The sequence below is a fragment of the Pinus tabuliformis genome, chromosome 6, assembly GCF_031772625.1.
Source record: "Pinus tabuliformis cultivar Carrire ecotype Pingquan chromosome 6, CPIR1, whole genome shotgun sequence".
Classification (NCBI taxonomy): Eukaryota; Viridiplantae; Streptophyta; class Pinopsida; order Pinales; family Pinaceae; genus Pinus; species Pinus tabuliformis.
Genome location: NC_142292.1, coordinates 23,195,890 through 23,340,068, shown reverse-complemented (window position 1 = coordinate 23,340,068; position 144,179 = coordinate 23,195,890). Strand labels below are relative to the sequence as shown.

Sequence of the window (144,179 nt, the reverse complement as noted above, 5' to 3'; positions counted from 1 at the left end):
ACATAAGTCTAAAAGATTAGGTTTGTGGTTACCTCAGACTATTCCTTCTTTGATGACTTCTAAGGAAAAATTCTGAGTGATAACATAGTGGCGACCATACTGGGGATTCAAAACCCTCAGTCTTAATAAACCTTTGAGAAATTCAAATTTTTATTTTTAAGCATCTTAAAGGGTTATTAGAAGTTATTTCAAAAAAATCAAATAAAAAATCAAAATAAATCATAAAAAACTCGAAATATGGCTTCAAGGAGAACTCATTATACCAAGGCCAACCCTGATCCAAATCCTCCCCTTGTATTTGAAAATCCCAACCTTATTCCGAGAATAATCAGAAGACAGGAAAGTTCAATAAGCCCTAGACCTCTTTTTAGATCCAATTCATGCCCTGCTGAGTGGTTATTCATTGAAGATATCCCTTTTGACGAGTATTTTAACCTATCTCTATTTAGAACCAAGTCTGAGAGTGAACTTATGATCACAGTCCTAGATCTATAGTTTACCAGAGAACTTGAAACCCAACGAGCCAACTTGTCAATTGGCCAGAACCTTCTAAACTCCCCTCAGTCATCCCTTACCACTGATTGACTCCCTGAGCTTTCTGAAACAGCTTCAACATATTTTAGCTCACCATCGTTTCCCCACACCTTTGAAGATCATCCCTCATCTCCATTTATACCTTCACTCCCCCATCAGCCCATCACTACCCCTCAAATACCCATTACCGTTGTTACTTCAACCCCCCTTGTTGTCCCAAATCCTCCTATTACCCTAACTCCTGTTCTCAATCCTGTCCAACTTAGAGGTATGGCACTTAGATATGCCCCCATTATAATGCATGCACCTCAAGGTGTCTTGCCAGCAGATTATTAGAGTAAAATTACCTTGTTTGATGGCACTGGAGCTTACGTAGCACAACAGCACACTAACAAAATGACAGATTATTTTGAACTGCATGAGATTGACATAAGAGATGTTCAAATGAGAATCTTTGTCCAAACTTTAGCTGGAGAAGTGAGAACATGGTTTAGATCTTTGCCTACTCATAGTATAGATAGTTTAGAAGTTCTTTACCAACAATTTTTAAATAGGTGGGAGAAGAAAAAGAACCCCCTTCAAATTCTCTCTGAATATGAAAACTTTAAAAGGGGACCAAACAAAACTATTCAGGACTATTGCACCAGGTTTAACAATGTTTATGATGCAATTCCACTTGACCTTAGACCTCCACCTGGCTTAGCCCTGATTAAGTTTCCAGACGAATTTGACACAGATATGGCTTTTCAACTTAGAGAAAGGAATCCCCCTACACCTGAAGAGATGCAAAGTGTAGCAGTTAGCGTAGAAGCTAATCTATTATCCAAACAAGCTAGGGCTAGAAATGAGAGAAGAACACCTTTGAAAGATGAATCTTCACTCTTTGATCAGAAAATGGATGCTTTAGCTAAAGGAATGGAAAGGTTAATGGATAGAATAGAAGTCATTGAAAGAAAACCTCACTGGGATAACCAATAGGCTAATCCAGTAAGGAATGCAAACTTTAGGAAAAACCAAAACCAGAACACTGGTAAAAATGGGCCTAATCAGAACATTAGACCACCTTTCCAGGAAAATTATGTTGAAACTTCCCACCAAGAAGACCCTGAGATAGACACTCAAATCAACCTAATGGGATTAGAGGATGAAGAAACTGTTTTTCTAACTCAGGATGATCAAGAATTATACATGCTTCAACAGTTACAGACCCAAACTAGAGAATATTTCGACTATAAACAAGGGTATGACTCTGCTATTTTCGAAGTTCATAAACAATAAAATTTAAGAAGCAAAAAGAACACTGATATTCCTTATCAGAATAAAAAAGAAGTACCTAACCAGCCTAAGCAAGTAAAATCTACAAATCAGAATCCTCAAGTTACAAAAACCTTACAAATCATTTCTAGACCACATCAAAATCCTCCCAATCCCACCATTGAAGATGTAACTGATAACTAACTTGCGAAAGAGCAACCTTCCACTTCAGTCCCCCTCAAGGGAACAATGGAACAGCCTCCAGAAATCATATTAGAAAATCCAAATAAAACAATCTAAACAATGAAAAAGAAGAACTGACTACTCAGAACCTTGGCGCTAAAATTTCAACTGCTCAAACAGACAAATCCCCTCTGCCTTTCAATTTGGGAGCAGAGGTGGACAAACTCAAAATCTCAGTGCATCTGACAGAATTGGTTAAACATGAAACTTACAGATCTCAAATTAGCAAATATTTAAACTTCCATGAGAATGAAGACTCTGTGAACCTTTTTGATAATCAACCTGAGTTAATTTTCGGACCAGATGTTAATGGAAATCTAGTTGAAGGAGGGATACCACCCTTTTACATCAGCCTTAATATCCACGATAAAATCCTACATAATGCCATGCTTGACTCTAGGGCCTCACATAATCTTATGCCTAAGTCTGTAATGGAAAAGTTAATCTTGGATATCACCAGGCCTTACAAGGATCTGTTTTCCTTTTATTCAAGCCAAGTTGAGTGCTTAGGGCTTATAAAAGATTTGTGTGTTTCCCTAGTTCAGTACCCTGCCAAGGCCATACTTATGGACATAACTTTTTTTGACATACCTCCTAAGTATGGTATGTTGTTGTCTAGATCTTTGGGTGCCAAACTCCAGAGATATCTGCAACTAGACATGACATATGCTACCATATCAGTCTTTGGATATCCCAAGATACTGTATAGAGAGACTCTCATGAAGTATGTAGTGAGTACCCAAGAGAGACCTCAAAACTTTCCTATATATTCAGTGCATTCTGATATTGATTCTTTCATACTTTATAATGTTGAAACTAATCAAGCAGGCACTTCATGCAGCATGATAGCAGAACCAAAAGAAATTGCAGTATTAAAAGAAAATCAAATTGTCCAAATTCATGAGATTTCATATCAAAAAAGATGACCTAGATACTTTAGTCAAGAAATATTTCATTACCCTAGATGAAAATTATGAGCATGAAATCCTATTGCATCTTGAGTTTGATGGGTCAATCAACAAACTAGGTGCAGGAGCAGTGATGTGGATTTATAACTTAAAAAATGATCATGCAGAAGGTCATTGTTATAGACATTTTTGGGCACTGAAACCCCAATCATATATGTCCATAAACCAAGGGCTCCTAAGTCCCTAAAAGTGTTGTTCCAACCCCTAAAAGAACAAGGTCAGCTGATTACATCATCTCCCAGAAATTCTCCATGAAAAACTGCTCAGAACTGGTAAAAATTGAACCATCTCACCTACTCCATGGTCAAAGTGTGATGCATCCCACCAAAATGCACACGGGAGGTGCGATGCATATTGAAAATACCTTCTATGGGGTGCAGTGGGTGAGAGTGGACAAATGGCAGAGTCAATTTGTGAGGTGGATAATCATGGAATCTTCCAGAAACTTCTCCTGTGACACTTTCCTCTCTAAATTCGCCCAGGGATGAGTAAGAGATCATCAATCTCCAAGTGGAATCAAGAACTATCAGAGAGAGGACACTAATCAAATCTTAGAAGCTGACTCACCCCCCTGCAATCATCTATATATGGATCCCTCATCCCAGAAATCCAGAGGCTGAAATTTTGTATCTTGCAAGGAAGTGCTGCTGGTTTCTTGGTGTAACATCATAGTGTTGGGTGATCTAAGCTTTTCATGAGGTGAAGAAGGGCTTTCTTGCTGAGAGGATGACGTTGGGTCAGAAGAATTGGTTGTAATCCTCTTTGTTATTCTTGATATTAATAAAGCTATTCAAGTTTTCCTCCACATTCTTGTATGATTGATGATATATGCATTTGTGTGGTCAATATATATTTGGTCCTATATTGTTTGTGATAGTAGATCTCTGTTCTTGGATAGTGTTATGCTGCTTTGATTCCACATGTGCTCTTTGAAGCTGGGTAGACGAGGAAGCGAGTGGCAAAGATCTATCAGAAGGGAGAGGAATCAAGCAAGGAACTAAGCACAAGATAGAGGTTGGTCTCCTGTGTTCCCCTCTTATCTATTCTCATAAAGGAAAACGAAAGTAGTTTTAGTTTGTTTGTTTCTAAGATAGCTACCAGTCTTAGTGGGACTAGTAGCTCTGCATAGACATTAGATTTCCCGATAACAAAATGGTGACTCCACTGGGGAGCAAATAGCTTGTTTGCTTTTCTATACTTGTTTGTTTTATAAACTTACAGGCAGAGCCTGAAGTCAAACCATCTAGCCTTCGAACTTCATTTTCTATGCAAGTGCAAAGTAGATCAATGCGGCTTCAGTCTATCTCCGGGTTTTGTTTATAAACTGAACAATTGATTTGTAAACATCCTAATTGCCCTTGTGGTGGCTCTAGTAACCTCCTTAGATCTACCCCTGTGATTTATTTACAGATTATCACTTGCTCGGTCTAAATCCCTTAACTGTGCTGCAAACTGTGATCAAGAACTGGATCAAAAGTCTCGCACTGTACCATCACACCCTCTCTTCAAGGATATCAGTATGCATCGCACTTCCCGTGTGTTGTAGGTGGGATGCATACTGGAATCCCTGTGTAACAGATGCGATGGTCAGAGAAGGCTAATTTTGCCTCCAGACTTTGGTTTTTCTTCTCTCTTTTCAGCTCTATTCAGGAGTTTTGTTGTCTATAGTCAGTATACCTCTGTGGAAACCCCCTTCCTTGCCATTATTCCGCCTCCATTGTGAAAATAACTGTAAATGTTTTTATGTATTGTGAGCCATTTTCAGTTCTCTTTTACAAATAAGTAGCGTAATTGAACTGTCGTTTCTTGATTTGGAAGTGTCGCAAGTGTTGTTTTCCGTCATAGAAGAGAATCTGATTGTTCTTGATAGTCGATTACACTGTTACTCTTGTATTTGATTTGAATTAGTATTTTTTCAAGTGTCGAAAGCAAGTTTTCCATTCCAAATCGCAAAGTGTCGTCATTGTCTTCATTTTGTCTTAAAAATAAGCCTGTTAGTAATGTTGCTTTGAAAAATAATTCAGATTTGCGCTTAGCTTTCTTTTTATCATTCACACATTAAGAATGTTGAAAACAAATACATGCATGTGCATTTTCATTTAGACCGTTTGTTGGTTTGATTTAGGACAATGCATATAGTGTGTGCTCTCTGCTCTATGTCGAAAGAATATCATCTCTCTTTCTTTAGTAGCTAGGATTTTCATTGCAAAAACAAGATTAAACGATTGTTTATCATCCTAGATTGCATTTTAGGAATTGTATATCTACATCACGCGGTGAACCTGAAAGGAAAATTTATTAAACAAGATCAACCATAAAATAAATTTAATGAATCTAAAAACGCTTTGGAACCTAATGCACAACATTTAGAAGCCTAGTCTAGAGACGTATTCCGACGTCGTAAAGCCTGGTAATTGTTGTTTTCATTGCTGGTTGGGTGATTCCTCCACTTTGAGACGACAAGTGCCAGTACGGACTTGTTATCCCATGTACCGTCGAGTATAAATTGGGAGACCACAATAGGCTATATCCTTTATCCATAGGAAGCCGTGTCTACCGCCCTATCGATCGCAATGCACTAAACACAACATTCGGGAAGATTGACTGCCGTACCATAAAAAGTATTCCGCAGTTTTGCAATTGGTTTGGTAATCCCTCTGTCTAGATTTCCAGAGTAGTCTCTTTCGTTCCTTTTCAGACTCCTTAAAGGAAAAGGTCCATCTGAGCACTTGTCACTTCAAGCTCATTAAAAATCGAAGGCGACTAGAGTCATCTTTTGTTTTTTCTCGACTCTTAAAAATTGAAAAAACAAGTTGTGTCAAAGCGTCTAAAATTTATTTTAATCAGAATAAACGTCACCTTTCCTACGTTGGTCTTAGGTTGAGAAAAATGGAGTCCAACGACCAAGGGTTTCCCCTTGGAGGAAATCCTATTCTTTTCTCCTCTTGTGGAGATGTTGGTGCACCCCATATGGCCACGTTGTCGCTTCTAGGATTGACAATCGGCCTGCCCGTATGGCTCTTCTCAACCTCTGTCGTTCAGAACACCGTGATTTCTGAGCAATCAAGTTAGAAACTAGACGATACCAAAGCTACCCCCCAACCTTCTACTTCATCTGATTCTCCCTCTCCTCCTTCCTCTTCACTTGATGGAGCTGGTAAAGCCAAAAATCAAGTAACTAAGAAGGATAAGAAGGGGAAGGAGGAGAAGAAGGAGCCAAAGGTGAAAAAGGGCAACTAGGCATCATCTAGTGAAAATCCACACACTGCACTGTCAAAGCCTAAATCTCCATGTGTCATTTGCAAAGGAGATCACTATCATCGAGATTGTCCTTGCATCCCTCGGATCTTAAGGGACTGGTCTCCTCGTTTGCACAATCCGGTGTCAACAACCTCTGATGATCATGTTGAAAGTACACCGTCAACTAGTGAAAGCGAAGTGTCGGGACAGAAAAGGAAAAGTAAATTCCCTTGTAAACTGTGTGAAGGCGATCACGCTGTCCATCGTTGTCCCTTCCTAGACGAGGCTAAAAGAGTTTTGGACAACCGTCCGGTTTCACCGTTACGGCTTCCTCCTGGATATAAGAAACTCTTGCCAAGTCCATCACTAGTTGAAAATCCGACTAACACGCCATTGTGGTCGGTCGAAGCGTCTATCATTGAAGATAAACCATCTGAATCCACACCAGACGAAAGTCAAAAGGTCGAGGTGGCAGTGGACCCGGTCTTGCCTTCAGAAGGTCCATCTTCAGATGATATAGTCACCGGAGAGAACAAGAACGACACCGTTCAAATCCTCTTCGTAAACACAGACTCCGATGAACATGGGGGCAGTCTACCCGTTCCTTTACCGCAGGAAGGAAGTTCATTAGAGTCATATCTGGCCGTCTATTCGGTCCCACCTCCAAGCAACCTAGTTGTTTCCTTCAATTGGAATCTACTAGGCAGACCCCATTTACCGGCTAGTGTACCATTTCGAATCATTGCACAAATATACAGAATGGTCATGGCCGGTACCATCATAGATGAAGGGGCTTCTGTGAGTATCATTTCCTCAACTTCTTGGAAAGCGCTTGGCTCACCATTGCTTTTGCCTGAGATGAGAAATCTAACAGGCTTTGACAAAGGAACCAATCGACCGTTAGGGATCCTTCCCAATGTGCCAAGAACATTGAGAAGGAAAACATTTCACATGAACGTAATGGTAGTCCAAGGACCTCTAGATTATAATCTACTCCTTGGAAGCGACTATATTTATTGCATGGGAGCCATTGTCTCCTCGCTCTTTAGAGTAATGTGTTTTCCGCATGAAGGAAGAGTGGTCAAGCTCGTAGACCAGCTTTCATTCCCTGGCTCACACATAGCAAATAGTCAAATACCATCCCTGAATGGTCTTTTCACGCAAGGAATGTCTCATCAATCCCCAATCCGTCCACCTGATGAGCACGAGTGATTCGGGAGAACACGACTAAAACCTAGGCGGCATGCACCCTGGTCTGTTTCGGAAGGAAAACCTTGGGCATAGAGTAGGTTTCCGCGAAGGATATATGACTGGTTTGACACACCCGTCCATTTAGGAAAATGGGATTAGACCGGAATAAGATACCTCTATTAGAAGGTGTGCCTTTCCCGATAGAACAAATGTTTTGTCTGCAAATTGAAGGGTAACCTGGAAAAGGTAGGCCTTTCCCGATAAAACAAATGTTTTGTCTGCAAATTGAGGGGTAACCTGGGAAACTCTACTTCACTATACTTGGGGCCATGCAAGCAAAGAGTGACCATTTATTTTTTAAATTTGTAGGTCCTCTAACCCTTTAAACTCGTAGGATTGGTCGTTTCCTAACTTGCATAAAGAAAGGATGCAGGGCAAATCTTTGTAAGGTGCAAGCTCCATAAAAAATGGCATCTTAGATGAGACATCCTTATTATACGACTGGATCGAGCAGTTTTTAAGTGGAGTTCAAACTCGTTAAAAATTAAACATAAGCAATGAGCAAATGTTTCCCCCAGAGTTTAAGCTCATTCATTAAAAAATGAACCAATTTCCGGTAAATAACCATCGTGAATGTATTATCATCAAACTTTGAGCCTTGGTCGTGTTTTCATCATCACCTCCACTCTGTGTTTGGCCGATCATTCACCTCCATTTGATTGTTTACCCTTTTTGAGGAACAACTACGAAGAGTGATCCTATTAGCCATCCCTGTGACACTGTCATGACTGGAAAATTCCAAACCTTACCTGGAATCAGCTGCTACCCGAATTTATCACTCGTTCCTCGAAAAACAAGTCTCCTTTAAGCTCTTTTCATCTGACTCATAAAATATGAAAATATTGTCGAGCAATTAGCCTCTCCAGCTCGTTAAAGTGACCGGAAGTGCTATCCCTCCTCTAGATTTTAATATTTTTGGACCTAAGGGATTATTACACAAAAAGATCGAGCGCTTGTTTTGTTCGGCTCATTAAAATTACCGAAAATCCATCCCTTTTGTATTATTTTATACTTTTTCGGACTTAAGGGATTATAAGATGAAAAAGGATTATTGGAGTTTCATTTACGTCCCTTTCAGACTCTCTAAAATTGAAAAGGACCGAGTTATCTTTGTCGTTAAACTCATTAAAACCGAATAGCGACAAACTTATCCATACAGACAAGAACGAGTTTCATTATCGCTAGGCTCGTTAAAACATAGCGATGGGTTTGCCCGAAGGGAAAATTATAGAACAATAATATGTTATCCTCCTCAAGCTTGACAAAAATAAATAGGTACTGGTCAGCAACGACTGGGGAAAAATTGGGAAGAAAACTTGAAGAAACTTTATTGGTAGCAAGTCACTCTTGAACATGAAACTTTCACTCCGCATCCAAGTCGGGTTGGGTTGTTCGATTCACTAGTCATATCACCATTGGTCCATCACATTATCCGCATTTGGGGTTAACGCTACCAATCCATCATGTCAATTTCGCCGATATGTTCAAGAGAAGTCGCTCAGAGAATTCACCTGTGTCTCATCCACTGCAATACATTTACGCTCCATTCTTTCATGGCCGCCACCCCGAACCTTATATCATCATATCGTTTTCACCTCCATTAAAATCATTTGCTTCGTTCGGTGTCGTACATGTGGGATTCATTAAGGCCCTCCTACGACGGATCGCTTCTTGTCGATATCGGCTCATTATCCAGGAAGTCGATCTAGGAACAACCCTTTCAGTACTTTGAAGCTTTCATGCCTCAATAGCAAGTTTTTCACTTCCGGCGACAGGTTTACATCAATGGCCTTCGACCGAAAGATTTTGCGTGGTGTTCGACACCAAGTCCCTTTTTCACACCACGTGAATTGTACTGTCGTACCTTGAGGGTCACCATCATTATCGGTGATTCCTCTCGCGCCTGTTAACAGCTTACATCAATGGCTGGTAATCAGGTGATGTCTTTCCATGTTCGACTCCAGAACATCTCTCACATGGATCAACTTGTACTTTGAGTGAAGATCGAACGAGATTGAAGACCCCGGATCTAGTTTCATCCATCCGGGCTGCGATATATATTCAGGAAAATAAAGACATCAAATGTACATCATTGCTGCACAGATAATCATCCAATCCGAGGGATGATGGCTCTACCAGAATCGTCAGTCTACACACAGACGATTGTCTATCTTATGTACATAACAATGTAAACTTTGAAACGGGAACTATAAACTCAAAACGAGAACTTTGGCCCAAAAACCCCAAAAAAACCACAAAAACAGTGCTCAAAACGAAAAGTGTGTATACTGGAACGATGTTTTTTTTTTTAGGTGTCAATTTTGCGGTTGTTTTAAAAATGGCAGTAACTACGAAATTTTCCTGCAAAATATAGCTTCAGAACGAAAGTGTTGATACTGGAATAATGATTTTTTTTAGGGTCAATTTTCATACTTTTTAAACAATGCTAATAAAACCAATTTTTTGTCTCAAACAAAGTTAAATTTTAAGGAAAAACACATTAATGTTTCTGGTAGAATATCATTTTTCTTTCCTAAGTATAAATTTAACATGTTTTCAACCACAAAACTAAAAAAACATGACATTATGAACAAATTATATCACTGAATGAATTCAAAAGTCTTTATTTGTACACTGAATAAAATAGACATTATATCTCTAATTTGATATTGCATTGTAGATATTTAAACAATAAAATTTATCATACTTAAGACATAATCCAACAACATAAAAATGCTTCATAACTTCTCATTTAACAAAATATGGAAAACATTAATTTTATTTGAAGATACGATGCATACATCAGTTATATAAACTGTCTTAAACAATTATTCAAAATCACTCATATTTTCTTGCACACCATCAGAATTCACATCTTCAGATGAGTGACTGGATCCTGACGAAGATGTTCCATATTCTTCTCTATCATCAACTAGTGCCCCATCTGAGTCCACATGCATGCCCAAGATTCCAGGTTTCAAAAGTCTTCTAGATCTACGACTGGTTTCAGCAGAGTCCCGTGTCAACATTGTTCCTTCTGGTAACAACCTTTTCAGAATCTCTGTCGTCTTGAAGCGAAGAGTTCCTCTCTTTGTTAAATTGAAGTCATAAACAAGTATGTCAACATCCTTCAATTGTAATATGTCTGTGCGGCGACGATTTATATTTGTACCCTTTCTTTTTCTTTTTCCACCATTTTTATTGTCAACTACCATCTTTGGCTTATACACACCATTGAATGGGTGTGTATTTGTGGCATACCAATGTACTTCAACACCTGTAACATCCTCATTTTCTGTAAAGACCTTTATAACTTTAGCAACCCAAAATGGATAGCCATTGGGATCTCCATCTGCTAGCACTGCAATCATGCAACCGTCCTTAATATCCTGTACTGAACCCCTATAAAGGTCTTCCATGGCTTCACGTTGTGCACGAGATCTTCTGGAACCTATATACATCTCTCTTTCCTCTACCTGTGAAGAATTAATAATACCTTGAGATTGTTGTTGTTCAACAATATTTACTTCCTCATGTTCATTCGACACATTTTGTGGCCAAATAAATGGATTTTTCAAAGGTATATCTTCATTTATTGTTGTTGAAATGAGATCACTTTGATTATTGAAAAACGACTCCCACCAAACTGAATCAGCAATGTCAAAGTACTCATATGTATATCTAATACATTTTTTAATTTCTTCTAGGCAATCAGAATAATTTATAGCCCTGTTCTGTCTACGTGCATTCTGAACTTCACCAACTGATTGTAATAACAATATTTTTGAGGCAAATATTGGATGATTTGGAATGAACTTCAAAAATTGCAATCCTGATGACGGTGCCCACTCTGTAGTAGTTGAATACTTCTTGCCCCATATTAGTGTTTTCCCATCAATTTTTTTGATATGAAATTGATGTTGGAAGCTAATGTCATTAAGTTGTTCAATGCATTTCCCCTCACCATATGATCCCAGAATAAACCTTCGCATGTCAACTGTTTCTTCCAACACTTCAAAAGCAGGCTCTGGCATGTATGATTTCTTAATACATTCAATTAGTGATGGCAAGCTCCCAACTTCCTTCCTCCTCAATGTGACTGAAAAACGACTGAACATCTGATCAATATGGTCATGAGTGTGCCCAACAAGAAGGAAACCAACCTTTACCTTTTGAAAAATTCTCAATTCAACAAGCATGTTCAGATACCCAAAAACAACCTGATTTTTGTTTTCATGGCAAGTGTTGTCCAATTGTAGATACAAAACTTCAGGAAGATTACCAGACCAATGAGAAATCACATCATGAATTATGGTTATGGTCAGATTTGCATCATTATGAATATTTGGAGCTGTGAAGTACACCCTTGGAAACATTTTCCCATTGAAGACCATACAACCGACCAAGTGAAACTGAATAAAATTTTCCTCTTGTAGATTTTTGGGTGTGCGAACAAAATGTGGTAAAAGTGTTTTCTTCTGGTCCATACCATCAATTATCAAACCCAAATATTTATTTGGATTATCATAACACTTCTTTCGACGCTTGTACAACTTCTTCCTTTCATTTGTTTGTTGTTCGCGATGCTCCTGAAGTTCTTTGACAATTAAATCTACACAACATAAAAGAAATTCATTAAGAAATATGTTTTCATAGTTGATGACTATACAATTTTAAAAGTAAAAGTTATGAACACTTACCTCTTTCTGAGCCTTCACACTTGTCCCTTCTTGATTTAAGAGAAGCACATGTACTGCAAATCCCCATCCTTGTCTTCTTAGGAATACGAACATTATTGAATTCTTTCTTCCATATCTTCACAAAATATTGATATGTAATAAAGCGGCCCTGTCCCTCAGCACTTTCTGCATATTCTTTGTATAAGTTGTAGATTTCTCGTCTTGAAAAATTATCTGGAATATGTATTGTATCTCTATTTGGCATACGCTCTCCATGCTTTGAAAAGAAATCTTTCATCCATGACATTGCAGTATTTGATAATGGCCCAAACTGTCTTTTATAACGTACTTCTGAATAAAATGTGGGATCCTTTTCCAAATTTTCTTGAATTCTCGAGAGACGAAAATTCCCAATTGAATGAAACATTTTGAAAGCTTTTCTACACAATAAAAAATTCCTAATATGATAATCATAACCTGACAATGTAGATTGCATGCAGCCAACTAAATATGAGTTTTGCATGCTTTTATTCATTGACAAATATCTCTTCCTGCTTTCTAATGCAAATGTGAAATCCATACGTTTCAAGCAATTTTTTTGGCAACATTCACTTGAAATGAGAGCGCTGATAGAACTTCTTCTCGTCAGATATTCTGCTCTACCCCTTGTATAACTAGAATAGCTTGCATTGATACGAAAAGGTCTGCTCCTACTCCTCGATACAATATTTCTTGGCAACATCTCCATCATTGGATCATCATTTTTATAAGGATTTTCATCATCATTAAGAGGAATGTTATCCACACTATGATCAGCTCTGATTTTCAAATTTTGACTGAGAGGATACCCTTCATCTTCCCCTTCTTCATTGCTACTATCATAGTCCTTAGAATTCAGACTAAATGGAAAATCTGACTCGATGTTTAATGGATATTCTTCCTCATGTACATTATCAGTGCTACTCTCATAGTCCATAGAATTAGGACTATGTTGAAAATGTGGTTGTTTACTTATTGAAGATGCTACATCCTGTCCTTTGTCACTGCTACCTTTATACTGATTAGAATTAGGACTAACTGCATCATCCTGTTCTTCATCACTGCTGCTCTCATAGTCCTTAGAATCAGGACTAAGAGGACATTGTGATACTCCAATGTTTTGAAAATCATCATCCCGCGCTTCATCACCGCTGCTCTCATAGTCCTTAGAATCAGGACTAAGAGGACATTGTGATACTCCAATCTTTTGAAAATCATCATCCCGCGCTTCATCACCGCTGCTCTCATAGTCCTTAGAATCAGGACTAAGAGGACATTGTGATACTCCAATCTTTTGAAAATCATCATCCCGCGCTTCATCACCGCTGCTCTCATAGTCCTTAGAATCAGGACTAACTAGACACTGTGACACTCCATACTTTTGAAATTCATCATCATGCTCTTCATCACTGCTGCTCTCATATTCCTTAGAATTAGGACTAAGTGGACACTTTGACACTCCATTTTTTTGAAATTCATTATCACATTCATCATCACTGCTGCTCTCATAGTCCTTAGAATTAGGACTAAGTGGACACTTTGACACTCCATTATTTTGAAATTCGCCATCATGCACGTCAAAACTACTGCTCTCATAGTCTTCAGAATTAGGACTAAGTGGACATCGTGACCCTCCATTCTTTTGAACTTCACCATCACACTCTTCAAAACTGCTACTCTCATAGTCCTCAGAATTAGGACTAAGTGGACATTGTGACACCCCATTCTTTTGAACTTCACCATCATGCCCCTCATCACCGCTGCTTTCATAGTCCTTAGAATTTGGACTAAGTGGAATCTGTGACTCTTTATTAATTTGAAATTCTCCATCCCCTCTTTCATCAGTGCTGCTCTCGTAGTCTTTAGAATCGGGACTAAGTGGAAGAATTGAATTTCTATTCATAGTGGAAGAATTCCCGCTATATTCATCAATATGAATAGAGTTGTTACGCGATAAAGATGTTGATGGTGTATAAACCGAAACTTCACCATCAGAGCAATCCATCACTTTCAAATAGAAAATGTTGAATGATACAAATGGAGTCTCATAAGAATATTATATAGCTTAAAGAATGAAATATTCCCTCCAAAGTTATTCCCTCCAAAAAAATTCGCGAAAATATTTCCCTCCAAAAATTTTCGCGAAAATATTTCCCTCCAAAAGTTTGTTAGATTTATTTACCTTTATTATTTTATTCTACAATTGATTGAAAAACGTAAACTAAATTTTTTTTTATGAAATAAATCACTAAAATTCAAATTGTAAATCACAACTTGTACATTAATTATTCTAATAGTTAAAGTATATAATATTTACTTAACAATTTTTTTTTTTAATTTTTATAATATATTCTCAAACAAATTAATCCCACATTCAATCCGTTGTAAAACAACTCTACAATATTCGCTCTATAATAATGTAAAACAAACTATCCCACATTAATTGTATGGAAAAACATCTTCTTAATTTCACTTATATAATAAATTTCGCTATCACTATTACTCGCCTCACATCTAGGTTTTCTGAAGTCCCTTGAAAGACTCATGAATTTGTGGAGCAGCGATATTGCTATCAACAATATATACAACGAAGAATTCAACAATATATACAACGAAGAATTGTCGCAATTGAAAAGTAAATTCAATTATTTTTTCGAAATTTTCATATTAAATTACTTTAATGAAGAATATTTTTTTTTTAAATTAAAAAATTTTCCAAGCCAAATTTTAATATTGCTATCTACCCCACCCCGCCCGCCACACCTCCCCCCTTCTCCAGCCCCTTCCCCCCTAACTCCCTCCCCTCCCCCCCATATTTTTTTTTTTAAATTAAAAAATTTTCCAAGCCCACCCCACCCCGGGCCCACTTGGCACCTGCCCCCACCCCGGCCCCCCAGCCCATCCCACCCGCTCCTCCCCCCTCCCCGGCCCCTCCTCAGCACCCCCGCCTACCCTACCCCCACCTGGCGCACGGCCCAACCCCGCCTGCCCCTCCCCCACCCGGCGCACCGCCCCACCCCGCCTGCCCCCTCCCCCTCCCCCGCCCCCTCCGCGGCACCCCCGCCCGCCCCTCCTCCACCTGGCGCACGGCCCACCCGGCGCCCGCCCCCGCCTCGGCCCACCGGGCTGCCCCACCCCCCGCCCCCTCCCCCCCCCCCGGCCGGGCCCCCCCCCCCGCCCGGACCGCCCCCTCCCCCCCGCCCAGGCTGCCCGACCCCCTTCCCCCTCCCCCTCCCTCCCCCGGCCCGCCCCACCCCAATCCCCCTCCCCCTCCCTCCCCCGGTCGGCACCCTCCCCCGGCCGCCCCCCCCCCCCCCCGGCCGGGCCGCCCCCTACCCCCCCCCCCCCCGGCCCCCTGCCCAGGCCGCCCCACCCCCTCCCCCTCCCTCCCCCGCCCGGGCCACCGCACCCCCGCCCCTCCCCCTCACCCCGCCCGGGCCGCCGCACCCCCTCCCCCGCCCCGCCCCCCCGCCCCGGCCCCGCCGCCCGCCCCTCCCCCGCGCGCCCCCGCTCCCGGGCGGGGTGGGCGGCGAGGCCGGGGAGGGGGCGCGGGAGGGGTGGGGCGGCCCGGGCGGGGGTGGCCAGGCGGGGGAGGGAGGGGGAGGGGGAGGGGGGTCGGGCGGCCAGGGCAAGGGGCCGGGGGGTGGAGGGGCTGGCCCCGGTGGGGGGGTCCGGCCCGGCCGGGGGAGGGAGGGGGAGGGGGTGGGGCGGCCCAGGCGGGGGTGGCTGGGCGGCCCGGGCGGGGGTGGCGGGTGGGGCGGCCGGTCGGGGGAGGGGGGGGAAGGGGGCGGGGGGTGGGGTGGCCCCGGGGGGAGGGGGCGGGGGTTGGGGCGGCCCCGAAGGGGGAGGGGGGTGGGGCGGCCCGGGGGGGGGGGGGGAGGGGGTGGGGGTTGGGGGGGCCCGGCCGGGGGAGGGAGGGGAAGGGGGAGGGGGGTGGGGGGGCCCGGGCAGGGAGGGGGGGCCGGAGGGGGAAGGGGGTGGGGCGGCCCGGGCGGGGGGCCTGGGGGTGGGCTGGGGGGCGGGTCGGGGGAGGGGGAGGGAAATTTTGATTATACAAATAAAAATTTTATGGTATATTTTTGTTGTTAATATGTTTTTTTATTTACTAATTTATGTGTTTTTTTTTTAGGAAAATGGCATCAAGGAAAATTTCTGTGAATCTTTCTGGACCAAGGAGTCTTAAAGGTGTATCTTCAAAAAACATTGGTGAACGAACTCCACCTGAGCTCATACCTACAAATATTTCAAGTGCTTTAAGTGATAAGAAGCTAATCTCATATTGGAAAAGTTCAAAAGAGGTGAAATTTCCATCAAGAGCCTGATATGTGAAAAAAAAAGAGAGCACAACTGTGAATATATATCTATACATTGATACACCCAATAATAATGAAAATTTGGAGGTGATGGGAAAAGTCATAGATATGTGTTCGGTACCAAACACTGAAGTTGTTTACGTACTTACAAAAGCTGTCAAGTCACATGAAAGGATTGAATACCGACTATCATATTCATTATATGACAGGAGAGAGGTATCTACAAAGTTGTGTAAACAAATCATAAATGATATGACACATAACATGGTAAGTATTGTTATTTGTATTTTTATTTTGCGTTTTGAAAATGTCTCGCTATATTTTTTAACTTTGTTTATATTAACATATGATATTTTGTTTGGCGGAATTTTGTTGAAAGCTGTTCAATTATGTTGGGAGGCATTCATTTCATAGAGCATGATATCAAGAAAGTTGTTAGCCATTTTTACTCAGTGTCAGAAGAAGATATGCAAAACATGGAAAATGTAGTAATTGATGATGCTACAAAACTACATCCAAAGAATCAAAAAAAAAGGCCTCTGGTGGATAAATCTAGCAAGGGTAAACAAGTTACTTTTGAGGACGATGAAGTTGAAATTGACAATGAAGCATATGTTGCCATTACTGAAGATGAAATTGAAATTGCGGAAGGTCGTAAAAGACCAAAAGTAACAATGCCCAAGAATAGATCTCTTGAGAATGTTAAGACGAAAAAAAGTAGAGTTGAAGATCTTGAAGTAGTCATTACCAGCAGTCAGGAACCTAGTGAAACTTCAAAAGAAAGCAGAGAAATCATTACACCAGGAGCTGATTTAGGTGATGGCATTATCAAAACAAAACAAAATGCCATTCGACAGAATTTGACAAAGAGAAACTTAATTGATGGTGGTCGTACATTTCAGTTAAATGTCAGACAAACCTATAAGGCAAGTGAAGGACAATGCCAATATCAAGTCAGAAAGCCACATCATCTGCATGTTCACAACTTGAAGACATTGATGAGGTACAATCCATATGCTCATGTGGTTAGTTATGTGCTTCTTGTTGATCCACTTCAAGTTCCCAACAAAGAAGCATTTGATAAGTCAAAATGTTTTGAATACAATTATTATGTGCTTGGGGGGAACCATTCTGTTGAAGCTCAAAGACAATTGATGGAGGAATATCCTAATAACCCGCGTTTTGAAACAATGAAATGTATCATTTATGCTGGTTTAAATGAAACAGAAGCAAAGTTAGTGGCATGGGATCATAATTCAGATAATGAATATAGGATGTCTATGACTTTGATCCAAAAGGTTAGATTTATTCATAGTGAATTCCTAGAAAAATGTGGTGGGGATAAGATCAATATTACTGCAGATTTCCGAAAGGAATGTTGTATGGAAATAGGTTATCAAATTGAAGATAAAGGCAATTCAAAAAGTGGAAAAGACAACAGATCTAGCGATTTATTCAGAGGTGTTGATAACACTTTCCAATTGGCATTTAGAACTGGAGATATTTGGAATTTGATTGATGACATTTTTAGCATGTGGGAAGACATTCGCATTAAAAACCATACGGTCAGAAAGTCTAAGCCATTGATATGTAGCAACAATAAATCAGCGCCTGAACTGAAGCAACTTCCAGACGATATGACCATCACACCTTGGAGGACGATGCAAGGAGTGAAAGATGAAAAAATTGTCAAAACAATATTATCTTGTGTGAAGTCGGGGGAATTATCATTGGAAGAAATGTCTGAAGAATTTCAAAAGTAAGTTTGCTGAATTATTTTTACTTATTTCCAGGATTATAGTTATCTTTTAAATAAAACATGTTGTTATTGGTAGTATTTGTTATACATATCATTATATTAACTTTTTCTTACTTTATCTATGCAGTCACAAAGTTTACATGAAAATTCAGGAACAAATGGTTAAATTGTTGAATGAAGATAGTTAGGATGATGTTGTACGCAACTATCCAGATTCAAGTTCTACATCAACATTGAAAGCTTTTTATTTTGCATTTAAAAAGGTAATTTGATTTATACATTCAGTTTTAATCATCTGTGTACTATTTTTAATTTAAAACTTACACATACATTTGTTTGTTTGGTAAAAGATGAAGAAAGAAGATAATGGAGCACCAGACAGTTTCAAGACTTTTATTGAAAAAATAAAGATTGAAAGACTGAGAAAGCAACGTATTAAGAATGTTGAACTTGATCCAACTCTTAATCATTTCATTTGGAATGGGCTAGACACTATTCAATATCAAGTAATACAAGGCGACTGTGAAGACATTGCGAAACTCGTACTAAAAAGGGATTATGCCCTGGTTATTGCAGATATTCCCCATGGTTTCAATATTCCAAACATTTGCTATGATATTGACCCTTATACTTATCAAGCTTTTAATAAAGTGGTGGCGGGATTTAAGGAAGTGACGTCATCACCAGTATGGAGATTTGTGACATTTCATTCAGACACACAATTGGCAATGTTATTGTCAAGCTTCAAGGGGAAAACAAATTCAAGGATGCAGCTTACATGGTAAGATGTTTAAAGGTATATTTGATTAATGTTGAAAAATTAATTTATGTACAAGTTAATTGAACTTTTACTATTTTATGTTACAGGCAAAAGTCAAATCTTCTTGACAATGAAGATCAACAATTTATAAATGACTGTGAGTTCATTCATATTGATAGTTGGGCAAAAGATGATAGCCATATGTCTATGATTTTTATTCGGGTGGACAAAAAGAGTCATAGCCAAATATTGACTTATGATGCTGTTGTGAGAAAACTAACATATGAAGACAAAGAAATGAAAGGAGGGATAGTTAACATTTATCAGAAACCACAATTATTGATTAACTATCTTATAGACATATGTTCAAATGAAGGAGATTGGGTTCTGGATTTATTTTCTGGCTCAGGTACGTTTTGCCACATGGAATTGAATTTCAATATGTTCTTTTTTTTAATTAATATGTCATTGTACTAATTTACTTCATTATTTTTTTGTGCTTGATAATTAGGTACAACACTACCATGCTGCCTTCAAAAAGGAAGAAATTGCATTGCAATTGAGAAAGATCCATTACAATGCAATTTCATTCAGCAAAGAATTAATGCTTTTCAATTTCTTCTAGATGCAATGCAAGAAATTGGGTTGAAGAAAGGGGACTTTAGTGAATCACGTGTGGCAAAAAAGGCAAAGGAACCCCAACCACCATTACATGGAATGTATGGAAAGACATATATTGGGGGATTTGCAGACATGAAAGACCCATTAGAAGAGGAAAATGAGCAAAATGAAACAGAAAATATTGTGGAAGAGGACAATGATGAAACTCTAGAGGACGAAGAGTTTGGATTACGTGACATTGTTGATTAAATTTAAGTTATGCTTGTAACTCAAGCTTTGCAATGTTTTGACTTTGACATTTTATGAGAAGAATAAACACTCAATTAGGGTTGTTATACGTTCAATATTGGTAATATGTGATTTTTGCATTGATTTTTAAGTTAATCATTATTTTTTGAAAAAAGAAAATAGTTATTATTATCTTTTTGACATGAAATTCATAAAAAAAAAACTATTATTTGACCATTTTTAGTTAATATTTTTGTATAAAAATTGTGATTTTGACATGTTAATTCTAGCAGAAAATTATCAAAACGTTTAGTTTTTTTGTTATATTTATGTTAAAAATGGTTATTTTTTATGTCCATTGTTAAAAAATGTTGTTTTTTAGAAAAAATTATTTCATGTGGATTGAAAAATTAATTAAAGATGTCTAAAAATGTAGATTATCTAAAATTCAAACTATCGACTTTCTAATTTAAAAACGCAAAACAATAAAAACCCCACTAAAAAAAAAAATTAAGATAGAGAACAATAAAATATGAATACAATGACGACTTCAAAAACTATCAAATTTAGAAAATAATTTTTTACATTTCACACACTAGAAAATTTAAAGTAAAAAAATAGGTCTTTTAAAAAAAGGGTGTGATGCAGAATACTCACTTTTTAAAATCAGGATGAAAATCACTACCATTCAATACCATTCTAAAACTTAATGCACATGAAAAAAATTGAAGTTCCAAAAACCATGTTCTTAAAAAAACATGTGTATTCTGCATCAACACTTTTGAAAATCGGGTCATTTTTTTGCCACCTCTACAAAACGGGTAACAGTATCAGTTCCCGTTTCAAAGTTTACATTGTTACATGAAAATGAATATATAAAGCTGAGCATGGGAATGCCCGCCTCAGCGAGATCATGAAAATATTATGAAGATAATGTATTGTATTGTATCTTATTACAGGTCGCCTTCCAGCTCGAAAAAACTTTGGGTCCTCATGATAAATCATTTCAATGGACATCAAAAGATTAACGACCTCATGCTTTAGGGGGCAACTGTTATAGACATTTTAGGGCACTGCAAACCCAATCATATATGTCCATAAACCAAGTGCTCATAAGTCCCTAAAAGTGTTGTTCCAACCTCTAAAAGAACAAGGTCAGCTGATTACATCATCTCCCAGAAATTCTCCATGAAAAATTGCTCAGAACTGGTCAAAATTGGACCATCTCACCTGCTCCATGGTCAAAGTGCAATGCATCCCACCTAAATGCACACAAAAGGTGTGATGCATACTGAAAATCCCTTCTATGGGGTGTGATGGGTGAGAGTGGACAAATGGCAGAGTCAATTTGCGAGGTGGATGATCATAGAATCTTCCATAAACTTCTCATGTGACACTTGCCTCTCTGAATTCGCCCAGGGATGAGTAAGAGATCATCAATCTCCAAGTGGAATCAAGAACTATCAGAGAGAGGACACTAATCAAATCTTAGAAGCTGACTCACCCCCCTGCAATCATCTATATATGGATCCCTCATCCCAGAGATCCAAAGGCTGGAATTTTGTATCTTGTAAGGAAGTGTTGTTGGTTTCTTAGTGTAACATCATAGTGTTAGGTGATCTAAGCTTTTCATGAGGTGAAGAAGGGCTTTCTTGCTGAGAGGATAACGCTGGGTCAGAACAATTGGTTGTAATCCTCTTTACTATTCTTGATATTAATAGAGCTATTCAAGTTTTCCTCCACATTCTTGTATGATTGATGATATATGCATTTGTGTGGTCAATATATATTTGGTCCTATATTGTTTGTGATAGTAGATTTATGTTCTTGGATAGTGTTATGCTGCTTTGATTCCACAGGTGCTCTTTAAAGCTGGGTAGACAAGGAAGAGAGTGGCAAAGATCTATCAGAAGGTAGAGGAATCAAGCAAGGAACCAAGCACAAGACAGAGGTTGGTCTTCTTTGTTCCCCTCTTATCTACTTCTCATAAAGGAAAACGAAAGTAGTTTTAGTTTGTTTGTTCCTAAGATAGCTACTAGTCTTAGTAGGACTAGCAGCTCTGCATAGACACTAGATTTCCCGATAACAGTCATGCCTACATATTGAACTTTAAATGTACAAACAACATGGCCAAATATGAAGCACTTCTTTTAAGTCTGAAACTAGTCAAAGGATAGGAGCCATAAGAGTCTCTATTATGGGAGATTCTGAGCTAGTAATCAAACAAATTAATGTTGTTTATATGACTAGGGATCCTAGGTTAGGATTTTATAGAGGTACAGTTATAGAAATACTAAATACTTTTTTAGAAACTAAACTTGTTGCTATTCCAAGAAAACACAACATGCAAGCTCACAGCTTAGCCATGTTTGCTAGTACTTGTAAGTTGCCCTTTCAGCCCAACCATCAGTACACTGCTGAGGTTAGACATAGACATGTTATCCCTGACAACTTAAAGAACTGGCAAGTATTTGAAAATGATCAACAAATTAACAATTTTTTGACTTTAGATGAGGAGTTTGTAAATAGAAACATAGACACAGACATAGCAATAGATTTTGATTGCTTTGATGAAGTAGAAATTAACAAACTAGAAGATGATCAGATAGATAGATTTCATCCTACAAAGTTTACAAAAGCAGATATTCGAAACCTAAAACAAATGGAAATTGATGAAGCAATTGATGAAGAAACTGAAGTCATAAACCTTAAAGACAATTTTCTACCCAAAGGATTAACTCCTTTGGAGGACTTATTCGATTCAAACGATATTCCTAAAAAGCCTAAAATGGAACCCTTGAAATCGGACATTGAGGAATGTAATATAGGCTCTGAAGAAGATCCCAAGCTGATAAAACTTTCAAAATCATTACCTCCCAATGAAAAACTGAATTATATGGAACTATTGAAAGAATTCCAAGATGTTTTTGCATGGAATTATGAGGACCTGAAATCCTATGATACCAGCATAATACAACACACCATTCCATTAAAAGAAAATCAAAAGCCTTTTAGATAGAAACTTAGAAGAATCAACCCTATTCTACTGTCTTCTATTGAAAATGAGATCAAAAGAATGTATGAAGCTAAGATTATTGCACCAATTAGGTTCTCAGACTGGGTTTCTAATTTGGTACCTACAAGAAAGAAAACTAGCGAAATTAGATTGTGTGTTGACCTTAGAAATTTGAATAAAGTTTCACTTAAGGATAACTATCATCTTCCTAAAATGGATCACATATTACAGAGGGCAGTAAGTTCCACTAGAATCTCATTGCTGTATGGGTTCTCTGGTTATAATCAAATCCTAGTCCACCCAGATGATCAAGCAAACACTGCATTCACTACTCCATGGGGCACTTTCATGTATGTGAAAATGCCATTTGGGTTAAAAAATGCAGGGGCCACCTTTCAAAGAGCAATGGACATAGCCTTTTCCAAGGAAATCCATGACTTCCTGGTAATATACCTTGATGATATCACCGTATTCTCTAAATCAGATCAGCAACACCTGGATCATCTTAGGCAAGGTTTTACTAAATGTAGGAAATATGGAATTTCTCTTAATCCTAAAAAATCTTTGTTTGGGTTGAAATAAGGGAAATTTCTAGGTCACATTATCTCCAAAGATGGTATCAGGATTGACCCAACAAGAATAGAAGCCATTTTACAGATACCACATCCAAGCAACATCAAAGAACTTCAAGCATTTTTAGGCAAAATAAACTTTTTGAGGAGATTTGTCTCTAATTTAGCCGAGTTAATTAGATTACTAAAAAACATGTTAAAGAAAGATTCGACTATTAAATGGACTCTAGAGGCTAAAAAGTCATTTGAATATATAAAGTTAGTCTTGACACAAACACCAGTTCTCATTAGTCCAATGTTTGATAGGGAATTCATCATATATCCTTTTGCTTCAGAACACACCATTGTTGCAGTCCTCTTGCAGAAAAATGATCAGGGTTTTGAACAGCCAATAGCAGGCTTCAGTGAAGCCCTGAGAGATGCACCTTTAAAGTATAATATAATGGAAAAGAAAGCTTTTTCTCTTGTTAAAGTTATTAAATATTTTAGAGTTTATATCTCGTTCTCTCATATAATATATTATGTTCCCAATGCCGTAGTCAAGGACATTCTAACACAGGATGGACCTGATGGAAAGAGAGGGAAGTGGGTAGCTACAATATTATAGTATCATTTAGAAATTAAACCTACAAAATTGATCAAAGGACAAGGTTTGGCTAAGCTCATGGCTGAATCAAACTATCAGGCCCTAGACATAAACTTCATCGCAAAACTAGATAACGAAAAGGAGATGGCGACTCCACAGATCAGCCAAGCCTTTACAGATTCACCATGGTATGCTGACATAATATACGTTCTACAAAACCTTCAAGCTCCTCTAGAGCTATCCAAGATTAAAAGTAGGTTCTTAAAGATGAAATCTTTGAAGTTTTGCATAATTGATAATGCTTTATTTTGGAAAAATCATGAAGGCATTTTTCTAAATTGTTTTTAAAGGAGGAATCTGATAAAATTTTGCAAGAGTTTCATGCAAGTGGCTGTGGGGGACATCTCTATTGGAAGACAACAGTTGATAAGATCTTGAGGGTTGGTTTTTACTGGCCCACTTTGTTTACTGATGTAAAGAATTTTGTAACCTCATGCCACAAATGTCAAATTTTTGAAGAAAAAAGAAAACTACTGCCATTACCTTTAAAACCTATATCTACTGAAACACCATTTCAACAGTGGGGTCTTGACTTCATTAGTGAACTTCATCCTCCCTCCTCTGCCCGGCATAGATGGATTTTAACTGCCACAAATTATTTTACAAAGTGGATAGAAGCCATACCCTCAAGAGAAGCCATTGATACTGTCATACTAGGTTTTCTTGAGGCCAACATTCTGTCCAGATTCGGTTGCCCCACTAAAATCATCACAAAGAATGTTGCAGCCTTTAAATCAAAGAGGATGATTGATTTTTGCAACAAATATCACATAACCCTTAGTCATTCCACAGCCTACTATCCCTAGGGAAATGGACTTGCAGAGTCATCCAATAAGAGCTTAATGAATATTATCAAAAAATTGTTGGAAGACAATAAGAAGACCTGGAATAAGAAATTAGTGAATGCTTTGTGGGCAGACAGGCTAACCACAAAGAAATCTATTAGTACTAGTCCCTATTAGCTAGTCTATGGTAGGAGGCTGACTTCCCATCTTCCTTGGGAACTCCGGTGATGAAATTACTCCGAGAAGCACAGGTTGAGCCAAATGATATTCAGAGAAGGATCAACCAGACAATTCCTTTGCAGAAAACCAGGGAGAAATTGTACATCAGGTCCCAAGTTGTGCAGGAGAAAATCAAGAAAGAATTTGACAAAAGAATCAAGGCAAAAGATTTCTATCTAATGGATAAAGTCTTGAAATGGGACTCAAGAAGGGAAGATAAAGGGAAACATGGGAAGTTTGACTTCCTATGGAAAGGTTCTTACATTATTTATGCTTTCAGAGGTAATAATGCTATTTTCTCAAAGAATTAGATGGTGCAGAAGTAGAAGGACCAATAACTAGTCGAATGCTTAAGCACTATATAGATCCCAGTCACTGATTTTACTAATCAATTGTACATAATATATCCTTCACCAAGTTTAGTGTGGATTGGATGGTGAATTTTGGAGTTGAAGCCCAGAGAGAAGGCCCTAAGCTTCAAAAGTTTACTATCATAAGTATCAATAAAGCAGCAAAGTAAAAGGAAAAGTTGCAGAGTAAAATCACAAAAATTCAAAAGGCCATTGATGTACTAGTTCTTGACATTTCACCAGGAAATGCCATCCCCAAGTGGAGCCATTGTTATGTTCATATACCACTAGGTGTCATAATTTTTTAATGGATGAGGTTAAAACTGTAATATGTACATACCTTTGCTTTCTGCAAATGTTTTCCATATTCAAAAAAATTAAGAAAATAAAATTGAAATTAAAAAAATGTAAAGAGGGTATGTTCCAAAAAAAAAATCAAGGGACAAAAAGAATAAAAATGGTTTAAAAATATGGAAAAATGAACCCCAATAAAAAAGAAAAAGACTATGAAAGTATGCAAGTCCAAATGCCACTGTTATTTATTTTTCTGCATAATAATGATTGTGTACAATTTTTTATTTATGCCACAATCCATGGTAACCAAACAGTTTAATCTTGGTTATTCCATGTTTTGAATTTCATGCCTAGAAATAGAGAATAAAATTTGACCAAACTGTTTAATCTTGGCAGATAAGTAGATAGGTAGAGTTAATAAAAGGAGTTCAACAGTTTAATCTAAGTCCTTGGGTGTAATAAGAACGGAATTATATAGATTTCTATTGTAAAAGAAAAGAAAAATGTTTTGATGAGGGTTTGCAAATTTAAGTTCACCTTAGTAAAGAGTAGAAAAAATGGTAGGATAAGTAGATTGGTAAGTAATTGGATGGTTGCAGAATTATGGTGATTAATTGGATAAAATCATATCATTTAATTTCATCATCAAGTTGTGAAAAGTATGGATGACAATGAAACATTTTACAAAGTCAAATGATTAATTCTCCCATTCATTTTACCTTCAATTTTACTAATTTCCCATAAGCAATGAAAAACATACCCAAAACCTTAAGTTAAAGGGGCTCAAAGCATTTCTCTAACTTCTAAAGGGACCGGACCCTCGGCCCAATAACTTATAGGGTCTAAGTACTAAAACCCCCTTACCAACATTCACCCCTCCATAATTCATCAATTTCATCTAAAAAATCTCTTTTTCTAAGGTTAAATCATCATTTGCCTAGGAAAAGTAATTAACCCTACATAAAACCCCTTCTTCCCACAAAAAGCATTTACCCTGAGTTATAATGTGTAAGTACGAATATATAAATAAATGTTCAACACATTATACTTAGCGAAAAAAAATCCACTTTTCCCCTTTCATTTCATATTAACTTTAATATTCATTATATTTATTAAACTCTCGAAAATACACCCATTTCCCGTATATTTATTAAATTTCATATGTTAATATCCCACCCTGATGGTTTGAAATATAAACCTTATTAGTAAATTAATTAAATGGATTAACTAATCGATCAGCGACTAATTAAGAGCCATAACCCTCCGCCAAACAAAAAAATGGTTAATTAATCAAACAGTGATTAATTAATAACCTGTTCCACCAATCAAATCGCCCCCGACATCATTAAGCCTCCCTAATCCGCAATTAATATCCCGTCGAGCCCCTCCATCAACTCCCCGATCAAATCACAACCTCGAACATCGTGCGATTTGACCCCTTCAGATCCAACAGCGGACACTCATATCGAGGAGCCTCCAAAGGCCGACCTTTACCTGCCCGATGTGAGCGGTTTTACTGTTCACCCCGCCGCTACGTGGTGCCTGATGAATGGCATCGGGCAGCCTCCCCACAAAACCACTTATCCCAAAAAGCAATGCGATAGATTCCGCTTACCGCCTCCGCTACATGCCAAAATGTCTTATCCTCCGATTGGTGCCAAGTGTCATTTCCCGACGTACCTGCCAATAACATTGACTTTATGCATAAAACCAAAAAACTCGTTGTTTTTTCGTTTTTATTGTGGAACATTCTCACTCCCATGCAAAGCACAGAGTATGTTAAACTGTCAACTTGCTGCCAACCATCAACTTTCCACAGCCGTTGAACTCCAGACCACCTCGTAGACCCGTGCGCTTCCTACCAACAGTGTGCAGCACCATTACTCCATTCAAACAGCTGAAACCAGGTATTTACCCCATTTCCACTGAGAAACCTTGTTTTCTTGCTGAACCTGAACTAAATTGCTTTAAAAACTAAGTGATTTAGTAAATTTACCTGGTAGTTCTGAAATACTCTGTAATAGACAAATTTTTCCATATTTCCCTGAAACCCTTTGCCCCCGTCCTTGAATCCACAAGAACCAAGGATGGAAGCCCCAATTTCCTTGAATGTCATGCCCATTACAACTCCCCACAGGGATTTAGACCATCTCCCACTTGCAGACAAGGATTTCCAGATTAAAGATACCTCTGTCTCCAAATCCCCTTTGAAACTTTTCTGCAAATACAGAGACCAATACTTGAACCAAGCAGACTCCATTGGACTTTGGGAATCAGGTTTACCCAAGTACCAGTTCCCCAGAGTGCATATATTCCCAGAAATTGTACATTACTACCACATGAACTATGATCCTATCCAAAGGGCAGTAAGAACCCCTAACCAGTCAGTTCTATTTACTATCACTGCTGAATCCATTAATCAAATGCTACAATTGCAACCAAGCCAAAATCTAACTCCTCTTTCCATTGGAGATATGCTAAATAGATACCCTACCCTCACATCAATCAAATTGGCTTAGTTATTCCAAACCTTCATTAGAGAAGAACAGTACATCTCAAAGGACCCTCCTCCTTATCTATGGACAATATTCTCCAGCCTTGGCCGAGACATCATAGACATGATATCCAATGTGCTAGGTTGTACCACTAGATAATTTGTTGATGAGATCATAATATCCATCATGTCAATCTACTCTCTTGGCCAACCACCATCCATCATATTTGACTATGAAAAGTTTATTGCTAACAGAATGCATGATCAATTCATGAGGTTGAAAAATGAAAGAGTTTTCAAGTATTCTTCAGTTTTATATCATTTATTCTTGTATTACCAAGCTGATAGATTTCCAATTGCCCTCCAAAAGCTAGATACCAAAGGAAACCCTAGATCAGTGATCTTTTGGACTTCCTTGATTCATCAATTTGATTCCTAATACTCCTATACAGATTTCATAGACCACTTTGTTTACCCGATGACAACCATGCTACTAGGAAGCCCTCCACCCAAAATCAGTGCAGACATTAGGAGGGTCCTACAGTTGTCAAAGCAGTGCAAAGTGGGGGATTGGTACTTGTACCAAAACCACACTGAAATCAGAATTTATGGATGTGAATTGCCACCTTACAAATTGCCAAAGTGCTTCCCCATGAGATTATTTGCTCTGGAGTACTACAGACAAATAATCAATTTAGATGAGGTGCACTTTGTAAAAGCCAAAAAGAAATCCCAACTTAGAATAAAAGATCAATTGGGCCCATTCATTTGTAACAGTAGGGAAGCAGGAAAGGAGGCAGATAAAATCCTCCAAAGGTTGAAACTCAAACAGAGTTTCATGTGGACCTATGACCCCTTAAGCTTCATTTGTAATAGGAGACAAAATAATAAACTATCTCCTTACATCCACCACAGAATCCCTGAAATTGAACAATATGCTAATCAATCTGAATGGGTGGAAGGCACTTTGATAGATCGAGAGGTTGTTGTTGATAATGTATTAATGGACTTAGACAGTAGACTTGATGAAGATTCCTTTGTACAGGTTCCAGGGGAGTTTCAGTCTCAGAGACAAGCACAGAGCCATAGTGGGCAGACAGAAGAAGCAGGTCCATCAGCAGAGGCAGGACCATCAGGGAAACCAAGGTCTTCAGATCAAGCAGGGCCATCAAAACAACCAGAGCTTTCAGAACAGCCAGAAGAATCTGAACAGCCTGAAATTTCAGAGGAACTTGCTCAACCTGAACAAATCATGAACAATCCTCTTGTTTTACAGACTCCTCTAAATGAGGAGAGGAACCTTAAGAGAGATAGAGATGAGGCCACCCCTTCCAGCAGGCCTATTGCCCAAACCTATGCTAAGAGGCAAAGGTTAAATCCATATGCAGAGCAAGAATACACTGAAGAGACAGCAGGGATTTCAGGGGAAGAGAGGACAGAAAGCAGGCACAACACTCATTTAGGAGGGACACAAGAACCTTCCACCTCTCAAACACAAATGTTAGAAAGGCTATTGTGGAAGTATCCTCCTTCAAGGCTCCCACTGGACAGAGCCAGGACATCAAAGAAAAGCATAAGGAAATCAAGGCAAGGAATGAGAGGGTAAAGGTGCAAAGCTATGCACATTATCTAAAGATGGCTCCAACAAACCAAACAAGGCTAATGTCAGTGTTTGACATAAAAGAGGGTAAAATGCAAATGAACTTTCTCAAACCAACCATATAGCAACCTAAATCAATGGCGAGCTACCTTAAAACATATTTTTAGGTATTGGCAAAGGATATTCATCCTATTGACCAAATTGAGTTGCATAAACAAACTGGGGAAATAGTTTATTCCACCTTGACCAACAAGAACATAGCAGCGCACCAACTCTAGAACTCATTAAATAACATCTCAGCACAATTTTAGTTGGAAAAGGCCTCTTCACAGGCCAAAGACACCAGAATAAAGTCCTTAGAGGACTTGGTCATAGAGCTAGGACATGATCCCAAGGATGTGAAAGCAGCAAAGCAGCTAATAAAGAAGAAAAATGATGACATAGTTGCATTAAAGAAGCAGCTTAAAATTCCTCCTCTACATCATCCTCAAACAACTGATGTGTTAGAAACACAAAAGGAGGAAGAACTTATGGACCTAGTCCTTAAGTTAAATGACCAATTGAAGGAAACTGAGAAAGAATTGGATAATTTGATACAGTCCAAGCAGAGTGAGTTGGCCACCGCTCCTCAGACTGTAATACCTACAGTTTCCACAGCAGTACCATCCACCTTGGTAGCTGCCTTGGCACCTACGCTTCATCCAGCTACAGCATTCCCAGTGACAGGTACTACATCAGGCACTGGTACATCAACCAACACAGAGACACCAACAGAGAAAATTGCAGAGTTGATAGAGGCCATGGAAGAAATGAGTATCCAGGCCACTGAGCTCAAGAAACTCAGAGAACAAGTGACAAGTTTAGAAACCAATTGTAAACTTGCACAAATACAACACAAAGAGGAAAGCCAGAGGAACCTAAGGATGGCAGAAAGGATAAAAGCCCTTGAGAAGGATTTAACGCTACAAGAACCATTGGGAGACATGAAAGAAATCCTTTGGGACAACATCATTGATTCCATCAATGATGTTTGGCCTTCAATTCAGATTACTTTTGAGCAAACAAATTTAGTCAAAATGGCTACAGAGGCACTCCACAAGGCAGTGGAAGAATTGGGAAATAAACTAGAAGAAGCCAATCAGTTGATCACCTTTTTGAACAGAAAAAACAGATATCAGCTTGATGAATTAGAAATAGAGGACAGAACAGCAACAATCATAGAGATCAGAAAATTTCTCACCAAAAGGAACTTAATGCTTAATCTGGAGAAAAGATGTCAGATCATCCAAACGGAGATTGATAGATTTATGCTAAAGTATGGCATCTTAAGAGAAAAAGGACTCCCCAATCCTATGGTGATCCATGATAAGTTGATGACCCAAGAAGATTGCGTCGAAAAGTTAAACAAGTTGGCTAGAAGCCAAGTTAGTACTTCAGGGGTGAAATCTTTGCCCACTGGAAAGGTGCTTTATGATGGCCTTGAGAATTTGTTCTACATAGAACATGAAGTCAAGCACTTGTTCACGAGAAAACCAAGTTTTTCCAAATACACAGAATTTGATGACATTTACAGGAAAATGACAAGAATGAAATAACCTGACAGTGAATGGTGGACAAGCTTGATTGATTTACTATAAGTTACTGTAGTAAATCCACATCGTAAAACATGGTTGCCATGTAAAACAGGTAAGACAGGATCAAAGTAGCACAAGTAAAGAGTATCAGTAGGTAGAAGATAAAAGTGATTCCAGCACATAACTATAAAGCAACTGCAAGAGCCAAATCTGAGTTGCAACAGCCAGCACAGTCACAATAAAAGGGACAGTTAGAAGGCAGTTCTCCATCTGTCTCTATCTTCGTGTTGAAGATATTTTTTGTTTCCTAGAATAATTTTCATATGGTTATGAGATATTTTGTATCGATTTTTGTACAAATACTTCACAAATTGAAGTAATTAGGGTGGATTAAACTACATTTCTATAGACATATTATTTTTGAGCCAAGGAGCTATTGGTCTCAAGACTGGACTGGTTTTGTTGGAAATGAAATAAAGCTGAGGACATTTCACTGGATTCTTGTGCACAATTGGAATAAATAAGTATCATTTTCTCATGTTTAAAGATCATTTTATCTTTATGTCATGAAATATTCATGTGTTTCTTATAAAATATTAAAAGCAAACAAGGAATGATATCATCAGAATTAGCTTAAGTGCTCTATGTTTTAACTGTTTGTTTTATTTATGTTTTCTACTAAACTACCTTGGTCTAGGGATTCTTAATTGCCCCGTTACTTCCGTAGTTTACCCCCCCTTTGACCCATAGTACAGGATTCTTCATTGCCCTTTGCCACTGGCCATCCTTCCTTTCTTCATCTTAATCCCGATTAAGGATTCTTCATTGCCCTTGGCCCTGGTTAGGACTTTTCATCCATTTAAACCTGCAAATTTTCTTTTGCTATGTTAGCCTGCCCTGTGGACTCTTACCTCAGTGATAGATCATATCCAGTTAAGCCTTTCTTGATTGACTCCATAGCCCAATGGCCTAAATACTTGCTCTGCCCATCTGTCTTCTTAATTCCACCACCCAATCAAAACAAAACAATCTTGAACATTAATAAATAGCCTGAAATCTTATTCAAACAAAGTTAAATTATAAATAGAGAGCCCTCTCTAGACTTAGGTTGGCTAAAACCTGATTCTAAAAGATTAGGTTTGTGGTTACCTCAGACTATTTCTTCTTTGATAACTTCTAAGGAAAAAATTTGAGTGATAACAAGTTCAAGAGGAGCTTTGAGAGGAATTTGTACAATGTAGAACCAAACATGTTGGTGTTGGAAATAATACTGAGAGGGGGGTGAATCAGTATTATATAATACTTTTAATAAATCTTCTTTATTTGTTCTTTGAATTATCTTTGCATGTCAGTACCATAAAATAATGAGCATGAACAAAAGAAAACAGATAGTCACACCAAAGAACACAAGATGTAAGGTGGAAACCCAATGTGGGTGAAAACCACCTGCTGCAATATGTCTCTATCTTCTTTCAAATTAGAAACTCCTTTTACAATGGTTTTGTACTGGTGCAGTCCTTTACCAGTACGCAGGCTGCAACCTGCAGAGAGCTACAACTCTCTCTCGTTTTCCAGTCTCTCCTGGAAGGGAACTACAACCCCCTACTTCTTTTCTTACAAGGACCACTTTTCATAAATTTTCAAACTGGATCCATAAGCATCAATTGATCATCAAGTATGAGAGAATCACCCAATCAAATGTAGTAACCAGATCAACAGTAATAGGACCAAACACAGAACACAACAATGATAAACAAAGATTTTAAGAGAAGGAAGCACCCTGCTCCACTGCTTGCCTGCTTCCCGGACGCACCCTGCTCAACTGCTAGCCTGCGTCCCGGACTCACCCTGCTCAACTGCTAGCCTGCGTCCCTCGCTCTGAGTCTATTGAACTGCCTGCGTCCCGGCGCACCTGAACCCTTCTGCGCCTGCGTCCCGGCGCACCTGAACCCTTCTGCGCCTGCGTCCCGGCGCACCTGAACCCTTCTGCTCTTGCGTCCCGGCGCACCTGAACCCTTCTGTGCCTGCGTCCCGGTGCACCTGAACCCTTACTGCACCTGCGTCTCCGGGCTTTCAAGACTTCAGAAGTAACCCAGACAGTCAGATCTACAGATCTGAACATGTGCCGAAGAGATCTCGGTCCATCAGTAGATTCGCCTTGTTTAGATCTAGACTAGATCTAGCCCAAAAACCATGCTTAAGCCAAATGATCTCCTTTGCTTTATATAGGCACGCTCCTCCTAAAATCATGGAACAATACCACGAGCCGACACCATAATAACCCAATACCGTCGGCTAAAAACCAAGAGTAAAACATAAGAAACCCCATGTGTGCTTTTCTCTGCCTTGAAATGTGTGCACTGGGGGGACGCACCTCCTGAACGGTTGCCCTGCGTACCTGGACACAGTCCCTGCATGGTGTACCTGCGGGTACGCACCTTCTGAACTGCTTTCCTGCGTCCTTCTTAATTTTCAACAAATTGAGAGCCTTGCCAGGGAGTTTCCATCAAGTACAACATTTGTAACATATCGCTATACCAGAAACATAATGCCAACAATCTCCCCCTTTGGACTTGATGGCAACCTCACAAACTTCAGCTTCATTCTCCCCCTTTGACATCAAGGGCAAAGGGGTATGCTCCCCCTAAGATCATGCTCCTCCTGAAAATGAACCAGATCTGCAACAAAGAATCATAATCCACCATGAAAGAGATAGAGACATATTGCAGCTATTTCCAAGATCTCCTTCTGACCATCCTCCATAATGCCAACAATACATTATATGCTCCCCCTGAACCTGTGCCATCAATCAGAAAAGGTTCAACAATAAGATGATGCATCAACAACCCCCAGCTTTTGCCTGAGGTATTCAAAAGTGTCCCTGGGCAATGGTTTGGTGAAAATATCAGCAACTTGTTCCTTAGAAGGAACATACTCCAACTTGACCTTCTGTTCAAGTACTTGTTCCCGGAGAAAATGGTACTTGATTGGTATGTGCTTGGTTTTTGAATGCATAACAGGATTCTTTGAGATGCTGATTGCACTTGTGTTGTCACATAAGATGGGGATTGGTGGTGTACAAGTGATTTGAAAATCCTGCAAAGTCTGCATCATCCAAAGGAGTTGGGTGCAACAAGATGCAGCAGCAACATATTCTGCTTCACCTGTAGACAAGGCAATTGAACTCTGTTTCTTGCTGAACCAAGATACCAGTCTGGAACCCATAAAGAACGCGCCACCACTTGTGCTTTTCCTGTCATCCACGCTTCCGGCCCAATCTGCATCTGTATAAGCATGAAGTGTAAGATCTGTATCTCTAAGATACCATAAGCCATAATTTTGAGTCCCTTGAAGATATTTGAAAATTCTCTTCACTGCCTGAAGATGAGTCTCTTTCGGATTTGCCTGAAATCTTCCAACTATTCCAACTGCATGCATGATGTCTGGTCGGGTACCTGTCAAATAAAGTAAACTTCCAATCATAGATCTGTAGGTTGGTTGATGTACTGCTACAGATTCATCATTTGCACTGAGGCTACATCCTGTGACCATGGGTGTACATACTGGTTTTGCATCTTCCATACCATATTTCTTCAAAATCTGTTTGAGATACTTGGTTTGAGATAAAAAGATTCCTCCTTCTTTTTGTTGGATTTGCAAACCAAGGAAATATGTCAGTTCTCCTAGCAGGGACATTTCAAATTCTTTCTGCATGACAGAGGCAAAGTTTTGACTCATAGCTTCTTCATTGCTCCCAAAAATAATGTCATCTACATATACAACAAGTATTAGCAATTTGTCAATTTCAACTTTTATATAAAGATTGCTATCTGCTGATCCTTTTGAAAAGCCTTGTTGATGAAGATATTTGTCCAAACGGTAGTACCAAGCCCTTGGAGCTTGTTTGAGACCATAGAGAGCCTTTTTCAATCTGCATACAAGATTTGGATCATTTCCAAGAATGAACCCATCTGGCTGTTCAATGTACACTTCTTCTTCCAAGTCTCCATTCAGAAAGGCTGATTTCACGTCCATTTGAAATACTTTGAAGTTTTGAAAACTTGAGAGAGCAAGGAACATTCGGATGGCCTCAAGTCTTGCAACAGGAGCAAAGGTTTCTTCAAAGTCTATTCCTTCTTGCTGCGCATACCCTTTACAAACAAGTCTGGCTTTGTTTCTAATTACTTCTCCATTTTCATTCAATTTATTTTTGAAGACCCATTTTGTTCCGATAACATTCTTATCTTTTGGTCTAGGAACCAGCTCCCAAGTGTTTTTCTTTTCGATCTGCTCAAGTTCTTCATCCATTGCTTTCACCCAACATTCATCTTTGCATGCCTCTTTCACATTTTGTGGTTCAGTAGAGGAGAGTAATGCCAAATAGATTGAAGCTTCTGCAACTGTTCTTCTTGTTTGAACACCTACTTCTTTCTGCCCCATAATCTGAGATTCTGGATGATTCTTCTGAACATATCTGGATGGAGTCTTTTCTTCTATTCTTGGTTGCTCCTCTGGTTCTTCTTCTTGAGGTTCTTCTTTAGGTTCTTCTTCTTCATCATTTTGTCGTTGGGGGTAGCCTTCATCTTCTTCGATGTCTTCATGATGTACTTGCCTAGGAATGTATCCCTTTTCATCAACCACTACATCAATGCTGTCAACAATTCTTCCAAGTCTTTTATTGTAGCATTTGTATGCTTTGCTATGTGGAGAGTAACCAAGAAGAATGCCTTCATCTGCTCTAGGTTCAAGTTTGCCAAGCTGCTCATCTGTATTCTTGATATAGCATTTGCTCCCAAAGATTTTGAAGTGATTTACCGAAGGAGTCCTACCACTCCAGAGCTCATGAGGAGTTTGAGTGTTGTTTACTCGGACATTTGTTTTGTTGAGAATAACAACCGCAGCATGTGCAGCTTCACCCCAGAAGGTTGCGGGAGTTCCTGACTCATCAAGCATAGCACGAGCCATTTGTTGGATTGTTCTGTTCATCCTTTCCACAACTCCAATTTGCTGAGGAGTTCTTGCTGTAGAGAATTCTCTTCTTATCCCATGTTCTTCACAAAAATCGAAAAATTCATTTGAAGTAAATTCCCCACCTCTATCAGATCTGAGGCACTTAATTTTGTGACCTGATTGATTTTCAACCAAGGCTTTGAAGGATTTGAATTTTTCGAATGCTTCATCTTTGTGCTTCATAAGTCCTAACCAGACAAACCTGGAGAAATCGTCAATGAATAATATCAAGTATTCTTCTCCTCGAGGTGTTCTTTTCCTGAAAGGACCGCATGTATCTGTATGTACTAGCTCAAGAGGCATGCTAGCTGATCCTTCTTTCTCTGGAAAGTTAGTTCTGGTTTGTTTTCCAAACTGACATGATTTGCATATGGTGTTGTCAGGAATTTTGATATCTGGAAGATCACGAACTGCCTGATATTTGCATGCTTTCCTTATTTGTGAAAAGCTAGATGTCCCAACCTCTGATGCCATAACCAGTGCTCATCATCCTTGCTCAGATAACATTGTTGTTGTCCTTCTTCAAATATGTACAGATTATTTGGAGTTCTTTTACCTTTGATCACTGTTTTACCTGTATCAAGATCACGAACAAGACATCCATTTGATCTGAATATAACCTCGGTTCTTTGATCACACATCTAGCTGACACTTAGAAGATTATGCTTCAATCCATCAACATACAAAACATTTCCAGCCTTGACCTTTTCTTTTAACTGAGCAATGCCCTTTCCTTTTATAGTTGCAGGAGTATCATTTCCAAAAGAGACTTTATTTCCCTTTTCTAGAGCAGAATAAGACTCGAGTTTTTCTTTATCACCTGTCATATGCTTCGAACATCCACTGTCAATGTACCATAGATTTTCCTGTCCCTCTGCATAAAATGCTATCCCACATCTTTCTGTTTGAGGTTCCTTTATTCTCCATGTTTTGGTGCTTGAGGCTTGTTCCTTTTTCTGCTGAAACCTGCTCCTACATTCAGAGTCTTCATGACCAAAGTTATATCAAATAGAACATTCAACTTCATTTTCAAGAACCGAAAAGTTTTTATAGGTCCTCTTTGTAATCCCTGTCATACTTCTTTGCTTTTGAGCTTCTCTAGTCATGATCGTTTTATATGCAACACATTGAGCTACTTTGTGACCAAAGTTATGGCAAGAAAAACATTGTCCATTGAAGAAACTTATGCGGTTATTGAATCTACCAGCCAACTGATTGTAGTTTCTATTTTCATCTATTCTTGAACCAATTTGAGAAGATTTTACCTGTGGCTGGTTGTAGCTTTTGTTCACCCTTAAGATGGATTGCCCTTGATAGTTTCTGTTTGTAATTCGTTCCTGCTTTACCTGTTGATCTTCATTGTTCTTTTGCTCATTTCTTCTTGCTGCATCAAGATAACTTTTTCAGGTGGATGCTTGAGAAGTTTCTCCATTATAGCCCAGACCTGTCTTGTTTAGAGGAGACCGCTGCACATTGATAATCTCATCCAAAGTTTCAGATCCTTTGACAAACTTGAGATTAATAGCTTTTGTTTTCTCAATCTCTTTTCTAAAACCAACAATTTCACCTTCTAATTTTTCAAGATGTTTTTCCTTTTCATCAATTTGAAATTGTAGAGTATCAATGATCATGTTCTTTTCTTCTATACATCTCTTGAGTCTAGTAATTTCATCATAAAGGTTATCCACATCTACAGCATCCATATAATCATCATCTTCAAATGCCATTAACAACTTATATTCATTACCTTGTTCATCTTCATCACTGTTTGATAGACCATCACTATCTTCATGAGAGTAGTAGCTTTTCTTATTTGCGTTCTGTTTCTTGTTCCATCTAGCAGGTTCTTTTCCTTTATCTTTATAAGGACATTTTGCAGCATAATGACCTACTCTTCCACAGGCAAATCATTTAAATGGTAACTTACCTCTGAACCTTCCAGAACCCCTTTGAAGATTTCTGACAAAATTTGATTCTTCTTCCTCTTCTTCTGGGACGTGGCTTGCTTCATAATAATCTCCTTTGCCTGATGCCTTGAAAGCAGCTTCTCTTCTGTCTGATGGACCTCCCTTTCTCATTTCATAAGCAGTTAGAATTCCATGCAGCTGAGACATAGTAAGAATTCGTAGATTTTCCTTTTCTTCTATTGCAGATACTTTAGATTCAAACTTGGGGGACAATGATCTTAGAACCTTTTCAACCACAATAGCCTCTTTTATTTCTTCACCCAAATTTTTCATACAATTAACAACCTCATCTACCCGAAGAAAATAGTTAGCCACACTTTCATCATTATACATTTTGAGAGTCTCATACTGAATTCTGAGAGTTTGAAGTTTAGCACGCTTTACCTATTCATCTCCCTCATAGCTTGTGACAATTTTGTCCCATATCTCTTTTGCAGATTTATAGTGCATTACCTTCATGAATTCTGATTGAGATATACATCCTAATAGAGTACTGACTGCTTTCGCATTTGTTTCATACTTCTTTTTCTCGGCTGCATCTGTAGGAGTAGCTGAAGGAAAAGCGTAGCCTGTCTCTACGATGTCCCAAACTTCTGTACCAAGAGATTGAAGATAGGCAGTAACTCTTACCTTCCAATAATTGAAGTTTGTCCCATCAAAAATCGGTGTGATGCTTCTCTCTCGTAGTTGCTCATGATGAACGATCTACCTTCAAGCGATCAAGCTTCTCTGAAGGACCTGCTCTGATACCAATTGTTGGAAATAATACTGAGAGGGGGGTGAATCAGTATTATATAATACTTTTAATAAATCTTCTTTATTTGTTCTTTGAATTATCTTTGCATGTCAGTACCATAAAATAATGAGCATGAAAAAAAGAAAACTGATAGTCACACCAAAGAACACAAGATGTAAGGTGGAAACCCAATGTGGGTGAAAACCACCTGCTGCAATATGTCTCTATCTTCTTTCAAATTAGAAACTCCTTTTACAATGGTTTTGTACTGGTGCAGTCCTTTACCAGTACGCAGGCTGCAACCTGCAGAGAGCTACAACTCTCTCTCGTTTTCCAGTCTCTCCTGGAAGGGAGCTACAACCCCCTACTTCTTTTCTTACAAGGACCACTTTTCATAAATTTTCAAACTGGATCCATAAGCATCAATTGATCATCAAGTATGAGAGAATCACCCAATCAACTGTAGTAACCAGATCAACAGTAATAGGACCAAACCCAGAACACAACAATGATAAACAAAGATTTTAAGAGAAGGAAGCACCCTGCTCCACTGCTTGCCTGCTTCCCGGACGCACCCTGCTCAACTGCTAGCCTGCGTCCCGGACTCACCTTGCTCAACTGCTAGCCTGCGTCCCTCGCTCTGAGTCTATTGAACTGCCTGCGTCCCGGCGCACCTGAACCCTTCTGCGCCTGCGTCACGGCGCACCTGAACCCTTCTGCACCTGCGTCCCAGCACACCTGAACCCTTCTGCGCCTGCGTCCCGGCGCACCTGAACCCTTCTGTGCCTGCGTCCCGGTGCACCTGAACCCTTACTGCACCTGCGTCTCCGGGCTTTCAAGACTTCAGAAGTAACCCAGACAGTCAGATCTACAGATCTGAACATGCGCCGAAGAGATCTCGGTCCATCAGTAGATTCGCCTTGTTTAGATCTAGACCAGATCTAGCCCAAAAACCATGCTTAAGCCAAATGATCTCCTTTGCTTTATATAGGCACGCTCCTCCTAAAATCATGGAACAATACCATGAGCTGACACCATAATAACCCAATACCGTCGGCTAAAAACCAAGAGTAAAACATAAGAAACCCCATGTGTGCTTTTCTCTGCCTTGAAATGTGTGCACTGGGGGGACGCACCTCCTGAACGGTTGCCCTGCGTACTTGGACGCAGTCCCTGCATGGTGTACCTGCGGGTACGCACCTTCTGAACTGCTTTCCTGCGTCCTTCTTAATTTTCAACAAATTGAGAGCCTTGCCACGGGAGTTGCCATCAAGTACAACATCTGTAACATATAGCTATACCAGAAACATAATGCCAACACTTGGGACCTAATCAGTTCTCACAAGGCACAACATTGGGTCAAAACAGAAATTAAAAATAAAAACTCAGAAAAGAAAATCATTATTTTCAATCTCTACGCCCCATCTCACTACAGAGATAAGGAACTATGTTGGCAATCCTTAGCAGATCAGTTAGAAGCAGAAGAAAATAGAAGCATAATAGTTGGAGGTGACTTCAACTTGGTTATGAACGTGGGGGGAAACGAGGATAAGCTCAAAAGAATTATAAAGGATCAGAATTTAATGGATGTTATCCCAAAGAACAGCAAATTCACCTGGAGCAATAGAAGAATAGGTCCAGGCAATATAAAGGAAAGACTTGACCATTTCCTAATCCATGCCAGCTTCATTTATGGATCAGATCCAGTGTCATCAAAAATTATCTCATCTGCAACATCTGACCACAAGCCTATCTCTTTTAGCTTTGGTGAATCCATAGACCTAGGCCCTCTCCCTTTTCGTTATAACCCCTTGTGGTCCTCCACCAATGAAGTCAGGCAACGGGTGCATTCTACATGGAAATCTAGTATCAATGGATCACCAGGATATATATGGGAAACCAAGTTAAAGATGACCAGGAACACTCTCAAAGAATGGGCTAGAACTCACTACAAAGAACCAAAGAAAAAGAAAATTGAACTCCAAATAGAGGTGGATCAAGTCCAAGCAAATATGGAAACCAAAGAGGAAACTACAGAACTGCAATCCAAAGAAAAATAACTCTGCTAGGAAATTTATCAAACCAATAAGAAAGAAGAGGAAAGTTGGAGAATCAAATCCTGGAGCTTATGGATTTAGGTAGGCAATAAGAACACAACCTTCTTTCACAATCTTACTAAAATGTGAAGAATCAAGAGTCACATAGAAGTGATAAAGGGAGAAGGGAATGTAGAAATCAAAGGGGAGGAAGAAATCAAAGAGGAGTTGTATCAGCATTTTAAAATATTATTAATAGTTGAGGAAGAGCCAAATAGCTATGAATATTTCATAATACATATTCCGAATATGGTTTTTGATGAGGCAAACATGGCTATAACAAAACCAGTATAGGAAGATGAATTTAAAAGTGCAATATGGAATCTCCATTCTGACAAAGCGTCAGGGTAGATGGTTTTACCATTGCTTTTTATCGCTCGTTCTGGGAGCTCATCAATAAAAATCTTCTTAAAATGATCCATTGGATTCATCGAGAGCATTAAATTGGAGGTAATACAAATTCAACCTTCTTGGCTCTAATCCCGAAAGAATCTAGGCAACCTCCTTCAACCGTTTCAGACCCATATCCTTGTGCAACTCCTCCAACAAAATCATAACAAATATTCTAGCCAGTCATCTTAAAACTCTCCTCCCACACCTGATTTTTGAAAACCAAGGTGGCTTCATCCCAAACCAGCAAATTGTCAACAATATTCTAGTCCAAGAAGCTATCCATTCTAGCCTTTTCAAAAATGAGAAAGGTTTCATCTTGAAATTAGACAAGGCTAATTCTTTTGATATAGTCATACACCCCTTCCTTCTTGATGTTCTTCACAAATTAGAGTTTGCAAAAGATTTCATGACCTAATAAAAGTTTGTATTCATGGGCCTTGGATCGCCCCCTTAATCAATGGAAGACCTGGAAAAAAATTCAAAGCTCCAAGGGCCTTAGGCAAGGCTGCCCAATTTCTCCCTTCCTCTACATAATAATGGTTGAAACTCTTAGGAGAAATCTAGAACATAGTAGGCAAAGTGGACTCATCACTCGGATCCAATATAGTAGAGGAATAACAAGCATGAACCATTTCCAGTTCGCCGATGATACTTTATTCATAGGTGGCGCCTCCTACACTATTTCCATAAGATTTAAGTCCACCCTGGATCACTTTTTGGAACAATTCAAAGAGAAGCATATTTTGATGGAATACCCCTATCAGAACTCTTCAACGCATTTCTCAAATATTTGGCATTCCTTTCAAATCAAATTGGTCACATTTCAAGCATTTAAGAATGCCAATTTCAAACTCTCCTATGAACATTGAGGTATGGACGGAAGTAATCGATAAAATGAAGAAGAAAATGCAAAGTTGGGGAATGCAATGACTTAACTTGCTGGGAGGATAACTTTGATCAAGTCAATTCTATCCGCCCTCCCCTTATACCAATACACAATTATACAAGCTCCTGCTGGAATCCAAAATCAAATTGAGCTAATCATAAGAAAATTCATCTGGCAGGGAGGTAAAACAAAGAAAAAAAAATCAATTTGGTAAGTTGGAATCAAGTAACTTCTCCTTATGACAAAGGAGGAATTTCCATCCGGCATCCTAGTCTGATGAACACAACTTTGGGAGAAAAACTCATATGGAGGCTAATAACTAGAGAAGCTTCATGGTGGAAGAGTATTTTAGAACATAAATACATCAGTGCCTCTCGACATTAGCTTCTCACCTCTCAGATTCCTAATAGATAATGCTCGCAAATTTGGAAGCTATGCAAAAAACTATCCCCCTAATTCAAGCCAATACTTCTAGAATCTATGGGGGGTACAAGAAATAAGCATCTGGACGGATAGCATTATGGGTAAGCGCTCTCTTTATTCCCTTTAGGACATTCAACGTCTCAAGCTCTGGCTTCAAAATCAAGGAATCTTAAATCTAGATCAAATATCTTCCTGGAACCAACATGCCAATACTTGTGACGGATGGAATCCTCCTGCAGTGCCCCTTGAGCTTCTCCAACAAAGGAACCTCCTTCTTCATCATCTGAAGGGAGCGACACCTATTCGTTTCAGGCAGTAATCCAATTTCAAATGGAATCCAACTGGAAGAGACTATTCAGTGAAATCTAGATATGGCAAACTCCAAGATGGTCTTGAACAGCGGCCTGTTTGGGCTCTTTGGAAAATTGTTTGGAAATCTAAAAGTCTTCCCAAAATTAAAGTATTCATATGGACTATGCTCAAGGGGAAGATTCTCACCACTGACAATCTCAAAAAACGAAGCATACATGGCCCCTCAATCTACCATTTCTGTTATAAAGTTGAGGAAACCATTCATCATCTCTTCATTGCATGTGAATTCTCAAACAAATGTTGGCAAACCTTGGTAAGTCCTCTCCAAGTCCAAGTAAATTCCACTCTCATTGTATCTAAATTCTTTGTCAATTGAAAACCCAACTATCCTTATTCCTTCAAAAACAAAGTCATGCCCAAACGCTTATGAACTTGCCTCCCAGCCTTCTTATGTTGGCAGATCTGGTTAGCAAGTAACAAGTATATCTTTCAAAACAGAAAACCTGAAGTTAGGAAAGTGAAGAAAACTAAACCACTAATAATAAAGCACTCATAAAATAAATAACATAAATATAGAAAAACCAAACATGGCGGAAAAGGCTTCAGCCGTACAGCATTCCTCACATTCTCATTCTCATTTATAAAATAATGTTTATGATACATATAAATACATGAGGAAGTTTGTCTCAAGATAGTGCGTCTATCTTGAACAAACTTGGTCGAGAAAATATCTCAACAACACACTAATCTAGGAGAACTAGTTGGAGAGAATCTCTCATCCTAACTAAACTCCCTAGTTTTAGGAACTAACTCCTAATTCTCAAGATTTGATTTATTTAATTATAATTTTGGATTTATAATTGTTTTATTATGAAAGTGGGGCTAACATTCCCCCCTAAATGATAAATCTAAAATAAGAACAAAGAACCCTCTTCCAAGTTCTCAAGTTGATCCTCAAAAAACATTTTCCTGAAAAACCGCCAACGCTGGACGCTGAAGAAACTGCAATATGAAGAGACCACGAGTCAGCGGCATGTCTTATTCATCTTTGAATGTTGCTTGACAACTCCATCACGTGCCAAGCTGCAAAAGGATCTATCTATGCTTTGCTTGAAATCAGCATCCTATGTCCACTAAAAAAGATTTGATGAACGCCCACGGGCATATTTGTTTGTCCACTGACAAAAGTTGATGAACACCCATTGGCGAATCTGCTAATGATGATTGCCTACTAGGTAATGATGTTGAAAAACAACTCACTGTCGCTTTTTTTGTGTTTGAAAACCGCTCATTGTTGACTTTGCTGTTGATCGCCCACTGGCGAATTTGTGGATGCTCACTCGCTGATAAAAATGCTCATTCGTTGTTTCGTTGATGTTGTCGAGACTTTCAGTCTGACAACCACTGTCAATTTCATTGACATTTTCCCCCCTTTGTCACTTGAAAGGAGAGACAATCTTCTTCAAATTATATCTGAACTCCCCCCCTTCAAGGGTAGGAGTGTTTCACTAGTGTACTCCCGCTTTTAGGTGCATGAGAGTACCATCTTCAATTGACTATTCGCTGCAATAGTTGAGATTGAATTCTGTTGTAAAACATATACAATCATTTTACGATTGACGACCATTCCCAAAGATCAATCCATGCATAATTGATCTTTAATCTGGCAGGTTGGTCTTGTTTGTAGCAATTCTCTGATGAATGATTCTTCTTCCCACAACGGTGACAAGGATGGAGATCAAACATTGATCTTCCATGTGACCTTTTCTTTGACAATGAAGGAATTTTGGTTTGACTGCAACTTCAGTTTGCGCGCATGTCTGTTTGTCTACAACTGCAATTTGTGTGTATGTCTGTTTGTCTTCAACTTTCTCAGAACTAGCTGATGTGATTTGTGCAAGAAACCCTGCATTGATAAACTTAATGGGCCTTGAAGAATCTGGTATACGCAAGTTGGCGTCGTCTTTGACATATCCTAAGCCTCGTCGATTTCTGTTACTTTGGATTTCTTCCCATGGCTTGATGATTGGTTTGGAAGAAAGTTGAATTGGATCAGGGACCACTTCAACACTTAAAGTTGGTTGGATCAGTGACTTGGAATCATCGGTTGTATTTGTATTGTTCAAACGCTTGGAAGCATCACTCTTCTCTAGCAACTTAGTTCTTTGTAGTTGCGACTCCAGTTGAAGGAACTCAACCATTTCATGTGCATGTTGAAGATGCATTTGAATATCAACGAGAGTTGTTTTGTTGATGTTCACCATGTCGCCCACTGATGATAAAATCAAATTGTTAAGAATTTGGGACAGATGAATGTGTGTCGCCATGTTAGCTTGCTCACTTTGAATTGAGGCTCGCTTGTACGGTTGCTTATGGTTGATGCTTTAAACACTTTCTAGAGTTTTATAACTTGGTTGCTTGAACTCTTGATTTTACGCTCGCTTGATGACAATCACTTTGCTTGAATGCTTCACTGACACTTTGTGAATGCTTCAATCAACTTCACACTGGCTCGTTTGTTGTAGATGTCGTGCTTTGAACTTTTGCACTTGATTTTGACACGCTCGCTTGTTTTGTTGTTTGAATGACATGCTCGCTTGCTTTGTTGTTTGAATGACACGCTCCCTTGATTTATTGCTTATTGCACTTGTGTTAAACACTGGCTTGATTTGATGCTCACTTGAAAAATAATTAGAATTCACACTCGTTTGATGAGAGATTGTTTGCTAGATGGCTTGCTTGAACTTGCTTGATTGATCACTGACACTTTGTGCTTTCTTGAATGTACTAACTGAATATGTTGATTTTAAAAAAGGAAGGGTGTCAAACACTATCAAAAATGCACCCAAGAGACAAATGATAAGTTCAATCTTGATGACTCAATTGAAGACTTACTTGACTTAATTTATTCACCTTAACAATTCAAATTAGGGTGTCGGTTACAACCGAGAATGCACCCGTACAATTTAGTTAAAACATGTTTATCTGCAAGTGATACAAAAAGTGTTGATGATGTTGATGTCGTCTTGGCTTGAAATGCTTGATTTTGTAGTGTCCTTAACTTGATTGCTTTAATTACATGATGTGAAATGTGCTTGCTTGGAAGATCATTTTATCAAGTTGATGATGTGACGCTTTGTGCTTGTGTATTTAAGCTTGATTACAGGAGCTTGATTAAGCGTTCTTATACTTAAGCTTGCTTATGTGCATGTAGTTTTTTAAGCATAATACAAAGAGAGCGTTTTGATAATTTGAATACAAGTCATGCACACACATTCATTACACACGGTGTACCTAAGATCCCTTTATTCAATTTCGGGAGGATTTAGGACACAAACACCACAAAAATTATGATTTTATTAATTATTGAAGTACGTCAACCTTCACAACATTGTGATTGAAATTTCTCAATCATTGAGAATGCCAAACTCGTAACCCCTTGAAGCAACTTGCCTTCAAAAACTTCCTGTAGTGACTCAATCGCTCTCAAAGTAAAACATTACTTTGAATTACAATAATGACTTTCACTTATCACTCCAAATACAAAAAATTCACTTATGACGTCATCACATAAAAAATTACAAATACTCCTTATCTCTCCACTGTTCCACAAAAGGATTTAAAACTCATCTGGAACAAACTCTATGAGTATTTTAAACACATAATCACACTCGATCACAGATCTAATCGAGCTCCTATGCATATGTCAAACACATAGTCACACTCGATCCCAGATCTAATCGAGCAATGGCGACCCAACATTTAGCTTGCTCTTGCTTGGGCAAATTGGTCAACATGCTTCTACTTGCATTCTTCTCGTTGGGGACAATAACTATTATAAAACAACATATTGTATTCTGAAACTATGTGCCAAATGTTTAAGGTTGTGAGGGCCTGAGGTTCGTTCAAATACCCATATTATGTGACCTGATCTGATCTGATCCTTTCAACTTCTCCAACTACCCCAACTAGTGAATTTGATTGAATCAGAGTGGATCTGAACAGTAACAATGACTAAGAAGGCAATGCTGGTCGGATGCAATTACTAAGAAACAAAGGTAGCGCTGAAGGGATGCATGAACGATGTGAACAGAATGTACAAATGTCTCGTGGAGCACTACCGCTTCGAGGAGGAGAACATAAGAGTACTCATAGACAGTGATGACTGCTATCCCCAACCCACAGGAGCAAACATCAAGAGGACCTTGAAAACACTGGTCGAGGGGGCTCGATCAAGGTCAAGAGGCATACTCTTTTGTTCACTATAGTGGCCATGACACTCACCTGCTTACTGAAATAGGAGACCAAGATGATGCCAACTATGATGAATGCATTGTGCCGGTGACATGAATATTATCGCAGACACCAAATGTAACGTTGAATGCCAGAGTTGACTGTATAAAAAAAATGCTACAATATAGACCTTCAAGCTCACTTATAAAAACTTTAAATTATCAAATTTCATTTCCAGAATATATCTGGTTGCAGATAGATCATTATTTTCTCACAAGGAGTGACGGAATACAAATCTGGTGCTTAACTTTGTTGGTCCATGCACAGGGTGTCTGCTTTAACTTCAAGGGAAGCCTCCTTCTTCTCCCCTGTCGACATTTGACACAAGTTCTTTCCAGCTCTACAAATCGTTGTTTTTAGCACACAATTGCATTCACAACATCCTTCAATTTGATGGCATTCGCAGCATCCTCCAAAACGCGTTCTACTTCAACACTGCAAAAGCACGCAACATTCACTCATGCTCCACACCCACACTTTGCGTGCTCATTTACTTAACAAGCGCATTCAACACCCAATTTATGCTTGGTCACCGAACTTCACACTGCTGGCTCTATCCTTGTTCGTAATGTTTTGCTTGCGAGATGTGCAGAGTTTTGAACCCAATCAAACCATGCCAAAGAGCTCCATAAGAATCAAAATTGGTTTTGCCGTGAATTGATGATTGTAATTCGATCTGGTTGCTCAAATCTCGAAGACAGACTTCAGGGCACCCACATCGAATTGGGCCTTCTTCCTCTCGTGAGCTAACTGATCCGCCTTCGCCATTCTCACCCAAATAAAGACAGCTTAACAAATAGAAGCAGAGCAGATCTAATCAAAACAAAGACACCACCGCAATAGTAGATCGTGAAAGAAGGCTAAAGGAATAAGAGCAATTTATAGGAAAGAGAAAATAGTTTTCCAAGCTCCAACACCAATTGAAGAAAACTAAACCACTAATAATAAAGCACTCATAAAATAAATAACATAAATATAGAAAAACCAAACATGGCGGAAAAGGCTTCAGCCTTACAGCGTTCCTCACATTCTCATTCTCATTATTAAAAAAAATGTTTATGATACATATAAATACATGAGGAAGTTTGTCTCAAGATAGTGCATCTATCTTGAACAAACTTTGTTGAGAAAATATCTCAACAACACACTAATCTAGAGGAACTAGTTGGAGAGAATCTATCATCCTAACTAAACTCCCTAGTTTGAGGAACTAACTCCTAATTCTCAAAATTTGATTTATTTAATTATAATTTTGGATTTATAGTTGTTTTATTATGAGAGTGAGGCTAATAGAGAGTCTTGGCCAAAACTTGGAATCTTTCCACAGAAACCATCTTCTTCTCGAAAGGGAACAATAAATAGATATTAAGCTTCTCCAAATTGAAGAGAGACATCGGTTCAACTTTGTCCTGGATAGATCTCCCAACATTGTATGTTTAACTAGGGTAAATCTCCTCAGTTTAGTTAACTGGAAGATGCATCTTAAAGATCAGGGTTTCAAAGATTGGTTAAAAGCTCTCAGGCGGCCCTGCCTCTTCTTTGATGGTGCCTCTAAATCAAATCTCGATCGAATTGGCATTGGTGGTATCATATTTTATCATCTGGGATCAGATTCAGTGTCTTTTGAGTGGGGGGGCTTGGTACTGGAAGATGCATCTTAAAGATCAGGGTTTCAAAGATTGGTTAAAAGCTCTCAGGCGGCCCTGCCTCTTCTTTGATGGTGCCTCTAAATCAAATCTCGATCGAGTTGGCATTGGTGGTATCATATTTTATCATCTGGGATCAGATTCAGTGTCTTTTGAGTGGGGGCTTGGTACTGAATCTAACAACGGGACTGAGGCTTACGACTTTCTTTTGGGTGCTCAGATTCTTTGTGAGCAAAATTTTAAGAATGTGATTGTTATTAGAAATTCAACCATCCTCATTCACATATGGTCAAAACTTCGATTCCCAAAAAATGCAGACCTTGGACAAATAGTTTCCCAAATTCAACATCAAATGAGGACTCTGGGAAAAAATATCTTATTATCATGTTCTCGAAGAAAATAATGGCAGGGCTGACGAATTGGCAAACAAAGCATGTTGCCGACCCCAAGAAGAGACCGGGATCAATGAGGAGATTTCCATTAAGTTTATTCCCTAATATTTTACTATTCACATGCATGAAAGGACTCAAGTTTATTCCAAAAAACGTCTTTTCCTCTCAGTTGACAGACTCCGCGAAAATCCATAACTTATCTTCATTAATCAAAACTCCAATTCCCAAGCGGATATGAGCTCCTCCTTGAAATTGCCTCCACTGCATTTATCTTTGACGGCAAATCTTCACTTGGTTCTTCACAGAGTTCACATGAATCTTCTCTGCCCTCCTTTACATAAATCTCCCTCGTCGGCCCCCTCCTAGCCCCATCGTGCAACCTCCTTTTGAGCCTCTATCTCCTACTTCGTTCTCTCTGCCCTGTGGTGCCTTTTGTCCCTGCAGTGGACCTCCCTTCATTAGCTGCATAGTTTTCCCTCTCATTACGCAACCTCTCTACACTCAGTGCCATCAGTGTTTCCTGACTTCTCAGCCCTACCCTCTACCGTTTCCAATCCTCACCCAATGGATCTGAATCATGGTTGTCCCCATTGCAGCTCCCTCAAAGTAGAATTTGAACAAGTTAAAGCTCGGGAACTCTTTTGATAAGATCTATCAGTGTTGCTCCCACATTGAACAAGCCCTGTACTCTCTGCGAGACATGGTCAAAACGAAATTTGTTGAGAATTCAAGCTCCAACAACCAAAGCAGCCTTCATCCACATAAGGAAGAAAAATCCATCAACAAAGAGTAAAAGGAGACAGACACAGCTTCGCTCCAAACTCCATGAGAACCTGCTCTCAACCAAAATGAATGTTTTTCTTTTTAGTGTTTTGAGTCTCACCACAGTGAAAAATGAATAGAAAATGTACCCTGCTGCTGCAACAATGTGTTAGAATCTATAAACTGAATGTAGTAGGTAAAATAGGTGTTTTCAGCTCCATGTAAAAGGAGGAAATCACAAATCTAGGACTTTTGCTCCCGTTCTCATCCTGATATGTTTAAAAGCATTGTGCCAAGGCACTAGCCTCCTTTTTTTCGAATGAATATATCATAACTGACTTTGTTAATATATATATATATATATTTGAATCCAACCAATTTTTTTTATTAGTTTGTCCACAAAACTACGAGACTAACTTGTGACTTGAGCAATTGTGACCCAATGACATCTAAGCCATCAAAATCACTTGAAGATCACAACTGACCTAGGGCACACCAAACCGTACTCAGATGAATTGTGCCTACTGGGTTTTAAACCAGTAATCTTTTCACCATAAAATACCTTAACAAATACACTGTCACCGACTACTCTATGCTCTCTAGGCTATTTGAATCCAACCAATTTTCTTATATTTTTTTTTAATAATATGTATAAACATTTTTAATTTATCAATTAAGAGATATAAACCCAACTCTGTAGAACAAATACAAGGTAGAAATAGTTAAGCCTTGCGCTGTGAATTTTTGAAAATCTATCATTTTAAGAAATATTTGCAAAAATATTTTATCTTTTTAGCTATTAACCGTTTTAACCCATCCTGTTTTTCAAGTCCTAAATTTGACAATGGTTTACTCACTAAAATGAGAAGACCTGCTTTCCATCATGGAATTACCAATAATCGTCTCTAAATTGAGAAGAGCTTCCTTGGTTTTGTTCATTAGTTTTCATCGTTTCGCAGGAAATATAACTAAATCACCTACATATATAACTAATATCACTTCCCATGTTACACAATTTATGCCAATTGGAAATTTTATTCTACGCTCCACTATTTTTAATTGTAATGTTTATATAATCCCATACAGATTTTTTACATTGGAGTGTCAAGTGATAATTTGAGACTTAAACAACAGCACTGTAGAGAATCAACTAATATCTCCTGTACACAATGTAAGAGTCTATCTAAAAAGCTCAGATGCAATCATTTTGATGAAACGCACAGGGATACTGTCATTGCAACCCCATTGTTGCAAGAAACATACCAAAAGAAGCGTGAAAGAAATCTTAGTAAAGGAAAATGACAACATCCAAGATTTGGTACCTCTCAAATGCGTTTGAAATGAAATGATTGAAATGATTTCTGCATACTAAATTACCAGCAGGTTTTGCACACAATCGTCTTCCTATGCAATACCGTGGAAAGAAGCGAGGGCCGAGAACACATTCGAAAGAAGAGCTTTTATAATTTAACTTCTGGGGAATGTAAATTATGATACATTATACCACAATTAGGAACCAGTGAAATGAAAAGCAATAGAAGTACAAGCTCGCTCATTACAGTAATAGGCACTGCTTTTCTGCTTATTCCAATATTTGATATTTGATATATCATCAATAGGTATGCGTTTTTTCACATGCCCTCTCCGACAGCACTGCCTTTACCACCATGAGCATTTTTATTTCGAAAACAATGTAGCCTTCAGGCTCAAGGAATGCCCCTCTTGGCATTTCTGTCTGATTTCTGCTGATGGCCTAAATCTCAAGACTATCATACAAACCAGAATAGCACTTAATGGACAAACCAATGTCTAGTACATGCCAGATACATGGTGATTTGATATCAAGCTCTATTCATCATGGTATGGGTAAAATAAAAATTCATGGCTCTCAGCTAGTTCACTGGTTTCTATCAAATGAACAGCAGGAACTCTGAACTCTGAACATTATCAGTTGAGTCCGTGTATCTTACTAGCCGACATGAAAATTACCAGCCTGCCTACTGGTTTCTGCTGCCCACCTTTGATTCCATACTTTGAGCTGTAACAGACTGGTTACCAAGTGCCAGTGCAGCAGATTCAACATGCTGAAGAAGAAACTCGTATATTTTCCTTCGAAGTCTAACTAATGTATCAGCCAGTTCTGGATCTATACTTCCTTCGTCGTCATCAGAATTGGGACCCTTTTCAGGATTTATTTCATCCAACCAGTCATTAACTTTTTTAATCTGAGCCAACATTGCTGCAATTTGGCTATTATCTTGCTGTGTACCTGTTTTTGCTCCAGTACTGTCGGCTCCATTTTCTGTACCACCAGCAACGTGGGAACCATTATCCAAGTATCCTTCGATGAATTTCAAGAACCAGCTTTGCGATTGACTCTGCAGCTGTCTTGCTAGATCTGCAGCTTCATCCAGTCCATTTCCTTTTACCCACTCAACAACCGAATGCTCCTTTTGAGAGGATTCTAAACCAGTTTTGCTCATACTCCTCCCCGATGCATTCTGTGCAGCAGTAACATTTGGTATCCGCCGCAATGCAACCCCTGCTGACTTCAAGGAATACAGAGACTTCATATCCCCATTTTCAGCAGAGCGTCTTTTGTCATTTGGATTGTGAGATGCATTGCCCGTTCCTTTGCTAGGGAGAGGCTGTGTGGATGTGCTAGACACTTTCTTTGAGGATGAAGAAGGCAATAATGAATTCTGACTTTTCTGTGGAGATGGTGTTTCAAGTACAATTAATGGTTTGTTATTACTTGCACATTCTTTATCAATCTGTTTATTGTGTGCCATCCTTGGTGTTGAGCTAGAAGACTGCTTACTAAGAAGAGCAAAGGGAGATAAATCAGTAGCTAAAGCTGCTTGAACCCATGAAGTTGCACTCATTTTTTTCCCTGATGATATCTTCTGAGCTTCCTCCACTGAACTCAAATCAGTTACTTGATCATCCAAACTACATTCAGAACTTCTAGTTTTTGCCAAAGAATCAACAACAGAACATGACTGCCTTAATTGCACGTGAAAATTCAAAAACATCTCCACAGTAGGCTGAGGATTATCTGGCTTTGCCAATGCACACAGCTCTGCAAACATGCTACAAAACAAGGACATCGAATAAAATTTAGGAAAAAAAGTAGACAAACTTGAAATATTGTAGGCACAAAAATCGATTAAATATACAAGTTTGATTATAATCACAACAACTAAATAAAATTCCATATGACAGAGTAGAAAGAAAAGATTTTAACTTATAAGAACTTCCAGCGTAACCTGAAAGCAATAATTTCCAGTGTTGAATATATCGGTATCGGCAAAATATCGGCGAGGGTCCTGAAAACATCTTATCGGCAATATCAGTGAAAATATCGGAAAATATCGGCAAACATAAAAAATCATTTTTTTTCAGATTTTTAAACATAGCCGATATTTTCAAAGTATGGCGATATTTAGCTGATATTTTCAAAATATCGCGATATTTTGACAATATGTTGAAAATATCGCAATATTTACTCAGCGATATATCATTTTGCAGAAAATATCGTGATATTTTCAAATATCGCCGATATATCAACGATGTTATCAACACCGATAATTTCCCAAATAGGTTAACTTCAAAGGAATTTTCTCCAAATAGGTTTACTCGACATTTGTTTTAGATTAAATCATCTATGCAGATAAGTTTTACTATAATTAATGAAAAAAGAAAAGTGAAGTTATTTTCAGGGATAATCAGTTCAGAATTCTGAATATATATATAAGCAGCAACCAAACTGAACCAAATTGGTTTTAAATTGATATGCTTTGTGAAATAATGTTTTATTGTATTATATCAAACTGCCACCATGGATTACCACTTATTTCACATTATTTCTGACTTTTTCTCTACTCGACAATATTTTTCCTATTAGAGGCATCATAAAAGCTCGCTCTTCCTTGAAAGTTCAAAATACTGTTTCAGGCCAGTAGAGCCAAATGATTGTATTGTTGAATAGGGTTCAATTACCATTCTGTTAGGACTTGGGATGTTTTTATGAAACCACAGGGTTTGAAATTTGAATAGGCTGTTCTAAATAGTAAATGGTATTGGTGAATCAAACAGTATCAAGTAGACACCGTGTACTACCAAGTACTCAACAATACTTTTTCTTATTAGAGGCATCATAAAGAGCTCACCCACCCTTGAAATTTCAAATACTGTATTGGACCAGGAAGGCCAAATGATTGTATTGTTGAATAGGGGTCAATTATGATTCTGTTAAGACTCGGGATATTTTTAAGAAACCATTGCGTTTGAATAGGCTTTTCTAAATAGTTAATGGTATTGGCAAAGCAAGCAGTATCAAGTACACACCATGTCCTACCAAGTACCACCAGTCAGTGGTAAGGTGACTAATCAGTGCCACTGGGTCAGCATAAATTGTCACTGAGGATATGCGTAACACTGATTTAAGACTGGAGATACTCACTAGCAGGATATGACCTTAAATGTTCGCAGACTATGGTTAAGGAAAATAAATGTCAATTGGAATAAAGAAGAGACGCTAATCATTAAACCAACCATTGGTTGAAATAGACACTTAGGGTCTACTGTAAGGTTTTAGGTGACATCGAGTCTAATGTGCAAAGAAAAGGCTAGATGGTGAGAACTGAATCTTGTACTGTCAATTGTACAATAAGTCAGGCAATCAAGCTTGAAATAATAAAGATAATCATTACAACCAACCATTGGTTGAAATAGACACTCATGATTGTAAACTGTAAGGTTTCAAGTGACATCGAATCTAAAATGCAAAGAACAGGCTAGATAGTGAGAGCTGAATATTGTACTGTTGATTGTACAATAAGTTAGGCAATCCTTAAATAATAAAGAAGATAATCCATCCGTGATTTTGTTTTGATGTTTTTATGTGCTTACTCTCTGTCCCTGATCATTCTGTTCTTGCTTCTTTGTTGATAAGAGACGAGTCAAAAAATATGTAAAAAAATCGCATCCACTGTTGTTAGTTAAAAACCACTGATAATCAGGTTGGTAATATTTATGAAATAAGTGGTCATGGACTCCAAGTAAATACATTTGACAAGATTATATACACTACAAGTTTTCTGGTCATCAAATTGTTCTGCAAACCAATAAAAGATATCAAACAAAAGTCAGCCAACCACAGGATCAACCTGAGTTGAACTGATATACTGATTAAAGAAATATGACACATTTTGGAGGATTATTTGCTATGTATTTTAGTGCTTCCCTTTTTACTTTGATTGTTATGATTGTTTTATCAGCTCTTGAAGACTGTTATTCTTTGAAAAATTCTGGCTTGCCTACCGTTCGTTGGATCTATGGAAATGGAGTAGAGTTTCAAGTTTCAACATACTTTCTGCTTCAAAATTACCCAAAAGGGATTCAATCCCCATGTTTTCTTCATACAGGAGAATTCCAACCCCTTTATCAATCCCACAATTTATAACTTCTCTTTTATTCCATGCCTGCATTCTGCTGTTTAAACTTTAAAGTAGGATTTGGCATATGTACATAAGTAATTGTGTTTATGTTAAAATTGGCAACTAGGGCCAAACTCCATATGGGTCATCTTATTTATGATAGCTGATGTTTTTTTGGATTCTGCTCTACGAGAAGTGTAGGATTGATCTAAAGATCATCTGATTGCGACACGTAAGAATGAAGATATGAATTTATTTGTATTATTGACAAATTGTTAAGGTCGACCAGCAATCTAAACAGGGATTTTTACCCCCAGTTCATTCTCAACGTTGCATATAAAAGGAGACCTCAAGTCATTATTCCATCATCTCATCTTCACTCATCTCTCTCTCCTCACTTGATTGGGTACACAAATCTGGCAGCTTTCTCACACGTGCAAAATGAGGACGACTTTTCTGTTTTGGGTTGCGTTGACTTCTCTTTGACTGCACTTTGGGTGTGGTTGCTTCTCCTTGGCAGGTCGCAGATTTTGGCACAGAAACCAAGGTGATATGACCTCTGGTTTGACCAGCGTTGACTGCCCTAGTCGCTGGCTGAAGTTTGACTTTTGTTGACCAGCATTTGACTAGACTTTTCGGGGCTGTTTTGGACTGTTTGGGTTTGCTGTTGGAGGCCGAAGTTGACTAGGTTTGACCGAGCTGCTTGAAGGAAGAATTCTGCCCTGTTTGACCAGCATTGACTTTTCTGGTTAGGGCTTTACTGCTGCTGTCATAAATTATCAGATTTGTAACTATCTCTCTGCTGAACTATTGAAAAATATAAGAAGAATTGATCAAGGGTTTCCCCACATTGGGGTTTATCACTGGCTGGTGCCACATCCTGTGTCCTCTTGTCTTGGCTTGTCTTCTACTGTTTACGTTTATGTTCTATCTGCATTTTACTATCATGTTGATGTGATTGCTAAATTAGATATTGATATTGGGCTAATTAAGAAATTGAAGTAAATTGCTCTTAAGCATAGAACATCCCAAAAATTAACATGGTATCAGAGCTGAGGTGAAGACAAAGCCCAAGCAAAAGTGAAAGAGCAATCACCAAAAACAATTGGACAAGGACAAAGGCTCAATGGGTTCCTCATCCCACTTCCCGCTTGAAGACAAGCTCCGTGAAAGATCTGACTATCATAAATGGAAGATGTCTCTTGATCTGACATTGGAAGAACAAGAAGTGTTTGATTATGTAAAGGGTAAAATCCCTGAGCCTCCTTCAAATGCACTGGCTGCTACAAAGAACACCTACAACAAAGCTGAAGTCAAAGCGAAAAATATTATCAGAGACTCCATTGACAAGCCTCTGGTGGTCTACATCTCCGATCTAATCACCTCCAAGGAAATCTCTCACAGGATGGTCAGCATGTTCAAAGTTAGTGATGCACATCATATTTTATTCCTCAAAAATAAATTGAAGGATATTAAGAAGGGCAATGACGAGGATATTCAATCCTACTTGTTAAGGATCATTAAGATCAAGAATGATCTTCTATCAATTTGAGAGGTCTTTCCTGACAAGGAACTTACTATCACTACCCTTGGAAAACTCCCACCCGAGTGGTATATATTTAGAACCACTATTCTCAATAATCATCGAATTCCAAGGTTTGAAGAATTAATGTCGAGATGCATGTTGGACACCTAATCCTAAAGGGTTAGCGTGGAAGTTGAATGGACAAAGCAGTCCAAGAGACCTTGGGATCTGAATGCCAAGAGTCACCTATTGTACTATAAATGTGTATCTTATGTTAATAAAAATATGCACTCACTGATTTATCTTTCCTACTGTCTTGGTTGTCCATGTGTGTTTAACATGGTATCAGAGCCATGATGAGTGGCCTGTTTTCCCTGAGCAACTGGTCTGAGTTGCCTTGAATAGTGCTGGCCTAGTCTTCATTACCTGTAACGCTCCATTAATTGTGCCTGCCTGTTCTTCTGAATACAAAGCGTCATTACACCTGCGCCTCTACTGTCTGACAATTCTCTGTGTTTTTTCAGTAACTATTCTGACGCCTCTGTCATCAACGCCTCTATCCTCTGCGTTTTTTCAGTGAATTGGTATGCGTTTTCTGTATTCTCCCATGCAAAAATGCTTCTGCCATTATTCTGTCCTCAAACGCCTCTCTCGTTCATGCTGCCTCTGCCTCTGATTTCTGAAATCTATTATCTATTGAATGCAAGGTCTTGCCCCTTTCCTCTAAATTCGAAGTAGATGCATCAGTGGATTTCTAATCTATATTTTCTATCGATTGCAAGGGCTCGTTATCTTGATTTTAATAGGCGGCTTAACAGTAGACCAGCGTTCAAACAGTATGGTTTCATAAAATTCAGATTTTATCAGAACTTGAGAATGAAGACAAAGAGGATTCCGTTCGTACTCTGTCCCGTCTGAAGCGATTAACTTCAACTCTACGTCTGCGGTGCTCTGGTCCCCGAATTGCAACAGGTTTTTGGCCTTTGCTATTCCAAATGTTACACTGTTTTGACCATTGTTTTGGATGGATAACATGCGCACTACTTCATTTTATTGTGTTGTGTTGAATGCGTGGGAATTGGAGCTGCGCAAGATGTACTTTATTTTGGGCAGTTGGCAGGTGTGACCCCAATATCAACCATCGTTCGAAAGTTGCATGACCAGCGTCTCCAGTTCCGGTGCGTTGTATTGAATGCATATCTATTGAATTGGTTATGCGGTGAATGTTGTGTGACCACTCTATTATCTGTGTACATTAGTCAAAGGAATCCAAAACATTTGAAACGGTGAATAAAATTGAATGTTGTAACGGTGAAGTTGATGTATGCGTTGAACTCTTTCCAAAAAATAAAAAACAGTTCAACACGTGTATCGAGGTCAGGTGCTTCATAAATCTGGCAATCTGCCGTGCACCTTCAAGATCATCAAAAATGGCAGTTGTACTGTAACTAAAAGAGAAGGCAGTCTTCGCACCTGATAGCTCGTATTGTTGCCGCAGGAACGCCTGTCGCCTATCTGACTGGTCATATGGTGGGTACCGCCTTTTTTTGTAGGTATTTGCAAATGTAATAGACTGTGGGTGTGGGTGTCGTGTCTTCCAACTGTATTCGAAGGATTTTGTTGGAAAGGTTAGGTATAACCTCGGCTCTAGTAAGTTAGATTTCTTGGAAATCATAAACACAGTCTGCAGCTTGTCTACACTATTGTAAAGATTAGTGAGGCAATCAAGTCTCTTTGTTTGTTTCAACACTGAAAGCAATTTGAGAATAGAACCAGTTGGTAACGTGAGAACGCTGAAGAGAATATCGACAAAACGGTTGCGGCTCTTGCAATTTACCTGACCACGTTATGTTTTTTCTATTGTCCTATGTCCAATGCACTAATTTTGACTGAATTTGAAGGTATCCTCACAGCTAGTTTTGCAAAGAGTTCGGTGAAACAGTACCGAAATTTAATGTTGAGACAACTTGCTATTCGAAACCTAAAGCTAATTCTTGGACCATTTCGTGCCCGAATGAGTTTGGAGTTTCATGCAGGGCCATTGCGGTTTGTTTTATCCATTTTGTGCCGAAGGATGCAATGATTCATCTCAACGTGGAGAGATCTCCGAGTCTGCGCCTTCTATCTTGCTGTTTCTGCCACTTTTCTGCATGGCCTGTTATTTTGCTATTGCAGTAGTCATTGTGGGTAGTGAAATGTTGTTTTAAGTATTGAATTTTAGTTGCATCGGAGTTCCTTCTGTTATTCTTTTTTGGATCAGAAAAAGGATTGCTGATGTTTGGCTGATCATCCGTATTTCTGAGCTGAATTGTGGAGTTTATGGGTTTTGGTCTATAAGTGCCAGGAGATCCACTGGACAAGTCTGTTGTTTTGCGACCATTAGAGCCTGCACCTATTCAGCATCTTGCACGTGAGTTCATGGTGAAAACCAGGCGCAGAAAGGGTATGAGTGAGGATGTGAGTATCAACAAATTTTTCGATGATCCTATGTTACTTGAGATGGCAAGGCAAGACGCCGATTTCCAGCAGATCTTGTAGGTTACTCTGTTGCAGAACTTGGGCAGAGTCTCTGTATTGGTAAACACATCCACTGTAGATCATCCATAATACTGATAAACTGCTGCTTTGATCATCTGTGATAAGTTTGCATGCGCAGCTCGGAGCATTGAAAGGAGACTTAACGAAACCAGCCATAGAAACGCCATTTCCAGAGAAAACAATAAAAACCGCACTCCCATAATAGACATATGGTAAATCCTTTTTGAAGCCATCACTCATATGGATTAAGTTCCCTTAAAGACGGTGGTAGTCTATTAAAGTTTGTTGAAATGTTTTGAATGGTGGCATATAATGCTCATATAATGAGATTTTTGGATGGTGGTAAAAGAAAAAAAAATAAATAAATAAATAAATAAAAAAATCCATGTTCTATCTTAATGAAAAATTATCAATTCATTTTATGGACAGAATAGCATGTGGGGTTTTTGATATTTGAACTAATTTGGAGATTGGAGATTATTGAGAGCTTCTTTGTCTTAGCATTGTATTAGAGTTTGGAGTGCGTTGAGATCTTCATTTTTTGAGGATGGCTCTAATTGGTGCAATATTAGAGTCATTGGACAATCTAATACTTTCTACTATGGATAATACAATCAAAATCAGCAAGGATTTTCTCACTGATATTCACAGTTGTTTACAAAATGCACAAGAGAAGATAGAATTTTTGCAGCTCGAAACTCAGCTACAGCAGGAAGAATTACAACAGTGGAGTCACCATTCTGAACCTGTTTTTGTTCAGAACATTGAGACAACCACCCATCAGCAGCATGTTAATAATGTTACCGTTCATTCAAACAAAGCAGCAATTGTACATGCAGATGCAGAAACTCAGTCTGCACTTCCCAAGCCCATCATCAGACCTTGGGAACAACTTGTCCACAACAAGCACAGAACTGGTCTTGGATATGACAAGGACTTGTCCTTTCATATTCCAGACTATGCCAAGCCCATTCAGTTTCAAAGTGCTGGATTCATTTATGACAGTTCACCTGCTCCTTATGACAGTTCAGTTTCAGCTGTTCCAGATTCTACTCCTCTTCCACAGCAACAACAACAACAACAGATCATAAAATGCCAACACTGTGACCGAGTTGGCCATCTGAAAGATCACTGTTTTGATCTTCATCCATGTGAGCACTGTCATAAAACCAGCCATTCTTCACACAGATGCTTCAAAAACAAACGTCCTGCAAGAACAAAGATTCATCTTGGATGGATCGCTTCTTGGCAATGGGCATCAACAGCCAAGAAGATATTCCAAACACATGTCAGAACTTGTTCCAGAGTATTAAACAGTCTTGCAGTTGAGTTTTCTCCATCTTCTCACCTTGTATCTGACAGGGGGGGAAATGATGGTCATCTACAAGCTTCAAAGTCACATCAAGCGAGCCTGAGCCACAACCTGCCACACTAGTTTCAGAGTTGCAGCCAGAGACAAAGATGCCCGTGAACACAGATTGAGAACACTTCCTCTAGCTGAAGACACCAACTTCTTGCCAGATTTGGAAGAGTTCATGAATTGCATTAAGCATTCCAGAGTTGTTGGTTATCCTTAAACCATCACAGGTTGAGACTTCCCTTTTTAGGTTGAAGTTTTACCTTTTATGCGGGGTGAGACCTCCCTTTTATGGCTGAAGGTTTCCCTCTTTAAAACAATAGGATCACTTCCTCTAGCAGAAAACTTCAGTTTCTTGCCAGTTTTGGAAGAGTTCCGGGAACTGCACTAAGCGTTCTAGTGTTGGTGGTCATCCTTAAACCACCGCCCTTTTATACCAACATTTCATAGAGCACATTCAGCCTAGTGTTGCCATGCATCTTTTGCACATTTTGTATTACAGCTCTCTTCTTGGACTCATACATAACCCTTCGAATTAAGGGGGGGAATGTTGGACACCTAATCCTAAAGGGTTAGCGTGGAAGTTGAATGGACAAAGCAGTCCAAGAGACCTTGGGATCTGAATGCCAAGAGTCACCTATTGTACTATAAATGTGTATCTTATGTTAATAAAAATATGCACTCACTGATTTATCTTTCCTACTGTCTTGGTTGTCCATGTGTGTTTAACAATGCATTCAAAAGGAAACAAGAATGGTGGAGCAAGAAATGCCTCCTAATAGAGGCAACCCCACTGCTTTCTCCGCTCATTCCAAAAGGAGAAATAATACAAGATCTAAAGGTCATTTCAATGGAAAGCCCGGATCTAAGTGTGGAAGGAAGGGCAGGTACTTTGTTTGCATCAAGTTTGGCCACTATGCAAGGGAGTGTCCAAATAGAAAGGACACATCACATGATGATGATCACAATCATTCTAGGGGCAACTTCAACAACAATCAAAGGAATGGCAAGTTCAATGGCAAAGGGAAAAGGAATGAAGGGCATCATGGAAATGGTCAACCCTCCAAGAAAGCAAGGAACTCCAGGTATGAAGAATCAAATGTTGTTAACAATAAGCAAAAGGAATACTATCTTATATCAGCCCTCTCCACTCCCTCTCCTCCGAACTCTTTGGGGAATTAGCTAATTGATAGTGGTGCCTCAAGGCAATTCACCGGATGCAAAGAATCTCTCTCTAATCTGATAGAGAAGGAGACAAACTTGGAGATTATTCTTGGAGACGATGCCAACTATCCTGTGAAGGGAGTAGGGAATGTTACCCTTCAATTGAATCAGGGTAACATGATTCATTTACAAGAAGTTCAATATGTACCTAATCTCAAGAAGAACCTGGTGTCCATTTCGGCAATGGAAGACAAAAGATACAAGGTGGCATTCATCGATGGAAAGGTATGTGTTTGGAAAAGGAATTTTAAAGATGCTTTTACTCTTGAGTTCCGGGTTGACACTTTGTATCAAGTTGGAGGAAGTCCATTGGGAGCCATGTCTTGACACATCTCTACAATCTGAACTATGGCACCGGAGGTTTTCCCATCTTCATTATAAGGCTCTTCCCGATGTGAGACAGATGGTGACAAGTATGCCCGAGTTCAAAGTAGAGCATGAAGATATATGTCCAGGATGTGCCGAAGGAAAACTTAAAAGGGGACCATTCCCTCAAGTAATAGCAAGACCACCAATATATTGCAGTTGATCCACTCCAACATATCTGGTATGATGCCCATAAACTCTTTGGGAGGATACTTATATTAACTCACTTTTACAAATGACTATTCTCGCAAGACTTGGATCTACTTCTTGAAAAAGAAGGATGAAGTGTTCCCCTGGTTTTGTCACTTCAAAGCCATGATCGAAAACCAATTCGAAAAGAGAATCAAGATATTGAAGACTGATAATGGGACCGAGTATGAATCCAATGAATTCCATGACTATTACAGAGAAGTTGGCATTAAGAGGGAGACCACAACACCATACATCCCGAGAAGAATGGTGTGGATGAAAGGAAAAATCATATTATTGTGGAAATTGTTCGTGCCATGCTTCATGATCAAGGGCTTCCGAAGTTTCTATGGGGGTCGTAGCTGATACCACCGTGTATGTTCAAAACTGATGCCCCCATCAAGCATTAGACTCCAAGACTCCCAAAGAAATGTTCACTGGTAAGAAACCCAATGTCTCTCATTTTAGAATTTTTGGAATTCTCGTATATTTTCATGTGCCGAAAGAGAAGAAAAGCAAATTGGGTGTGTTATCACCTAGATTGACCTCAGGCTGAAGGGAGGCAATTCTAGGGTAACCACAAACCAAGCTTAACCTGGTAGCTAGCCCTACCAGGTCGAGAGAGGGCTCTCACCTTATGGATCTCAGTCAAAGTGACTGGATCAGATAGGGATTTTCTGCTAGGTATAGTAGCTCGAAAAGTTTTGATTGAATTTGTTGGTGTTTGCTGGATCAGATGGAGCTGGGTAGTTTAGGTCTAGGAAATTAGGTCAGAATGCAGGGTGTTCTATGGGGCAAGGTAGGTATGATCTTCAGCACCTTAAGCTTGATGGGGTGAAAGGATAGACTGGTGAGGAGCTGAGGAGGGCATGTAACGATCATGTATCCTTCTCAAACAACAGAAAACATAGAATACTAAATGATTTCCCAAGGTAGAGCACTGCAAACAATGAATTCTACCTATCTATCTTGATATCATTCAGTTAGAAGCAGTGAAATAGATGATGGCATACATAAAACATGTAAACAACTGATAACAAAATAAGAAACTATGCAAAAGCACCATACCACAGGAATCCCATAAAAATAGCTGCAACTCCTATTAATTTCCTTGCCAAACTGCTTACAATGATGTACAATATAGTTCAGAGCATCCAAGTGAATCCAACCTCACCAAATGACCAAGAAAACACATAATATAGACATCTAAACTACTCATCCTAACCTTCAGGGGTCGAATCCATGAGAAGAGGGGCAGTTTCAACCATTTCCCAACTAAGAACTGGAATATAGGCAGTCAAACAACTTGCCTCTATAAGTAGGGAAACTGATTCATTAGCCTCAAAACCACCTCTAACTAATGAATCTACCTTCTAACACCATTTACCATCACATTTACATGCCATGTCATTAATTACATGAGTGAAAACATCCATGAGGAGAGAGAAGACAAATCCACAGTCAAAACAGGGGAAATTTTGATTTTCTGAGCAAACTGGTCAAAAGCGCAGCGCCACTGGTCAAAAGCGCAGCGCCACTTTCCACCTGCTTTTGGAGGCCTTCCCCTTAGCCAAATTGAGCCCATGATAGCTCATTGGAAAGGTCTTCAAGTCTAGTTTCTGGAACAACTAGAATTTTTGAATTTGGAGGTCATTTGCCCCCTCAAAACTTGAATCTCCCAAGACTGCTTCTGTGTGTCAAAAAAGAGGCAGAAAGGTCATTTTTTGGTAGTTTTTGGACCTTTTGGTGACCCAGATTTGCTCCAAAACTTCTGAAAATTTCCAGGGAGTATGTTCTCATCATGCTGAATCCAAATATGCAAACCTTTTCTCCATCTGAGGCCTCAGGAAAAATTTTCTGTGTTCTCAAAATTTGCCCAAATTTGGCATGGAACACCACCATCAAGTGCTTCGTTGGCCAAAGAAGCTTCAGCCAATATTTTGAGTCTATCTTGCTCTTTCTTGCCCTCTAAGGCTCTCCTCAACCTAGCTTTCGTCCTCTTCATTCTCATGTTGCAAATTTTGTTACGTGTCCTGTAGTGATAATCTTTGTTGGCCTTCCATAGCAGCTTCTCAAGGTGTAGGTTGACTCTCTCAAGCCAAGTCTCCCTTGTGTGGTTTTCTCGGTTGCATGACTCTATCTGCTGAAGTGTCACTGCCTGTGGTCTCCTCCTCATAGTCTCGGTCTTCCAAGTCCATGTTTGCAAGGTTGAGGTGTATGGAAATGAGGAATGAGGGGATGGAAGATGAACTTGTGGCTAGAAAACGAATGGAGTAGGGAATGAGAAGAAGGGTTTTGTGTCTTGAGGGACAAAGGGTCTTGTGTCTTGAGGGACAAAGGGGAATGTGAAGGAATAGTGGTAAAGAGGAAAAATGGATAGGGTGATAGGGAAATAAGGATAGGGGAATTTTAGGATTGTAGAGTTGGGTGCTAGAATGAATAGGAAAGAGTTGGAGTTTAAGCATCATTAGGGAGATTTTATGGTTTGAGATTAAACATGGCAAACAATGCTTGTGACTTAGATTAGCAAATCAAAACCAAGGTGAAAAATGTTTACTTACTTGTGGCAATGGAGAGCAAGGGAAATTTTGAAGTTTGCTTGAGGATTTGGAGGTTCTTGGGCTCTCCTGCTAAAAGCACAAGGCCACTGCCAAAAGCAACGCCACCCTGCCAAAAGCGCAGCACCACTTCAAGACGACTTTTGACTGCCTTCCCGATGTCCAAATTGGGCGTGTGATAGCTCGTTGGAAAGCTTGTCAAGTCTACTTTCCAGAACATCTTGAATTTTTCAATTTAGAGTTCATTTGCCCTGTTAAAAGTCCAATCTTCCAAGAATGGTCAAAATGTGCAGAATGAGGCTGCCATGGTGGGACCCTAAAACCTAATGAGACGAAACCCTAAGCCCTGATGAATGAATTGCAAAGTGAACATGAGCCATGACTAAAATATATGAAAGAGGATCAGCAAGTACAGTTTTGAGGGAAAAAATTTGAAGAAAACCCTACCATCAAAGAGTCCATGACCTAATGGAATGCAAACTCATCAGTATGGGACTCCTATGAAATGCAAAAGAGCAAATTTTGATCACTGATGGCAATGTGAAACACTGACACTAACACTGGCTCCAATGGGGATGGTAGCTCCTTGGAGGTGCCAAGAACACCGTAAACCTAGTAGCCTTATCCATTGGGCATGGAGTCAGAAAAACTCAATTTAAAATACATGACTGAATACTGATGACTCAAAGACACTAACTGAATTGAAACTCAACTAAAAACTGACTCGATACTAAAACACAACTGACAAACTAGAAAAGATGCTTGAAGTGGAGCTTATTCAATAAAACCTACTCTAATTGTTTCATTCATCACCTGATCAAGTGAAATGAAACAACCAATGCAACCAAGTAAGCATTCTAGTTGTTGTTTGAATGTTTATGAACAACAAGAGAGAACCATTGAAAGGCAACTCCCATGAAAACTTGTAAACAGATCCAAATTTTCCCAGATTGAATAATATGGATTCTCTATCTGACTCCAAAAATACTGCATAAGGATCTTGAAATTCATGTGCACTGGGACTTAGCTCATCCAATGGATTACTTTTCTTCTCCTCATACCATGAATGCAAACTTTCATCTAAGCGTTGTGACGAGACTCCTGCTGAAACTGACAAAGAAACCGGCTGTCGGATCAAATTTGTATCAATACTTGTTTCAAGCTCACAGGTAGCTAATGGAGAAGGACTTTGACTGCAGACATCATCCAACACATCAACTATTGGATCGTGAAAAACTTGAAAAGACTGTTGCAACCCATTTTCTATTGGTTCTAATGAGATTGCATGATTTTCTACAGGCTGCTCATCCTTTATTGAAGATGTACTATGCAAATTTCCCTTCAAAAACTGAAATGATTCAAAACAGAATGGTATGGAATCATCTTGCATCATTTGATCATATGTTCCAGCTTCCAAGTCTTCATCTACAACCTGACAATCAATGGCATTCGGAGGCTACAAATCTAGATATGAGAAGTCTTGAACAAGGATTTCATTGCCCTCTAGATGGTCAAGATCGAAACTTATCGACGGTTGATTTCTGATTGCACGAAAGTTGTCTCTGATGAACTAAAATGAAGTAAAACAAAAAGGCAAAGATGCTTCACTTACTTCAAAATTTGATGCAATTTCCTCCTCACTTCCATAGCTAATATGCAACGATTGATCACTATATTCGAGCTGCTGAAAATGAACTTCCTCCTTCCACAAACCAACTGCTGATTTGTCTGCAGGATTAGCTTCTGTTTGGAGAACATAATCATCATCATACTGATCAAACTTAGGGAAATCATCAATATAAAAAACATCATCAAGCATACATGTCATATCAACAGATCTCTCTTCTCCAGGTTGATCTATAAAACAATCATTATCAGATCTATGACAACTGGGATAAGAAAGAAAATGTTTTGGATCAGCCACTTGTTCTTCTTCAATCAACGAGCCATGGCCTTGAACATCATACTCATTCCTTGTGGTGATCTTTGCATCATCTCTTCCACTGCACTTACCAAAATGTCGAGCTTTACCTCTAAAGATGTCAATTCCTCTGGATCTATGTTCTTCCTCTCTTCTTCCTTCAACTTTGCCTTTCTGATCAGCAAATTAGCCTCTACATCTACTGCAATGTTTTGCATCTCTTCAAGTGTTGCAAGGTTCCTTTCCCTCAACTGAAACTCCATTTCCGGATCAAAGGCATCCGAGTAGTGCAAGAGAGCGGATCCAGGAGGAGGTCTTATATTAACAGGCATCGAAAAATAGACTTGGTTAAACCTGGCAGAAAACTGTTGCACTGTCCCCCCTAGCAGTATTTTCAGTTGGTTATATTCTTCTAGAATCAAGAAAGGGTTCTGTCTAACCACCCACTTATCGAGGAAAACTTTGACGAACTGCTGGAAATCTGAGATGCTCGCATCAGGCAAGGTTTTGAACCAACTCTTGACTTTGCCTTGCAAAGAAAGAGCAAAAAGCCTAATACTGACATCCTCTTCATCAACTTCAAAAAGGTCAAGAAAAGACTCAAAATTCAATACATGTCTCTCAACAGTGATGTTGTCGCATTCACCATCAAATCTTGGTAGATATAGGTAATGATTTTTAGGGAAAGCATGGGATATAGGAGGTAAAATCAGAGGCTTGTATCTATCTAGAATTTTACAAGGTATAGGAATATGTACAAAAGGTGTAGAATCAGTCTTGGTCTCTTTAGGCTCATCAGTTTGAAGACGGTCATCATAAGATTCAGAAGAAGGGTCTTGATCAAGATCAAAGGCATGCGAACATTTTGTATTCACAATCTTCAAAGGGAAAGAATAAAATGCAGGTCTAGGATCTTTTCTCAAATACAATATACTTTGTAAAGCCTTCTTGACATTCTCAGGAAAAGAGAAGAAATAATTTATAACAAAGAGCATAATGTCTTGGATGAAATTCCAACTTGAATACCTGATCTTTCCATATTGTCCTTTCATGTTTCTGCTGGTCAGGTTCATCCTCCAATGGAGTCCTTGGATCTGATCTCGAAACTGATTTAGAGTCGCCAGGTGAATGATTTCAGCCTTCCGGTGTCTGATCGTTGTCCACCATCAACAATCAGATCTAAACTTGATACATTTTACTGAGGAACATAAAACTACGTCCCCAGTATGGTCGCCACTATGTTATCACCTAGATTGACCTCAGGCTGAAGGGAGGCAATTCTAGGGTAACCACAAACCAAGCTTAACCTAGTAGCTAGCCCTACCAGGTCGGGAGAGGGCTCTCTCCTTATGGATCTCAGTCAAAGTGACTGGATTAGATAGGGATTTTAGGCTAGGTATAGTAGCTCGAAAGGTTTTGATTGAATTTGTTGGTGTTTGCTGGATCAGATGGAGCTGGGCAGTTTAGGTCTGGGAAATTAGGTCAGAATGCAGGGTGTTCTATGGGGAAAGGTAGGTATGATCTTCAGCACCTTAAGCTTGATGTGGTGAAAAGATACACTGGTGGGGAGCTGAGGAGGGCATGTAACGATCATGTATCCTTCTCAAACAACAAAAAACATAGAATACCGAATGATTTCCCAAGATAGAGCACTGCAAACAATGAATTCTACCTATCTATCCCGATATCATTCAATTAGAAGCAATGCAATAGATGATGGCATACATAAAACATGTAAACAATTGATAACAAAAGAAAAAACTATGCAAAAGCACCATACCACAGAAATCCCATAAAAATAGCTGCAACTCCTATTAATTTCCTTGCCAAACTGTTTAGAATGATGTACAATATAATTCAGAGCATCCAAGTGAATCCAACCTCGCCAAATGACCAAGAAAACACATAATATAAACATCTAAACTACTCATCCTGACCTTCAGGGATCAAATCCATGAGAAGAGGGGCAGTTTCAACCATTTCCCAACTAAGAACTGAAATATAGGCAATCAAACAACTTGCCTCTATAAGTAGGGACACTGATTCATTAGCCTCAAAACCACCTCTAACTAATGAATCTACCTTCTAACACCATTTACCATCACATTAACATGCCATGTCATTAATTACATGAGTGAAAACATCCATGAGGAGAGAGAAGACAAATCCACAACCAAAACAGGTGAAATTTTGATTTTCTAAGCAAACTGGTCAAAAGCGCAGCGCCACTTGCCACCTGCTTTTGGAGGCCTTTCCCTTAGCCAAATTGAGCCCATGATAGCTCATTGTAAAGGTCTTCAAGTCTTATTTTTGGAACAACTGGAATTGTTCAATTTGGAGGTCATTTGCCCCCTCAAAGCTTGAATCTCCCAATACTACTTCTGTGTGTCAAAAAAGAGGCAGAAAGGTCATTTTTTGGTAGTTTTTGGACCTTCTGGTGACCCAGATTTGCTCCAAAACTTCTGAAAATTTCCAGGGAGTATGTTCTCATCATGTTGAATCCAAATATGCAAACATTTTCTCCATCTGAGGCCTCAAGAAAAAACGCAGCACCAATGGAACTGCGCTTCTGGGTAAATTTTCTGTGTTAAGAATTTCAAAATTTCAAAAATGCAAAAAGTTCTCAAAATTTGCCCAAATTTGGCATGGAGCACCACCATCAAGTGCTTTGGTTAGCCAAAGAAGCTTCAGCCAATATTTTGAGTCTATCTTGCTCTTTCTTGCCCTCTAAGGCTCTCCTCAACCTAGCTTTCGTCCTCTTCATTCTCATGTTGCAAATTTTGTTCTGTGTCCTGTAGTGATAGGCCATGTGCCTCATCATCTGGTTATCTCTGTTGGCCTTTTGTAGCAACTTCTCAAGGTGTAGGTTGACTCTCTCAAGCCAAGTCTCCCTTGTGTGGTTTTCTCGGTTGCATGGCTCTATCTGCTGAAGTGTCACTGCCTGTGGTCTCCTCCTCATAGTCTCGGTCTTCCAAGTCCATGTTTGCAAGGTTGAGGTGTATGGAAATGAGGAATGAGGGGATGGAAGATGAACTTGTGGCTACGAAATGAATGGAGGAGTAGGGAATGAGAAGAAGGGTTTTGTGTCTTGAGGGACAAAGGGTCTTGTGTCTTGAGGGACAAAGGGGAATGTGAAGGAATAGTGGTAAAGAGGAAAAATGGATAGGGTGATAAGGAAATAAGGATAGGGGAATTTTAGGACTGTAGAGCTGGGTGCTAGGATGAATAAAAAAGAGTTAGGGTTTAAGCATCAGTAGGGAGATTTTAGGGTTTGAGATTAAACATGGCAAACAATGCTTGTGACTTAGATTAGCAAATCAAAACCAAGGTTAAGAATGTTTACTTACTTGTGGCAATGGTGAGCAAGGGAGATTTTGAAGTTTGCTTGAGGATTTGGAGGTTTTTGGGCTCTCCTGCTAAAAGTGCAATGCCACTGCCAAAAGCGCAACGCCACTTCAGGACAACTTTTGACCGTCTTCCCGATGTCCAAATTGGGCGTGTGATAGCCCGTCGGAAAGCTTGTTGAGTCTACTTTCCAGAACATCTTAAATTTTTCAATTTGGAGTTCATTTGCCTTGTCAAAATTCCAATCTTCCAAGATTGGTCAAAATGTGCAGAATGAGGATGCCAAAATGCATAGTGTTGTTGCAGTCAACTTTTGAAAGTCTTCCTCAACTCCAAATTGAGCTCATGATATCTCATTGGAAAGCTCTTTGTGTGTACTTATCAGTTGACTCATCAAGCAAGTCATTTGGTCATTCTATCTGGGAGAAAATTTGATTTTACCAAGGTCACTCCAGAGGTGCATCAACCCTCCTGAGGCAAATGATGTTTTCAACATTTCTCCCAAACCATGAAACCTATGTAAAAACTGAAAGACATTTTTCTTCTTGGGTCAATGATGGACAAAAAAATCTCTCACTTTTGTCAAATTCATCTTTTCTTGCTCAGAAACACAGTTTGAAGAAAAACCGTCCCTTATGTGTGGTGAATGGCTTGTTCCTTGGAATGACTTCTCGACAAATGATGGAGACCTGATGTTTGATGATATGAAATGGCCTCATACCTTTTGATATCCCTTATTCCTCGTCTGCTCGAATATTTTTGATCCCATAACCAATCCTAGCTCAGTGGGAGACGAATTTAGGGTTTTAGTGCTTGTTTTTCTTTTGCTTTTGCAGGTGAATTGGTGCTCATGATGACTTGATTTTTGCAGTGGCAGGTGCTTGGCAACATCACAAGATGCTCAGGAGCAGCTAGGAGCCAATATTACATGTGAAAAGATAAAATTACATCATAAATGAAGATAAAAACAAAATACTCTGTTTTCACCTCAAAACTTGTTTTGAGGTGAGAACTACATTAGGATTTCAATATGCTAAATTATGCTTTACCAATCATTATTGGCCTCCTCATGTCCTTGTTGATCTTTATTGGCATGTAATTATTGGATTTGACCATGGTGGGACCCTAAAACCTAATGAGACCAAACCCTAAAACCTAATGAAATGAATTGCAAAGTGAACATGAGCCATGACTAAAATATATGAAAGAGGATCAGAAGTACAGTTTTGAGGGAAAATTTTGAAGAAAACCCTACCATTAGTGAATCCATGACCTAATGGAATGCAAACTCATCAATATGGGATTGCTACTATGAAATGCAAAAGAGCAGATTTTGATCACTAATGGCAGTGTGAAACACTGACACTAACAGGGTGCATGTGGGAAGAAAGGAATCTTTGTGGGCTATAGTGAAAATTCTAAGGGCTATAGAATTTATGTGGCTAATCAAAGGGAAGTTGAGATAAGTCATGATGTCACCTTTAACGAAGATATGGCTCTCAGCAAGATCAACAACCTTCCTATCCCAAGGAAGGACATAAGCTGACACCGGAAGACAGGGTGAAAAAGAGGACGAGACGATGTCGAGTGTTGATGAATCTATGGATCATATTGATCCTCCTCCCCAAGAGCCCTCCTCCTCCAAGAGGAGATCCTCATGGCTTAGGGAGACTTTCGAAGATGTCGAGAGACATATTGCACGTAGGGGGACTTTCCATGACAGAAAGAAGTCGAACAGGGATCAAGGATACTTGATCGCCATGAGCACTATCATTAAAAATGAACCTTCATCATTTGAAGAAGTCATGAAGCAACAAGTATGGAAGGATGTTATGAATGAAGAATACAAGTCTATTATGAAGAATGATGTTTGGGATGTGGTCCCTAGACCCCAAGACAAATCAGTTGTCACCTCTAAGTGGCTCTACAAAATCAAGCATGGAGCTGATGGAAGTACAGAAAAGTTCAAGGCTTGCTTTGTTTCCCGAGGCTTCTTTCAAAAGGAAAGTGTAGATTACGATAAGATATTTGCACCTGTTGCCCGATACACCACCATCTGCTCGATCATAGCCCTTGTTGCCTCACAAGGATGGAACCTACATCAGATGGATGTCAAGACCGCTTTCTTGCATGGTTCGATCAAGGAGGAAGTCTATGTGCAACAACCCGAGGGGTTTGAGGTTCATGAACGGAAATCTCATGTATGCAGGTTGAAGAAGGCTCTTTATGGCTTGAAGCAAGCACCCGGGGCTTGGTATGAGAGGTTTGATAGCTATCTGATGAAGCTGAGATTCACTAGAAGTGAAGTTGATCTGAACGTTTAAGGTTGAAGATGATAAACCTCTCATACTGGTACTTTATGTGGATGACCTCATTCTGACAGATGCAGACCCTCTCATTCACAAATGTAATTGGGAGTTGGCTTCCGAATTTGAGATGAAGGACCTAGGACTGATGGACTACTTCCTAGGGTTGGAGGTCTGGCAAAAACTAGGAGAAATTTTCCTATCTCAAGGAAAATATGTTGTGAAGATATTGGAAAGATTTGGGATCGTGGACTGCAAGCCTGTGACTACCCCACTGGAACTTAACTTCAAGAAGTTATGTGGTAGCGTTGTGGGACCTGTATTGGGAAATGCTTCTGAGCATCGTCAACTCATAGGAGCGTTGATGTTTTTGGTGAACTCCCGTCCAAATATATGTTTTGCAGTTAATGCGTTGAGCCAATATATGGTTGAGCCTCATCACACATATTGGATTGGTGCCAAGAATCTTCTAAGATATCTTCGAGGCACAATCACTCATGCACTGAGATACACTGCCGGAGATGTGAGGCTGCATGGTTATTCTGATGCTGATTAAGCTGGCAGTGGGGTGGATCATAAGAGCACTTCTAGGTGCTGCTTTTCTTTAGGTTCTGCTTCGATATCCTGGATGAGCAGGAAGCAAAAATTGGTGGACCTAAACACCCTTGAGGCCAAATACATCACTGCGAGTATGGCCTCCTGTGAAGCTGTCTGGTTGAGGAAGCTCTTCAGTGAGTTGCTTAGAGATGTGTTGTATACCACCGTGATCCTCTGCGACAGCCAGAGTGGGATCCGATTATTAGAGAATCCTGTATTTCATGATTGCTCCAAGTACATTAATATCAGGTACCACTTTATCCGGGATATGGTACAACGAGGAGCAATAAGGCTCCATCACATTGGGATTGATTAGCAGGTCGCCGACATTCTGACAAAGCCCCTGGGCAAGGTCAAATTCTTGACTTTCCGAGAACGACTAGGAGTCGTGGAGAGACCTTCTTATGAGGGTCCTGTATGATATGGACATTGAACTCTGGAAGCTCCATGGGGTTTGGGGTACTTCTTGGAACAATCGGCAACCATAGGGTGAGTGGTTCAGCCTTCCCCTTTGATACCCCATGGCGACATGTAGGCAGGATGAATGGTTCATCCTTCTCTTGCTGCGACATCCTACCCATGTAGTCGGGGACTCATGGGAAGTACCTCTCATCTAGCCAATGAGTAGGGAAATGAGGATAGGGACCATAGTACTACCGACGAATGCATCGTGTACTACCATACTCCCTATGCTAGGATGACTGATATTGATCTGGGATCAATTGGAACTGACTTCGGGTCAATAAGAGTGGTATGAGACACTCTCTTTTACTTGGCACTGACTTCAAGTCAGTAGAGAATGGTATGATACATTTTCGATCACTTCTTTTTCTTCATAGTTTAGCAGAACAGAGCAGTGCATTGATGGCAGAGATGTACCGAATGGCAGATGGATTAGCAGATGGAGTTCTCCCTAATTGAGAGGGAGTGTTAAAATTGGCAACGAGGGCTAAACTCTGTATGGGTCACCTTATTTATGACCGCTGACATTTTTCTTGGATTCCTCTCTCTAAGAGGTGTAGGATTGATCTAAAGATCATCTGATTCCGACATGTAAAAATGAAGATATGAATTTATTTGTATTATTGACAAATTGTCAAGGTCGGCCAGCAATCAAAACAGGCATTTTTACCCCCAGTTCATCCTCAACGTTGCATATAAAAGGAGACCTCAAGTCATTATTCCATCATCTCATCTTCACTCATCTCTCTCTCCTCACTTGATTGGGTACACAAATCTGGCAGCTTTCTCTCACACGTGCGAAGGAAGGACTTTTCTGTTTGACTGTGTTGACCAAGTTTGACCGAGCTGCAGGGAGACTGTTTTGGGTTGCATTGACCTCCCTTTGACTGTGCTTTGGGTGTGGCTGCTTCTCCTTGGCAGGCTGCAGATTTTGGCACAGAAACCGAGGTGATCTGACCTCTGGTTTGACCAGCATTGACTGCCCTAGTTGTTGGCTACAGTTTGACTTTCATTGACCAGCATTTGACTAGACTTTTCGGGGCTGTTTTGCACTGTTTGGGTTTGTTGTTGGAGGCCGAAGTTGATTGGGTTTGACCAAGCTGCTTGAAGGAAGAATTCTGCCCTGTTTGACCAACGTTGACTTTTCTAGTTAGGGCTTTACTGTTGCTGTCATAAATTATCAGATTTGTAAATTTGTACTATCTCTCTACTGAACTATTGAAGAATATAAAAAGAATTGATCAAGGGTTTCTCCACATTGGGGTTTGTCCCTGGCTGGTGCCACATCTTGTATCCTCTTGTCTTGGCTTGTCTTCCACTGTTTATGTTCATGTTCTATCTGCATTTTACTATCATGCTGATGTGATTGCTAAACTGGATATTAATATTGGGCTAATAAAGAAATTGAAGTAAATTGCTCTTAAGCATAGAACATCCCAAAAATTAACAGTTTAGAACAAAAACTATTTTCAAGAATCAACATCTCAGAGAATGTAAGTAGGTATGGCTCTAAGTCATACGAAGTTTGGAATTGTAATTATTTTATTGTTTTTATAACAAAAACTTAGATTTGTAGTTGCAACCTTGAAACCAGACCTCAAGCTCTGTGGCCTAGAACTCTTGAAATTCATGAGGAAACAGTAACCAATGTTGAGTAGATTGTGGAATGTCGTGTGTTGAATAGGATGTTGTGCATGCAAGCATATACAAGAGTAGCCTAAATCTATAGTGCATGCACTATTTATTGCTCTGCTTAATTATGCATTTGTTGTTGAGGCTTGCATTGAATTCCCTCATTCACAGTCTGGTGGCCATTCTTGTAGCCCACAATCAAGAGGATAGAAGAAAAACCTTGTTTGTATTGGCATGTATCCCTGTCAAACTATGTTACATGACATGAGGACATGGGCCATGGAGGACATGTGCATATGAGTATCTGACACAGGACAAGTTGACCCTGGAAACAGGACACAGAATACATGTTTTATATATATGTAATAAAATATAACATGTGTGTGTGTGTGTGTGTGTGTGTGTGCGCGTGTGTTAAAAAAAAATACATATGAAATATAGACACAAAGATCCAATTTTTTTTAAGACTACAACATTGACAAAAAGTTGATACTAGTAACTACATCATTGATGATCAACATACAAGAAATTAGAATTTTCAAAACAGGTATGTCATAAAATAGAAGTTTAGAATCATACACTGCAGTTTTCTCATTAAGTCGTTTGATGTCGTCAAAATCAAAGGGTATTACATAAGCACTGAGGCACTGATACTGCATGCAAGAATACTAATAGCAAATATGAAATAGCATTGATACTAGAACTGTAGATGGAAAAATCTCATAACTCGTCACTATCTGTAGTCCCCTCCATGTCAGAATCATCAAAATCACCACACTGCCACTACTCTCTCCTCCATCCCCCTCTCTTCCTCTATATGCAATCCATGATCTTCATCTGCTAGTGTGGAGGATGACCTCTCAAGAGGATCACCATCATCAAAAGTGACGAGCTCTGACACTGGTTCATTAAGATCCAAGTTGGCTCATGCCAGCTCGACACTGCTATATTGATCCAGATTTAAACAGGAACTCAACAAATTATAGATATGACCATAAATACAGAGATGCAACAAAAATAATACTTCATTTCATTAATGTAAAATACTGAAATACGCTTACAAATAGAAATGGAAATAAACTAGCTCAGGTGATGGTAGCTTATCTCTGAGAAGAGATGTGGTGGCTACATGCCTCTGAACTCTCTTACAATGAGGCTCGAAGGCCTATTTATTGTTGAGAAACAATGGAAAACCCTAAATATCCAAAAACCTAACCCTAGGAGATGAAGCGCCAAACTATGGGCCCTGTTTTGGGTAAATTGGTACATCAACTTCTCGAGGTCATAACTTTGGCATACGACCTCCGTTTGACGCGCACAATACCTCGTTAGAAAGATCTATCCGAGGACTACAGCTTTGGAATGAGCGACATCAGTCCATGGACCCATGTTGCTCCCAGTTTTCCCAAAAATAGTTGTTTAGGGCCTCAAAATGGCTCCAGAAGTTCAGGACCCAAAAAACTGCCAAAAAGAGTAAATTGTGCTACAAATAAGGAAAATGAAAAACTGAAAGAAACAATGGTGGAGGTCCAAGTGGAATAGGCAGGTGGCCACCAATATCCACCTGGATCATGTATAGAATCTAAACCCATATCATCAGGAAACACATCCCACATTTTTGTCTCCAAGAAAAATTGCATTTTAAGAGCCCTCACAAATCTTTTTTGTGCCTTGGTCAGACACAATAGGACACGTGTTTCGCACATATCCTATTTTAGAACATGTACAAAACACGTGTCCCACACACAAGATATGGACACAGGGCCCTTAAGGGATGCAGATTGTTACTCAGTTATCAACCAATTTTGCATGCTATGAAAGTACAAATGCATGAGGATACTAACAGCAATTACAGGATAACAGCAGAGTAACTAATTAAGACAATTGCACTAACAATAATTAGCATATAATAAATTGAATAGTTGAATGATGAATATTACAATAGGGCTCCCATTATAGATACCTAGGCGGGGTTTTCCACTAATGGATGTCTTTACAAAAGGCCCATCTATTCACTAAATAATTAATTATCATTTACTATGTTTATAACATTTAATATATAATATTTTGTATCCTCAATGGATATCTTCATATTCCAAGTCTTCTCGAGTATTTAATTTTTATAAAAAAAAATGAATTTAAAATATTTTCTTTTCTTTTCTTTTATGGCCAAGGGACTATTGGCGACGACGGAGAAACTCCAATTTGTGTAGCGAATGCTCCAGTCACGACCACAACAAGGTTAACGAATTTGACGGTCAAAGGATCGAAGAACACAGCTCTATGCAGCGGTGGTGTGGCCAGAGGATCGACTCCTCTTATACCAAATGAAGCGAACAAAGTTCGTTCTTCGAATTAAATACACCAAAAGACTTGGAATATGAAGATATCCATTGAGGATAAAAATATTATATATTAAATGTATGAATATGAATGATACAAATGAGGGCAAGAGGTTTGCTTATATATTATGCAAGTGCCTCTTCATGGAGAGTCATGTCTCATTTCGACATGACTCTTCAACCTAATTACTAATTATTATCATTTACATTATTTCCTATATATTTATTCATAACAGTCCTCAAGGCATAATAAACAGGATTCTTTATAGTTGACAGCATTTCTAAGGATGGCTTTTATCTGGGTTTGACATTGTTCGTGCTTCGAGTGTTTGGTGAAGATCTTATATATTGTTGCATCTTCTTTTGAGATTGGAAGCTTCAAGACCATATAATTTATAGTGTCGACCTTGCCAATTAAATTCCATGAACTGTTCTTCAAGGTTTGTAGTATAACTTCCCAACTATATCAACCATTCCGCACCTAACACCATATCCATTTCTTCAAGTGGTAGAGCGTAGAGTCCTGTTTGTAGATCCAATTCTTGTATTTGAATTGAAACCTTATGACATTTTCAAACATCCTTGAATTTTTGCCCATGGGCGACCTTAACAGTGAGGTCCTTGGTTGGGTACATAGAGATTAAGTTGTCTTGCAAAAGTAATATCCACGAAATTGTGACTGCCCCTAGAATTTACTAGTATTGTAATTTCTTTTCCTTTTAGGCTTCCTTTGAGCTTTAGCATATTTGGTTTCTTTTTTTTTTTTGTAATTCCCAAACTGTTGTGAATAGCACTCTTTCTTAAATGAGGTAATGTATATCGAACTATAGGGGGTTGTGTGTCTTAACTCCTTTGAGTTATCTCCCTTAGGAGTTTGTGTTATGCAAGTGATTCATACTAATGACATTTGTGGTGAGTTTTCATCTTCATCGATGTCTATCATGTCTTCTTCAATGGCAACCTGCACTTCAAGTTCTTTACCATCTATAATTTTACAGTGTCGGTTGCACATTTATGGCTCTTGGCCCATCTTTTTCCACATTTACGGCAATTTTTTTCCTTCTTTTTCATTTCCCCCTCATAGTTGCTACTAGAAGAGTTAGAGTCTTTTTCAACTTCATATCTATAAGATTTTTGGGCCATGCATTTGTGTCCCAATGTCCATTTGTCTCCACAAAACCGACAATTGCTTTCTTTTCGTCGTGAATAGATCTTATCAAATTTTGGTAATAATGATCTTTCAAATTTCTTCTTTGCAGCTTTTGCTTTATGAAATGCATCTTCCATAGTTGTAATATCATGTAGCTTCAGCTCATTCTGGATGTGTGGTTTTAATCTAGTAATATAAGACAAACCAAATGTTTTATCGATAATCACGTGTGAATTCAGCCACATTTCCTTGTTGTTGCAACCTAGTGAGTTTTGTGAAAAAGTCCTCTTCTTTGATGCCCTGAAATCATTTAAAGAATTCATCCTTAAATTTGTTCCAACTTATTGCATATGCTGATTTTTTCCACATGTACTAGTTGTATGCATCTCCTTCCAGTTGCTATATGATCCTTTAACCGTTAGTATAAATACCATATATCTCGAAGTATTTGTCGTCTTTGTTGAACCAGGGCACACCCTTTTTTTCTTTACTATCGAATTTTGACAATTCCTATTTTGCTCGGGGAGGATATGCAAAGATCGGTTGGCTATATCGTTGGTATTGGTTCTAGATCATCATGCCATGAGTAGGTATATTTGACTATGGACTTGGAGTATTAGATAGGGTTTGGAAATATATTTATTTGGGGGTTTGGTATTTGAGGTGAGTTAGGTGAATTGGAAGTTTTAGAAGCATTTTGTTCTGGACTGGATGTGTTTTGCGATGTGACATGATTTATTATGAGGTTTTGTAACTTAGTGAATTGGTCTTTTAATTTTGCATGACTTTTGTCGACCAAGTTTCTTAGTTTAACTTAATCTTGTCGTACAACATTGTGATTGTAATCGATCTATACTTCTAATTGTGTGTGCTTCCCCCTTAATTCCTTCTGAAGTGCTTCATGTCATTCCTCTATTTTGGCCAATTTCATACTAAACTCGCTCATAATCATCATCCTAATGACAAGCGATGTTTTTCAATCTATCTTGATTGATTTCTTCAGAAACCCCTTTATATATATATATATATATATATATATATATATATATATATATATATATATATATATATATATATATATATATCATTTTTATTTTATTCTTCTTCTTTTTTAGTTAACACTGTAAAAAGAATTATCATTGTATATTATTTTTTCTTGTATGATAGAATATACCATGGACCAATGGTTTACTAAAACCACGGGTCTGTAAACCACCAATGGTAAAATCAGAATTTACCCTTCATTTTTCTTGTTATTTCCTTTTTTTAATCCTATCTTTCCAATGTCATGGGTAAATACCATACATTTTTTAAACCACGGGCTTTGAAACCAGACGAAGTGCACAAACGTAAATGAAATAAATATATGTATTTAATGAATTGAATAGTTGAATGAGAAATATTACAATCAGGCCCCCATTATAAATACCTAGGCAAGGTTTTCCACTAATGAAGTTGTCTTTACATCTATCCATTAATTGATTAATTATAATTTGTTATGCTTATAACACTAATAGAACTATGTAAGTACGCAATCATGCACAGTAAAATGAAAATAACCCCAAATCCCAAGAAAAAAGAATAACCAGAGACAAGAACCATCTCAAGGACATTTGCGAATGGGAAGCCTTGTAATCATTCAATAGAAACAGTTGTTGTAAGTTTGCATTCTCTACTCTAGTAATCACATGTGCTCCATCAATGAGATAAGAGAAGTATACATACAAGAAATCATAATTAGCAATTCAAAGGGGCCTGCTTAAGAGCTTGCTTAAGTCTGCAGGTTGGCCTAAGACAATGCATACGTCACAAAAAAATACTTATGAAGTTATTAGCACTTTGGAGAGCTTCATACCGAAAAGAATGCATACTCAAGCTATGCTCAACATTAATTGGCCCTTAAAGGTTGGTCCATCCTTGAATCATATGGGCTCAACACTATCTCAAGGCAAGCATTTGGGATTCCCCTATGGTGGGCCTTCCTTAGGTTCCCAAAAGGATAGATCTTGGGGGGAGGTGCAAGGTTTCAACAATGTTACATAGGGAAGTGCTCCAAAAGGTTAGAGACACGCTCACCATTCCCCGAGGATGAGGGCCACCTGGAAAAATATTTCACCACATCCCCTTTGTTCTCCCATGAAATACATGACAAAATGTTTCACTAATATAGGAGGCATGTTTTGCAAAAAAAAATGAGCTTTTGGATGCCCCCTCCTAAAAAGCCGACTTCTATATGACCCCCCCACTGAATTTTTTTAAGTAAAAACATAAAAGCTACCAAAGCTACAATGATTTGGTATTGATTATTTCTACCTAGAGTGTGGAGGTAGCGCCAAATCACTATTTTTTTTAATTTCTTAGAATGTTTTTGTTTTTATTTCATGTTTACCATCTCTAGCCTTTAAACTCAAAGACGACCTCCAACCCCCCGCCCCCATGCTAGGGACCTCGACATCCCCATATTCCCCATGACATTCCCTAAAATTTGGGATGTCTCCCCACATCCCCATCGTGTTATTCTTTGCTCCTGCATCCCCATGTCTTGGAAACTTGGTGAAACATGGGGTTTTAGGATTTACAATTAGATGTTGGAATTACAACAAGGCATTCTAGTCTTCCACTAAAGCAGTTTACAATGCAATCAGCCCTTCAAATAGTCTCTTCATGATCAGGACCCAAACAAGCCTCATCAAACCTATCTTGAAACACCGAGGGTACCTTTGTTTGTCTTCCCTATAGACAAGAAACTAGGATCTCAAGAGGTGTCTAGAGATTGGGAGGTGTGGCTTGCCTTTATTGGGATTTCCTTTAGAGTAGAGTTTTAATGGTCTCCTAAAATGATTTTGTCAGTCTCGTGTGGGTCCTTATTAGCAACATGTTCCCGAGAACCTAGGATATTTACTTTGTAGTTAGTTATTTCCCACCTATTTCTTACATTTTACCCTCCACAAAGTCTTTGATGAGGATCCTTACCAGGACCTATATGCCAACAGTAGGGGAGGTCATTCTTCTAGGGGATTTCAATGCCCATACTAGGACCCAACAAATTGCCCTACATGACAAATCGAAGGATACTCTTTGCCTCCAAAAGATTGAACCAACCTTAGTCAATTTGCATAGGATTTTAGATGATACCATGGCAATCGGTGCAGACCTCGGGTTGCATCAGCATGTTTTGGTTCACTTGTCAATTGCTCCTGTTACTACTAGTTGACACCATCCACCCTATATGTTGTAGTCCTTCACAGCGACATCTTATATGCTGGCATCCGAGTTGCGATGTAGTATCATTTTATTCCATCATGTTCATTTGGTACTATTGGGATCAGTTTTTGACATCAGTGGTCAGCTTCATCGATCATCTTCTTATATGTGATATTCAGACATGTACTTTTTCGATCACGATCAAATGATCCATTATGTACTTTCAGTTCTTTATACTTGTATACATAGTGGATCCGCTTGTACTTGATATGCGGACATGCTTTACTTTCTCTGAGCATGGGTATGCCCGCCTCAGACAACAGTTTCTTTCTGATCTCTTTTTGATGGCTTGGCAGGCTGAATTTTAGTGAAGTCCTTCTCAGTCTCGACAGGATTCCTTTGCATATACTTAATACATTTCGGCCATCATCTACCCCTTCTGACCTCATATATTAAGGGCCATCTGTTATAGCTCCATTTACCACCCTTGGTATTTGTGATGCTTAGTTTATGGCCTAGGGCAAGCCCTCCTTCCAGATTTGGTCCAAATATTTTAAAAACAGTGTTTTATTCCCTGTACACTACTTTGCCCTGAGATAAAAGCGTGTACACGCAGGTTAGTCAGTACCCAACCCGCGTATATGTGTTAAAACCCTTAAAAAAATAAATTTCCTTAACTATGGGCGAAGTTCACGGTTTTTACTTGTTGATTACCTCCTATTGCCCGTGGCCCAACTGTTTCCCAACTAAAAAACTAATTGGGAGAAGCATAAATAGACTTCTATGGGAAGGCCTTAAGGAGGAGAAGAGATAGAATTATTATACTGAGATTATCCCTCACTGAGTCTGAAGTTTGAAGTATCCCTGTGCTTCAAGCACTTCCCCAAGATTCAGGAAACCCTTGTTTCCTTGAGTGTTGATATTCTCCCACTTGCTTGAGATATCATGGTATTGGTTATGGAGGGAGGTTGTTGAAGACTGGGACTGGACGGATCTGGAGGACGGTTCCGCTTGGAGCCGGAAGAAGAAGACTCAGGTGAATTATCTCCGTGTTAGTTATAGCTTTCTACAATAAAAAGAAACGTTGTCTTGTTCCTGAGATTAACTTTGTTTATGCATCAGATACTATTGTAATTCATGTATGAATGTTATTTTGATGTATAACTAATCATTTGCTTATATGATATAAAGTTAGTTTCATTAAAATGCTTTATCTATATGCTGCTATGTATGTTTGAATTGGTTGATTTGCATATTCGAAGATCATCAGGAGTTGCAGAGGGTCTGAACCTTGCTGGAACTACCCAAACGAAGGACATCCGGGTATGGTTGCTATTGCATAGTTTGTTTATATAAGCATGTTGCCTGAGTTGTATGAGTGTTTCTTACTGTAGTTTGCTCTTGCTCTGTTGAGATTTCAACCCAAAGCCCTAGGGTACTTATTCCCGTAACAACATATGACAAAGCACTTCCCACATCTCGACGAATCCCATGACTTGCTAATCTTCAATGGTCTCCGCTACTTTCCTAACTATTGCACTTTTACATATTTCCCTCGTGTGGGTCCTTCTTAGCAACATGTTCCCGAAACCCTAGGATATTTACTTTGTAGTTAGTTATTTCCAACCTATTTCTTGCATTTTACCCTCCACAGAGTCTTTGATGAAGATCCTTACCAGGACCTATATGCCAACACTAGGGGAGGTCATTCTTCTAGGGGATTTCAATGCCCATACTAGGACCCAACAAATTGCCCTAAATGACAAATCAAAGGATACTCTTTGCCTCCAAAAGATTGAACCAACCTTAGTCAATTTGCATAGGATTTCATAGGATACCATGTGACCTCTTAGCATATGACATTGCTAATCTTCAATGGTCTCCGCTACTTTCCTAACTATTGTAGTTTTTACATATTTCCCTCATGTTAGGGGAGCTATTATGGTAGATTGTGTCCACTCTTGAGGACTTGTTGGTTACACTACTCGTGATTATTAATGAAGCACTGCACCTCTTGAGGCCTCTTTTCACCCTATATCGAGAATGCTACACATTGAAAATGATAAAAAGCGAATGAAAACAATGCTACTTCAAGCGGACAACCTACTTTACACCTTATGTTTAGAAACAAATCTTGATTATCCCTAAAACTATATCCCCTTGGTGAGTGTGTGTGTGTGTGTGGGAGGCAAAGTGCACAATTACAACTTATGCCGACCACTAATGACAACAATAATATAATAATACAAATGTAATGGCCCAAAATCGACGACTATTATAGTGAATTACGCCTTGAGATCGAGACCATCCAAAGGTTGTCTCAATCCCCTAAATCTAACTCCAAATGGGGTAATGGAGAATGCTTGAAATCCTTCAAGAAGAAAAGAGTCATATTTTGCTACTATCATATGGAATGCCATCTGTTAATTTTAGGTATGTTGTATGCTTAGAGCAATTTAATTCAATTTTCACAGTTAGCTCAATATTTTTTCCAGATTAGCAATCACATCAGCATTAAAGTAAACTGCAGATAGAACATAAACATAAATCGTAGAAGACAAACTAAGACAAGAGGACACAAGATGTGGTGCTAGCCATGAACAAACCCCAATGTGGGGAAACCCTTAATCAATTCTTCTTATATGTTCTTCAATAGTTCCGCACACAAAGAGATAGCACATTTACAACAGAAGTCACACTTTGACTTATCTAGATAAGAGAATAGATCATCTCCTGGGATGATGATAAATGAGATCAGTTGCAGACATGCTGCTTCAACTGATTCTCCAAGGTGACTCCTTCACCTATCATAGTGCTACATCTCGTCATCATGCTGCATCATGTTGCACCCATCATCACAATGTTGGACCTCATGCTACTGTTGTCCCAGTGTTTGGCACTGTTGCACATAGTGCCACTACTGCACCATGCTTACTGTTGTCCCAATGTACTTGTTGCACTATACTTGTTGTTGTCCATGCTTTACCATGTTGCTGCTCTCCATGATTCTTCATGCTTGCAGCTGTCCCATGTTACAGTTGTCCTAGTGTCATTGCAACTGTCCCATGTACTATGTTGTTGTCCCATAATATGTCCAGCAACACTGAGTTATAGAGTCTACACCAACATGCCCAAATAGTCTACAATTAGGCCATGCTGTCACCTACAGCAATGTGGTATTATGATAGCAGTTAAAGTGACTGCAACTAGGTCTCTTTGGGCAGTGAATAAGAGTCTTTACATGACTGATAATGGACATCTCTTAACCGCAGATTGGGGCTGCTTTCAAACTGTATATAAAGCTTATATTACATTGCTGATCAGCGCTCCCTTTGCTGTAGATTATGGCTGCACTTTACAGCCATCAAACTGACTCAACATATATAAGATTCATTCCAAGATGTGTGCACTAGCTCACTGTTCTAGGGTAATTAGGCTGCTACAATTCTGGACTGGCTAAGGCAACCAACCACAGGCCTTAACAACCCGCAAGCTAACCCTGAATTGCTTTTTCTTGCTGTGGTTGTCCTTAAATAGGATGTTGCCCTCCACGCTGCTCCTTGAGGGCAGTTCCTAGCACAACGGATGGACTTGTTGCCCTAAAGTAGTTGTTGCACCCTCCAGCAAACCTTCCTTGCCTCGGCCTCCAAGAACAGTCACTCTGTCCTCTAAACGGACCCCTGAAATAGCCCTCAAATGACCTCGCTGTCCAGAATTCTTCTTGTTGCGGCTAGGGTTTGCTTTAGCTGCAGTTAAGGCTTCTTCTACATTTCCTCTTGCGGCAGATGTGGCCTTTCCTTGCTACGGAATTATGGCCTCCTTTTTAACAACAAATAGGGCCTCCTGATAGCGGATAGATGACCTTAGATTAGGCCTCTCTAGATTGCGTTTTAGGCCTCCTTTAGACAACGGATTAGGGCTCCTTTTGGTTGTGAATTGGAGCTCCCTTTGACTACGGCTAGGACATGTACACCTGAGGCTAGGGCTCCTCCAAGATTCCTCCTTTAGGGTTGCGTAGAAGGCACCTTGACTAGCTGCATAAAACCCTTTCTTCACTGTGTTAAAATCTCCTCCATGATAGCGTTAGGATCTAGGGCATCCTCCAGGGCAACGTATCCTCTTTAGATTTCTCCTCCCACCAAAACCCAAAGACAAGTGGAGAGGAAGAGATCACCAAGAGGATGTATACAAATGACTTTCAAGGCACCTCTATTTATACTAAAACGTTGAACACAAGAGGGGTTTATTTGGTTGTTGGCCGACCTTGACAAATTGTCCCATAACACAAATAAATTCATATCTCCATGAATACTTATCAGAATCGGATGATCTTTAGATCAATCCTACACCTCTCGATGAAAGGGATCCAAGAAAAATATCAGCTGCCATTAATAAGATGACCCACATGGAGTTTGGCTCTAGTTGCCAATTTTAACACTCCCTCTCAACTAGGGAGAACTCCATCCGCTGATCCATCTGTCCGACTGAACCATCTCTGCCATCAGTGCCCTGCACTACTCTGCTCTGCTGAACCATGAAAAAGAAGAATTGATCGAGAATGTCTCATACCATTCTTTACTGATGAGGAGAGTGTATCATACCACTCTTACTGACCCGAAGTCAGTTTTATTGATCCCAAATCAATATCACAAGAGTGTGTCTCAAACCATTCATAATGATCCCAGATTAGTTTCATTGATCCCAGATCAATGGATGTTATCCTAGCATAAGGAGTACGGTAGATACAACGATGCGTCCATCGATAGTACTACTATGGTCCCTAACCCCATTTCCCTGCTCATTGATCAGATAAAAGGTACTTCCCATGAGTCCCAGACTACATGGGTAGGATGCCTCGACAGGAGAACTAATCATCTTGTCCACAAGAGAACGAATCATCCTATCCCATAGTTGCCACAGGAGAACTAATCATCCCGGCCCACAGGAGAACTAATCATCTTGTTTCACAATTGCCACGAGAGAACTAATCATCTCGGCCCACAGGAGAACTAATCATCCTATTCCACAATTGCCACGGGGCATCACAGGGGAAGGTTGAACTTGTCACCCTGTACATAGCACACCACCAGAGGAGGGTGAATTGCCCTGTGGTTGTATGTCGCTCCAAGAAGTACCCTACACCCCCTTAGAGCTCCCAAAGCTTAATGTGTGCATCATACATGACCCTCATAAGAGGGTCTCTGAAAGTCAAGAATTTGACCTTTCCCCGGGGCTTTGACAAAATGTTTGTGACCTGTACATTAGTCTCAATGTGATGGAGCCTCCTCGCTCATCGACTTACCGTATCCTAGATAAGGTAGTATCTGATGTCTATCTGCTGGAGCAATCATCGAATATAGGATGCCTCAACAATCGAATCCCCCCTGGTTGTCACAGAGGATCACGACGGTATTCATCATATGTACAAATAGCTCACTAAAGAGCTTCCATAACTAGGTAGCTTCATACGAGATCATACTCGTAGCTATGTATTCGGTCTCAGCTGTGCTTATAGTAACCAACTTTTGCTTCCTGCTCATCCATGATATCGAAGCAGAACCCAAAGAGAACCAGCACTGAGAAGTGCTCTTGTGATCCTCCACACTGCCTGCCCAATCAGCATTAGAATAATCATGCAGCTTCACATTTCTGGCAGTGTATCTCAATTCGTGAGAGATTGTGCCCCGAAGATATCTCAGAAGATTCTTGGTACCAATCCAGCGAGGCTCAACCATATATGAGCTCATCATGCTAACTGCAAAACATATGTCCAGACGGATGTTCACCAAGAACATCAATGCAAATGAGTTTATGAAACTCCGAGGCATTTCCCAAATTTGGTTCGGCATCATCACCATATAACTTCTGAAAGTTAAGATCCTTGAGGTAGTTGCGGGCTTGCAGTTTACCATTCCAAATCTTGAATCCAACTCCCTCTTACTTCTGTAAATGAGAGGGTCAGCACCTGTCAGAAAGAGGTCATCCTCAGAAGGTGTCGATATAAGAGGTCTATCATCCACAACCTTCAAGCAAAGGTTTGGATCAACTTCACTCCTAGTGGATCTCAGCTTCATCAGCAGTTATCAATCCTCTCATACTATGTCCGGGGTGTTTTGTTTCAAGCCATAGAGGGCTTTTTTCCACCTACATACATGAGATCACTGATCATGAATCTCTAACCCTCGAGTTGTTCCAAACTTGTGGACCTGATATATGAGGGGAATGGTCCCCTTGTAAGATTTTCCTTCGGAACATCTCAGACATGTACCTTCATGCTCCTTTTGAATTCAAGCATCCCCGTCACCATCTAACTCACATCAGGTAGCGCCCCATAATAAGTAGACCTCTAATGCTATAGATGAGATGTGACAACTGACATGGTCCCCAATGGACCATCTTGCAACTTGATACAAACGCCAACCCTGAACTCAAAAACATCTTTGAAAATTATATTTTCAAATACGTAACTTTCCATCGATGAATGCCATCCAGAAGCCTTCGACTTCCATTGCCGAAATGGGAACCATGTTCTTCTTGTCATCAGGTACATAAAAGAGATTCTGTAAATGAATCAAGTTACCCTCATTCAATTGAGGCGTAATATTCCCTACACCCTTTCCGGCATAGGTGGCATCGGCTCTAATTATAATCCCACGGTTGTTTCCATCTCTACCAAATTAGAGAGAGCACCCTTCTATCCGATAAAGTGCCTTGAAGCACTAAAATCAATAAGCCAGATTCCCACAGAATCTAAAGGAGAGGGCCAATACAATATAACTTTATCTTATCAAAAACAAGATTTGATTCTTCATACCTAGGGTTCCTTGCTTCCTTTGAAGATTCAACTATTTCCTTGATGACCTGCATTACCTGTCATTCCACCGATCATTGAAGATGTCCCTGGAATGATTGTTATCTTCATCAAGAGATGTGTCCCTGCCACTTGGACATTCTTTCGCATAATGGCCGAACTTATTGTAAGCAAGGCACCTGCCTTTCCTTTCACTCTGAAATCCAGACTTCCCATTGAAGTGATTTGTAGGCAGGGCATCAGAAGCTTTTACTGCGTCACTCTGATAATATTCTTTGCTCCGACTTCACCCTTGGTGAATTTGAAGAGAGATGAGGAATCCATTGATCCTTTTGTCCTTTCCCACCTGTCTTCGGTGGTTGCTCTTTCACTCTTGCTTGGGCTTTGTCTTCACCTCACCTCTGATACCATGTTAATTTTAGGTATGTTCTATGCTTAGAGCAATTTAATTCAATTTTCACGATTAGCTCAATATCTTTTCTAGATTAGCAATCACATCAGAATTAAAGTAAACTGTTGATAGAACATAAACATAAATTGCAGAAGACAAGCCAAGACAAGAGGACACAAGATGTGGCGCTAGCCAGGGACAAACCCCAATGTGGGGAAACCCTTGATCAATTCCTCTTATATGTTCTTCAATAGTTCATCAGAGAAAGAGATAGTACATTTACAACAGAAGATAACACTTTGACGTATCTAGGTAAGAGCATAGATCATCTCCTAGGATGGTGATACATGAGATCAGCTGAAGACATGTTGCTTCAATTGATTCTCCAAGGTGACTCCTTCACCTATCATAGTGTTGCATCTCGTCATCATGCTGCACCATGTTGCACCCATCATCACAATGTTGGAGCTCATGCTATTGCTATCCTAGTGTTTAGCACTGTTGTACATAGTGCCACTACTGCACCATGCTTACTGTTGTCCCAATGTACTTGCTACACTGTACTTGCTGCTATCCATGCTTTACCATGCTGTTGCTCTCCATGATTCTTCATGTTTGCAGCTATCCCATGTTGCAGTTGTCCTAGTGTCATTGCAGCTGCCCCATGTACTATGTTGTTGTCCCATAATATGTCCAGCAACACTGAGTTATAGATTCTACACCAACCATGTTGTCACCTACAGCGATGTGGTATTATGGCAGCAATTAAAGTGACTACAACTAGGTCTCTTTGGGCAGTGAATAAGGGTCTTTACACAACTGATAATGGACATCTCTTAACAGCGGATTGGGGTTGCCTTCAAACTGTATATAAAGCTTATATTCCACTGTTGATCAGCCCTCCCTTTGCTACAGATTATGGCTGCACTTTACAGCCATCAAACTGACTCAATGCATACAAGATTCATTCCAAGATGTGTGCACTAGCTCACTGTTCTAGGGTAATTAGGCTGCTGCAATTCTGGACTGGTTAGGGCAACCAACCACAGTCCTTAACAACCCTCAAGCTAACCCAAAATTGCTTCCTCTTGCTGCCGCTGTCCTTAAATAGGATGTTGCCTTCCACGTTGCTCCTTGAGAGAAGTTCCAAGCGCAACGTATGGACTTGTCACCCTAAAATAGTTGTTGCACCCTCCAGCAAACCTTGCCTCAGCCTCCAAGAACAGTCACTCTGTCCTCTAAACGGACCCCTGAAATAGCCCTCAAATGACCTCGCTGTCCAAACTTCTTCTTGCTGCGGCTAGGGCTTGCTTTAGCTGCAGTTAAGGGTTTCTTCTACCTTTCCTCTTGCAGCAAATGTGGCCTTTCCTTGCTACGGAATTATGGCTTCCTTTTTAACAACAAATAGGGCCTCTTGACAGCAGATAGATGACCTTAGATTAGGTCTCTCTAGATTGCGTTTTAGCTTCCATTAGACAGCAGATTAGGGATCCTTTTGGCTGCGAATTGGATCTCCCTTTGACTGCGGCTAGGGTATGTATACCTGCGGCTAGGGCTCCTCCAAGATTCCTCCTTTAGGTCTGTGTAGAAGGTATCTTGACTAGCTGCATAAAGCCCTTTCTTCACTGCATTAAAATCTCCTCCATGATAGCATTGGGATCTAGGGCATCCTCTAGGGCAATGTATCCTCTTTAGATTTCTCCTCCCACCAAAACCCAAAGACAAGTGGAAAGGAAGAGATCACCAAGAGGATGTGTGTACAAATGACTTTCAAGGCACCTCTATTTATACTAAAACGTTGAGCACAAGAGGGGTTTATTTGGTTGCTGGCCGACCTTGACAAATTGTCCCATAACACAAATAAATCCATATCTCCATGAATACTTATCAAAATCGGATGATCTTTAGATCAATCCTACACCTCTCGATGAGGGATCCAAGAAAAATATCAGCTGCCATTAATAAGATCACCCACATGGAGTTTGGCCCTAGTTGCTAATTTTAACACCATCCCTTCAAGTCTTGCCTTGCTAGTCTTCAAAAAATTTAAAAGCTTGCAAGATCTACATAGGCACCAATGACCATTCTAATGACATCATTGGATTTTCTTATAGTGCACATTTGGTACTACACTCTACACTTTGGTCCTCTTCTCAAAAAGAATGGATCATTGATTCTAGAGTTATTCAACACATGATCAAATACGAACACCTCTCTAATTATAGAAAGCAACATAGTGGGAGAAAGTGGTTATTGGTGACTGTTACCCACCAAAAAGTGGGTAACCCCATTGGAGTAATTTTTTCTCCTAATTTGGACAAAAAGCCAACCAACAACCCTACATGTGCTCAGTATATGATGATATGTCACATTCCTCTGCCATTTTCACTAGTCAGACACCTCTCACCATCCAGCACTCCTCTTAAAGGAAGGTGAGTCACCATTCGGCAAGTACTTTAGCCATTTTGCAATGGTGTGAATTTGCTTAATGTTTTGGGCATTCTAAAATGGATCAAGGTGAATGGTGAAATGCGGCAAGTATGGAAAGGTTATAGACACGCTACTTCATCCCGAGTTGACATCATCCTTCTCTAGACAAGTTTGTGCATTGGAAACCCTAACCCTAACCTAGCTTCAACTTGACGCTTATCTTGAGGGCTTGCTCTATTATTCTGTTGACCTTATATTTTAGTAAACCCTTCCTTTGACTCATGTATCTAGGTAATCCCTTATTGTTGCATATCAACAAACCCTAGGGTTTAGCAAGAACCTCCTCCACCTCAAGCCTTTCTTGCTCAAACTACTAATTGTTTTGAAGGCCCATTTGAGCTCTATCACAAGGAATCTTATACACCATATGCCATTACTTAGTGTTTCGATTTCCATATCAAACTAAATATCTCTTGAGCTTTATCTTGATCGTTGATGATCTCAATGGCTTTATGAACGAACGATGTGGAGCTCAAGGAGGGGTGATCTAGCCCTCTATTCAACATTAAGGGGGGTAGTAAATTCTATAATGTTGTATTGTAATGACTTCTCTCTATTGATGGTTGTTCAATTCAAGAAGGGTATTGGAATTATTGGTGTAATATGTAAATGTGGCCATAGCCCATTCATATGTATAATTCCATACTTCTAATTATAGTTGAGGCTATAATTTATTTCATTTATTGTATGCTAATTTTTTGGTTAAGGTCCGCCAAGATAAACTTGATATCTAAGCTCAACAACCCTCGATATATGTGCCCATGTTATGTGAGCACCTAACCCTTTTGGAAGAATGTCTCACTTAAAATGTGTATAAATACACAATTCAAGCTCTTATTTGTATCATATCATCTTATGATCTTCTTGATCTACTATACAATGTGAGATAAGCCTAAGAGCACTTATATTTCTCATGTTCTTCTTGTTATTGATATTTTCTCTTGGCCACACTTGTGCTTAGCTTTTGCACTCTCTCTATAGTGTTGTAGACCTATCTCTCTAGTGCATTTGTGATGAGCCCATTTCAAAATTTCGGTGATATTTGGTACCATCAATTCTCTTGTTAACCCTTGTAAATCTCAACAAAACCAAATGACCTTATTTGAACTAGTTTACTATGTATGTAGCCCATAATCAAAAAAATCCCACCAAAAGGAGAAAAAATAGAAAGGAGACATATTGTAGTGCCAAGTTCACAAGTCACAAACAACTTACAAAAAAATCATGGCAACTTGAATAGTGTGACCTGAGATTAGGAAACAACCATGCTAAACTAACAACCACCAACACTAATCTTTAAACAACATCAATGCAACTTGCCAAAGGTTATGCCAAGTTGAAAGGGAAGTGTGCACCAATTGAATGATATGGAAGAAATGACAAACTATGGGACTGTCAACCTAACTCCTAGAAGCTAAAACATATATTTTACACTCCACACATAGTGAGGATTGAACATCTAAAGAAACAATAGGTGAAGTAAATGGGCCAAAGTGTTCAATGTGGAACTCAAAACATTTATTCCCCTTCTATATTACTAGAAGGGGACACATGGTTGAACTCTATTGAGGTTGTCCCTAATGCAATTTGGTTGGAAATTGTACTAAACATCCCTTTGGTGGCAAGCACACCGAACACGTTTTACCTATTATGTGGATTGTGGGTAACACAATTAAAGAGGTACCATGAGAACACTGAAATCCTAGAAATAAAATCTCACATGGAGGATACCTATAACAATCAAGCGGAGGAGAATGACCTCCCTAGTGACAAATTCACTTTAGGTTGGAAATTAACCATGTCTGCAAGAGGTTGGGCATTTCGCCTAAAAGCTAGTTGAACTTGAAAGGGTTCCCAACCCTATGAAAATCATAACATTTAGCACGCCTCACTACCACAACATGATCTTGAGCAAATGAATTAGCACCTACATCATAATAACCTAAGTTGCATGATACGAGGAAACGAATACACAACTGGAAATGTGACTCCCAAAAAATTCGGAAACAGGGAAAGAATGTGTGTGTGTGTGTGTGTATAGAGAGAGAGAGAGAGCACATTATACTGAAACTTGGAAAGAACTCATTATGAATAAATAAGCAAAAACATTTAAATGAAAAACATAAATGACAAGTAATGTTCCAACATTGCTCATATTGGGATCCTCATCACTAGTATAAGTTCATATGAAATGTGTTTCACATGTGGGAAACAAAATTCATACAGATTGAAACATGTTTCAATGTCTGTATAAGCGCTTCCAAATGAAATTAGTCTGAATTTGCTTTGATTTAATTGTTAGGAACCAATTTTTTTTGTTTTAACACCTAATTAGAGGTTAACTATGAACCTATGTTGCACGGGTTCCCGCACCCGAAGGTGGGGTTCTCGAACCCGTCCCGGGTTCCCGCACCCAAGTACCGGATTCAGGTACGGGTTCTTCCCAGAAGAACCAACCGGGTTCTTACATGAAGAACCGGGTTCTTCAAAAAAAAAATTGGGTTCTTTTCCTTTCTTGGGTTCTTGGATTCTTCGGGTTCTTCGGGTTGGGTTCTTTGGGTTCTTCGAGTTCTTCGAGTTGTTGGGTTCTTTGGGTTCTTCGGGTTCTTCATAATCACTATGTAATAACTATGGAATTGAGTTGAGGGTATGCAGTTTTGTAGTGTAGTAACTATGTTCATATTATTCTTGATTTTCCCGTCAACAGAGACGTCTTCTGTGAAAAAATCCTTCTCATCTTTCAATGCTTCGCACTCAACTTCCTTTTGACATCCCCGGAATGTATGCTTTGAGTTGAGGGTATGCGGTTTTGCAGTGTAATAACTATGTTCATATTGTTCTTGATTTTCCTGTCAATAGACGGAAATTATGCCTGCAAAAGCAAATTTGTTTAAAATTTGTATATTTTGTGTAATTAAATATATTATTATATACATATACTTTTAGTTTGCTCAAGAAACTCGTGGCAGTTTTTTTCTTATAAAGTAGTGTCTTCGATAAAAAGTGATTAGGCAATCCCAAGGAAAATCTTTATTGTAATTTGTATGACATCTTGATTTTGAAATTTGAACCAATAAAATTAACAAAGAATTACATTATCAAATGGAGAATGTACATGACAATATTCATGATTTGGTTTGAGTATAACAGACCCAGATTAGGTGTCTGATTTTTAAAATTGGGTTTCCGGGTTTGAATCAAAATAGCTAAAAACAACTATGCCTAATGTGGCCTACAGATCACTGATATACACTGCATCTTCTCATTTGAGGATCTTAAATATTTTATATGTGTGTAGGGAGAAGTAAATCTTTGCACGATTGAATGATGTAGGGTTGGTGGAAGTTACAGTGAAACTTATTCTCATACTTCATTAGAATTGGTTGAAGGGGGGTCTTTGCTCTGGATCATAATTGTCTAAATCATGCCACTGCTTCATCCCTGAAGCTCGAACTGTAGGAATAACATGCATATGAGTGTTTGCTTCAGTTTATAAGACTGTAGTTAGATGGTCGTTCGTTGATTAAAAGGAGAAACTTAGCACATTATTAAAACACCTGATTCTGAGTATCTGGCTTCCTTCTTTCAAATTGCCTTAGGAGTCATATTCAATCTCAGGCATTGTTAGTGTTTACTTTTCTTCCTAGTGAGATCTGAGATGCTAACCTTGGTACAAGCATCCTTCCTTTGTCAGTTGACAAAGATTTGACTACAATCATTCCACTTCAAAATGATGCTTTGGAGACCTGGACTCAAATTAACTTTAAAATGACTCTCTAAGTGAGCTGGACTCCAGTCAACTTTTACTCATATGTTGGCACAAGCGATGATGTACTTTTGGATCACGCTAATGTCAAGGTCTAGAAATTACCTCCAGAGCATTTTCAACTCACTATTACATTGCAAATTCCAAAGAAAGAGAATGCTTACTCTTATATTTGCATATTCCTAATAAGGAGAGGGTAATTATGCAGGGGCATCCAGATAAAGATTGAAATGAAAAACCAGTTATTAGTAAACCCCAAAAACCAAGATGTAAGAAAGTGGCAAACTCACCCAAAACCAGGGGCTTTTGTAATTATGCAGGGGCATCCAGATAAAGATTGAAATGAAAAACCAGTTATTAGTAAACCCCAAAAACCAAGATGTAAGAAAGTGGCAAACTCACCCAAAACCAGGGGCTTTTGAAGATGCCTTAAGGCAAATTTCGAATGTAGTATGACAATGGACATATATCATGATTCATGTTAATATGTAAGCAATGAACAGTTTTTTGGTGAATGTTGAATGTTCAATGATGTGCATGTTTAAATGATTAAAGTTTTCTTGTTTAAACTTTAAAGTTGAAAAAATATACAAATTCAAATTTCATATATATTATTAATTATAATTTATAAATTTATAATTTATAAAATTTAATTATTAAAATTTAATATTATTATATTACCCAACGAACCCACGCACCCTGTTTCCAAAAATGTCGTCCCCATCCCTGTCCCCGTCCCTGAACCCAAAAAGATGGTTTCACTCTCAGTTTGCACCAAAATGTTGGCAATCAATAGTAACATCAAATTCATAAAGTAAAAGGATGAAAAGGAAAGATAAAGGAAACGTCACTTTTACTTAAATCTTTAAGCCTATCTTTAATTGTTTTAGGATGTTTGAGAGTGGTTCCAACCTCATTGGAATTCATATGGAAAAAGAGAATTTCATATCCTATTCAAAATTCAGTAAACTTTACAGTTTTCAATATTTCAGGATTGGTAGGATTGTAGCACTTTCATTAGAACCTGTCATGTACAAGGGTATGGAATTGGCAGTTAATCAAGAGCACCAAGCCCTTTATGTATCTTGCTGTTAGTGCAATAGAATGTTGGACTCCTCTTTCATGGCCTTCGCAAAAATGTACCCTTCACACAAACCAAAACCATTGATTAGGCATGCTAAGCTTTTTGTACCATATTTTAAAGCTTGGATTAGGTAATTTCATCAAAATTGGGTGGCGTTGACTAATATTCCTAGAGGATTGAAGTAGGGGCAAAAGGTGATACTAATGATGAGAATCCCAATATAAATGATGGTGGAACATTACTTGTCATTTAAATGTTCTTGCTCATATATCGTGTTTCCCCATTTCCAAATTTTTTGGGGGTCACATTTCCAGAGCATTTCCTTTTCAGAAATGCATAAACATTTGCCCTCATCATGCAACTCAGGAATAAACACTCTGTAAATCTGTTATGTTGTTTAATGAAATTGCAGATCCAGTAGCGTTTCCTAGCTCGATGCACGTTAATGATTTGTCGGTATAGTTTCATTTGATTCATGCCTTCAAATCCTGAGTTTATCATGCTAATGTGTAGCTTAGGATTGATGCCAACAGGTTTATCTAAGTAGAATTGATAGTGCAATACAATCAGAATTTTGGGAAAAATACAAATGGCAGAGTGTTGAGGTTGTGGACTTGTAACATCCGAACAGAGTATTGAAATTTGCAGTGTGATCGTGATTTTGTTTTTCTCGACAAAGAACAGCAATGTATCATTCCAGTTGAATTGGATCGCTGAGTCACATATTAATTGGGCATGCTCAATGGTTGAACGAGTGGATTGAAAGCATACAGAAGGTGAAATGCAGATCTGAAACATCATTGGTGTATCTTAGAGGTAAAGTGTACCTGTAGCAGCATTTGATCTCTAGTTGGTCGAAACATAAGAGTATTCAGGGTTCCTTTCTTATGGTTATTGATGGCCACATCATGGTTATGGGTCTGTAGCATTATATATAGGAGACAAATCGCTCCAAGAATAAGTCACATGCTTGTAGCACTCAGCAGAAGAGACAATCTGTGCTGAGGATTGATGAAATCATTATGGAGTTGAGCTGGTTGAACCTCCAACCTGATCACTGGTTATAAATAAAACATGGCCTCTGGTCACAGTTCAAATCATGCGAAGAACAAGACCTGAAACGTTGACGGATAAGAGTAATCAGATCCTAAAATCATGTGGTCGCAAGCCTATAATGTCAGATCATGGCTTTAGAAATATTCCTTCATTCGCTTTAGAAATCTTGCAAGGATATCGTAGACTTATTGGGCTCGAAATGATAGTGGTGGCATTCTGGTGTATGGTGGCATTATCACGATAATAATATAGACAAGAAAGAAAAACCCTTACTGTGAGTGACATTTTTCTTTACAGATATTTCTGCCCAAATAGAAGGTGGAGTTTAAGAATATTGTCATCATAGGCTATATGCAGGCTTGTAAGTATATGTTTTTCAATAAAAATTTGAATGTGAAAACCTTGTAACTGTGGGTTGAATAAAGGAAGCAGTGGGTGTAGTATGATTTAGTGAAAACCTTCATAGATTGCATAAGGAAAATCATTCACAAAGTTAAGAGTAGAGGTTTTAGTCTTTTTGTCTTGTATCAAATGATATCAGAGCAGGAAGATTCATGTGTGCAGTGAGGGTTGAGAGAGATCAAAGCAGAACAGAGGAAGAGAACTCTGGGATTTGAGAGAGGAAGTTCGTCAAAACCGATCGAGACCTGCATGTCAATAGTGCTCAACAGGTAAGTATGGAAGACATGCAATCAAAAGTTGTAACAAAGAAATCTGGAGAAAGCAGTTCCAGCTAAAGAAATTGCTGGGTAGAACTGTGAGAAGACAACTCAATAGCAAAGATTGGGCAGAAGTTGCAGAGAACACGAAGAGTTCTTGAAGGCACAGGTCTAAGTAAGATTTGGAAGGTAAAGATGTGTTTGATGTTTGGTTTGTGCAGGTAGCAGCAGAGAAAGAAGAGAGAAGTGTGGCAGAGACCCTTACAGCAAATAAGCTATAATGACTTCCAGCTGAGGTTGGAAGTAGAGAGAAAAATGGTAGTTCTCAAGGGAAGGGGAGTGGAAGTACAGAACCCTAGAGAAGCAGAGGAAGCTCAAAAGGTTTTAGTAGAAAGAACTAGGCATATCACAAAGCCAATTTTAGGAGTAAACCTTCATGAGGTATTGTGTAGCAGGGTGAAAAGACCTCTTACTCCAGAGGCTACATGCAGATCACAATGGGAATGGAGGAGCTCACAGGAATATCGATGACTATGGATAGTCAGTTGCAGGGTTTAGAGGAAAGAAGCCACGGCAAGATGAGAAAAGATGCCATAGCAATTGGCAGAAAGAGGATAAATGACAAAGAGTTTGAAAGAGGGATTGTTGAGTTGAAGGAACAGCTTCGTGGGATGATGAAGCTGCTACAGGAGAGGATGGAAGATGACCGGAGGTATGATTGATACTAAAGAAGAAGGTCAAGTGGTCGATCAAGCAACTGCATGAAAGGAAGTTGAGGCACAGGTTGAGTGTCTATTTAAAGATGAAAGAAGAACTCAGTAGAGCTGAGTATGGACAAAGACCCTTGGAATAGGATGAGGATAAAAAATCTGATGGTAGTCTTATGGAGTGATGGGAGGTGTTATCTCAGTTTAGCTTCGGAGTATAAGGTTCAGAAACTTTAAATTTTTGCTAAGTTACCAGGATTCGGATACGGATACGGATCCGGATCCGGATCCGGATCCCGATTCGCTAGTTTTTTGAAAATCCAGGATCCGGATACGGCAAAGATACGGCAAGTACAAAAAATATAATAATATTAAAAATATAATAAAATTAATAATAGACACAAAATCATCCATTTATATATATATATATATATATATATATATAAAGCTAAATCATTGTCATTCATTTTGTGCTTTTACCATATATTCAAGTTCATCTTTAATTATCTCTTCAAATTAACAAATTGTTGTTTTGTTAAGTTTGAATTCATAAAACACCATCATTAGTTTATGCCCACACACCTATATTTTAAGATTATTAAGACAAAATTAAATTTAAAATTATATCTATATATCAATACGTATATTTAAATTTGTATAAATTTTATATATCATTTTAAATTTTAAATTAATTAATAAAAATTAGAAAAAAATATATTTTAAAATAAAAAATATATGCTCAAATTCCAATCTATAAGTCAAAACTAAATTATAAATAAAAAGCAATATAATTTAAAAAATACATACCTATATTTTAAGTTTATTAAGACAAAACTAAACTTAAAAAAAAATATATATATATATATATATATTTGAAATTTGTATAAATTTTATATATGTAAATTTTTATAAAGATTCATAGCATACAAACTCGTGAAGTAAGATACAAACGACTACCTTTCCTGAAGTTTGACTTTTCAGATAGAATGGTGGCTGCGGACTTTTGCGAAGTAACTTTGGCTGTGAAATTTTAGTACGTTAACGCTGTGTAATGAACAGAGGGCGCATACTAACTCTTTTCTCGACCGTGAAGGGCAGCGTTAGTGCTTTAACGCATTGTCCATCACCACTATGGAGCGTTAAGCCAAAATTGGTGCAAGGAAAGGTGACTAACGCCTTTCTCGTCTGGCTGCATAGCGTTAATACGCTCTGGTTTGACTCCTCGATAACATTAATCTACAAAAAAAAAAATCTTCAACGCAGACTTCGCAGCCACGTGCCGGTTCTTGGGCGTATTTACGCGGATCCGGATCCGAATCCGGATCAGATCCGTGGATCCGTGGATCCTGTACCCCAGAGGGCCGGATCCGGTAACTTAGAATTTTTGTTCAAAATATTTAGGCACGCTGACAGTTCACTAATTTGAAAATGTTGAATAAAGGCGTCGACAGTTGGATTGTCAGCGCAAATTTAAAAAAAACATCAAACTAAAGGAGTTAACGGTTGGATTGTCAACGCGGATTTAAAATATATGTGTGTGTGTGTGTGTGTGTCAAGTTTCAAGGCACCAACAAATCAAATGTCAACAAAGATTTAATTTTCTGGACACGCGAGCGCTGACAAATCAGTTTTCCATACTATCATCATTCAACAACTGGCGTTGATCAATTAGTTGACTCCTATTTTGATAAATTTGACCCGAGCTTCACAGCAAGATTACTATTTCAAACATAATGACACAAACTCAGCAGTCAGGGAAAAGGTGCCAAAACATGTTTTGTTTTCACTTGACAAAACTCTGTTTTTACACATTTTCCTGTAAAAGACAGTAACTTTGAGCATGGTTTCCGAACAAATGGGAAAGAATTTTTGAAAACCAAAAGAAGTTTTTGTCAGGAACAAACCCATTAACAAAAATTTCTCAGATTTTACACAGCTATCACGGTTTTGGAGATTCGAATGGCTCTTTGAAGCCTATTTTTCAGGAATTCGCCAAAAAAAATCTCATGAACAGTGGTTGATGAATCACCTCATCAAATCAGCAATTAAAGGTCACATCAAACTTTCCAAAGATAAATATCAACAATCTAATCAACATTCCAAATTTAAAGAGATTCAAGACCAGCAGCATTTAATTATTCGATACATATTGTAACTACTTCCATATTTATTTATTTTTTATGATTTAATTTTATTTTTGTTTCCAGAAAGATAGAAACAGTTTGGGATATTATTTAAGCAAGGCTATGTAATGTAACAGGGGTTGGGACTTTTTTGAAGAAGAAAGACTGTGTGTTAATTTTGATCAATATATTGCTATATGCAGTGTTACATATACAGTTTGAGGGGATTCATGTGTGTATGACTTCTTGTCTGTTTTTCCTCATGGTATTTAGTTTCTCTTTATGTTGCATCTCTTGATCTTTAGGTCTTCAGTATTTTGGATAAAACGTTATGCACTAGAATTCCTTATGAATGCTCTGATTCCTAAGTAACAGGACACGTCCCTCAGTGTCTGGTGTCCTGTATTCACGTGTCAGACACCAAACGTGCCCTAAAATGTGTCGAAAACATTTTTTTGTGTCCTCCAATCGAGACACGTGTTTTGGACGTGGCGAAAACGTGCCCTAACGTTTTTGGCTCTTAAAACACGTGTCCCATGAAAAGTGACGTTTAAAACTGCGACCTGGTTTATTTTTAGGTTTTTCTTGTCATTGTTTGCCGCTGAAATCGAATTTGTTGTTTAGTGTAAGGAATTCCGCTAGATGACTAATGAGGTCAACCATGTTTTTGCCGACTTCTTGTCAAGTCCATGTCATACTCTCACTTTCCAACCTCACTGAATTGTTTGTTGTCATGTCTTGGATCATTATTTTGTAATAGAATTTGATATGATTTTGTATTTACTTTATTATTTTTAAAAGTTATTTTAATATAAAGGTTCAATGAACATGATTTTGTCGATGTCATTATTTATCTTTGTTTTACTAATATTGTATCATACATATAGATTTTGCGTTCATATCTGAATACATATGCATAAGCACATGTCTGAATGTGTATCTACATATGTGTTTGTAGATGTAAAGCACTCCTGAGTTTTTCAGAAATTAAAAAGTGGGATAAATCAGTGGTTTCTCCATAGTGACTCTATGGAAGATCCATCTGGACTCCACAGGAGTGATAATTGTTTAGAATTCTTCCTGTCTGTGATTTGTATATCCTCACGAAAATTGCATCTCTAATTTCAAATCATTGCATCAGAAGAAACCCCTGGAATAGCAAGAGACTAATTTCAAAACTATCACCACTAATCATGTGACGAATCTACTTGTATCTAACAAATTCGCCATTCTACTATTTATCCATTATGCTATTTTGTATTGATGTACTTCTATCTACTCATTTCATGAAATTGTTTTCACTCTCTTACTTGCAACAAAGAGATGCTAGTATTTTTCTAGATTTGCTACTTGTAAAATTGGGAGCACTATTTAGTATTTAGTGTCCCATTATTATTGTTTTCAGCAAAAACAAGCAAAATGATATATGAAAAGAACAGTGGAAAATAATCTCAACCAACATGATGTCACCATAAGGCAAGAAGTTCGAGAGAGTAGATTATTGATAATTGTTTATAAGGCAACAGTTCAAGAGAGTAGATTATTGATAGTTGTCTATGGGAAGAATAAGCTACTGATTGTTAGAGCTTGTCAACCAGAATATATGTTTTCTTCTAGATGAATACATATCTTTGTACTAAATACCAATGTTGCAAACAGCGGCATCGGGATAAAATCGGCAAGGGTCCGAAAAACCAAAAAATCGTAAAATCGGGAAAATATCGGTAAAAATCGGCAGACATCGACAAAATTAAAATACCATAAAAATATCATTAAAAATCAGCAAACATCGGCTAGGCCAAAAAATCGTGATTTCAAGATAAAATTGGGATGTTATCGAAATGTTCGCAACACTGCTAAATACTAAATAGATATCATCCTGATTCACATATGTAGATGTTCTAATTTCTAAAAAATATGGATCAGGCACTATATTTCAGTATATATATATATATATCGTGTCCCTCATGTCTTGTTTCTGGGGTCGCTGTGTCTCGTGTCGAATACTCGTATTTACATATCCTCCGTGTCTCATGTCCTCTTGTCATGTGACTTAGTCTGATTCATGCTATCTAAATACTTTCCATGTTTTCTACTTAAATATTTATAACAAAATTCTTATTGCTCTGTTGTGATATTTATTTTCCGTATTCTGTCTCCACATCTTGATGGTAATTTGTCTAAGAAGTTATATCCTATCTTGCCTCTGTTAAGGGTTGTTTATGTATCATGTGGTTAGCATCCTCTACACCAGACTCCATGCCCAATGGTCCTTATTCTCTTCTTTCCAAACCAATTTCATCCTACAAGTTAAATCAGGCCAATGAGTTTAGCAACCAACTGTTAAGGTGACATTGGGTAGTTGAGTTTAAGGAGAAACCCCTCTCGAAATTGAAGGGTTGGCTTTCAATCCAAAGTGGTTAGAGGTTAACTCAGTTATTTCCCTCCACAGTTGGGGCTATTTCTGAGTGATAACATTTTGGCGTCATTGCTGGAGAACGAAGGCGATATCATCCCTGGGTAGTACGACAAAGAAGCAGTTCTAATTGTTGATGGTGAACAATGGTCAGACATCAATCAAGGTGGTTGTGTATCTTTCACCTAGCGACTCCATTGTCAGATACTCCAGAGCTTAGATATTCAAGTCGAATCCACTGTCTGAAGAATTCAAAGCTTGAAAGTTCTCACTGGAAACTCAATTTATTCTGGAATGACAATCTCAGTTGTTGATCCAGTTGCTTCATCAGTCAAGATGACAGGGTATGTGGCAGACCTTGTTTATCTTCAAGATTTTAGAAAATGGACTGTTTTCTGATGATGAATGGTACAAAGATATTTGTTCTGCTTTTTTTCTTTTTTAGACTCACGCAACATCTTTAATCTAGAGGACAGAATTAATTGTTTAGAGATGCCTGCTGAAGAAATTGAGATAGAACAAGAAGCATACAAAATGTCCCAAGACCTGTCCCATCAGACCAATTCATCTGAAAATTCCTATTATCAACAACAAGAAGAGTATGAGTCAAGAGTAGATGAAGCATTACTGATTCATTCAGAACAATATAAAAAAGGATACGAGGCTGCAATGGCTGACTTTCACAAGCACTATGATCTCAGGCCTAGGGTTAATAGTCCAAAATTAATTCTTCCTGTAGAAAATGAGTTTTCAATTAGTAAGCAACCTTCAAATGAAAATAAAGATGCTATTCATAATTTTTCACCCCTTGAAGTGACAGATTCAGAAATTATGGAAAGCCAAAATGATATTCTTGTTGAATCATATGAAGAGTTACCTTTGGACATTCCTGTAGAACATGATGTGGTTGTTCCTTTTGAAAGCTTCCAATAATATTCAAAGTTTTTCCTCGTAAATGAGAACAATGATAACCAGACTGTTTCTTTCTCATTTGGGAATGATCTTGAAGTTTACAATGAGAAACTTGAACAAGGAGCAGTATCTAAAGATTAGGGTTAATTTTTTCTTCTTGTTAATCAACAAAAGATTTTTGAAGACCATTTTGCATTTCTGTTAGAATCGTCACAGGATATCAGTTTTACGATGTTCATGAGCAGAGGGATTAGTTTCAGATGGCAGGTTGGGTTGTCACATTTACAATTTTTATTTCTACTTGAAGAAGCTGAAAAAGCATGCTTCAGTCAAGTATCCAGCTGCTTGATTGGTTGCATTGGCAATTTTGTATTACTTGATACAGCAATTGTTTTCAGCTGTTAGAGTAGGATCTATTGAATATGATTGTAGTTCAAGCATTTAGATTCCAGTTTGTACAAAGGACTGGCATTTCAGTTTTTCAGTTTTCAACAGTTGATTTTCATGTTACAACAGACTCCATGCCCAATGGTCCTTGTTCTCTTCTTTCCAAACTAATTTCATCCTACAAGTTAAATCTGGCCAATGAGCTTAGCAACCAACTGCTGAGGTGACACTGGGTAGTTGAATTTAAGGAGAAATCCCTCTCCAAATTGAAGGGCCAGCTTTCAATCCAAAGTGGTTAGAGGGTTACCTCAGTTAATTCCCTCCACAGTCGGGGTTACTTCTGAGTGATAACAGGAGGATATCGAACAGCACAAAAAAGAGATGCCAAAACCATCAACAGAGACCAAGGAGTCTCCTAATTTTGAGTTAAGGGTTTGTGTGTGTATGTTGGTTATGTAGGTTACAAAGAAGGGACAATCACCAGAAGTTGTCATCAAAGAAAATGAAGAATTGCCTCATGAAGGCATAAAAAAGCCCAAAATCAAGAAGGCTCCAACTGATGAAATGAAAGATACTGCAGATCTTGAGGAGAAATTAAAGTTTCTAGAAGAATAATTAACAAAGCCCAAGGTTGATGAAGACTGCACAGAAGTTGCAGGAATAATTCATGTTGGTTATAAGGAGCATCCAAGAATTCCCAACAGCAGTGGTACAGTTAGAGAAGTTGAAAACAAAAAAAAGAATCCAGAGGAGGAAGACAGAAGCCAACCTTCTGAAGGAAGCACGAGGATAAATGTACTAAAAGAGAATCCATCTAAAGGTAAGTTGGGTAGAAGTATAGAAGGGAGGAATGTCAGAGAGAAAAGCAAAGAGAATATTTCAGAATTGGGACAACATTTTGACCAAAATGAAGACATGAAGAAAGTCATAAGTTGGCTTGAAAATCCTTCAAATGATTAAGTACATAGAGTCCTGAAATGGTTTATGCAAGATTGCAATGATGCAAGTATGGAGCTTGAATACCATGTGAAAGGGATGACAACAGAGGATGAGAGGAGGGCTGAAGTAATTATGATGGTCCAAAAATGAAATTTAAATGATCATTGGTGCATAATCATGAATTTTCTCCAATTTGTGTGGGATAAGTTGCCATAGTGTACTGAAACTTATCCAAGTTGTTTGGCATCCTTTCTCCTTGGATTGCCTCAAAGATCATGCTGTTGGAAAGTGAAATATTGTACTCTTTCTGATGTTGTTTTATGCTTTATTTCATAATAGCCCTAAGGCTAAAAATTCAAAAGGATAAAGATCCAGGAAACCTCTAGTCAAAGTCGTGAAATTTATGTTTTGCATTGGAGGTCAAAGCGTGAAGAAACTTTCACATGGTATTAGAGCTTCCTGTAGCTGAGATCACTCCAGACTACGAGAAAACTTGTATTTCAACTGAGATTTATCTAGGAGAGGTGATTGCCCTTGTCAATTTTGTTAAGGTAGTGAGGCCCTAGTGTGCTTGAGATGAGCATTTGCACCTATGAGAGGTTTAGATGAGTTTCTCTTGTGATAAGAGATGATGGATATACTACATTGATAGGTGTTATGGATGTATTTTCAGCTGGTGTGATGCCTAAAATGACCTCTAACAAGTGGCTGATTTGTTCCACGGATTGCCAGTGAATCAGTGATAGGTGGTAAATCTATGTGATTATTGACGGGTATGGTTTTATTCTCCAGTAGATAGTTGATTTGTTCTAGTAGATGCCAATGTATTTTTCACCCATGATAAGTTAAAGATCTTCTTCATCGCGCAGATTTTCCGAGATGGATATTGCTTTGGTCTCTTGTCCTTCAACGCTGTGTCTAGTGTTGAATGGGATGTGGTCAGTGGAGCTTTGAGACATATAACATATGACAGGTCCCTAATCAACAGGTTGCAAAAGATAGATAGAGGCATGACTCTGGAGCTTGGTGATGAGGGCACTTACCTTGTGCGATGAATACACTCCATTTCCTTGTCGATGCTTTTAGGTGATGTTCTTCCGTTGAGTGATATTTTATTTGTTCTTGGTTCAAGGAAGAACCTTCTTTCAGTTTCTTGTATGACAGATGTACAATGGTGAGTTGCTTTTGAGGGATAGCAATGCACCATCACTTATTGTAGTCCAAGGACTTTGGCTAGACAGGTGAGAGAAGGTGGCCTCCTTCACAAGTTATTTTCTAATTCTGTGGCATGTGTACATTCCATTGAAAAGCAGGATGACTTGCTAGGAAGCTCAAGAGCATGTAGGAGCACCCACATCTTCAGTTAGAGTGAGTATGCCTCCTACAAGATATGCTAGTTATGTTGCATTGGTTTTTTCTATCCACGAGTGTTGTCTAGAAAGGACAGTCTTGAAAACATTAATCTGGGTTCCTTGCAGTATGAAATTGGTTTCATAGACAACCAGAATGGTGGAATGAATCATAAGAGTGACACTTTACAAGAAAGAACAGGTCAGGAGGGAATGAGGATGCTGTCAGGAGCAGATCAACAAGGCAACCAGATAGATATTATTGAAACATCTGAGAAGGACGTGGTCGAATCAGTTTCTTGTGTCAGTGGAAAACAGCTCATATTAAGCTTGCAAATACGAGAAGGGTGATCTGAAGAAATGCTTCATAACTTGCTAAAAGAATTTTGGGTCAACTTCTGGAGTAGCGGACAGGGAGATATTTATTGGTTTTAGCGGCTGCATGACCCCTGGCATTATCTATAGATGCAACCTAGATGTGGAAAAACCTGAATTAGTAGTTTTAAAGGTAACAGTTATTTCAGATCTTGAACAGACAGAGTTCGAGGCTAAACCAATTTTCATAGCCAGCAAGGGTGGAACTCAGATACCAATGTTCAATAAGGAAAATGGTCCTCATCCAGCTCGTGGTTATGGGAACTTTGACATCAGCATCACCCCAAATACTAGTATTGAGCACTTGAACATTCAAAGGCATTCAGGGGCAGTTTTTCCAATGGCAAATATTCGCAATGATGGCAAAGTTGGAGAAATGTCAGGGACTGTTGCATCAATTGTTTCAAATGAGGGCAGGTGGTTTGGAAGTGACCAGGAGGAAGGATACAAGACAAGTGGGAAGTCTTCATTCTTGAAAGCAAGGGGACAAGTTTTGCAGCACCTGAACTTGCAATTGCTTGAGGACAAGCAATATCAGGAAGGGGGGACTGTAATGTTCCCTCTTAATTAATTGCCCTAGGGAGGACAAAATAGCCAATCCAACCCCGTATCCTATAGTCTTGATAAAGGAGTAAAACCCCATTTTTCCAATTTTGGGGCAATATTGTGTGAATGTTGGGTCAGGTGGGGCAAAAAAACCCAAAATTGGGGGTTGCATTAACAACTCTTCACATTTGGGAGCCCATGAAGGAATCTATAAATAGAGGAGAGTTGGAATAAAATTATGATCATCGAATTGAATCAAAATATATATCTTTCTTGAGCTGTGGCTCTGAGGGTTTTAAGACCCCTTTCCCTCTACTAAATTTCGTTGGTGAAAGATTCCACCCTAGTTAGACACTTTTCTTCATTTATTTTCTGTTTCTTTGGTCTGGTAAAATCGTGGAATCCAGTCTGTCTGACCAAGCAACAATTCGGTGACAAAACCAATTGAAGGAGCTACTAACTGTGGACAGATTGAAGTTTTATGGGACAGCGAAAGGGAGGAATAGGAGACTGCACTGAAACAGAAGCAGTGAGTTTGCCTGGCCGCAGGGCCAAATCTACAGTCCCAGTTTCCCACAGGAACATCAGACCGACCACAAGTTGACTACAGACGTGACCAAGCTATATCTCTAGCTGCGGGCACCCTCAGGAAGGCAACCGAGCCTATTGAAATTGTTTTATCAGTTCTAAGGAGTAACACAGGACAGTCCAGGTCGCTAGTTGCAGGAAACTACAGTAAATTTACAGTTAGCGGAACTTAGTTAAATTTGATTTATTATTGCAGCTGGTTTGTTAAATCATTGATAATTATAACAGTACTCTACTTGGTGGAATATTGGATTTCTGGTTTACTGGGCAGTCAGCCCTATTATTGTGAAATTGAGGAGACTACTGTTACTGTTGAACGAAGTGTTTATTACGTGAAGAAAAACCACTGTTGAATAAATAAATGAATTCTGTTGGAAACCCTGAGTTGAATAAGGAACCTTTAGGGCAAAATTACCCTAGGACATTGCAAATCTAGGAGTGGCTAGACAAAACTCACATGGATCTGAGTAATAAAGAGGAAATTGAATGAACCAGCATTGTACCCAACAATGACCATAATGATCCATTGTCATTCCAACACTCTACTAAAACACTTGAGCCTTGTTACCTCTTCCTCTAGGCTAGTCATTTAGAGAACCCAAACCAGAAGTATCTAGGAGGGGAATTCCAAATGATGACCTTGAGATCTCCAATAACCACCCATTTCCCCACTTGTAATGATGATGCCACTAGTTCCCTAAAGCATTTTAGCTCTGCAACCTATGATCTGACAAGGTCTGCGTCAAGGAAAATCTTGTTGGGGAGGTAAAACAACCTCCACTTGGCTAAGAACCTTAAGTCAGTTGTCTGCTAATCTAAACCGAATAAAAAGTGTAGAATCGGGTCCAAACTAGGCTCTCTCTACAGAAGTATCAGGAAGCTCAAGGTTATCCCAGACGAACATTGCACCCACCTACATTAGTTTCAACAATCATGAGAGCGGGAAGTACCTTTACCAAGCCCGCCTAGTGCGCTCTTCCATTAGCTTGGCATGTACTACTTCCTCGATCGTGGCAAGGTGGGTGGGGGTGAGTCTTGTCCCTACTCTTAACAACCTATGCCCAAGAATTGATATGATTCTTTGTTCATTGTTTGAAAGTGGCTAGACGGGTTTGAATCTACTCCAGTTTGCTTTTGAGAGAGAATTTCTCCATGGAGAGCATCATTGTTAAAATTGGCAACTAGGGCCAAACTCCATGTGGGTCAGCTTATTTGTGGCAGCTGATATTTTTATTGGATCTCTCTCGTCGAGAGGTATAGGATTGATCTAAAGATCATCCGATTCTGATAAAGTATTTATGAAGTTATGAATTTATTTATGTTATGGACAAATTGTTAAGTCGGCCAGCAACTTATGTAGGCTCATAAGCCCAACAGTCATGTCTATTCAACCTCTACGTTTTAGTATAAATAGAAGAGGACTTCAAGTCATTTCTACACAAACTTTGATCTCTTCCTCTCTCTACTTGTCTTTGGGTTTTAGTAGGAGCAGAGATCATAAGGAAAAGCCGGAAAATCCAGAACTGCCAGAAATGCCGGAAAAGTTGGAACTGCCGGCAAAGCCGGAAAAGCCAGAACCGCCGAAAACGCCGAAAACACCGAAAAAGCCGGAAATACCAAAAAAGCTAGAAAAGCCAGAAAAGCTGGAACTATCGGAACTGCTGGAAAATCCGAAACTGCCAGAAAAGCTGGAACGACCGGGAACTGCCAAAACAGCCGAAGCATCTGTCTCCGAAGTAAGGCAGCATGATGTATGAGATCATGGGCAGCATAATAAGTAGCATGATGATATGAGCATGGGCAACATAATGATGCATGATGATATGAGCATGGGCAGCATAATGATGCATGATGATATGAGTATGGGCAGCGTAATGATAAATGAGATCATGAGCATGGGCAGCTTGATGATGAATAAGACCATGGAAGATGCAACATGATGAGCAGCATGAAGATGAGAGCAACTCAGTCATCAAGGTTCAACACATGTGACAGTACAACAAGGTGTCACACGGTAATGTGCAGCAAATAGACGAGATGCAGCACTATGATAGGTGAACGAGTCACCTTAGAGAATCAGTTGAAGCAATATGTCTTCAACTAATCTCATGCCAATATCAAAAGTCAAAGTGATTGACTTCTATTGTAAATGTACTATCTCTCTCACTTTCTCTGCTGAACTTTGAAGAACAAAAAAGAAGAATTGATCAAGGGTTTCCCCACATTGTGGGGTTTGTCCCTGGCTAGCGCCACATCTTGTGTCCTCTTGTCTTGGCTTGTCTTTTGCAATTTATATTTATGTTCTATCTGCAGTTTACTTTATGCTGATGTGATTGCTAATGTGGAAAAGAAATTGAAATAAATTGCTCTAGCATAGAACATACCTAAAATTAACATGGTATCAGAGCCGAGGTGAAGACAATGCCCAAGCAAGAGTGAAAGAGCAATCACCAAGGACAGGAGGGACAAGACAAAAGGATTAATGAGTTCCACATCTCTCTTGTAAGTTCGCTAAGGGTGAAGTCGAAGCAGAGAATATTATCAGAATGGTGTAGCGGAAGATTCTGATGGCCTACCTAAAGATCACTTCATTGGGAAGTTCGGATCTAAGGGTGGAAGGAAAGACAGATGCCTTGGTTACAATAAGTTCAGCCATTATGTGAAGGAGTGTCTGAATGGTAGAGACACTTTTCTTGATGAAGATAACAATCATTCCAGGGACATCTTCAATGATCAGAGCAATGATAAGTAATGCAGGTCATCAAGGAAATGGTCGAATCTTCAAAGAAAGCAAGGAACCCCAGAATCTCTTTTATGTACCTGATCGCAAGAAGAACCTGGTGTCCATTTCCGCAATGGAAGTCAAAGGTTCAAGGTGGCACTCATCGATGGAAAGGTACGTGCTTGAAAATAGATTTTTCAAAGATGTTTTTGAGTTCAGGGTTGTAGCAAGTTGAGGGAAGTCCACTGGGAACCATGTCCATTGACACAGCACCAGAGGTCTGTGAGTCAGATGGTGACCGGGATGCCTGAATTCAAAAAGAGCATGAAGGTACGTGTCTGAGATGTACCGAAGGAATATCTTACAAGGGGACCATTCCCCTCATGTAGCAGGTCCACGGGTTTGGAACAACTCGTGGAGTTTGAGATTCATGAACGGGAATCTCATGTATACAGGTGGAAGAAAGCCCTCTATGGCTTGAAGCAAAACACCCCGGGCGTAGTATGAGAGGATTGATAGCTGTTTGATGAAGTTGAGATTCACTAGGAGTGAAACCGATCCAAACCATTACCCGAAGGTTGTGGATGATAGACCTCTCATACTGGCACCTCATAAGGACGACCTATTTCTGACAGGTGCAGACCCTCTCATTTGCAGAAGTAAGAGGGAGTTGGATTCCGAATGTGGAATGATAAACTGCAAGCCTGTGACTACCTCGAGGATATTAACTTTCAGAAGTTATATGGTAGTGATGTCGGACCAGATTTGGGAAATGCCTCTGAGTTTCATAAACTCAATCACGTTGATGTTCTTGGTGAACTCCGGACATATGTTTTGCAGTTAGCATGGTGAGCTCATATTTGGTTGAGCCTCACTAGATTGGTGCCAAGAATCCTCTGAGATATCTTCGGGGCACAATCTCTCATGGATTGAGATACACTGCCGGAAATATGAAAACTGCATGATTATTCGAATGCTGACTGGGCAGGCAGTGTGGAGGATCACTAGAGCACTTCTCAATGCTGGTTCTCTTTAGATTCTGCTTTGATATCATGGATGAGCAGGAAGCAAAAATTGGTTGTTATAAGTACCGCAGAGACCGAATACATAACAACGAGTATGACCTCATATGAAGTTGCTTGGTTGTGGAAACTCTTGAGTGAGTACACATGATGAATACCATTGTGATTCTTTGTGACAACCAGAGGTGGGATTCGATTATTGAGGAATCTCGTATTCAATGATTGCTCAGCAGATAAACATCAGATACTGCCTTATCTGGGATATGGTAAGTCGATGAGCAAGGAGGCTCCATCGCACTGAGATTATGTACAAGTCGCTACACTTTGTCAAAGCCACGGGGAAAGATCAAATTTGTGATTTTCCCGAACGACTTGGAGTGGTCGAGAGACCCTTGTAAAAGGGTCATGCATGTTGCATACATTGAGCTCTGGGAGCTCTGGGGGCTTGCGGTTCTTACTGGAGCAACATACGACCATAGGGTGACTCACCCTCCCCTGGTGGTGCGCACTGGGACAGGATGATTCGCTCTCCTATAAACAGGATGATTCGCTCTCCTGTGAACAAGATGATTCGCTGCCTTGTGGGACAAGATGATTCACTCTCTTGTGGGACAAGATGATTCGCTCTCCTGTGTAGCAGGATGATTAATTCTCCTGTGAGGTCTGGATGATGTGTTCTCCATGATGATTGTGTAGCAAGATGATTAATTCTCCTATGAGGTTTGGATTATGTGTTCTCCATGACGATTGTGTAGTAGGATGATTAATTCTCCTTGAGGTCTGGATGATGTGTTCTCCATGACGATTGTGTAGCAGAATGATTAATTCTCCTGTGAGGTCTGGATGATGTGTTCTCCATGACAATTGTGTAGCAGGATGATTAGTTCTCCTGTGAGGTCTGGATGATGTGTTCTCCATGACGATTGTGTAGCAGGATGATTAGTTCTCCTGTGAGGCCTGGATGATGTGTTCTCCATGGCAATTGTGTAGCAGGATGATTAGTTCTCCTGTGAGGACAGGATTGATTAAGTTCTCTTGTCGAGGCATCCTACCCATGCAGTCTGGGACTCATGGGAAGTACCTCTTATCTGATCAATGAGCAGGGAAATGAGGATAGGGACCATAGTAGTACCGATGGACGCATCGTTGCATCTACTATACTCCCTATGCTAGGATGACCTTCATTAATCTAGGATCAATGATACTACTCTGGGACCAGTGGCAGGAGTTGTACCTACTATGACGCTGACTTCGGGTTGGTTGAGACTGGTTTGGGACCAATGGTACATACTCTGAGATTGACTTCGGGTCAATGGAGTACTGGTCTGCGACCAATGGTAAGAGTTGTACCTACTATGACATTGACTTCGGGTCGGTTGAGACTGGTTTGGGACCAGTGGTACATACTCTGAGACTGACTTCAGGTCAGCGGAGGACTAGTCTGGGACCAGTGGTAGGTGTTGTACCTACTATGACACTGACTTCGAGTCGGTTGAGACTAGTCTGGGACCATACTTTGAGACTGACTTCGGGTTAGTGGAGGACTGGTATGGGACCAATGGTAGGAGTGGTACCCATAATGATGTTGACTTTGGGTCGCCTGAGACTGGTCTGGGACCAATGGTACGCACTCTGAGACTGACTTCAGGTCAGTGGAGAATGGTATGAGACATTCTCGATCAATTCTTCTTCTTCATTGTTCAGCAGAGCTAAGTTGAGCAGAGCTGAGGAGAGCAGAGTCGAGCCAGCAGAGCAGCGCAGAGCCAACAGAGCCAGCAGAGCAGTGCAGGGCACTGATGGCAGAGATAGTACAGTCATACATATGGATCAGCGGATGGAGTTCTCCCTAGTTGAGAGGGAGTGTCAAAATTGGCAACTAGGGCCAAACTCCATGTGGGTCAACTTATTTGTGGCAGCTGATATTTTTATTGCATCCCTCTCGTCGAGAGGTGTAGGATTGATCTAAAAATCATCCGATTCCAATAAGTATTTATGAAGTTATGAATTTATTTATGTTATAGACAAATTGTTAAGTCGGCCAGCAACTTATGTAGGCTCAGAAGCCCAACAGTCATGTCTATTCAACCTCTACGTTTTAGTATAAATAGAAGAGGACTTCAAGTCATTTCTACACGCACTTGGATGTCTTCCTCTCTCTACTTGTCTTTGGGTTTTAGTAGGAGGAGAGATCCTAAGGAAACGCTAGAAAAGCCGGAACTGCCGGAAAAGCCGAAATAGCCAGAAAAGATGGAACTGCCGGAAAAGCCAAAAAAGCCGGAACTACCGGAAAAACTGGAACTACCGGAAAAGCCAGAAAGGCCAGAAAAGTCGGAAATACCGGAAAAGCCAGAAAAGCCGAAAAAGTCGGAAATGCCGGAACTACCAAAACAACCAAAGCATCTATCTCCGAAGGAAGGCAGCATGATGTATGAGATCATGGGCAGCATAATAAGTAGCATGATGATATGAGCATGGGCAGCATAATGATGCATGATGATATGAGCATGGGCAGCATAAAGATGCATAATGATATGAGTATGGGCAGCATAATGATGAATGAGATCATAAGCATGGGCAGCTTGATGATGAATAAGACCATGGAAGATGCAGCATGATGAGCAGCTCAGTCATCAAGGTTCAACACATGTGACAGTACAGCAAGGTGTCACACGGTAATGTGCAGCAAATAGACGAGATGCAGCACTATGATAGGTGAATGAGTCACCTTAGAGAATCAGTGGAAGCAATATGTCTTCAACTGATCTCATGCCGATATCAAAAGTCAAAGTAATTGACTTCTATTGTAAATGTACTATCTCTCTCACTTTCTCTGATGAACTTTGGAGAACAAAAAAGACGAATTGATCAAGGGTTTCCCCACATTGTGGGGTTTGTCCCTGACTAGCGCCATATCTTGTGTCCTCTTGTCTTGGCTTGTCTTCTACAATTTATATTTATGTTCTATCTGCAGTTTACTTTATGCTGATGTGATTGCTAATGTGGAAAAGAAATTGAAATAAATTGCTCTAGCATAGAACATACCTAAAATTAACAATCATTCAGAGGGTGGGGAGCTTCTTGTGCTTTCCCTTCATTCAACAATTCTTGTGGTTTTTCTATTCCACCATGTTTACTCTAATCGAAAGAACAAGCATTTCCTATTTGACCTGTTGCAATACCTTAGCAAGACTATGAAGTTGGGCAGCTAAAAATACTAGATATGTCGTAAGAATTAGTAATTACCATGTTATCAAGATCAGGAGTGTCTTGTGTATGTGTTATATTCTTTGCGCAATTAGCCACATGCGTAATTCGTTTGTACCACGTGCAATAGGAGCAGTAGCCCCTCTTGCTCGGGGGTTCAAAGATAGAGACCCTGAAAAAAATTGGTGGTTTTTTGTGTCCATTTTTGGCAATTTTTGGCACATGGTTTTCACTTTTAGGAGTTTTGTGGCACACGATCATTCGATCCATGGATTTTTAATTCTGTTAAGGAACTAAAGCTGTATTCTAATCCAGGGTTAATGGATTGGGGGTTTATGGATGCCGGAAGATATACATATCGTATGTTAACATTGTAAAGATATAATATACTGAAAATTATTTCTAGTTTCCCAGTTTTTTTGTTTCAAGGGTAAAAGCTGTGTTGAATATGTGTGTTTCATTGCATCTTTTCTGTTTTTTTATTAAGAGTCTGTTTGCAGCAATTAATTCTATATGGTTAAAACCAACAAACTGTGGGCTTACACTGTGTGCCCAATTCTGATTTGACTATTTTGTCTTGTCCTGCTATCAGCTGTGGTTTTTCTAGAATAGCCAAAGTTCTATCTGGAGCTTCTTTCCTTTCACCTTGGATGGTAGAAGAGCCAAGCTCCCTCATGCCTACGTCCCACCCAAGGATCGTACAGCTTCATCCCATTATGGTACCCAATTACTCTGACAGTCACCCAACGTCCCTGTCGCCCCCTTTGCCCTTGGTCAATGTGACCAAGAGACTTTGAAATCACCCTAAATTTTCCCCCTTCCTTGGAAAAAACCTATGTTGCAGGAAACGTGGGGCAGAAGGGTGTTTCCGTACGGAAACGGGTACGAAACGCTGAAACGCGTTTGGTACGGCCCTGAAACGCGTTTCAGGCCGTACTGCCACGTTTCACAAAACTGAAATGTGGCCAGTACGGCCTGAAACGCGACCCACGTTTCAGCATTTACTTGTGTTTTTTTTTCTTTCCTAATCTATTCTGACGTTAGCCTAGTGACTTCTAGTTGCTTCCAAATGCCTGTCTAAAGTGATAAAAGTAAACTTTTTCCTTAGTGTTGATATGTAATTCATGGTAATGTTAAATTCTTAAAGTAAAAGTGATATTCTCCTTTATTTTTCATTTTCATCCTTTTACTTAAATTTTTAACATTACCATGAAATGACTCAGGATGTTTGAGAGTGGTTTCGTCCGCATTGGATTTCATATGGAGAAAGTATAATTTTAGATCTCACTCAAAATCCAGCAAACTTATCTGTTTTTCGGGATTTCAGGATTGGGGGGATTGTAATGTTTCCATTGGATTTTATCATGTATTAGGGTATGGAACTTGTATTTAATCAAGAGAACCAAGCCCTCTATGCAGGGGAGACTCCTAATAATCAAGAGAATGTAGGGTACTATGGTATGAAACTTGTATTTAATCAAGAGCATTAAGGTCGTTCGACTGTGTAAGAGGAGACTCCCAATCAAGCACGAGACAAGAAATTAGAAATTTCTCGTGCCTGATTTTGGATATTTCTATTTTCATTATGTGATTATTCATGAGTAAATGTGATGCAAATTTAGATACTTATAGTTTATGCATTGACAATTGACAGTTTTATCATAATGTAATAAATTAGAATGTATCATATATGCTTTATGAATGCACATATTTCTTAAATGTCCTTAAATATATATATATATATATATATATTCGCGTTTCCCTGTTTCCAAAATTTGGGGAGGTCGCGTTTCGTATCGCTTCCCGTTTCAGAAACTCGTACCTGTTTCCCCGTTTCGTGCAACCTTGGTAAAAACCAAGATATCTAGTCTCTGACATGCTTTGCATCACCCTACCTATGACACGATTATATATCTTCTAGATTTTATTTTACTTAGACCTAGTGATTAGCTTAGCTAGACACTTATCTAGGTTACACTTTCTTTTTTGCTTTCTTTATCTTACTTTCAACATTACATACAAGCTGCTTTTGCACTACCACATGGTATTCTTATTTGATGTATCTTTTAGTCCCATTGACCTACTTCTGTGGAAATTTGCCAAATATTTGTAAAATTCTCTTATCTTAATACTCATGAAACCACATCTGTGAGGAAGCAGCTTTGCAAGGGACTTCCAAAGGCCATCCTGCTACAACTGGATTGCCAAAAGGAGGTCAATGGATCTGTCATTTGTTACATTGATACACTTATCAGCTTCTCCCTCTGTTTCTTCTCCTCCTTTATAACTTTAAAATTTCATCCTATATATATATATATATATATATATATATATATATTCTCTCATTGATAGATGGATTTGGTCACTTAGTTCAAGATTGGTATGTATGTGTTCTGCATATTCTGCAATACACAAAAACCGTTCATACACCCATGCAAATATGACAAAAGAGTCAAAGACAACAAAAAGTACAGTACAAGTTTGTAGATCTTGTGTTCCTGTGCGATTGTTTTGATTTCCTCAGCCCTATAGACCTCTGTATTTCTTATCCCTAACTCCCTTTCTCTTGGGAGCAACAAGATGCTCTTGATTAGTTGTGGCAATAACCAAGCTGCCTGTTTACTTCCCATGGCAGATTGAATTTCTTCCTTTATCTGCTTTCTATGATTATTCACTACCCTCGGTGTAGTTCTGTGCTCAGTCTGTGACTCAATGATTTTCACAAGGCCTCCTATAACATGAGGTTGGGGGATTCAGTAATCCCACAACACGAGAATGTGAGGCATACTGGTCCCATAACATGGATTTCCTACTCGACCAATCTAGGTCTAGACATATCTGGGACAGATCATCTCAAAAGATGATTCAGGCAGTCCCTCCTTTAATGTATCAAGGTCCTTACATCCTGAGTAGTAACTCAATCCCACTGACTGATATATTGTCACTTGAGAACCCTTTCTGAACAATTATCCTCAGGAAGACAGAGTGGCATCCATGGATTGTCATGGGCAACCAATGTTGAGAACATCGGCATTAGGATAAAATCGAAAGGGTCCGGAAAACCAAAAAATCGTAAAAATAGGGAAATATCGATAAAATTTGGCAAACATTGGCAAAATCAAGGTACCATCAAAATATCGGTAAAAAATTGGCAAACATCAGCTAGGCCAAAAAATCATGATTTTGAAATAAAATCGGGATGTTATCGAGATGTTCGCAACACTGTGGGCAACTATGTAACTTGTCCACTCCTTGAGAATAGTTGATCCAACAGCCAGATAAATAGAGTTCATTTCTTACCCTACTTCTGCATGGCACCTCAAAACCAGGTGATTTTATTAATAACAATAAAGAGCAATTTATCATCCTTATTTGATTATTACAATCAGTTATGTGTCCCTCAACCCATTTATTTCAAATAAAGGTACATACAATACATTAACTGTGATACATAGAAATGTATCTCACATCCAGTTACAGTTTCTTCCCACATGCTAATTTCATATCTGGCAATGGTGTCTAGCAAACTGATAAAGAAATATTAACAAACCTATACGTTGAATGCTAATGCATATTTCACTCAAAATATACATTACCTTAACATTATTTTCCATTAAGAGCATCTCCAATCCAAGACTAATTGCCATGTATGTATATGCAATTTGTTCACATATATTAGATTATACTTATTACTGAATAAGGATAACTACTAACAGATCAAACAATGGTCATTAGAAGGCAGCATGGAAATCAGATTAAGGGATATAATATAAAAGTGAAACCAGTAGGTGATAAATAAACAAGGAAGTGTATTTACCACATCTCAAAACAGCAATATATGAACAACTCCAACAGAAAATTTCTAGACCGTGTATATATTTACCTCAAGCATCGAATTACACTCTCTGCTGCTGAAGCTTCTTGTAAAGCCTCAACTGCAGTCACAACTGCTGCATCTCGGTGTCCCAGACAATCCTGAAAAGTTATCACAATGAAATCATTGATTCATCTTGCTTTTGACTGCTATGTTGGTAAATCAACATAAAGAGGATAAACAAAAGAACCTGCCTTTCCAAGTTTCACAAGAGTTGATGGGAGTGAAGCCCATGAAACGCTTCCGTCGGTCCATCTTTTACTATTAACAACTGCCTTGACTAAATTGCAAGGAACATTGCCATTAGAGGACGATGCAGTAGGCTTTTTTGATGTTGAATTAGTAGCTGATTTTGTAGGTTCAGACACCGTTACTGTCTTTGAAGGTAAAGCACCTGAACTGCAGTCCTTTGGGGATGATTTACTGTTCCCGGGAGACTTCTTGTTGAGAGAAACCTGCATGTTCACTGGCATACTCAGAAATTAAATATTCACAACAAGAATGTGCATTTTACAGAATCACACTGATTTTGACTCTCTTTATTGTAAAAGAGATATCTATGACAAAATGCTCAATTATATGTGGACTTGAATTTGGAAGTAGGGTTGCTTTGTTTACTTTAAGAAAGACTCATCCAAATAAAGTTCCAAGGGGGAAATGAATGAATAAATTAAATGGTGGAGAATTTAGTTCAACCATCGATCTATTTATTTTGATGAAAATAGTTCGGGGAATGTAGGCTTCATACAAGCTTATTTGTGATTAGATTAAAATTTTGATATTTTAGTTGTCGGGAGAACCAGTCTAGAGTCGAAATGAGATGATCAGAGCATAGATTTTTCCAGCAACAATGAGTGGGTTAGTGTCATCATTAAAACAAAGAAGCCTAAGACCTTCATAAGAAAAAATATCAACTTAAACTAAACGTCTTCAAAGGGATGTCTTTGTTAAAAATCTTGAGTGTGAGAGAGAGAGAGATTCACATAAACATAGGGACAAGTCTAAACATTCTACCTTTGAGACTTTTCTAATAAACATCACCAACATCAGGCTATGCAATTGTTGGTGAAATCCCAATTTTCTATTGCTTAAATTGCATTTTTTAATGCATAAACGGATTCATCACCCTAGAAAAACTCCTGGAATACTCAGATTGTACGGAATCAACAACTCAAATCTGCAATTACAACAATTTTTGGCCAGAGTTTAGGCAAAATTGGTAGGAAAATATGCCCAGAAAAAGTCCAAAACATAAAAAGGTAGAACATTTAGACTACACTTGAACAGAGTATTGCTTATTATGCTTCATCAATTAATTGACAATATAGATACATACTGAAGGTGGAGATGCCACATGAAGAAGGTGCACATGATTATCCTAAATAATTGCACATGGAAAACAACCCTGGGAGAAATACTAAACTTAAAAAATAAAGGTGTAAATACAAAACAGTTTCAGAGCCCTAAACCAAACAATCATAGATTTTCAGTTCAAACTACGGCTTTTCTAATACAAGTGAGTAAAATAGATACAGAATTAGATCTGCACACCTTTCAGCATATCCTGAAATAATATTCTGCACAGCATCTGCTCTCCAATTTGATCAGATAAAGAGATCGAAATGGAGATTGAATTTGTTTTGATGCCCAAAACTAATCAAGATAGACCACTAACACTCCTGAGTAAAGCACGTACTAACAAGTATGAAAGGAATGCTTACCGCAGCTCCCATCAAAAAGGACAGTAAAACAGACGTGAATTCTATTTCTAAATCTAACAAACAGCAATGCGGACAAGCCCCACTCCCGACGGGATGAGAGCTAAATAAAACACTTACAGAAGCACGAAGATCGGGCTTAGGATTCTCTTTCGCCGTCTTTGAACTTGGCTTCTCTTTACTTCTGAGTTCTAGGGTACCTTCCCAGCTTTTCCTCAACGTCTTTGGTCCAAAGTCCACCAGCCCGCTTGCTCCAAAAGTCCCCAGCGAACGCCTGTTGGGCTCTGAGGGGTAGATTTGTTAAAGGATGAATTTCTCTCCAGCTGCCCCTGTTTGATGCTGGGCACACTCTCCTTGTAAGGAACCGGTCTTTTTTCCTCACAGGCCACACGCATCCTGCTCTGGCTCCTCACCCCGGTCGTAATAGGCGCCGAAGCACAACTCGTGGGAGAAGAGGGCACGGAGCGCCCATTCGAGGAAGAGCGAACATTCCTGTTCACCTTGATTTCACTTATTGCATTTTTTTTTGCATCAATACCGTTTCCGTCTGCGTTTTTGGTAGGACGAAATCTTTCTATGGAACTCTGTTTGAGTCTCTCTGCAAGTTTGGCCGCAAGGGGATCCAAGGGATTCGATCTGGGGATGGTCTTTGCAGGTGCATTATTTTCTTCTGCAGACCTGTGATTGAACTTGGAGGCCGCCGGAGGGCCAGTTTGGTTGGTTGAGGGTTCGAGTCTGGAATTAGCTGGTTGGCGGTTCAGAAATCCCGGGGAATGCGTGGCAACGAGATCTTCAGGAGTACCGACGCAGCGGTGCCTGCCAGGCACAGGCCTCACTCCGCGCAGAATGGGAACTGGCGAGGCCGCCTCCAATTTGTCGACGTGGATAAATTGGCCGAGCTGAAGCTTATCGCTGAGTATGAGATCATGGTGCTCTTCCGAGAGAGACACATAAGTGGCATGGGATGAATCGGAGACCTTCAAATAGAAACCCTGATTCGGCCACAGCTCGCTTCCCGCCAGAGCCGGCACTATGCTTATCACCTGCAACAGCACCGACCTGTATTCCCCTCCCACTTTTACATCCGTATTCATGTGCTGTAGGAGCTTCAGCAGAACCCCAGGAGTCAGGCTCGCCATTAGTATAAATCCTAAAAAACTTCACACTTTCTAAAATTTATACTCCTATCAAGAACACCCACAGTTCCTCAAACAACCACCTGTGCTCAACTAACTGAAAACCTATACCACAGGCCAACATTTCCACTCAAATCTCTGTATCAAAAGACAGCAAAATTACAAAGCTTCAATAATGTGACTTCGCTTTGTCCTAAATTATGTCGAGAGCACGACGAATTTAGAATTCCCAATACCCACATTCCACTTTACAGTAAGATCCAGCTGCCTTCAGGGTGAAAAACCATTGGGAAGAAGCGGCCACCAGTCAATAGCCAGACCCAGTTGGGGAATTCGGATCCAATTGACTTCATTCCACTCACCCATTGTTTGTATTTTACCTTACTTTGGCCCAACAGCCTTCGTTTTCGTTATTTTACGACCCGAGATCTCGCTCCTTCCTTCTGTGTAAGTAGAAAAAGGTACTTGTCTGACCCTCCTCAGTTTCTGTGCCAGATAGCATTAGCATTGCGAATTGGTTTTAAACCTTTCACGCCAAATCACCATAAAGCGTTCATTTGCTTTTTCAAGATCACCCGTTTCATACGCGTGCGGACTCACTCCCCTGCGATCTGTTATCTGCTTTCATTTTCATTCTCCGGGAACTGTCAAATTCCTTTCTGGCACTCGAGACAAGAGGGCAGGCCACTGTGACAGAGCCACAGCCAGACAGTGTAAAAGAATAAGAGGGACATGTGCGTGGACTGAGACGTCAGCACGGCATGTGGCGCACATGGGCCATGAATTAGACTAGACCTGGGGCATTGACTCACACTTGTATTCATCAATCATCCACTTCTTCCGCCCAATTCCAACTACCCTACCGACATCTTCGCTTCCTCGCAATTACTCGGCACCCAGTTCTCCTCATTCCATGCCCTGGATGCCACTTCTCCTAAATTCAGCAAAGGTTCAGAAGTCTTTGGTGGATAGCATACAACTTCTACTACAGTCTGGTCAGTTGTGTAAATGCAACTTTTTGGATTCTGGTGGGAATGTTTAGCCAAATTCCTGGTTCAACGATAACACTATATCTGGGCCTCCATTAAAGCCTGACCACCGACTCCCTTTCCTGATAGGACTCTATGAACGGTGGGTAATTTTTATCATCCAATCCCAATTATTGCAGGCATAGATATCTTCACATGTCCAACTCAAAAGCTAATGTGAGAGCTCCAGAGGCAGAATATACGATCAATGCAGTCAGGCAAAATAAAGATCCTTTTCCAAGGATTTAGTGAAGTAAGCGAAGAATACATGCTCAGCGTTGGTTCGTTGCCATCACACCTCTTGAGCCCAAACTTACGGCGCATGAGCTGGATCAGAAAAAAACGTGTGCAATTTTTTTTTAATGGATTTAGAAGCGCGTAGAAGTCCGTTGTTTTTCATGTGACATATGGTCATACGTTTTTTCCATTAAAGTTTGCAAGATCACTTCGTTTCCATACGTTTTTCCCCTTAAAGTTTGCAAGATCACTTTGTTTCTCATCACAATAGAAAGACAAGTCACCAAAGGAGCGATAAATTCAAACTATGTTTTGTGATAGCTTTTTATTAAAAAAATTAAATCACAAAGATATTTATTCTTTTTAACTTTTTTAATTCTTGTATCAAATAGACATTTATCCTCTTAATTCTTTTTAACTATCCCATTGAGGAAAGGATGCAACGTAAACCATTTTGGCAGGGGAATTTTTTTTAATTCTTTTAAATCAAATAGACTTTATTCTTTTAATTTTTTGTAAATGTCTTTTTTATTTAAGAAAAGGAATCAACATAAATAATTATCGTAAGTACATTTTTTTAATCAATCATCTTCAATGTTATATTTTATGAATAACACTTTTAAAGCTGCATTTATAATAAATACGTGATAAAGTATGTAAAATCATATTATTTACACATTCTACACAAATGTCCATGACTAAAAACCAATGTTTTTTAGTTTTTAAATATAAGAGAATTGTCCTTGACTAAAAACCAATGATTTTTAGTTTTTAAATATAAGAGAATCTATGTATTAGTAGATTCAATTTATATATGTTTTTTAATACTATTTTAATTTTATTTGATGGTGGATGAGTATGTGAAAGGGAACAAGTAGATTCAATTTATATATGTTTTTTAATACTATTTTAATTTTATTTGATGGGTGGATGAGTATGGTGAAAGGTAACAAATCAATTTATGTAAAAGTAGATTTAATTTATATATGTTTTTTAATTTTATTTGATGGGGTAGATGAGTATGGTGAAAGGGATTTGAGGCGAGGCTCACCACCCCACTCTACTAATTCCCTATGCACAATACATGTGGGATAATTACTATTTCCAACTTTTTAAGAGTTTTTAGTATTGTTAGAGATTTCCAAAATAGCATTGTGTAATATGTGTGACCCATCTAACTTTTCAAATGGTGACTCCATCCATTATCAGGGACCAAAGAGAGCCTTGTGAGTAAAGGAGTGTTGGAGAGCCTTTTTATAGGAAATTTACTTTGAATAATCTATTCATTGGATTAACAGTCAAAATTTAAATGAATAAATAATATTTGACCAACCACTTATTGAAAAAATATTAATGATTAAAAAAGAGTTTTTAGTATTCTTCAATAGAGGGTATGCAATGGCGAGAGGAGCGGGGGTTTATATGGTTCCAAGGGTGTTGGTCAAACTTCCCTGCAATTGCAAATGTTATTCACCAATCTGGAAACTGCCTAAATGAGGGGGGATCCTCTGTGGGATTTTCTAGCTAGGTGAGGACAGGGCAGCGCTATTGTGTAATTCTTTTTCTCTCGAGCGGATTGTATAAATATCTGCAACTTTTCAGCTCCAGTGAGACAATTATTGGGAAGCATTTGAACCAAGGACTCATCACTTCTAGAAGACAGTAGAACTACAAGCACACATTTGTGGTTGAGGTCTTACGGCGCCCCAGAACTTGCTTTAAGGTAATTTTGAGTGCCTAGTTCCTTTGGTTTAGCTCCATTGTTCCAGTCCATTGTCAGTTCTCTGTGGATTTCTAGAATTTTCATTTTTACAAGGCGCAAGCTTTCCCTTTCAAAGCTTAATCTGTATCACGCTGGGTTCTAGTCCAATTCTTGTTCTCGTGGCCCCATCTTCGACCTTAGTTCCCCTAGGGTTACGATTTCTGTTAGGGGTATGGGCCCATTCATATCCTTCCCTTTGTCGTGCTAGTTTCGAGGAGGTGATCTCCATATAAATGGTAAGGAGGCGGATTGGTAGAGCAAGTATGTTTGAGAGTGAACGCTCATGGATAGCTTCAATGGAACCCTAGTGGAGATATTTCTAGAGTTTGAATATTGAGTACCCCCTGCAAGAAACAAAACTAGGTCTATCGTGTTATTCATTATGCCTAGATAACAATGACGTAGTTACCGAGGAAGGGGAGAACACGGGTAATCTAGTCGCGACCAATCCAATCAATCTCAGCCTAAGGTTCAAGCCCAGGAAGCAACTACTGTGTTTCAGACTGTGGCTCCTCCTTGTACTCAATCTGAAATTCAAAGACTGGAGCAGATTGTGCATCAGGAGAGACAATATTTCTCTAACTCAAAACTTGTTGGAGTAGTTTCTCATTGGCTCTTTGATCCAAGACACACTAGGGGGAGAATAACTCAATACATCCACTCAGTCACCTTACACTCGAAGTTAAATAATTTGTTGGGATAGGTCCTCAAGGAGAAACATGATGATCAAAATGAGATCATCTCATTCCTTGGAGCATGTAGGAAAATTTGGCTCGTTTGAAGGCTTTTTTGAATCATCTGGGCACTCGCTTAGAGCACATGGAGTGGCACATTCAGTGCAAATTTCCGTAGTCACCACCCCCGGGTTCTAGTCTAGCGAATCCTACGTCAATAACTTCTTCTCATTCTTAATGGCTAGAGGTTGTATGGAGATCCTGTGGGTTTTCTGGTTTTTGCGTTCTCTTTTGTTTTGGCTTTTTCAGTCTTTTTTTATTAGTGTAAAGATCCTAGTGAATCAGTTGTTAGCGAATAAATCCAATAGGAGTGAGGCCGGCAAAATTTTGAAAAGTTGTAGATAGTTATGTAACTTTTGCCTTAATGAAAATTTCCTCGACTTATATATATATATATATATATATTTCAAATGTAAAAAAAACACACACACACATTTTAATTTAGATCCCACATTAAGGGTGTATGTAATTTATGAATAAGTATTTAGGTAATTTAAACTTGGCAAGTAGGTCTTGATAAATCAATAACATAAACAATGTCAATTAATAAGAAACCTAGAGTATTGAGGACATGTAGTATAGTTATCCATTGAAACTCGTGATATGAACTACTTTGGTGTTTATTCAAAACAACACCAAAGGCATATGTTTTATGTATGATTTCATAGATCTCCCTCTATCATAACTCAAAATTAGCATTGTCATAGTGATGTGTAATCATTCAACCTATGGTTGAGTCAATTCGCCATCATAGACCTTAATTGATTCTGAGGAAATTAAAATGTTCATATTTTTTTTGGCTATTTCGCTCTACGTAAATTAGATTGAGTAAAGCTTGCACACTGTAATTTAAATACGTAAAACAATGCTCAAGAAATCAATCACATAGGCAATGATAACACAAAGATTTTACCTTGTAAACCCATTTATGGAAGCCCAATTGAGAAAGCCAACAAGAAATGGCTTTTATTTTGACTATGTTTATGCTCAAGTGATTAAATATAGGGATACACATTCTCTAATATACATTTTGTATAACCTTACTTCATGGGATGTGTTTTAGATATCACAATTTAGCTCTAGAATCATCTTCATTCCTTGTAATTAGAAGCATATATTCATTTCCATCCTCTCAACCTGGGAATAAACTTCACATACTCAATCTTTATATTTCTACACCATCAACTTTTCATGTTGTCAATCAATTTCCATTCTAGCTCTTAGAATTATTTTCAATCCCCCTGTCCATATATAGCACCTACCTCTTTATTAACTTTGCTCACAAAAGACAAAGATTCCCACATGCGGATACAAATACCTCCTCCTCTTCTTAGTAGATGCCTTGAATTATAACAACTAAACCCTCGAATGTGACTACCTCCTATAATGGATTTGGTGTTACAAATTTTCTTTAGGGATACTTTGCCGAACATGGATGTCAAATGGCATCTTACTATTCATTGGGTCATATATGTGTCCCCAACTTATGTGGCCACATCAAAGACCATGTAGGCAAAAGTCTTCTTTAGTTTGCATGTTTTTCTTCATTATCATAATACAAGTGTCAAACTAATCTTTTACTCCACATGATTCCTTAGTAATTGCTTTACATTCTTTAGGTTGTGCTTATTCCACATAACTCTTATTTAGGTAAGGAAATGCAAAATGTAGTGCTAGATTCCACTTTGACTCCCAACCTTTCCTATACATTGCAATCTACTTCCACATGGTCCAAAGCTTTTCAGAAATGTGGGGTGTGAATTAATCTTCAAAGCTAAATAGCGTTCAAAGCTTCACATATCCTAACCTCCAGACCTTTTACCTCAGTCTTTTTTCACCCTCACATCCTTAGCTCCACATACAAGAGATTTCTAAGGCATTGTTCAAAGGTTTCTCCCAAGCTTGTAAGAAGGTTTAAATAAAGGGTTTTGGTCATTAAACCTACAACCCATGTAGTTTATTTGAAACATAAAATCCATTAAAACAAACCGTATAATTTTTAATTATCCATTTCATATTGCATCTCCCCAATAGGAGGTGTTCTAGTCCCTAAAATCTTATTGGTGGAGAATATGGAAGCACATGGAATCCAGTCATTTCTCCAACTCCATGAATCCATCAAAAATAATTTTTGCTTGCTTCTAGAATGTCTTAATCAATGTTCTTAACTTCCCTTGTTTTGCTACCACTAAGGATGTTCTGCATTTCCCTTTGTATGTTCTTATGAGGTAAGGCCTTCCATCTTTCACCAATAGATAATTGTTTTATTTCCTATAGAAGGTTTCACCTCTATCGCACACAATGGAACTGACAAACATCACTTCACTTGCATTAAGGGGTTCTACATCATATTCTAGTTCCTCAACATAATGAACATTAGTGACAAACTTGATTTTACGTCTTCTAGCGATTCTCGTGATATATTTGTATCATAACCATCCTAGTGAACATGTTTGTACTAGATAACAAGTCTCTAGACCATGCTCATATACTAAGGTTTCATAAATCAAACCATGCTAATTTGGGTTAATAGATTAGGGGTTTTGGACGTAATGAGATCCCTAACTCTTGCTATAGAAGATGAAATGTGATCCCCTAAATGGGATGCCGACATGCTGCACAATCTCCCTTGATATCACCCTACTACAAGGCCAATCAATGAAGCAAAGGTCTCATCAAATCTAATCAACCAAACCTCATATTTACACTCACTAGAAATAACTCCTAAATTTGTGCACAACTTATCTAATGACTTCATTTCCTAATGGACCAAGTTTTGCTTCAATTGGACTGAAATTAATGATTTATTAACAAATGGTTATCAAGAACCACTTTATCCCCTAAGATTTGAACACTTTGTATACTCGCCTACATCTTAGTCACTTCTACATGATATTCAAGAGCCTAGCAATAAACACATTGAGATGAGATGCAAAAGCACACTCATATGTAATAAATATCCAATCATGTTTTTCATGAGCTTTGTCAAAATCAATTTTTAATGGCAAGTATCCCTATCTAGACCCCCTAGTCCATTAGATACATTTCCAAGTATTAATTATCACATCCAATATGAATCTTCCTTTAACAAACCCTATTTTCTCTAGTATCACTTTTAAAAGGATCCTTCTAAATCCTTAATGGCAAGGCCTTTGCCATGATTTTAACATAAACATAAGAAGTGTGATTGGCCTCCATCCATTAGTGGTGTCTCTAACACTTATGGAGTTTAACAAGTCCCTGATTTAAGAACTCTAGAAGCCTTTCAATTTTGAAAATTCAATAGGCTATCATAAACATCTCATCACCAATCATATGTTCATGTATTATAGATTGCACATAGAAGTTCATCTAGATTCTAGTCTTGGGTACTTTCCATTTTTCATGTTAGATAGGTTAGGGCAAAGCTCCTCTTTATAGATCTCCCTAACATAGTTCCTCTCTTTCCAAGGGACACACTATGGTTGACACAACTCTATCACACTCCTCATTAGCATCTCAAACCGAGTCTAAAAAATGACATAGAGCAAAGATACTTTAGAAATGAAGGTCAAACATGACCTTAAATTTCTACATGTCTCCTTCTATAATTCCATTGGCCTCCCATAGTCACATAGTATTATTGGCCATGCTCTTACTCTTTAGATAATCAAACCAAAACTTGAAACTAAGGTTCATTACCCTCATTTATAATACACCTTGTCCTTGGTGTCCACACCCATGGATCTATACCCCTCATAAGGCCCCAAGAAAGTGCCCTAGATGAAAATGTTCCATGCAAAGTTGAGTGTTAAAAAATTACTCTTCCAATAGAGTCCTAACAATTGCTAGTTCTCTTAAATTCCTCATCTCCTTCAGTTTTCAATTTCTAGAGGCCATTCTACCCAAAAAAATGAATAAATTGTATTGCCCTACACATAACAACTTTCCACCATGTGAGCATCTACATTACAAGGAAAAAGATTCCATTCCCTATGTATCAATGCTTTATTATCTTTATAGGCCAATGAAAAAATTGGATCTTAAAAGGAATCTCCTTAGGTCCATCCCACATTACCTCTGTTAAGAAACCAGCTCACAAAAAGATAGAAAAGATAGATCAACGCCTTAGAATTTAGCCTCTTCGAGGGGGCAACCTCCTTTACATTACACAAATGAATAATTCTTGGATGATACAAATGACAAGACCTCCTTTCTATATATAGGAGTCTAAGGGGTCATAATATAATCAGAGCCGACATTACAATAATAATGTAATGGCACAATAATAACAATAGTGGGCTTCTATGGGGCATAATAATAACAATATGGGGACTACATGGACACAACAATATAATAAGGGGGTTGTACTAATAATAATAAGGGGTCACGCTAGTAGTATAGGGACCTAACATGCCCCTCTCCTTCAAAAAGTGTTGTCCTCAACGCTTGAGTAGTTCTTGATGCTTCTTTGTAAATTCTTGTCCTCCCATGTGGAATCTTCAGCGGGTAAGTTCTTCCACTTGATGAGATACTCTAAAATTGATCCATTTCATAGTTGTCGATTTCTTGGTTTTGTGACTGCTTCAGGTTCCAATATGATTTTTCCTTCATTGTCAAGTTCTCGCAATACTATTTGAACTAGGATCTTCTGAAACTCTTGAATAATGGCAGAAGTGTCCTCAGACACATAATTTTATTAATCAGAAAAAAACAATTACATATTTCATTTTGCAAGAGTTTACACCCGAACAACCAAACACTCTTGCAACGAGCTATTTATAAGCTCAATGTCCTAACTACCTCTAATTATGGATCACTTATTAAATAACAAGTGTCCATTTACAATAAATGTTATTCAAAACAACCAGCTAACTAATCTCCTAAAATAGAGCCTAAGATACGATACATTTGGAGAGTCATATCTTGTTACAACAATATACTAATTCTAAATGTCTCCATTAAATAATTAAACATTATAGAATAATAATCATTAATTTAATATCTTAAATTAATAATTATTTTATTCCAACATTATAACCTATGATAATATTTTATTTTTGGATCATCTAACATTGAATGAGTTCCCACTCCTTTGGGCATATGGATATCTATAAGGCCTCATGTTTGGAGGAACACTTCCTAGAATCAAATGAATAGCATGATCATGATCACGAATAGGTGGGAGGCCTTTGGGAGTCTCAAATACCTTGGAATGATTGTCCAAAACATTTTGAAGATCTAGAGAAATACATGATTTCGATGTGGGATCCTCTAGTGAACATAATTGTGCAATTACGCCCCGTTGTTATTTATTTAGAAGCTTTGTCATGATGTTAGAGTTGATTATCTTTCCCGGTTTCCCTTCGATACCCCTCAATTCAACTTCCTTTCCTTCCTAAAAAATTTTCAAGAAAAGTTCTTGAAAATTAAAAATTACCGTACCCAAAGATTGTAGCCATTGGACTCCTAGTAAAACATCAGCACCACCCATTGGAATTGAAAGCATTGGGCTATTAAATACATATTCTCCCATGGATAGCTTGATATTATGGCTCTTTCCAAAGAAATTTATGGTTCCTCCACTTGCAACCATCACTTGACACTCTAGTGCTGGATATAGGAAGCAATTCAATTCCTTGCCTATCTTACAATGAATAAAATTATGGGTACTGCCTGAATCAATCAACACTATTACCTTTTTCTTCTTGATATGTCCTTCTATCTTGATAGTTTGAGGAGTGGTAATTTCTTCCAATGGATTACAAGATATGGTCGGATTCATTTCTTGATGCTCGATATGATCTTTCACTTCTTGAACACTTTTCTTCTTGATATGTCCTTCTATATTGATAGTTTGAGGAGTTGTAATTCCGCCCAATGCATTACAAGATATGATTGAATTCGTTTATTCTTTCTCAATGTGATATTTCACTTCTTGAACCTTTTTTTCTTGATATGTCTTTCTATCTTGAGAGTTTGAGGAGTGGTAATTCTTTCCAATGCTTTACAAGATATGGTTGGATTCATTTCTTCTTTCTCTGGGGTGGGTTCCTGGTGTATATCCTCTTCTTTTGATGTTTCTTGATCCTTTTCTTCCTCCTCTTCATAATCTATGTAAAATAATTTCTTCTCAGCACACTTATGACCTTTAGTGTATTTGCTATCACAATTGTAACAAAACCCTTTTTCTCTTTTTTCTTCCAATTGTTGTGGTGTAAACCTTGTAGGTTGTGGAAGGCTAGGAGAAAAAACACTTCCATAATTATAGTTGTGAGTGGTGGGATTCCTTGTTTCCATAATTTCGCTTTCAATTTTTCTTGCCAACCTGAATGCCTTCTCCAATGAATCAGGTTCCCAAAGACGAACCTCGTGTTGAATGTTATCATTTAAAGTCCCTATGAAGACATCAACCATTTTCTTCTCTGGAATATCATTTACCCTTATATTCAATTTTTGGAAGTCCTCAATGTGCTCTGCCATTGAACCCTTTTGTTTGAGATTTATCAATTGGCTAAAGAAGGTGTTTCTCTTTGTATCCTCATAATGTGCTATCATTTCCTCCGTGAAAATTGACCACATGACAAGTGGTTTATGATAACAAAGCCCTTTATACCATAAAAATTGATTCAGTTCTAAATAATTCGATGCAATACGTACCTTTTGTAACAATGGTACACCATGTAGATCAAAATATTTCTCCATCTATAGTATCCAATTTACTAGATCCTTGCCATCAAACTTCCTCATCTCGTTTTTTCTTGATTTTAGGAGCTCGATCTTGAAACGACTGTAACTCTGTACTTTTAGATCTTTAAGTTCTGAAATTTCGGTCTGTAATAGCCCTCTGAGTCCTCTTTCTAACTCCACAAGTCTGATCACAATTGGATTCCTTAAGAAAGATTTATTCCCAATCTCCCATGATGACCTAATTATAGACTAGTTTAGTAGAGTGAAATTGTATGACGTTCCACGTGTCACTGTTTCAACCTTAGGTTCTGAAAATTATACCTAAACAAAACACAGTCCGTCCTCTTTTTGTAACTTCTTACAAAATTTCAATCTGATGCTTAGAGAGAAAGTTATGACGATTTTCCTAAGGTCACATGTTTAAGATGTAATTCGGGAGTCTGCAAAAACCCTAAATTCCTCAGATCATATATCCGAAAATATAGCAAGACAAGATCTAAAATTCAGACCCGAGGTTCAGACCGATTTCTTCTCAAATGGGTTTTTTTGTTTAGGTTCTGAAACTTTGTAGCGAAATAGTTACAGCGAAAATTCCACGATGACTTGTTTTAGATGAAATTCTGGAGCTTTCAAAAACTCTAACTTCCTCAAATCATATATCCTAAAATGTAGCTAGACAGGATCTGAAAATCGAACCCAAGGTTTAGCAATATTTCTTCTCAAATGGATTTTTTTAGCTTCTAAAACATCGCATAAAAATAGTTATAGCGAAAATTCCACGATGACTTGTTTGGAGCAGGGAAATCCTAGAATTCAAAGCTCTGATACCAAATGTTAGGAAACCAGCTCACAAAAAGATAGAAAAGATAGATCAACGCCTTATAATTCAGCCTCTTCGAGGGGGCAACCTTCCTTACATTACACAAATGAATAATTCTTGGATGATACAAATGACAAGACCTCCTTTCTATATATAAGAGTCTAAGGGGTCATAATATAATCAGAGTCGACATAACAATAATAATGTAGGGGCACAATAATAACAATAGTGGGCTTCTATGGGGCACAATAATAACAATATGGAGACTACGTGGGCACAACAATATAATAAGGGGGGTGTACTAATAACAATAAGGGGTTACACTGGTAGTATAGGGACCTAACAACCTCAAATCAAAATGATGAAATAATATGGTGGTCTAACCCCAAAATTTATCTTGCAACACCATCTTCTCTCCCTTTATCATCTATGAATTCGACATCATCCTTAGGTTGATAATTGGTTTGAATCACTTATTTTTCTCTCTTGTATTGGATTAGATGAACCATCCATCGAAATCAAGATTTTTTTTACCATAGTGTAGATTTAAAACCCACAAATAAGCTTTACACATTACCTAGTAACATCTTTCATGGCTAGGTAGCAAAAGGAAATTACCACTATCGGTTCTATCACCCCCAGTATTTTACCATTTTTAAATTTTCACCAAAAGCCTACTGAGTGGTAGAGAGAGAGAGAAGGAGAGGCAATTCCACATTCTAATTTTGTCCCAAAAGAAGTTAGCTATGAATATAAATTAAACCAAGTACTCTCATAACAAGGAGGAAAGGAACCACATGCATCAAATCAACTCGTAACCAATGAATCGTTGTAGGAACAACTCTTCTACTTCGGTATTAGTTCTTGGTAGCCCAACATTAACCATGTCAATAATGTTTCATTCTATATCTCAACTCCAAGGAAATTCACTTGATCCAATGTAAGAATATAATGTCCAACCTAGCTTCTTGAACATTTTTTACATAAGCACCTTCCTACTATGAATCACCATCCCTCTCACCTTTTTTTAATTTTTTATTTTTTAAAAAGACTGGTATGATATAATGTTGCAAAAGGGTTTGTCATAAATGAAGTACCTCAATATGATGGTCGAACAGATGGGATATTCCCTACCCACATCCTTGTATGATTTGGGATAGTGAAGGGAATCAACATCGTTGTTAGTTTGAATTTGAGTACCCTAGGATAACTTTAAAGTGTTTTTTCATTATATATGGTTTAGTTTGTTGAGATTTTCCCCTTCCATCTTAATAGGTTGATAAACATTAAAAGAATGTGGAGTGCTAGATGAGGGGTATCATGTATTGTCTACCTTCCTTAACAAATGAGGTACCAGTTCACATAGTTTCTCTACCAAGTCTTCTAACAAGAGCTTTTAGTAGCTCATTTACAATTTTTCCATACCATCTAATTGTGAAATTATAATCAATCACAATATATTTCAATGTACAAGTCATTAAGATTATATATATATATATATATATATATATATAGATATATATATAATTTTTTTAATTTTAATTTTCTTTTTCTTTTTTTAAACTTGGAATGAAACCATGGGAAACCCTGAAGTACTTTCCCACATTTCATGGATGGTAAATTGGGTAAACTGTCAGCCTTGATTATGAGGCCTCGCCCCAAGGGAATCAAAGAGAGTTGAACTAAAGAACTTCATGTCTAGCTCTAGACCAGTTGAGCAAACCCTTAGGACTAGAGATTACAGATATCTAAGTACATAATCCATAAAATTATGTCTCATTCTTGATCATTTTAATACCATTTACCGTCAACTCAAAACACCCCCACCCAACCCCCCCCCCCCCCCAACTTGTCCCCTAAAACACACACACAACATAGTTAATGGTAGTCATCTTCCAAGAAGTTTTGCATGTGGAGGATAACTTCATATGGGTGTTTTCCTCACAATCATAGGCACCAATTACAAAAAACACCATTGATTCGACCTATGAGGTGTCAAAGGAAAAGGACTACTTATCAAAACTATTTTTTGGATAATAACATGAATCCTCATAGTCAAAACCACAGATGAAAATAAAAGCCATACTTTTTTTCATCCTCTTAAGCTTAGTAACATTGGCTTCCTTTTACAAGAACAACCATCTAAGACTCTCAAATTAAAAGACAATCCACTATGTTTTATATCTTGTATTTTGCAAATTTTATGAGCTTCCCCAATCTATTGATATTTCAACTTAATAACTAAAAAATTGCATTGATTTCTCAAATAAGTGATATTATTAAGAGTTATACCTCAAGTTTAAAAAGAAATCAAATAAATCCCATTTCATATAGAGAATAAAATATCACTAAAGGGGTTTCTTGCAAACTTTTAATTTCTCTTAGTTTACATAATTCATACTTTGTTGGGTCCAATATCCCATCCTCTCATAACTTGCTTCTCTACATTTTAAACCAAAAATTGTACACTTGACAGAACTAACATTGAAATTTCTTGTTGGTTTCTCAAGAATAACATTATCACTCTGCTTGAAGGCCTCAATATTGATCACAACCTCTAATAACAACAATAATTTCTCTATTTTTCTTATTCAAAGACCTTGGTACTAAAACGTGAGCTCATAACATATTTTAATATCATACTCCAAGTTATCAATAACAAAATTGTTCTATGTTCTTACTCAGAAAGCCATAATATTAAAACTGGAACTTTAATATAACATTGCCATCCACTCATCTTCTTGTTGACCAATAATGTACCAATTCACATAACATCTATACTAAATCATATACTTAAATCTCTTAATAACTCATTTTATAAATTTTCATACAATTTAAAATATAAAATTATAATTAAAAATATAGTTCAAATGCATTCTTAACAACTATATAAAACTAACATATAAAACCAAACTCATTCTATATTATTTCTTAAAAATAAAATAAATAAATAAATAAATATTAAATTAAATTATATATAATATAAACCTAAAAAGTAAATATATACAACAATGGCATTCCATGAATATATAAATATGTGAAATGACATATAGGAACACTTTCCTCTTAACCAACCTCTTTATAATGATAAAAACTATTGAAAAACCTAATAATCATATTATGTTGTTGAATCATATTATGTCAACAACAACATGACTAGAACAATTATAGTATTGTTTTATCCAAAATATTACATCACTGATTAAATATATAGATGATTAAAGTGATATAACCTAAAGGGAAAGAAGAATGAATATAGAATCAACTTTCTCTCAAAACGAATGTCATCTATACAATCATGTGAACAAAGATATTATCCGTTGGTGGGGTCTCCCTAGACACTTGGAAAGGAAGTATTTCCTTTGGGAACATCATAGTCCCTTTCACGAGACTCACAAGTAACTTGATATTACGTTTTCATATCATAATGACGCCATCAAAAAATCATAAGGACAAATTTTAATTATTAGCCTTTGAATAGAATGCTCACATGGCCTACTCGGAATCAAGCAAATTGTCATACATCAAACAGGGAAGCAAATATGAAAAGGATGCTAGAAGAGTAATTATTAATGTGCTATAATGCTAATATCTAGTTTTTTTAAGCACAAATGAAGCATTCTAATAAAAGGAATTTGCATGTTAATAAAAGGATGCGTGGGGTTATTACAAAAAAAATAAATGTGGGGTGGGCTTTTTGATTATGATTTAATAGTTCATTGTTTTATAAGGCAAATTTTATTTGAAAGTTTAAGGATATTTTTTTTGGGAGATGTGAATTGTTTTTATAATTATTAATGTAAATATGTATTTATTTTAATTGGAAAGGGATTGGAATAATTTGAAATGGGTTGGAATAAGATAATAGTTTTAAAATTATTATTTAAAATTTTAAAATGATAAAATAATTAATGAATATTATAAGTTTATAAAAAATGTAAATAAATAATTGAGTAGTCATTTAAAGTTGGTTTTGTTATTTGGGTTTTTATGATAAAATTTTGTGTTCTAGGTGTTATTGATTTTATTTGTTATGAGAATTTTTTATATGTGTTTAATATGATGCTTTTATTTATATTTAATTAATCTTGGTTATTTTAACGGTGTGAGAATTCAATTTTTGTCGTAGTTTTGTAGATTTCTTTCGTAGCAAAATTTTAGACATTTAAAGCACTTGGAGTTTTTTCTGGACATATTTTTCTCTACTAATGGCATGGTTATAAACATGTCAAAATCATTTATCTACTCTTGGGGCTCATCCCAAGAAGAAAAACCATATGTTTCAAATCTCTTTTCTTTTCAACTAGAGGATATTGGAAATGCCTTCAAGTACACAAGGTTCAATATTAAGCCAAACAACCACTTGAAATGAGATTGTCTATGAATTGTTGCCAAAAAGTAGAAAAGAATTCAGATGTGAAACAACTGATGACTTTCTCATGTAGGTCGTCTAGCCCTAGTCAAATCAGTCATTGAAGCCATCCTGGTATACTGGTCAATTTTGGCCTGGATTCCAAAAGATACTTTGCACAAAATAAGATAACTCTCCATTAGGTTTCTCTAGGATGGTTGGGAAGAGAATAAACTGTTAATTCTAATATCCTAGTAATCGATTGTCATTCCAAAGGCCCAAGGTGGATGGGGTCTCAAAAACATTTTCATGCTCTCAAAAGACCTTGTCGCAAAGAATGTTTGAAAACTTATTCAAGAGGAAGACCTTTGGTCTCAAATAATAAAGGAAAAATACATTAGAGACATCCCAATTAAAGATTGAATTGGATTCCCAATCAAATCCCCAAGGAACAAATTTATTTTTTGGAAAGCATAATTTAGGATTTTCCTCTAATTGGTCAAGGACATGCTGGAAAATAGGGGACGATTCTCGAGTTCTCCTTGGGAAAGAACCTTAGATTGGGAGCCTGAGAAATCTCCTCCAAGATGATGTAATCTATAGGATTAATAGGGATAGTATTTTCTATCTCGATCGGGTGGTTAGACAAGACTTCCTTGGTGGTATCAACTTGGGATGATTTGCGAACATTATAGTTTCACAGTCTTGGATTTTGCATGCTATGTGGACAAGACTCTGAATCCATCTCCCATCTGTTTCTAAACTATCCTTTCATTCGACCAGTCTAGTTGGAAATCCATAAAGGTCATGTACAATATCACTCTTAGGAAGGACCCTTCGTGGATGCTTCTCTCTCAAATTGGTTATCTTCTCACCATTAAAAGCAATTCAAAGCACTTCTACTCACTATTGCTTATTGAGTCCGGCTAGATCAAAATCATGTTATCTTTGGAAACAAGGAGCCTTCTACACTCAAATAGCCATCCACAATACAACCATGTTGGGATCTTTCTTTTAGACTTCAAAACTTGCCACTTTCCCTCCCCATCTTAATTTTCAAATTCAAAAGGAATCTCCCTGGGGCTTCCTTGATGGTGTTGCTCAAGGAGACCCACCTCATGGAGGAATTGGTGGGATTATTTTCATATCAGATGCCCATTATTTTTCTTTCTCCACGGGACAGCCACAAACAATTTCGCTAAACTAATGGCTTTAAAACTATTACTACATATTGCCCAAGAACAAGGTCTCACACACCTACATATATAACAAGACTCAATATTGTTCATAAATTAGATGAAGGGTATCTTTGGAATGCATACTTATGATCTTCATTCTTTATTCCAAAACATTCAACAATTATGCATTTATTTTACTCATCTCACTTTTGACCATATTTATAGGAATAAGAACCAAGATGTAGACTCACTTTCAAAAATTAGTTTGGTGTTGGATGAATGCATATGGAAAATCAAAGAAACTTAAGAGATAACTCAATTAGAATATATTCATGGCACATGGCTCCACTAGTCCATTAGTTGATGTTTAGATACATATATGTCTCAATAGTATTTTTTGGTATTCATGACACCACTTTTTTTGTTACTTAAATATTATGATATAAATGTACTTTGACAACAACTTGGGACAACTTCTCTTTATGTGTTTTTTTGTAAATGTGTTATAAAAATATATGGCAGGCTTTCATGAATTCAGTGGGTTTCAGACTTATACTTCTAAATGTAATTTTATTATCTTATTTTTAAAAAATTACAGACTTTTTCTACTAAAAGAGAAGGAGAAAAAAAAAGATTTCCTTCATAATTTCATTCTCCACGAGCAAATGAAGAACACCAACAACTCTGCTTTTACCACCACTTGAGACACTCTATAATTTAAGATCTATGGTTGTCATTAATTGATTGTTGAAGCATATACAACATAGGTTTATTTCCCAAGGCGATACACTACTAGCCATCACCAAGAAAGATGTACATAGGCCTTGCTTAGTGACTAGAGGTTGTACATAGTAATTGAAACATCCCACAAGGATGTACACATTTATAGGTGAAGATTGAGGTTGCATATAGGTCGTACATGCTATATGTAGCCTTGCAGTGTTGCCCTCATCTCCCAAGGGTTGCTTGAAGGTTTTGCTAAGCATGAGCTTAAGTTGGATAATTGGCTAGTGAATTGTGTCCTCGGATTAAATCAGAAACATTTTAATTTCTCTCCCTCTCATCATATTAGGGCATATCGTAAAACAATGTGTATGGTATTGTGGTATTTAGATAATTGTCACGCTTTCATTATGTTATTCCATACAAGTGCTACCAAATGGCCGTGTGAGTTATGTTTTGTTAAATGGTATATAGTTTGATTATAAACAAAGGAAACTTTGAAGGAAGACATTGTATGAGATATACAACTACATTGTGGAGGAATTGTGAACTATATGCCATTTATTAGTGAAGCTTCATCCTTGGTGCTTCCTTGACTAGAGAAGACAATATATATATTTATATATGTGTGAAAAATATAAAGAGCTTTGACTTGTATTAAGAGTCTAAGTTGAGGCTTGGTCTTGCTCATTATTGGAGCAATACATTGTACATGCTACTGGTTTGGCCTTAAGGCCGAAGTAATTTACTAATTTGTCATTGGATTGTTGATAATAAATGGATTCTTGGAGTTAACCTTATGTATAAGTAGTATAGTGGTACATGTTTATTCCCAATAGACTTCACTAATAGTTAACACCATTGGCTATGTGGTCTTGCCCAAAGCATTAGGGTTCCGTGAGAGTCACAATTAGAACTTAAAAAATACATAGAACTAAGACGACATCTCAAGCTTAATCACCTTGATATATTTGGTTCAGTTGGATATACATGTGCAAAGAAGTTGTATCAATGAAAAATTTTCCAATGATAATAGTATTTGTAGAATCATGATTGTTATTAGCATTGTCAATTGATTGTTTGATCCAAATGGATCCAAGAATGCCCTCTAAGTCTTCATGAATCTTTTAAAAATCATGCCCAAGGTTAAAAATTCCTTTGAAGATCAAAATTATCATAAGAGGGACACCCTTAGCAGGGCAGAGAAACACTATCGGGAGGCCCAAAACCCATGAAATCGTGGAAAAAAACAGAGTAATTGCAAGCAGAGCAAGTGATGCACAGTAGCCTTCTGATCTGGCCGATCAACGGTCCAGATTGGATCGGCAATCGTAATCGGCGGTGACCTTTGGCAGAGATCGGCGAGATCCACATAAGAGTTGCAATTGCGAATAACGATATCGACGCTTAACATATGTATATGGCGACGACGATTGGCGGAGTTAATATGGACTGTCGATCAAGCGCGCAGATCAATGGCCCATATTACGTCGCAAGATCGCTATCGGGGGATTGCAAGAGCGCTTACAACGACATGGGGGCATTGCAATGAGCGATTCCGATATCACAATCGGAGCGACCCGATGATCCAGACCCAATAGGATTATCAGCAATATTTTATAGGATTTGAGATCCGCAAACAGGGCCATTTCAATATATTTTCGCGATTTTGTGTATTTCCAAAATACAAAGGAAACGAGCCATTGCGATTTGCGACAGCGACAACAGGTGGACCCGATGGAGAATAGGGAGGATTTAAGGACTTTTGAAGTCCGACTTGTCATGTTTTTGGTGGATTTCTCCGTTTCAAAATACATTTCCCTGTATTTTAATAGGACGCAGCTGTTTTAGGAATTTTAGAGGCTCAGGGTACTCTAGTGTTATGGATAGGTGGCCACCTCCCTTCCATACGTTAAACAATGATTGAATAACGCTGGCAAAGGGATTCTAAGCATCCAGAGGCTGGGGTGACTATGACCCGAGGATGCGAAATGAACAGGTAGCCCAGAATGGCTTTAAAAGCCACACAGATAGAGAACAAAGAGGCAGGCAGTGTTGCAAGCAAATGCGAGACAAAGTTTAGAGAAGATTGAGAGTTGTGTGGGAGTCTGTGAACTCGAAGGAGGCTTGAGGGATTCAAGTGAAGCTCTTGTTATTGTAATCTGTTTGTGTGTGAGGCTCAAATTGAGCTCACTGTTGTAAACAAAACTCTGCTTGAAGACATAATAGAGAGGTCACCAATGAAGGCTGGACTAGGAGATGTAGCCCAGGAGTATTGGGTGAACTCCTTATTAAATTTGATGTGTCATGTGTTATCTATTATGTTTGTTTACTGCTTCATAGTTTGTGCATTTCGCAATCTTATCGATCCATTGCATATAATGACATAGACTAATCCATGCACATAAGTATGTAATACCTTATTAATTGTCTTAGATCTCATTTCCAGATCAAGTGGTATCAGAGCATTAGGTTGCTAAGGTTAGACAAGCTTGTGCTAGACTAATTAGTGAATGCTAACTAGATCAAAGCTTAAATTAGGAGAAGGAGGATTGGTTGAAACTAACCCAGAAATTGGTAGAGTCTATCCTAAGAGGAAAATGATAGAAGAAAATCCTTTGGAATCAGACTCTCAGTTCATGGACAGTTTCATGACCATGAGAGCCATGGTAGAGGAAATGTACTGAGAATTTAAGAAAGGTCGAAGTGAAGATTCTTCTACTTCCAAACAAGACAAAGGAATAGAAGAATCTCTCCTAAATGACCATTCTAAAGGCAAAGGGAAAGAAGAAAAGCTTCCCACACCTCCTGACAGCCCTGAAAATAAAAAGAAGAAAACATCTTTGATTAAATTAGATGTTAAATTTGATTTGCCTGTTTATGATGGAGAGTTGAATGCAGAGAAGTTAGATAACTGGATTAGGTAGATTGATGTGTATTGCAGGGTGCAAAATATTGACTCAGACAGAAGTAAGATTCAGCTGGCCAGCCTACGCCTTGGAGGAACTGCCTTGGTATGGTGGGAAGGCAGGACACAAGCTGACTTGAAGAAGCATGGTAAAATTATTCTGTCTGGAGTGAATTTGTTTCTGCAATTAAAAAACAATTCTATCCACTAGCTTATATGCAGCAAGCTATGATGAGTTGGCAAACTCTTCGCCAATTAAAAGAACAAAGCGTACAAAGCTACACTCAAGAGTTTAGAAAAAAAGCTTTGATTCTAGGCATTTCTTTAGGCTCACCTAAAACTTTGCTGAAGTATATAGGTGGTCTACACAGTTATTTGAGACATACCATTCTCATGTTTAACCCTACTAGCATAGATGAGGTATATGTCCAGGCTACCCATCTAGAGGCTAGAGGCAAGAATGTGAACCCAGAGATTGGGGGATCATCAAAACCCACTGCAAGCAAAAACAAGGAAAAGAGGAAGCAGAAATGGAAAGGGAAGAAGGAAAATTCTGTATAGAAGGCCAAACCTTCATGCACTCACTGCAAGAAGGATGGACATGATGATGAACAATGTTGGTCTTTGCATCTGGAGCTGAAACCCAAGAAGTTAGATGGCAAGAAGAAGAAGATTGTTGCTGTTATACAAAAAGATTTGGGGTCAGACTTAGGTGATGAAACAACAATTACAGCCACAGGTATAAAAGGTAAAAATTCTAAAGCATCTACTAGTAATTCTACCAAAACTATTGATAGTGAAGAAAATGAGAGAAGAAGACATGAGCTTTTTCATATTAGAGTTATTTCCAAGCATCAAAAGATTGATACTTTGTTTGATACTGGCTCACAAGTAAATTTAATTTCTGAAGCAATTGTAAAGAAATTGGGACTGCTAACCACACTGCACAAGAAGCCATATCCATTAGGTTGGGTATGTGATA

General features: G+C 38.6%; 1 pseudogene across 1 annotated transcript; it reads right to left on the bottom strand.

The window, feature by feature from the left end:
- Nucleotides 1-52,023: 52,023 nt before the first annotated feature.
- On the bottom strand, nt 52,024-124,125 carry LOC149257033 (protein CORTICAL MICROTUBULE DISORDERING 2-like; annotated as a pseudogene). Its single transcript, XR_016256574.1, has 4 exons — nt 121,772-124,125; nt 120,128-120,388; nt 119,943-120,034; nt 52,024-53,448 (listed from the first exon to the last, which is right to left on the bottom strand). The product of XR_016256574.1 is annotated as a protein CORTICAL MICROTUBULE DISORDERING 2-like (transcript).
- Nucleotides 124,126-144,179: the final 20,054 nt, after the last annotated feature.